This window comes from Crinia signifera, chromosome 4 (assembly GCF_055691185.1).
Source record: "Crinia signifera chromosome 4, ASM5569118v1, whole genome shotgun sequence".
NCBI lineage: Eukaryota > Metazoa > Chordata > Amphibia > Anura > Myobatrachidae > Crinia > Crinia signifera.
The window spans coordinates 182,403,076-182,547,254 of record NC_139220.1 but is presented as its reverse complement, the minus strand read 5'-3'; the positions used below and the strand labels follow the sequence as shown (position 1 = coordinate 182,547,254).

At 43.9% G+C, this 144,179-nt stretch overlaps 3 protein-coding genes across 4 annotated transcripts in view; 2 read left to right on the top strand and 1 right to left on the bottom strand.

The window, feature by feature from the left end:
- Positions 1 to 36,426: 36,426 nt before the first annotated feature.
- BEND7 (BEN domain containing 7) lies at positions 36,427 to 119,791 on the bottom strand. Its single transcript, XM_083183117.1, has 8 exons — positions 119,227 to 119,791; positions 84,740 to 84,817; positions 66,832 to 67,128; positions 63,865 to 63,987; positions 49,525 to 49,790; positions 46,967 to 47,192; positions 44,964 to 45,089; positions 36,427 to 39,860 (listed from the first exon to the last, which is right to left on the bottom strand). The coding sequence occupies exons 1-8, from the start codon at positions 119,285 to 119,287 to the stop codon at positions 39,790 to 39,792; spliced, it is 1,248 nt and encodes a 415-aa protein (XP_083039243.1). The 5' UTR covers positions 119,288 to 119,791; the 3' UTR covers positions 36,427 to 39,789.
- Positions 95,258 to 109,926, top strand: LOC146072166 (uncharacterized). The gene is made up of 3 exons (XM_083179500.1): positions 95,258 to 95,676; positions 96,529 to 96,901; positions 109,859 to 109,926. The coding sequence occupies exons 1-3, from the start codon at positions 95,260 to 95,262 to the stop codon at positions 109,924 to 109,926; spliced, it is 858 nt and encodes a 285-aa protein (XP_083035626.1). The 5' UTR covers positions 95,258 to 95,259.
- Positions 119,792 to 133,146: 13,355 nt separating the features above from the next.
- Positions 133,147 to 144,179, top strand: part of PRPF18 (pre-mRNA processing factor 18) — a 37,906-nt gene continuing 26,873 nt past the window's right edge. The window contains exons 1-4 of one of the 2 annotated variants that reach the window (XM_083183115.1): positions 133,147 to 133,342; positions 134,158 to 134,235; positions 134,332 to 134,358; positions 140,100 to 140,225. In XM_083183115.1, the coding sequence (XP_083039241.1) occupies positions 133,277 to 133,342; positions 134,158 to 134,235; positions 134,332 to 134,358; positions 140,100 to 140,225 (297 nt within the window). In that variant the 5' untranslated portion in view covers positions 133,147 to 133,276. The remainder of the gene's footprint in view (positions 133,343 to 134,157; positions 134,236 to 134,331; positions 134,359 to 140,099; positions 140,226 to 144,179) is intronic. The other variant, XM_083183116.1, reaches the window with a different exon arrangement.

The window sequence follows — 144,179 nt, the reverse complement described above, 5'->3', positions numbered from 1 at the left end:
TTCATTGATATTGGGGGTGAAATTTAACAGGATGAGAGATTCAGAAAGTGAGAGATTTGGTAAGAAATCATCACGTTTTTTTTTTTAAAGCGTCAATCATTTACAATTCAAAATCAAACTTTCCAGTGTAAATGATTGCCGCTTTAAAAAAAAACAAAAAAACCTGGTGATTTCTTACCAAATCTCTCACTTTCTGAATCTCTCATCCTATTAAATTTCACCCTGGGTGTTGATGTTCTGTTATAACGGGTGACATTCTATGTGTTGCGGTAAAATCCGCATGTTTTTTATCGCACCTAATCGCACTTTTGAAAATCGCAAGATTGGGCCGTTTTTCGCGTATTTAATGAGATGCGAAAAACGGCCCAAATAGTGCGAATAGGTGCGATTTGATGCGATTTCTTTAGTCCTGAAAATGTGCGATTTTCAGGTCTGAAAATCGCACATTTGCAGGAAATCGCAATTTAAAATAAAAAAAAAAAACTGCGCGGGGTCCCCTGCCAGAGCATAACCAGCCCCGGGCTCATTGAGCCGGTGCTGGTGACATAAAATCACGGTCCCCGACAAATAGGGGTCCCCTTGATTTTATGCAACCAGCACCAGGCTCAAGGTCCGGCGCTGGTTCCCAAAATACGGGGGACAAAATGACTAGGGGTCCCCCGCATTTCAAGAACCAGCACCAGACCCAACCAGCCAGCAGGGTAATGCCACAGCCGGGGGACACTTATTATATAAGGTCCCGCGGCCAAAGCATTATCCCCCTGGCTGGTCAGCATGTGCAGGGGTCCTGGGGAAGTGGGGACCCCCCCAAAGAAGGGGTCCCCCCCTCCAGGACTTACCAGCCCAGATCCAGGGACCGACCCACGGGCTCAAGGTAGGTAAGTATCAGTATGTGTGGGCTGTGGATGTATTAAACGTTTATTTTTTCTGGGTGTCAGTGTGTGTTTTATTTAACTATTTCTTGTACTGTGGAACTACAGTTCCACACTTTAGTGCCCCGCATGCTGGGACTTGTGGTTCTCAAAGTCCCAGCATGCGGGGTAGGCTTGCTGGGACTCATAGTTCTACAGTATAAGACAATAGTTTTTATTCTTTTTTTACACTTTTCATCAGCCCGATACCCACCGCCCAGGGGCATCGGGGACAGCCCTGGACTTTCAGCATGGGCTGGTAAGTCCTGGAGGGGGGGACCCCTTCTTTGGGGGGGTCCCCACTTCCCCAGGACCCCTGCCCATGCTGACCAGGCAGGGGGATAATGCTTTGGCCGCGGGACCTTATATAATATGTGTCCCCCGGCTGTGGCATTACCTTGCTGGCTGGTTGGGTCTGGTGCTGGTTCTTGAAATGCGGGGGACCCCTAGTCATTTTGTCACCCGTATTTTGGGAACCAGCGCCGGACCTTGAGCCTGGTGCTGGTTGCATTAAATCAAGGGGACCCCTATTTGTCGGGGACCGTGATTTTACGTCACCAGCACCGGCTCAATGAGCCCGGGGCTGGTCATGCTCTGGCGGGGGACCCCGCGCAGTTCTTTTTTTAATTTTAACTGTTTAACCCTTTTTTTCCAACAGAACCCTGCACAGATCTCAATGATCTGTGCAGGGTTCTGGCTAATTCGCCCATCAGAACCTGGTCTGATTTTTGGGCGAATTTTAGACACACGCATACCATTAAATATGCGATTTGTATACTTTTCAATATGAAAACATCTGGATGCGATGTGCTGCGAAAAACAGCCATCGCATTTCCAGAATGTCAAATTTGTTGCCCAAAATCGCACTTTTTTCACATTTTCGCAGCTCATTAAATATGCAAAAATGGAAAAACAAGCGATTTCGGCAGTTTTTGCGAAAAAAATCGCAAAAAAAAAACAACACATCCCATAGAATGTCACCCAACGTTTTTCTGAATGAAAATGTTATTTTTTAAATGGCATTAGCTACGAGATCCACTAGGGTGCACTGTGTCCTCAGATAAGGGAGCTCCTGCTACCACTTCATAGCTGCAGACTTGATCTTCAGCATTCCTGTGCAATTGTATTAAACATATTTCTGAAATATAAGGAGTAAGGTGTGGAGATTTATAGTATGCCAACACCCTGTTCTACGGAATGCCCTGCAAGGTGTTCTGTCCTTTCCATGTCAGTGACCTGTTTGAGATCACTTGTAAAATTGAAATCAAACAAACCAAGTTATAGAAAATGTTTTATTTATTAAAAAAAAATTATAAACCGAAAACAAAATCATCTTAGTAACTGGAGAAAGTGAATTAAACAATAAAGGCATTTCAATGGTTTCCATTATCAATAGAATTCGATAAGTAAAAATGAGTTAACAATATTAGGATTTTTTTATATATAGAATCACCAATGTATTTTAATATAATATATGCAGCGGTGCTTAGCAATGTCATGACTTATAATCAGAGATTAATGATATATGGTGCCACAGCCCCACACAGAGTTGGTGAATGGAGGAAGTAGACATATCAGACCTTATTCTAGTCCACACGCAGCGCTGCGTGTAGTTGTAACGCCGCCCACTACTCATACAGCCGCCCCCCCTCATCATTTGCCAAGTTTGCCACATGGCTGCAAATGGATGTTCTGCATAAACATCCATTCCTTGGATGCAGGGGCAAAATCTTCAAAGGATTTAGAAGGTGCACACAAAACCCAGCGTTTTCATGGGAACATCCATGAAATGCTGGGCGTTCCCATGGATGTGTACCCTCACCGTCACCCTGAGCCCCCGCCCGCCCTGGTGGTTGCCAATTGGATTTTGAACTAGTAGTTTGCCGTGCCAGCTCGCACCCAGCGTATGCACATGCGCAGCACTAAAACATTTCTTCCGAAGCAAAGTGATTAGAATTAGGCTCATCATGTAGATTGAATTAACAGATAGAACTTACATACTAATTAGAAGCAGACACAGTTTAAACAGGATTGGAAGGTTTGGTTCAGAGTGTAGTGAGGGTCAACTGTGAGAGTGTGTTGGTCTGCTTAGTAGGGCCGGATTACCCACTAGGCCGTGAGGCACGGGCCTATGGGGGGCGCCTGCTAGGGGTGGCAAGGCATCCGCCCTCACTGCTGGAGATTCGCCCAAAGGGGGAGGGGGTCACAAATCACAGAAGGGATGGAAAGGCAGGGCCTGCCTCCCCCGCTGGTGCTCAGCCATATACTCGCCCATCCTGGACCTCTCCTGCTCAGCGGTGGTGGCTCACGGCACAGTGACCAGCCAGAAGCAGGTGGTACACTGGCAGGTACTCCTCGGCCGCGCTGCCTGTACTGCTGAGCCGCTGCCTCGCACAGGACAGCTTTCCATCCACATTGCACGGGTGGGTGTTGGCTTCCTTTAGGAAGCCTCTCCCTGCCTTGCTCCAATTTGGCTTGTATGGGTTGCAGCCGAAACAGCCCATAGAAGCTGGGAGTATACGCATGCGTACTACCGTCGCCAATACTGCGCATGCGCCAGTCCTGGCACCTAGTGTCTGCACTGTACAGGGACCACAAACTGTTTCATGGTCTGGGAGAAGCAGTGAGCGACTGGTCCCGGCAGCAGGGCCAGGGGCAGACTCCCTTCGTCAATGAGCAAGGAGCCACCGAATGAGCACAGTACTGGTCACAGATAGATCTTAAAGAAGGACATTTGAGGTGAAATTTGAGACGTAGGTGTGCTGTGTAGGTAAGATTAATTGGATTCTGGAGGCCATGGTGAGCCATGTCTTGCTGCAGCATTTAATATTTATTCAAAGGAGGGTAGTTGGGTGAGGGAAATGCCATATAGGAACTGTAGCCAAGGAGAGAAATTAGAGACTTTTGCTGAAACTTGTGTAAGAAAAGGATGCTTTCTTGCAAATCCTCTAAAAGTGGAGGCAATAGGCCCAAGTAAAAAAAGGATGAAGGATGAACTCAAGTATGACACCATGCCTGTCAGAGGTCAGAAAAATCTGAGTGAAGGTAGTGACTATGAAAAAAGGCAGAATAGGATTAAGGGCCAAACAGGAGACAGGCCCCTTCTGTTAAAGTGGCCCTCTGGCCTGAAGCACACTGACAGGGATGCAGTTACAATCCCGGCGGTCGAAATGCCGACACTTTCTCCCTCCTGGGGTGTCCACGACACCCCTGGAGGGAGAATAAATTAGTGTGCCGAGCGTAGCGAGGTACCGGGCCCGCTGCGTGGCGAGCTCAGCGAGCCCGCTGCGTGGGGCGATCCACGTCCCCCTCTTGTCGGCATTTCGACTGTCGGGATTCCGGCGTCGGGATTCTGAACGCCAGGATCCCGACCGCCGGGATTCAATATTGAATCCCACTGACATCACGGGCTGTTTCTCATGTGCAGCAGCACAGAAGGAAGAACCCGGTAGCCTGAATATGAGCAGGATAGCACAGAGCTTCCTGACCAGAGGCGAGATAGGAGGAGGAGAGGGCTGTAAGTGACCCAGGGATCCAGGCACAAAAGTATTAAGCCTTAACAAATGATAAAGTGGAGAGTGATAAAGAGCGATGAAAGACCATCCAATCATGTCCTATCGGGATACGGTCAATGGGTCAACCATATGATGGTCGACAGTCATTAGGTCATCACCGTTAGGTCGACAGATGTCTAGGTTGACATGGCTGAAGGTCGACAGGTGTCTAGGTCAACATGGGACAAGGTCAACAGGTTTCTAGGTTGACACATGCGTTAGGTCGACATGGGGTTTTTCACTGTTTTTTGAGCAGACATGTGCCGACAGGCGGTATTTCATGCCCTATTATCCACTAGGGCATGGTGGGAGAACAAAATAGTGTGCCAAGCGTAGCAAGACACCGTGCCCAAAGCATGGCGAGCGCAGTGGTGCACTTAAAACTGTGTCGAAATTCAGGACAAAAAAAAGTGAAAAACCCCATGTCGACCTTTTGACCGTTGACCTAACCCATGTCGACCTAACGCATGTGTTGACCTAGAACCTGTCAACCATGTCCCATGTCGACCTAGACACCTGTTGACCTTGAGCCATGTTGACCTACACACCTGTTAACCTTGCAGTAAGTCGACCTAATGGTGTCGACCTAATGACTGTCAACCCACATGTGTTCGACCCAATAATCCCATTCCATCCTAACTGCCATATTTCAGGCTGGTCCTTTATCACTCTTTATCAGCCGCCACTCTTCACTTGTGTAGGCTTAATACATTACAATACAGACATCACGTGCACAATAATATTATAAATAATAATGGGCCCGCTGTTACTATATATTTTGTGATTACTAAGGAGAAAGATTTTTCTTTAATCAATATTAACATTGATTAGGGGTATGGGTCATAGGGTCAACAGTATGAAGGTCAATATACATTAGGCGGACCAGTAAAGGTCGACAGGGCTTAAGTCGACACATGAAATAGGTCAACAGGCCTAGGGTCCACAGGGTCAGGTCGACAGAAGCATTAGGTGGACAATGGGAAGGTCGACAGTCAAACGGTCAACTTGAGGTTTTCACAGTTTTTTTGAGCCGAATGTCGACCAAAGTCGACATTCATATCAGTGTACAGCACCCCCTCGCCATACTTCGGACACATTGCCTCTCTCAGCACACTGTTCTATGCTCTCTCTGTGCCCTAGTGGATAGTAGGGAATGAAGTACCGCCTGTTTTTTATAAAAAAAAATGTGAAAACTCATGTCGAACTTTTAACTGTCGACCTGATGCTTGTGTCGATCTTCCGACCTATTTCATTTGTCGCCCTTATCCCTGTCGACTTTCAGTGGTCGACGTAATGTATGTTGACCTTCACACTGTCAATCCTATTGATAGTCCTTTTAGCAACACTCTTTCGGCCTACAAAATGCACACCAGCTTCTTTACACGTTTCTGGCTTCACATGCTAAGTAGAGACTTGATTAGTCTAAAATCGAATATTTTACAGGAATCAGTGAATTGGAGTTCCTCTTGCCAACACTGCTAAATCTTGGAATAGTAGGAGTTTCATAACTTAAGCTCTTGCTTTCACACACAGGGCCAGATGCCCTAAGCTTCAAAAGTGATAAAATGGAGAGTGATAAACAGCGAGCCAAACAGCTCCTGCCTGATATTTTTCAAACACAGTCTGTGACATGTCAGGTAGGAGCTGATTGGCTGGCTGTTTATCACTCTCCATTTTATGACTTTTGTGGCCATACACCTACAGGTTTATCTTCTGATCTGGCTGGTTGGAACAAAAATCTGGTAATTTCCGAATTACAGTTTGTCAGTTTTGCAGCATTTCCAAGCAAATGGTCAACTGTCATTTGCTCTCGTCCATAACCATGTTTTTGTTCCAACCAGCCAGATCAGAAGATAAATCTGTAGGTGTATGGCCTTATCCACAAAGATTTTACTGTGTTCTCAGTTTTACAACAAAGATCTCTGCAGGGTACAGTAACTTCATTTGAACCCAATCTTCAATAGCCCTTTGTGGTGGAGACTTGTCTTCTTTCATTGTCACCTGGCCATTACATGTTATTACAGGATTGCATGCCCAAACAGCTCCTGGGCTTGATGGGTTTATGGTTGATTATTATAAGATTATGCATTGCAAAATTATCCCTTCTCTTTTTGAACTCTTTCATCATTCCCTTCCTTATCCTTCCTTTAATGATGCCTAAATAATTTGATTACCCAGATTTAATAGATTTCCAGGTAGTATCTTCTTGGAGGCTCGTCATATTGTTTTATATTGTTCTAAATTACTTTCTCCAAAATATGTTTTATTGATCCTCACAAGTCATAATGAGTACATACAATAGGTTAGTACAAAGGCACCAAGAGAGGAACAATTCACCATTTTCAAATTTTCTATAACATACATGAACAATGGAAAGAACATGACATGGTAACTCTAGTGGTGATATAGTATCGGACATAATACTGGTGCAGGAATGATAATGGCATGTATGAAGCCAATGGTATCACCAGTCGCTAGAGAAGGGGTTACCCAAAACAGTCAATGATATCAAATATAATCATAAAAAGAAAAAAAGAAAAACAAGAACAAAAAAAAAAAGGACAACCTCAACCATCCGCTCCCAACTCCAAGCTGATGACCCATCCACGGACCGATCCAGCCTTCCAGCAAAGAAAAGGAGAGAGAGAAAGGAGGAAGAGAGCATGTAGGAAAGTAGAGAGCATGTAGGAAAGTAGCATAGGCCTAATAGTTAGATAATTATAGGAGTTTTATTCTGAAGAAGTTGAAGATTGTACCATGAAGTGGACTGGAAGCAAGTCTGGATGGCCTCTTTGGTCCTGGGGGGCAGAGTCTGAATATATTTGTTCCATACTTGGAACAGGACTGAGGTCATGGATTCTTTATGAAGAGATGCCTCCATGGTAAATAAGAAGAGTAATCGAGAGGTTGCCATCTCTAAGGAGGGAGCATCATGTTTGGGGACGGTTATTTGATCTGTTACATATCCAAATAAAGCCCAGGATTCGCTACATTGAAAGGACAGTTTCAATGAGGAGGCAGCAAAATTATGTAGAGTGTTCCAGAATGTTTGTATATGAGGGCAGGACCATAGGCAATTGATATAGGTCCGCCCCAGGTGAGTGGCATTTTGGACAGTCAGAAGTATCAGCAGTGCCTATCAGATGGCGACGTTTAGGAGAGAGATAAGCCCTATGCAAGATCTTGTAGGACATTTCTTGATAAGAGCTAGCAGGGATGAGTTTCAGATTTAAGAGGAATGTGGATAAGATAGCGTCAGGGTCAAGGGTCGTGGTCTGTGAAGCCCATTTTTGAAGACCCGGAAGGTCTGATTCAGGATCCAATTCAGGGCGTATTCGTGCATATAGTGTAGATATAGTATGTGTACGGGTGCGAATGACGGAGTCAAGAGGATTCATAATGTCCTGAGGTGTTAGCTTGGGCAAAATGGATCTTAAGTAGTGCATAGCTTGGAGGAAGGAAAATTTATGTTGAGGGGCCAAATGAAAGCGCGGCATGGCTTCGTCGAAAGTTAGTGGTTTGTGTGAAGTATTCAATAAGTGTCGTAGAGATAGAATGCCAGAAGAGCGCCAAGAGGTAAAGGGAGACCTGGCTTTGCCATTCTGAAATTCTAGGTTACCAACTAAAGGGAGAGATAGGGAGTAATAATAGTTTAAGAGATTTCCTTGCACGTCTCCATGCATAGACAGTAGATGAAATGAGGAGGTTGTCATAATGGTTAGATTGTAATTGAGAGGGTCTAGCATGTAAAATAAAGCTAAGAGAGAGGGGGTAGCAAAACTGGGAGTCTAGCGATAAATCTGTAAATACATTGGAGTCAGTAATCCAATCCACTGCGAAACGAAGAAGACAGGCCAGATTGTAATATTTAATATTTGGCAAGTTGACACCACCTCTTTGGGTAGTTTGCATTAATTTATAAAGGCTAATCCTAGGTTTTTTAAGATTCCAAATAAATTTAGAAATCATAGCATTCAGTGATGACAGATCACATTTAGTAAGTAGAATTGGGGTCATTTGTAAAACATACAAAAGCTTAGGGAAACTAGCCATTTTAAACAGGTTACAGCGCCCCAGAAAATTAAGAGGCAAATTTTGCCAGACAGCAAGTTCCTGTTTTATTTGTGAATGACAGGAGTAATGTTACAGGAATATAGGTTATGGGGATGTTGTGGAAGGACGATGCCTAGAAAAGTGATGTGAGAGGGGGCCCATTTAAAAGGAAAAGGGGTGGACCATCCTACACGTGCCTGGCCAAATATGGCCAGAGCTTCGGACTTTTGAAAATTAATTGAGAATCCAGCGAAGGAAGAAAATCTATTAATTGTATCAATTAAAAAAGGGACAGAATATTTGGGATTAGATAAAAAAAAGGAGGACGTCATCAGCAAAGGCCACCGTACGTAACTCCCTAGTGCCTATGGAGATACCCCTTAAGTGGGGAGACAATGAAATAAAACGGAGGAGTGGTTCAAGTGCCAAATTAAAAAGTAGGGGAGAAAGAGGGCAGCCCTGACGGGTCCCCCTTTCAAGGGGAAAGGAGGGGGAGGTAGCCATGGGTTTGGTGTATAGGGATTTAACAAGAGCGCAAAAAGACTCACCAAATAGTTGACTAGCCAGAACTCTATGGAATAATGTCCAGTAGGCACAGTCACTTTTGTCTCCCCTTTTTATAGAACAGAGTTACCTATTTCAGGGTCCAGATTTGAAAACAAAACAAAAAAAACGCTCTATACCTTATGAATGTCTTCCTTGCTTTTTCTTATCTCTTGAAGGAGCAAGAGATTTAAGGGGGGTATTCAATCGCCGGCGACCATCTCCCCACGGGGGAGATGGCCGCCGGGCCCTATTCAATGCTGTCTTCCTTTGGTGAGAACTAGAGCCAAATGTAAAAGGGTGTGAGAAACAGAAAGTGATAGATTTGGGGAGAGTTTACTCTCTTTTTTTATTTTTATTTTAAAGCGGTAATCATTTACATGACAAAATCAACCTGTTTCTTCAGCGTAAATGATTGCCGCCTTAAAAAAAAAGAAGAGACTGGACCAGCCTCTGAACATACAATTGCTGCTATACCTGGGACATTCTCCTTCCCAAGTGAACTACATCTCCACTTTTGGCTCCAATAACAGCAGGAGGTCAGCATCTTCTATCAAGCCACTACAGTTGGAAGAGAAAACATCACCATCCTTTTTATTTTTGTTTCATTATTTATTATTTAAATGCAATTTTGTGATATATGTTTTTATGAATATGTACATTAAATTATCGATTATAAGTGAGGATACTAGCACCATTTATTATTCGTTCTTAATATCTCAGTATTATAAATAATTAACTTAAGTGAGGGTATGTTGAGGGCATGTAGAAAGAATATCATGCTATTAAGATGTGTGCATATGCAGGGATCAATCTAATTTATAAACATATCTTGCACCAAAGAAATAAATGTTCCAAGGGACAGTTCAAGTGTAGGGATAAGTCCTGTGGTCAGATAAAATTGTGCTACTCATTATAACTCTGGGCATACAATGGGCAGTATTCAATGCCCTTTTTTTGGCATGTGCAGCGAATCCTGTTTAGGATTAGCTGCACATTCGCCGTGCTTCGGAGGGCTGGAGCATTCGCTGCCAGTCCTCTCTGTCACCCTATTCAATGCCGCAGGGGCTCGCTGCCCCTAAAGGTGATTTTTTTACCCCCGGGGATGGCGGCAGGCAGGGATATGGAAGCCTCCCTGCCTGCGCCAGAATGTTTGTGTGTGTGTGGGGGGAGGGCTCCCGGGGACACAGGCAGCAGAAGCTGCCCCCCGGGAGAGCTGGCAGGGGATGGGGATAGGGAGCCTCTGCACTGGTCCCGCTCATGCATATGTAATGAGCGAGACCAGTGTGCAGTGAATATTAATGAGCGTCTCCCCGCCCCCTGCTGGTGTATGTGTAAAAAAAAATATTTTCAATTAAATATATATTCATGTGCAGCAAGCACATTAATAAAAATAACATGCCCCTTGACAGAATAAAATTACAGATTTTTTTTACACCAAATTTAAAAAAAAAAACACTTTATTATTTTTTATAAGATCACATTCCAGTTCACCTTAAAAAGATGGTGATTGCTAAACGGTGACACATGGCGAAAATCACGAAAATCACGCCACAAGCATTGAGTATACACTCACGGCGAATTACGGCGAATGTAAGTGAAAATCCCATTAACCCCTTCACGACATTTGACGTATATATACGTCATGGCCGGGAAGTACTTCCCGACACATGACGTATATATACGTCATGACTTTAAACTGTCACTGCGTCTCGAGACGCAGTGACAGAGGGACGATGTCTGCTGTCCCTGACAGCAGACATGTCCCTGCATGCCCAGGGGGGGCTGCGATGTCGCCCCCCCGTCGGCGATCGCTGTGATTGGCTGTTCAGTGTGAACAGCCATTCACAGCGTTTTCCTGTGTTACCAGCGAATCAGACGCTTGGTAACACAGGTGTCAATCACCGCCGGGCGTCAGGGGGCATGAGGGGGTCATCGGTGACGATGACACCTCACCCCACCCTCACCCCACCTGCCCCCAAGGCTGTGATTGGTCCGTGGGACCCACGGACCAATCACAGCCAAGGCGCGACATTTAAACTAACGGTGACTGCGCTGCAGACGCCATTCCGGTCTGGAGTAGCGTGCAGAGCGGTCACCGTGCCTATCTGCCGTGATACTGACCTGATCCTTGCTAATACTTACCTGATCCTTGCAAATACCTTACCTGATCACTTGATCACTGCTTGTAGCGTGCTGGACGCTTCCTGGATCTGACTTCCTGAGACTTCCTGCTGCTGCTGCAGTGTGATAGAGAGATAGAGAGATAGAGAGAGAGAGATAGAGAGAGATAGAGAGATAGTGACAGAGAGAGCTATATTTTGTGTCTGCTACCCCCCCTTTTTGGGGGTGCAGGGGTTTTTTATATATAAATAACTGTCGCTGCTGCTGCAGTGTCATAGTGATAGATAGTGATAGATAGTGAGAGATAGTGATAGATAGTAATAGATAGTGAGAGATAGAGAGATTTGTGTCTGCTACCCCCCCTTTTTTGGGGGTGCAGGTTTTTTTTTTATATATATATAACTGTCAGTGCTGCTGCTGCAGTGTCATAGTGATAGATAGTGATAGATAGTGAGAGATAGAGAGATAGAGAGAGATAGTGACAGAGAGTGATAGAGAGTGTATATTTTGTGTCTGCTACCCCCCCTTTTTGGGGGTGCAGGTTTTTTTTTATACATATAACTGTCAGTGCTGCTGCTGCAGTGTGATAGATAGTGATAGATAGTGAGAGATAGAGAGAGATAGTGACAGAGAGTGATAGAGAGTGTATATTTTGTGTCTGCTACCCCCGCCTTTTGTGCTGATCACTATATCTGAGGTGATCAGCAACTTTTTGGGGGTGCAGAGGTTTTTTTTTTTATATATATACCTGTCAGTTGCTGCCAGTTGCACCAAAGGTTGTGCACCTGCTGCCCCTCACTGGTAATCAGTGTCGCATCACTGATCACCTTTTTTTTTTTTTTTGTGGGTGCTGTGTGGTCTTTTTTTAATTTTTTTTTTACACACACTGTGATTTTGTGGGTGTCCTGTGGCCACTGTGCGCTGATCAGTGACGTACATCACTGATCAGCTTTTTCGGCACAGGGTTGATCTATTTTTTTTTTTTTTGATCAAATTCCTGTTGCCTTTGAGCGCTGTTCAGTGACAGACGTTACTGACCAACATCTGTGCTCAATTTTTGGCGCAGGACCTTTTTTTTTGTTTTTTTAACCCCTTCAATTTTTTTTTTTTTTAACCCCTTCAATTTTTTGTTTTTTTAACCCCTTCATTTTTTTTTTTTGTATAAAGTATTTTTTTTGTTCTGCACTACATACACACAACACACTACATACCCCCCGGGTTGAAATAAAGTTTGTACCCCCCCCCCTACACTATACACGTGTTGAAACATTTCACTACCAGTAACACAAAAATAAAAATGTCATCCCAAATGTCCTCCCAAATGTCCTCCCAGTCATCCAGAAGAATGTATTCAGTGGAGGAGGCATATGCCATGCTTGCCTCTGATTCTGACACAGCCAGTGAGGCAAGCGGGGAATTTGAAGGATTCGTCTTAAGCTCCTCTTCCTCCTCTGGTGATGAGGGACCCCCTCAAAGACGCCCCCGTAGAGCAGCTGAGACCCCCCCCCAATAATTGATCTCGTATGGACCCCACCACCAGACAATTTTGAGCCCCAGGTTCCTGAGTTTTTGGCCATGCCAGGAATCCAATTTGATTCCACAGGTCTCAGAGAAATTGACTTTTTCAAATTATTTTTCTCTGATGATTTTATAAATTTAATGGTGGACCAAACTAATTTATATGCCCAGCAGTTTATTGCTCAAAACCCCACGTCATCATTTGCTAGGTGGACCCCTGTAGATGCAGTAGAGATGATGACGTTTTGGGGTCTGGTGTTTCATATGGGCATAGTAAAAAAGCCACAAATTAGGCAATATTGGAGTACAGATGTTCTGTACAGCACCCCATTTTACCGTATGGCCATGACTCGGACTCGTTTTGAGGCAATCCATAAATTTATACATTACACCGATAATGCACAGTGCCCACCCAGAGATGATCCCACCTTTGACCGGCTATTCAAAGTCAGGCCGGTCATTGATCATTTCAGTGCCAAATTTGCAGAGCTATACATCCCTGAAAAATTTATTTGTATTGACGAGTCCCTTATACATTTTAAAGGAAGGGTTAAATTCCGCCAGTACCTTCCCAATAAGAGGGCAAGGTATGGCATAAAAATGTATAAGCTGTGTGAAAGCACCACAGGGTACACCCACAGGTTTAGGGTATATGAAGGGAAGGACTCAAGAATTGAACCGCCAGAATGCCCCCCCTCCCTCGTAGGTGTTAGTGGAAAAATTGTCTGGGATTTAATGCACCCCTTCCTGGATAAGGGTTATCACCTCTATGTGGATAACTTTTACACCAGCATCCCCCTGTTTAAGGCCCTTGGTTCAAGAGGTACAGCAGCTTGCGGTACTGTGCGCAAGAACCAAAGAGGCCTCCCCAAAACGCACATTGCCCAAGTAATGAGAAGGGGTGAAAGCAGGGGAATATGCACCGAAAATATGTTGTTGGTCAAATATAAGGACAAGAGGGATGTCCTTATACTGACAACAATTCATGGAGACAGTACCACCTCCATCCCTGTACGAGGTACCAGTACCCACACCTCAAAACCAAATTGTATCCTAGATTACAATAAGTACATGGGCGGAGTGGATCTTTCAGATCAGGTACTGAAGCCGTACAGTGCCCTGTGGAAAACAAATATCTGGTACAAGAAGCTGGCCGTGTATATCATCCAGATGGCACTGTATAACGCTTACGTGCTATTCCGTTCTACCGGCCAGAGGGGGACATTTATGCACTTTCAAGAGGAAGTCATAAAGGGCCTAATATTTGGGAACCAGCAGGCAGAGGGCCCCAGTACTTCTAGTACTGGCCCCCGTATTGTACCAGGGCAGCATTTTCCCAACGAAATCCCCTCCACTGCAAGAAAGGGCAGGACACAAAAAAGGTGCAAAGTTTGCTATAAAAAGGGAATAAGAAAGGAAACTATTTTCCACTGTGAAACTTGCCCCGACAAACCCGGCCTATGTATAAAGGAGTGTTTCAAAATATACCACACATCGATGGATTATTAGGTTCATCATTTCACCGTGCATCGGGGGTCTTGCTAATGCCACATAGCACCCACCATTCATTCCACCAGAATCTGAGCTGCAAAATCCAAAAATCACTCCTTCCCTTCTGAGTCCTGCCATGCACCCAACTGGTATTTTTTGGTCACATGTGAGGCATTGCCGTACTCGGGAGAAATGGGGGCACAGATTTTGGGGTGCTTTGTCTCCTTCATTCCTTGTGAAAATGAAAAATTTTGAGCCAGAAGTACATTTTTGTGTAAAAAAATGTAATTTTTCATTTTCACAGCCCAGTTGTACCAAAATTGGTGAAACCCCTGGGGGTTTGAAATGTACACTATACCCCTAGATGAATTCCCTGAGGGGTGTAGTTTGCAAAATGGGGTCACTTGTGGGGGGGTTCCACTGTATTGGTAATGCAACATAGCACCCACCATTCATTCCACCAAAATCTGTGCTGCCAAATCCAAAAATCACTCCTTCCCTTCTGAGTCCTGCCATGCGCCCAACTGGTATTTTTTGGTCACATGTGAGGCATTGCCGTACTCGGGAGAAATTGGGGCACAGATTTTGGGGTGCTTTGTCTCCTTCATTCCTTGTGAAAATGAAAAATTTTGAGCCAGAACTGCATTTTTGTGTAAAAAAATTTAATTTTTCATTTTCACAGCCCAGTTGTACCAAAATTGGTGAAACCCCTGGGGGTTTGAAATGTACACTATACCCCTAGATGAATTCCCTGAGGGGTGTAGTTTGCAAAATGGGGTCACTTGTGGGGGGGTTCCACTGTATTGGTAATGCAACATAGCACCCACCATTCATTCCACCAAAATCTGTGCTGCCAAATCCAAAAATCACTCCTTCCCTTCTGAGTCCTGCCATGCGCCCAACTGGTATTTTTTGGTCACATGTGAGGCATTGCCGTACTCGGGAGAAATTGGGGCACAGATTTTGGGGTGCTTTGTCTCCTTCATTCCTTGTGAAAATGAAAAATTTTGAGCCAGAACTGCATGTTTGTGTAAAAAAATGTAATTTTTCATTTTCACTGCCCAGTTGTATCAAAATTGGTGAAACCCCTGGGGGTTTGAAATGTACACTATACCCCTAGATGAATTCCCTGAGGGGTGTACTTTGCAAAATGGGGTGACTTGTGGGGGGGTTCCACTCTATTGGTCCTTTGGGAGTCTTGCTAATGCAACATGGCACCCACCATTCATTCCACCAAAATCTGTGCTGCCAAATCCAAAAATCACTCCTTCCCTTCTGAGTCCTGCCATGCGCCCAACTGGTATTTTTTGGTCACATGTGAGGCATTGCCGTACTCGGGAGAAATTGGGGCACAGATTTTGGGGTGCTTTGTCTCCTTCATTCCTTGTGAAAATGAAAAATTTTGAGCCAGAACTGCATGTTTGTGTAAAAAAATGTAATTTTTCATTTTCACTGCCCAGTTGTATCAAAATTGGTGAAACCCCTGGGGGTTTGAAATGTACACTATACCCCTAGATGAATTCCCTGAGGGGTGTACTTTGCAAAATGGGGTGACTTGTGGGGGGGTTCCACTCTATTGGTGCTTTGGGAGTCTTGCTAATGCAACATGGCACCCACCATTCATTCCACCAAAATCTGTGCTGCCAAATCCAAAAATCACTCCTTCCCTTCTGAGTCCTGCAATGCGCCCCACTGGTATTTTTTGGTCACATGTGAGGCATTGCCGTACTCGGGAGAAATTGGGGCACAGATTTTGGGGTGCTTTGTCTCCTTCATTCCTTGTGAAAATGAAAAATTTTGAGCCAGAACTGCATTTTTGTGTAAAAAAATGTAATTTTTCATTTTCACTGCCCAGTTGTATCAAAATTGGTGAAACCCCTGGGGGTTTGAAATGTACACTATACCCCTAGATGAATTCCCTGAGGGGTGTACTTTGCAAAATGGGGTGACTTGTGGGGGGGTTCCACTCTATTGGTGCTTTGGGAGTCTTGCTAATGCAACATGGCACCCACCATTCATTCCACCAAAATCTGTGCTGCCAAATCCAAAAATCACTCCTTCCCTTCTGAGTCCTGCCATGCGCCCAACTGGTATTTTTTGGTCACATGTGAGGCATTGCCGTACTCGGGAGAAATTGGGGCACAGATTTTGGGGTGCTTTGTCTCCTTCATTCCTTGTGAAAATGAAAAATTTTGAGCCAGAACTGCATTTTTGTGTAAAAAAATGTAATTTTTCATTTTCACTGCCCAGTTGTATCAAAATTGGTGAAACCCCTGGGGGTTTGAAATGTACACTATACCCCTAGATGAATTCCCTGAGGGGTGTACTTTGCAAAATGGGGTGACTTGTGGGGGGGTTCCACTCTATTGGTGCTTTGGGAGTCTTGCTAATGCAACATGGCACCCACCATTCATTCCACCAAAATCTGTGCTGCCAAATCCAAAAATCACTCCTTCCCTTCTGAGTCCTGCAATGCGCCCCACTGGTATTTTTTGGTCACATGTGAGGCATTGCCGTACTCGGGAGAAATTGGGGCACAGATTTTGGGGTGCTTTGTCTCCTTCATTCCTTGTGAAAATGAAAAATTTTGAGCCAGAACTGCATGTTTGTGTAAAAAAATTTAATTTTCCATTTTCACATCCCAGTTGTACCAAAATTGGTGAAACCCCTGGGGGTTTGAAATGTACACTATACCCCTAGATGAATTCCCTGAGGGGTGTACTTTGCAAAATGGGGTGACTTGTGGGGGGGTTCCACTGTATTGGTGCAACATAGCACCCACCATTCATTCCACCAAAATCTGTGCTGCAAAATCCAAAAATCACTCCTTCCCTTCTGAGTCCTGCCATGCACCCAACTGGTATTTTTTGGTCACATGTGAGGCATTGCCGTACTCGGGAGAAATTGGGGCACAGATTTTGGGGTGCTTTGTCTCCTTCATTCCTTGTGAAAATGAAAAATTTTGAGCCATAACTGCATGTTTGTGTAAAAAAATGTAATTTTCCATTTTCACATCCCAGTTGTATCAAAATTGGTGAAACCCCTGGGGGTTTGAAATGTACACTATACCCCTAGATGAATTCCCTGAGGGGTGTACTTTGCAAAATGGGGTGACTTGTGGGGGGGTTCCACTGTATTGGTGCTTTGGGAGTCTTGCTAATGCAACATGGCACCCACCATTCATTCCACCAAAATCTGTGCTGCCAAATCCAAAAATCACTCCTTCCCTTCTGAGTCCTGCTATGCGCCCCACTGGTATTTTTTGGTCACATGTGAGGCATTGCCGTACTCGGGAGAAATTGGGGCACAGATTTTGGGGTGCTTTGTCTCCTTCATTCCTTGTGAAAATGAAAAATTTTGAGCCAGAACTGCATGTTTGTGTAAAAAAATGTAATTTTCCATTTTCACATCCCAGTTGTATCAAAATTGGTGAAACCCCTGGGGGTTTGAAATGTACACTATACCCCTAGATGAATTCCCTGAGGGGTGTAGATTGCAAAATGGGGTGACTTGTGGGGAAGGTTCCTAACTTTTAGCACTTATGGTGCCTAGAAACCTACATGGTGCCTAAAAAAAAATCTCATAAAAAGGAGGCTCCAAAATCAAGTAGGTGCTCCTTCTATTATGAAGCCTGTGGTTTGGTCAACGTGCACACTAGGGCCACATATAGGATATTTTTGAAAACACAAGAATTGGGGGAATCAATTTTTAGTCACATTTCTCTAGTAAAATCTACTGTATTTGTTAGAAAAATGTATTAAAATTGAAACTCTGCAAAAAAAAAGAAATTTTGAAATTTCACCTACACTTTGTTTTAATTCCTGTGAAACACCTAAAGGGTTAACAAACTTCCAAAATGCTGTTTTGAATACTGTGAGGGGTGCAGTTTTTGAAATGGCATCATTTATGGGGGTGTCTCACATACAAGTCCCTCAAAGTCACATCAGAACTGAACTGGTCCCTAAAAAAATCAGTGTTTGAAATTTTCTTGAGAATTTGCTAGTCATATTTGAAGCCTCCTAGTGTCCAAAAAAATGAAAAGGGGGTTGAAATAATGATGGCAACATAAAGTAGACATATGGTCTATGTTAGTTATTAACTATTTTGAGTGGTATGATTATTTGTCTCACAAGCAGAAAATTTAACATTTTGCATATTGCTAAATTTTCCATTTTTTTACGACATTTTGGTATTTTTCACAAAAAAACACAGACTGTATCGACCAAAATTTAACACTAACTTGAAGTACAATGTGTCACGAGAAAACAATCTCAAAATCACTGGGATAAGTAAAAGCAAAAAAAAGTTATCCCCACTTAAGTGAGACATGTCAGATTTGAAAAAAAGGGCTCTGTCATGAAGGCACAAACTGGCTCTGTCATGAAGGGGTTAAAAAAACAACAGCAAATTGCAGCGAGCATGAAACGGAGAATTGGCTGGCATTCATTGTGATCCAGACTGAATCAGTTTGTCAGTGATTCACCGCAAGGAGTGAAAACAGCCTGATTCGCCGCAAAAAAAAAAAAAAAAGGTGAATCCTGAGCATTGAATACTGCCCCTTGTGTGACTTTCATGCATCTGTGAATTGACCTAGAGCACATTATTATACTGGTCAGTATGCCACACAGCACTGAGTTTGTGTGCTCATTCCTGGAGTTTGTATGTTCTCCACATGTTTCACATTTCATCTCACACTCCAAAAACATTCTAGTAGGTTATTTGGCTTCTGAACCCCCCCCCCCCCTTTTTTTTTTGTAACTTTTGCTGTGTGTGTGTGTATCTGAGTCCTCAATCAATGCACTGTCCAGAGAGTAGCTACCAGGAAGAAGGGAACAGGTGCCTTATCATGAGGTGGGAGAATGTGTGCTTTGAAAATGCAGCACTGGCTACAATTTTGAGTTTGAGTATTTATTCATTATGGTTTATTTAACCATTATGGTATATGTTTAACCTTCCTGACAACTTATTTATATTATTTAAAAGTTTCATACAGCCTATAATATAGTATAGACATATATAGGGCGGTATTCAATGAGGCTGATTCGCCAGGTTTTTATGGCGATTTTGTGCTGTAAGGCGAATTTCTGACTAAAACGGTGAATCACCCTATTCAATGACCACATGGCGAATACATTTCAAGGTTTTTTTCGCCATGATTCACCGAGTAGCAATCGCTATCTTTTTATGGTAAAGTGGAAGGTGAACTTTTAAAATAAAGTGTTTTGTTTTTTACAATTGGTGTCAAAAAATCTGGAACTTTATTCTGAGGAGGGGCATGCTATTTTTATTCATGTGCTGTAAGCACATGAATATATATTTAATTTAAAAAAAATATATATTTTTTTTTTACACAGACCAGCCAGCAGGGGGCCGGAGCCGAGCCGCTCATTATATATTCATATATTCACTTCACCCGATCATTACATATGCATGATGGGGTGTAGTGAATATACCCGGTCCTCTGCTGGCACCCCTGGGGGGCAGCCTGTGCTGCCTGGCACCCGGGGAGCCCACCTCCCCCCCACAAACGTTCTGGGGCAGGCAGGGAGACTTCCATCTCCCTGCCTGCCACCATCCTCAGGCTCCCTGCGGCGTTCGCCGCAGGAGCTCATATTCGCCGGTCAGGGGCAGCGAGCCCCTGACTTGTTGAATACCGGAGCCGGCGAGGCTCCGGAACGCGGCGACCAGTGGCGAATGTGCAGCGAATCCTAAACAGGATTCGCTGCACGTCGCCGGTATTCACATTGAATACCGCCCATAGTGTCGTTACCAAGTTCGTCTAATGCTCCCCCAGGCTACCACTCTTGCTCCAATGTTCCACAGAGTGGTAACTTGTGTATTGCATTGGGAAACCCCTTCTATAAATCCTGTGTTTGCTACTGGATATAAATTATAACCTCCATTGTGGAAGTGACTGACGAGAATGACTAAATATTCTCTGTAAAGGCTCTGTGAATATGTGGTGAGCGATATATATACTGTATATACAGTCAGGTTGGCACTCAAAGGGTGTTTCTGCAGGGTTTCAGCAGCCTCAGTGCCTCACTGTGTGCTCCCGCACACAATATAGTAGGAGGAGGAGGAGACAGGCACTTGTAGGACTTGACACCAAAAGAATACAAGACGCAGTAGTCTTTCAAGCAACATTTCCGAGTAATGACCGTTTTCAAGCTCAACAATACAACTCAAAACAGGTCATATATATACAGAATACCCAGGGTATTGGTGTGATCCTCAATACCAAGAAAATACTTCTATTTCAAGAATATTTGATTTTATGTATTTTATAATAAATGTTTTATATTTAAGAAAAATTCTTGGTCGATTATAATTACAAAAGTGGGAAAGACAGATATTAGGGTGCTGTACACTATTGGTTTTGTATTTGAATTGTGTGGATCCCTCTAGTAGGGGATCTAGTGTCATTAGTGACCTCCTTATATCGAGCGCAAAATTCTAGTGATATTGTGTTGTTGAGATATATATATATATATATATATATGATAATGTTTGGCATATTATACATGTACTGTTTGTAGAGGGCATTTTCTGTCATTTCAAGCTACATGGGCTGAATCTCACATTGGGCCAGATTCTCTAAGCTTCAAAAGTGATAAAATGAAGGGTGATAAACATCCAATCAGCTCCTACCTGCCATGTAACAGACTGTGTTTGAAAAATGTCAGGCTGGAGCTGACTGGCTGGCTGTTTATTACCCTCCATTTTATCACTTTTGAAGCTTAGAGAATCTGGCCCATTATATCTTCCCAACCCCCTATTCCCAAGGTACCTTTTCTGTGCAACCCCATAGACTGAGCTCATTCCCTCCTATCACACCATATGTAGCACAGTAGAGTATGTACCAAGATGTACTTGTGAAGACTTATTTGCCACTCTGTTCATTCTTCAGAAGTTTTAAGCAGCACAAACCTCTCTGAAAAAAGCCAGCTCTTAATAGAAGATATTATTGTACCCATAATCCAGTGACAATGCTGAAAGTAAGCACAGTCAACAAGATACTGGGAATGTATTCAATATTTTAAATAAATACAGCAGCTTTGATTTGATCCGATCACAAATGACTGAAAGGTTTTTGGCACCAGCTGTCCGTACCACAAACTCTTGCCGATGACTACTGAGGCGCGGTTTGGTTCAGGCGCTGGTTCACTGCAGTAGGTCACTGCAATTTATTAAGGATTATATTTATGAACATGTTTTCACAGGCATTATTATCAAATGTTAAATAACATGGGACTCAGTGAGAGAGCGTTTTACCAGGGCACATTGTGCTGCAGTATTTTTCATTGAGAATGTCTTCCTGGTGTGATGTTTCCATAGAAGCAAAGCTTAACCTTTTAAGTGCAGATTATTAAAGTACCTAATTCAATTAAAAGCAGCCTTTGCTGCTAGCACTTAATGCAGGTTTGTTATTACCGGATTTATAGATATGTACAAGTAACAAACCTCACAGGAGGCGTATTTACTGCTTTCACATGCACAAACAGTATTTTGCTTTCTACCTACTTCTAGAAAGTTCAATATATTTTTATACAGCTGATAATTTATGTAAGCGTTTACTATCCATATCATTTAATTACTTCAGAGAAAACATTCTGAGAGAGAGCTTGGAACCCACCTATGTATCATTAGCATATGGACTCATTAGGAGTGCAGTATATGATATCTGCATAGTACCATTTCATTGTGGACTTTATCCCTCATTCATTGTAATGTGATGAGTTGTCACTAGAGGAGAAAACATTGGGGAATGTAGCTAAGTTGTGGGAGACATGCCCACTTTTCCAATTTTGGGGAGCTTCCTGGCCTTTCTGCGAGGGTAGACAAGTATGTACAGATGTACTATGGTTTGGAGAGTGATACAATGGAGAAATGGAGTGATAAGTATCAACGTCTCAGCTCATAACAATCATGTTAACGGCTTTTGTTTGAAAAATTACAAGAGTTAATTGGATGGTAGTCAGTGGCCTATCTATAATGGGTGCAGTGTGTGTGGTGAACATGGGCCCCTGAGTCCCAGGGGGCCCACTTAACCCATTTGGCTAATACTTACCTTCTGGAGTCCTGTGGCAGGAGCACGGCAGAAATCACAAGAAAAATGGTGCGGCGGACATTTTTCTGGTGATCTGTGCATGCACAGTGGAGTCTGAGCGCTCTAGTGCTCAGACTCCACAATGCAGCAGAGGTTTGTGCATGCCCAGTAGGGTCTGAGCACTAGAGCCCTCAGACCGTACTGCTTCTGGCACCGCTCCCGGCAGAGAGGAGGGGGGACGGCCGAGGAGAGAGAAAAATGGAAGCAGCGCTAAAAGTTAATTCTTACAAGTGAATCAAATTCTAAACTGACAATTTAATGGCACAATATATAAATGTAAAAATAAACAATTGATCCGGATATAATAAAAGCTAAATCAATGATAGCTGATGTGGATTTAGACCGTATCAAATTATATGACATGCACTGGACCGGGCATAAGTCCCTTGTAGAAAGTCCTTGGGGGGACCACTTGGTTGGAAAACCGCTGGTGGTGTAAAGATCCTGAAGAACTAGGGCAAGGATTACCCAACACTGGAAATAGCCTCAACGATGTGTTCGGTGTAGGTCCAAACGGTGGCAAAAGTTCTCCCAGGAATTGGGGCTCTGGTCCAGATGATTGAACAGGTATGTCCAAATCGCAATGTAGCAAGGGGGGATCCACAAAGCACCTACGCGTTTCGCTGATCCCTGTCAGCTTGATCAAGCTGACCTCCCACCAAGGACTTTCTACAAGCAAGGGACTTATGCCTGGTCCAGTGCAGGTCATATCCTTTGATAAAGTCTAAATCCACATCAGCTATCATTGATTTACCTTTTATTATATCCGGATCAATTGTTTATTTTTACATTTATATATTGTGCCATTAAATTGTCATTTTAGAATTTGATTCACTTGTAAGAATAAATTTTTAGCGCTGCTTCCATTTTTCTCTCTTCTTGTTTCTTTTTTTAGGGAGCTAACTACTACCTTTTGTAGCAGCTGCTTAACCTCATTGAAACAACAGCTCAGGACAAGCGCTCCTAATCAACCTAGGTTGATTTAGTTTTTTCTCCTTTGCACACGGGATGGCCGAGGAGGCTGCACAAGGACTTCTTCCTCTCTTAAGACGCCTCTGATGGTAGTTTATCTCTCCACCATTTCTCCCAAGGTTTAATTAATCTTATCCTATTTCAGTGGTTTCCAAACTATGTGCCACGGCATCCTGGGGTGCATCAGGACACTTACCGGGGTGCCTTTTGTTGGTGGTCCAGGACTAACTCAAATTATTTATGGTCAATGTGATAGGTGAAACCAGTGCTTGTGGCTTCCAGTAGTAATTTATGTGGACAAACAGAAGTGAATCCTGTTACTTACCACATAATTGAACCTAAGAAAGACATATAAACACAAATTACTTAATTTTTAACATTGTATTCAAAATTCTGCAATAAGAAACTGTTGGCTTAGGGTTGCCATGAAAAAAAAACCTGATTTTCTAGGGCGCCGTGATTCATGAAGTTTGGGAATCACTGCCCTATTTAATCATTTGTGATTAGCACACTTCTATATAAGCAAAATACTAAAAACAAAACGCACCTAGTTTCCAAATAGTAAATATAATAAGACACCATTTTTGTTCCTATTGATTTTATTTTTTGTGTGTTCTAGTAAACATTGACATCTTTCCATAAACCTATGACACGATACAATGCTAGACACAATTGTCACAAATGTCCCTTGTTTTTTCTTTAGAAAACAAAAACAAAACAAAACTTTGAAACAGGATCAAAATTTAAAAATATCTATATTTATATTTACTGTACATATTACTAAAGTTGTATTTACAATACAAATCTAAATATTTCCCTGTATATATGGAATGATTTAACCAAGTATAATCCATATGCAGCATTTATAAAAATACACTAAATAGTAGTCCTTGTTACACCAAATCTTCAAAAAAAAAAATTTTATTAACAGAATTATTAATTCAGTTGTATATACTTTTTCAAGTCAGATTTTTAGTCTGTCCAAAAACACCCCCCAAAAAAATCATAAAAAATATATAACATTAAAAGTGCAAAGTAACTTTAAACTTTAAATATATACCAGGAGCACCAGTGAGACTTGGCAATACATACATTACAGCAGGAACCGAGTAAACTAACTGGTGACAATTGGTCAAATGGAAAATTTTGTCTTGTACTGGAATGGTATTAAATTATTTTTTATTTTAAACTGTTGCCTTATTTTTTAAATAATACAGAATATCTATAGATCAGGCATGGGCAACCTGCGCCACTCCAGCTGTTGTGAAACTACACATCCAGCATGTCTTACCATAGTTTTGCTATTAGGAATGCTAAAACTATGGCAAGGCATGCTGGGATGTGTAGTTTCACAACAGCTTGAGGGCCGCAGCTTGGACATGCCTGCCATAGACCAATCTCTTTCTAAAACATCATTATACAGAAAATGTGATTCCTATATATGGAATCGGGACATCTGTCAGAATGAACTTAGGTCTACAGTCATTAGGTCGACCCCACTAGGTCGACTGGCAGGAAGGTCGACTTGACTTAAGGTCGACATGGGCCAAGGTCGACATGACTTAAGGTCGAATTTGCATAAAGGTCGACTGGTCATAAGGTCGACGTGGGTTTTTCACTGTTTTTTTATCCGAATGTCGACACAGTCGACATGGACACAGTTGGCAATGAGAATCGGACCCTCGCATCGCTCGCTTCGCTCGCAATGCTTCGGGCACGGTGCCTCGCTGCACTCGGCACACTATTTTATTCTCCCACCACGCCCTAGTGGATGGTTGGGCATGAAATACCGCCTGTCGGCACATGTCGGCTCAAAAAACAGTGAAAAACCCATGTCGACCTTATGACCAGTCGACCTTCCTCATGTCGACCTTTATGCAAATTCGACCTTAAGTCATGTCGACCTTGGCCCATGTCGACCTTAAGTCAGGTCGACCTTCCTGCCAGTCGACCTAATGACTGTAGACCTAAGTTCATTCTAATAGATGACCGCTTCCCCTGTATAAACATTTAGCACAGGTTGAGAAATGCTGCTGTATGATAAAAAGAAAAGATGGTTGGTGCAATTCCTGTAGTTAGGAATATATAGTGCAGCAGATTCTATTACAGTGTCTTATATAGCGCAGCAGATTCTATATACCCCTCTCCTCCACAGAATAGGAAACACTACAAAATTTTTTCTAATTTTACACATTTATCCACCCTGTGGCAACCACCCAGGGCCACCGGAGACAGCCCCAGGCTTCAGCCTGGCCCATGTCGACCTTAAGTCAGGTCGACCTTCCTGCCAGTCGACCTAGTGGGGTCGACCTAATGACTGTAGACCTAAGTTCATTCTAATAGATGACCGCTTCCCCTGTATAAACATTTAGCACATGTTGAGAAATGCTGCTGTATGATAAAAAGAAAAGATGGTTGGTGCAATTCCTGTAGTGCCTCTCTCTTTCACCAAATACATATTTGATAGTTGGTCTAGACATATAAAAACTAAATAAACATAAATAAAAAGGTGCAATTTTCACAATAATTAACTGTAATCCTAAAAACAGTTGTTGGGATTCCTTACTTGGAGTGGCCAACTTGAGGACAGGTTGGTTTTGCCTTGTAAATAATGCAGAAGCCACTACATTTACTACATGTGCCTTGGGGACTGAGTTAGGGAATCTCTGCTGAATAACTAGTTAAGAAGCAAAATGTAGAGGTCTATATACAATTGGTTATCTAGACGGTTCTAAGTTTTTTTTTACATTTCTGCTAAGAGGCTAATTCTGAGATAATGGGGCCTACACACAGGGAGATATGCTGAGCATTGAGGGATACTAGATTGCTCAGAATCCTCAGCAAGATCACTCAGCACACAGCTGAGAACACTGGCCCTGCCTGACTATATAGCTAAATTTATCCAGCGTGCTGGATATTAATCACCAGGCAATAACGACGTGACGTCCATCACTATATCCCTAGACACGGAGCAAAAGAGGGGCATTCTAGTGAGATTGCTTAGAAAATGCCCCTAAATTGCTACATGTGTAGGTCCTATTAGTCCCATCTATGGTGTAATGCTTAGCATTACTGCCTCACAGCACTGAGGTCATGGGTTCGATTCCCACCATGACCCTAACTGTGCAGAATTTGTATATTCTCCCCGTGCTTGCGTGGGTTTACTCCGGTTTACTCCCACACTCCACAAATATACTGGTAGGTCAATTGGCGTCCAACAAAAATTAACCCTAGAATGTCTGTGTGTGCGTCTACATGTGGAAGGGAATATAGATTGTAAGCTCCACTGGAGCAGGGACTGATGTGAATGTTCAACTATACTCTGTAAAGCGCTGCAGAATATGTATGCGCTATATAAGAAACTGTTAATAAATAAATAATAAATCTTTGGTTGCTTAGTAGCCTGCTTTCTAGTATCCACTAATGTGAAAATCTGCCTTTGTATACTATATATCTGTGTGACTGCATGTGTAAGCCACCCACTGTTCTTATGTTAAAAACTGTTACGTTTGGTATCGGAACTTACACCAGCCCAGTGCTGAAACAGATGACCATCTGAATCTGCAGACTACAATGAGGCAAGGCAAGAAAGCACATTACATGTACACGCGTGGATTGGCAGCATCCTACTTATCACCCAGAAATGCCCACTTCATGGAAAGTGTGGTCCAAAAATAGATGGATTTACCTGAATGCACTAGTAATCTCCATCCACGTGTGGATACTTGAAATGGTGCTTGCACAAAAGCTGATTTCTTTTTTGGGTAATGAGTAGTATGCTGAATTCCTAAAGATCTGTGTATATTACAACTTGCATTTAACTCAAAATCAAACAAAAAGGACTTGCCAATTTCTTTCCTAGTATTGTATTGATTTTGAAGGTTTCCATAAATCTAGTACTCATACAGGACACGTTTCATTAGTGTTAGGATAAACCAAATTACAACACTTACCAATGGACATTTTTGAGTATTACAGATTAAACCATTTTTGAAAAACACTAGTACATCAATAAAAGCATTGTGTTGCATGAGGTGTACATATGGGCTGACCTGGCGGCAGTTGATAGTCCGAATCAAATCGAAAGTGACACTGAATCGCACCATGTGTATGGGGCATAAGAGCAGAATGTCCAGACTGCAGCATTTACATAGATTATATCATGAACACAACACAAAACATTTATTGGCAAGCTGCTCAATCAGATTGTGATGTCCCTCAGGTGCTAGAACACAATCAACCTGCATTGTCAGTTCTCAGTGGCCAATGAGATGTGTCTTTGAGACCTTTGTCTACAGTTCTTCAGAGGTCCAATATTCAGTGTGTAACTTGCCACAAATAACTGAACTGCAGTATATCCAACTAGACAAATAAACGTCCCTCCCATAACAAAACAATATATCCATACCTATTTATATACAGTAACATAGATAGAAAAATATATCATCTTATAAATCTACTAATTATATATCAATATTAACCACACCCTGCTTCACATATTAATAGGACCGACATTCTATAGCTCTCTAGATACTCTTTGAATTATGTATTTAACAGTCACAGTACATATTGGTATATCAATAATATAGCAACAGTCAGTGGGATAGATTGATTCACAAAGTGCTAAAAATTAACCCCTTCATCAGCTTAATCTTTTAGTAATGTCCAATAACTATGGTAACAAACAAGCGCAAAATGGAACTCAGTTTTGTCAAGCGTTTCTGAGATTTGCGATCCAAGAGTGCTGGAGAAATCAAAAGTGCAAATATATGACTGCCATAGGGGTACGTCTCTGGTACTGCATTTGTTCCTAAAGGGTCCACAGTGATCATGTAACACATAAAACAGAGGCAGTACAGGTAATACTTTCCTGAATTATACCTTTGTACACTCTTTTCACAGTTATTCTCAAGTGCATGTTTTTCTCATATCTCACAACCTGTTCGTGGAGCCTATTAATATGAACTTCCCAACACGGTCAACAATTGAGATGTGGATATAATTTCACTTGCTGGATATAATGCCATAAACTGTAATTTATTTGGTATTTGTGTAGTTTGTTTATAGCTCCTGGCGCTGGAAATAAAGCCCTATATTGTTGTACATATGATACATTTTAGTTGGAGTTCTGCACATTGGAATTCCGAAATCACTGTTGTATTACAAAAACTGGTCAATACAGTATGTGTATATATGAAGACAAAAAAATACAGCAACCATGGGCTTGATTCAGACCCAAACACAAAGATTTCAGCATGCATGAGCGAGCCCTGAAACCGCGATCACAGGTGATTTCAGTTTCAAAGCCAGCGTTTGGGGGCGATGAGCCATTGCAGGGACTAGACACACTGTTTTGTGGGAGAGGTCCGGACAATATAGGCATATCCAAACCACTTGGGTGAGGGCAGCAGCGGCTGCGTGACATCACGTGCGGTCACTGCGACCCGGGACATGGCTAGCCTGCGTCTGGGGAGGGACTTGGCAAGCATCGCACCCTTGCCCTGTGTGGGGTGCCCCCTGCAACCTACAGCCAGGAGATGTAGTTTAGCGATTCCTTGCTAACCCACAACTAGGTCTGAATCAGGCCCCATATGCGGAAATACTTGTTGAATAAAACATTTAGTACTGTTTAGAGCAGGCATGTCCAACGTTGGCCCTCCAGATGTTTTGAAACTACACATCCCAGCATGCTTTGCAATAGTTTTAGCATTCTCTAATAGCAAAACTGTGGCAAAGCATGCTGGGATGTGTAGTTTCACAACATCTGTGAATGTTGGACCAATGTTGGGCCAATGTTGGACATGCCTGGTTTAGAGCGATTCAACACTGACATTACAGCCCTGTGCAGAACATTCGTTGCACAAAGCATACATACACGCTCCAGCAAAGATGCTCACACCATTGTTCCAGGCCAGTAGATTTCTTCAGAGTGACATGTTTTCCATAACAGATGTACACTACAATATGTTTTTTCATTATGAGGTCAAAAACAAAGGCAATTCTAAACTTCATATGAAAGTACAAGAGCGGGGAAAACAAGTACTACTAATGAAAGCCATTTTTCTCAGTCAAAGGCTAACATGAAATATAGCTGTGAAGTCATGTATGTATATATATATATATATATATATATATATATATATATATATATATATATAGCATAATACAACTTAGGGGGAGAAACACCTTGAGTTGTGCCCACATGCACAGAATACTACCAATACCTCCCAACCGTCCCGATATTAGTGGGACAGTCCCGATTTCCAGGGCTTGTCCAGGTGACCCACCCGCGGACTGCAGTGTCCCACGGACTGGGGAGGTTGCGGGGGGGGGGGGGGGGGGTAATCAGTGCCAGAATCACGAACAGCCCTGTCAGTGCATAGCTGTTGCTCGGCGCTGCTGGTGCCATGGGCGGATGTAGTTCGCATGTGCACAATATACAAACACTGTAGAATAGACAACTCGCCCGCTAGCAGCTATGTTTAGCTGCTACTAGAGGGTGAAGAGTGTAATCGTCAAGCACAGGTTGCTCTCACACACTTGTCACAAGGATGGGCTGGCTGGCTAGCTGCATGCTGTAAGCTGGACATTTTATAGCAGTAAGCACTAAAAAAATGTTTATATATTATAAAGGGATTTTTGTAAGAACTTACCGTTCGAATCCCTTTCTCTGATATGGTCCTGGTGACACAGCTCAACACTGGGATGTAGGAGGGTCCGAAGGAGCCAGGCACCTATCCTAAAGCTTTAGAGGGTAGGCTCCTCCCCTACTGCATCCCTGGACTCTTCAGTTCATCTTTCAAAGCCACTGGAATACATTAACTCAGTACAAACGCCTGCACATATTATATGCACATTTTATAACAGAAAACTGTTAACTTTTAACCATTTTAACATGAACATCATGAAACTTCTGGCATACTTACTGAGCGTAAGGGAGGGATCGCTGTGTCACCAGGACCATATCAGAGAAAGGGATTCGAACGGTAAGTTCTTACAAAAATCCCTTTTTCTCTTTCAATGGTCCTGGTGACACAGCTCAACACTGGGACGTTCCAGAGCCGGTCCTTTGGGAGGGTACGCTCAGGTCTGCAGCTCTCAGCACTGCTCGCCCGAATGATGCGTCCTCCGACGCGAACTCATGGAATCTATAGAATTTGGCAAATGTATGAACAGATGACCAAGTGGCAGCTCTGCAAACCTGCTCAGCTGTGGCCCCATGTCGAACCGCCCAAGAGGTGGCAACTGACCTGGTGGTATGCGCATTTATTTTGGCCGGTACTGGTCTACCCACTTTGGTGTATGCAAAGGCTATCACAGACCGCAACCACCTAGCAATAGTCTGCTTAGATGCAGGCCAACCAATCTTGTGTACGTCATACAATACCAACAATGTGTCAGTCTTCCTGACACTCTTCACTCTGTCCACATATATGCGTAAGGCACGCACAACATCCAAAGTTCTCAACTTGTCCCTTTTCTTAGAACCCTCTGGGGGTTGAAACACAGGTAGAACTATCTCCTGATTTAAATGGAAGGTAGACACCACCTTCGGTAAAAACTGAGGCACTGTTCTTAAAACAGCCCTGTCATCATGAAAAATTAAGAAGGGAGATTTACATGACAAAGCTCCCAATTCTGAAACTCTTTTAGCAGATGCTACTGCTAACAAAAACACTAGCTTCCACGTGAGAAACTTAAAGTCAGCCGACCTTAAAGGTTCAAAAGGTGCCTTTTGAAGACATTCCAAAACCAGTGATAGATCCCAAGGTGCTACTGGTTGCTTGTATGGAGGTTTCAACCTGGATACTCCTTGTAAAAAGGTTTGAATTTCCGGCAAAATGGCTATCTTTTTCTGGAAATAGATGGACAAGGCCGAAATCTGCACCTTCAGTGACTGAAGGCTTAGGCCCGATGAAAAACCATCTTGTAAGAATTCCATCATTCTTGATAGCTTAAAATGAGATGTATGAGCCTTTCTTCTCTCACACCATCGAATGTAAGTCTTCCAGACTCTATAATAATTTGCCGAAGATACAGCTTTTCTGGCTTTTATCATAGTCTGTACTACTGCCTCAGAAAACCCTTTTCTTTTCAAAATGGTGGTTTCAATAGCCAGGCCGTCAAAATCAATCGATCTGAATCCAGGTGATTGAATGGGCCTTGTCTTAGAAGGTCTGGTCTCAGAGGTAGACGCCATGAGTCCACAGACAACCTCTGAAGCCTCGAGTACCAGGATCTCCTTGGCCAATCCGGGGCCACTAAGATCACTGGAACCTTCTGCCCCTGTATTTTCTTCAGAAGTCTCGGTAACATTGGTACTGGTGGGAATGCATAAAGGAGATCTCCCTGCCAGTGAATAGTCATGGCATCCACTGCCTCCGCTAGTGGATCCCTTGTTCTGGCATAGAACCTGGGCACCTGACGGTTGATCCTGGATGCCATCAGGTCCACATCCGGAGTTCCCCACATCGAAGTGATTTGGTGAAACACCTGAGGGTGTAAGCTCCATTCCCCTTCCTTGAGCTCCTCCCTGCTCAGGAAGTCGGCTTCTATATTCTCTATTCCTGGGATGAATATAGCCGATACAGCTGGAACATTCTGTTCCGCCCATAGGAAGATTCTGGACACCTCCCACATGGCCAATTTGCTGCGTGTACCTCCCTGGTGATTCAGATACGCCACAGCTGTGGCATTGTCGGTCTGAATCCTCAAAGGGAGGTTCTGTAACCTGTCTCCCGCTAAGGAAATGACTTTCCAGACAGCTCTCAGCTCCAAGATGTTGATTGGTAACGCTGATTCCTCTGCCGTCCACAGGCCCTGAAGCCTGAGATCCAGGACTATTGCCCCCCAGCCCCTGAGACTGGCGTCGGTAGTTACTATCAACCAGTCCCAGGTCTGTAATGACCGACCCCACTGAAGGGAATCTACTTCTGTCCACCATTTCAAGGATTCTCGGGTGTCCGAAGACAGCACTATCATCTCGGATTTCATGGTCAAAGTATCTCCTGACCAAGCTGACAAAATGTTCCATTGGAACCTCCGAGAGTGGAACCTGGCAAATTGAAGCGTCTCGAATGACGCCACCATCTTCCCCAGGAGCTTGAGGCACCTCCATACTGAAATGCTCTGAGCCCTGAGAATCTCCTGGACTAGGGTGACCAGATCCCTGGCCTTTACCTCCGGGAGGAATACCCGATGAAGATGGGTGTCCAGTATGACTCCCAAGAATTGGAGCCTTTGTGACGGTACCAACTGAGATTTTTGCAAATTTAAAATCCAGCCGTGAGCCTGCAAAAAACTGATGGCCTCTGCCAAGTGACTCTGCAGCATGGCTGCTGACTCTGCTTTGAACAGGAGATCGTCCAAATAGGGTATTACTGTGATTCCCCTGAGCCTCAGCACCGCCGCCATTACTGACATTATCTTTGTGAATACCCTTGGCGCGGTTGCTAGCCCAAAGGGTAACGCCCGGAATTGTAAATGCAGGTCTCCTATGGCAAACCTCAACAAGGTCTGATGCTCCGGGTGTATAGGAACGTGCAAATATGCGTCCTGGACATCCATGGACGCCAAAAATTCTCCCTGGTCCAGACTCAGGAGTACTGACCGTAGAGACTCCATTTTGAAATGGTCTACCCATAAATGAACATTTAGAGACTTCAAATTTAGTATTGGTCTGAAAGACCCGTCTGGTTTGGGCACCAGGAACAGCGTGGAGTAAAAGCCTTTCTTCCACTCTGTCTTGGGGACTAGTGTCACCACCCCTTTTTCTAAAAGGGAGTGCGCTGCTCTCACAAGAGCTGTACGCAGCCGTGCCTCCTTTGGTAAGGATGTGGGGATGAACCTCTTCGGAGGTGGCCCTCTGAAAGGGATTTTGTAACCCTGTGTTATGATGTCTAGCACCCAGGCATCCTGGTCTAGAGAAGCCCAAGCGTCCCTGAAGAGTGTGAGACGCCCCCCCACTTTTGTCACTGTCGGGCAAAGCCCCTGACAGTCATGCAGAGGGTTTATCCTCTCCTTTATTGGCAGGCTTCTTGTGAAAAGAGCCAAATTTTGACTTTTGTGTCTTGCCTCTAGAGGGCTGAAACCTTCCCCTGAAAGACTGTCCTCGAAAGGACGCACCACCTCTAGGGGAGGGCCGAAAGGACGGCTTAAAAGCAGAAAATCTGGACGTCTGCTTTGTTGAGGAGGCCGGCAGGAATGTACTTTTGCCGCCTGTGGCCTGTTTTATAATCTCCTCTAATTCGGTACCAAAGAGTACCTTTCCTTTGAAGGCTAATGTTTCCAGAGCCTTCTTGGACTCATTGTCTGCTTCCCAGGCTTTAAGCCAAAGCACTCTCCTGGCATTAATGGAGACTGTGGACACTCGAGTTGCCATTTTAATAGCTTCCTCCTCTGCTTCAACTGCATATTCTGCTGCTGCCTTAATCTTTTCTGCAAGCAGTAATGCACCCGGGTCAGCCTGCAGCATGGTGCATAATTCACCAGCCCACTCTATCATGGCCTTAGAAACCCAGGCTGAAGCAATAAGGGGTCGTAAGGTAAACCCCACCCCTTCAAAGATAGCCTTGAGGTTTCCCTCCAGCTTTTTATCCACAGAATCTTTAAAAGCTGCACCGCCCTGTACTGGTAATACAGTAGCCTTGGACAAACGTGCCACTGAAGCGTCCACAACTGGGACCCTTTCCCAGAGCTCCGCATGAGACTCTGGCATGGGGTACAGATTTAGGAATCGTTTTGGCATCTGAAGCCTCTTATCAGGAGTTTTCCAAGCCCCTTCTAACAATTCCTGTAACCCCTCATCTGAAGGAAAAGTAACAGCCTCCTTCCGCTGTCGCTTAAAAACACCTTTAACAGGAGTCTTATCCTCCACAGTCAGCTTTAAAGCCTGCTTCACAGCTACAATGAGATCCTCTATACCAGCAGCAGAGTTCTCTTCCAAATCATCACCCTGATCCCAGGGGATGTCAGTATACTCTCCTTCCTCTTCATCTACCACAGTAGTTAAAGCATAAGACCTTCTAGGGGTCCCTGCCACATTTTCATCCATTTTGTCCAGCATTTCACTGAACCTGTTAATCCCTTTTGCAGTATCCTGCATCACCTGGATAAGTGCAGGATCTGCCTGGGTAAGAGGCAAGGAGCCAGACGACTGCTGAGATGATGGCATAGGTCTCTGTGATTCTACCAGCCCATCACTCTGCCTGTCCAAAAGCTGCACCAAAGCGTTTACTGACCTGCCTAGGGCCCTGGCCCACGCAGGTTCCATATGCTCTGCCCTATGGGGATCACTGCCCATGGGTCTCACATCAGCGCAAGTAATACATAAGCCCCCCTTGGCCATCTGCTCAGGGACAAACTTTTGTGTGCAAACATTGCACGCGCTCAGTGCATTAAGGGCTCCCTCCCCCAAAACCACAGCCTGATGCTCAGACATGATGCAAGTGATAAATGTATATCTATCAGTATACACAGTGCAAACAATGTACAAGCGTTTATACAGAGGCAATGCACCCAATCACTTATCTGTCTGTTGGTTTCAACTGCGGGGAAGCGATGCCCAGGAAATCCAAGTCACTCTGCCAGGATCAGTAAGCCAGCTCAGCTCCGCTGCAAGCGTTCTGAAAGGCGCCAAAGTCAGAGTGAAGGAAGAGACCACAGGTCCCTGCTGCTGCGGGGTCCGTGACCTTTTGGCGCCAACCACCCCCAGCAAGCCGCTCCTTAGGTAGGATTTCCTAGTTCCAGTGTCTCCCCCTCAAATGGGGATCACTTGGAACATGCCTGTCACAACGCTGCTGTCCTCTCATCTAGGAGCTCAGCGTGTAAGCTCCGCATAAAATGGCCGCCGCCATCACGGAGCGCCTGTCCCCCATGATCCCCACCTAAACGTGGAGCCGGTTTCAGGGTACTCCGGAGCCCAGGCAGCCTTTTAGAAAAGGCTATAAGCGCTGCACAGGGGGACCAGACAGTGTCTCCCTTGTGCACAGTGAGCTGACAGGACGCGCTTCTGTCAGCTCCTGCTGCGCAAGCAGTGTGAGGATTCACTATGGGAATCCTCACACTGTGCCTACCTAGCTAGGGTAAAAGTTAATAAAATAATAAAAATCCCCTAACTACTCTAATTCTTCGGCTGCTCCTGCAGCCCTTTAGAATAGCACCCACTCCAGTGGGCACCTAACACGAACTGAAGAGTCCAGGGATGCAGTAGGGGAGGAGCCTACCCTCTAAAGCTTTAGGATAGGTGCCTGGCTCCTTCGGACCCTCCTACATCCCAGTGTTGAGCTGTGTCACCAGGACCATTGAAAGAGAAAATCTATTTATTTATTATATGTAAATCTTTCTCTCTCTCTCATATATATATATATATATATATATATATACACACACACACACACACACACATACATATATATAGACACGCCCAATGGGTATTACAAGCCACACCCACATATGAATTAAGCCACACCCCCTGCAGCGCCCCGTAGCTCCACCACGCCATACTGTCCTTCTTTCCCATTTTCAAATGTTGGTAGGTATATACTACCTGATATGATGTTTACAATTATATTCAAGAGCTTAATTGGTACTTGTTTCCTAGCACGGCCACACCGATTTACATCGGGGTGGTCGTGTCGGAAAAATCGCGTCAATCGCATCGCCTGTGATTTGGTCGCATGCGATGCGATCGACCCGATTTTTTGATTGAATCAAATGTAAATCGGGTCCCTGGGACCCGATTTTACATTGGATTCGATGTAAAATATTCCCTAGACCCCCAAATTTAACAACGTAAATCCCACCCCACGATAGACGCCAACCCGAAGCGTGGCGAGCGCAGCGAGCCCGCGAGGGGCGGCGGCACGCGTCCTCCGACCTTTTCATTCCCCTACTATCCACGTCGGAGTTGAGATATATAGTGTGGTGAGCGCAGCGAGCCACCGAGCCCGAAGCGTGGGAGCGGACGCGTATAACTTCACAGGTATACGCGTCCCCTCGCGGGGCTCGCTATGCTTCGGGCTCGGTGGCTCGCTGCGCTCACCACACTATATATTCTCAACTCCACGCCGACGTGGATAGTAGGGGAATGAAAAGATCGGAGGACGCGCACCGCCGCCCCTCGCGGGCTCGCCGCGCTTCGGGTTGGCGTCTATCGTGGGGTGACGACGGGGCCATATATAATGTGAAATGGGTCATATTGGCCCATTTCACATTTTTTTCAATGTGAGATGGACTTAATCAAGTCCATCTCATCTTGTGCCATTATAATGGCACAAGACCGACGCGATGCTCACGATTTCAATGTTAAAAAATATTTTAACATTGAAGCCTATGGCAAAATCGGGGGCATCGCTTCGGTCGCGTCGGGACCAATGTTAATGGTCCCGACCGACGCGATGCCCCCGATTTTGTACCTTTACCGGCAAAATGGACCTGATTTCAAAGGAAATCGGGTCCATCGTGGGGATCGTGTACCTTAACTTAAAGGTACACGATCCCCACGATTGTGGCCATGCTAGGAAACAAGTACCGCTTAATTACTTGTAATTAAGCTAAGGAATTAAGCTAAGGCCTATACCATTTATTTGGTGTCTCCTGTACTTTACCGGAATTTTTTCAATGGTACAGTATGTACCTAAAAAAAACATTCCAATGTACTCTAAGGACTCAAGTTATACAGTCACAATCACCTGTACTGTGAGAAACGGCATTGTCCAAATGTGGAAGTAAGCTGGTCTTGAAGTGCGATTTTTACTGTTTCCACACCTGCAGTTGCATGTTTTCCTATATACCCGCAAAAGCAGACACAGAACACTTTTACATGGGCAGTTTTCAAACGTGGCCACTAACATGTACATAATGACATGGTCAGTGGGCCACATTTTGTCCAGTAGTTGGTTACTGTCTGAGAAAGCAGAAACAGAAATTTCACAAACACCCTACACAAAACATTGCAAAATATTAAATGCTATATAAATGCGTGATATGATGAACACAAGCAGCATAATGATTGCATCTAATTTTATATATGTGTTTAGTACCTGGTGACTATAAAAAAAAATCAGAAATCCCCCAGCATTCACTTTGGTTGGCATCATATATCACACAAAATCACAGGAGACTCCTCAACATAGACTCTGCAATACAACGGGAACAAACACAGGACCTGATTCAGGGGTGGACATATATGCTGTAGCCACTGCAACTTATTTCGCAGACTCTACTACAAACGTATGCTAATACTGAAGCCAAAGTACCACTGGAGCAGCCACTAGCTGTGTCTCTGATCCACCATTGTGCACAAAAAGTCAAACCTTTGGTTGGACACCAATCTCCCCATCAGACCTCTGAGAAGCCCATCGGTTGTTCATAATGGTCGGCGGAATTGGACCACTGTGTTAGTGGAATTACACAGTCCTTGACCACAGCATGCCCCCCCCCCCCCCCCCCCACACACACACACACACACAATAAAACCAACATCAGCCAGCCAACTCAGTTCCACCTCACTTTAACATCTGTTCATTTCAGATGTACGCACAGATGTTCAACATTGGGTGGGACCAATATTGTACATCTGTTCATCTCTGAATCAAGCACATAAGGAGTGGTGTCACAGGTTGTGGTAAAAAGGGGCATGGCCCAAGTTAAAGGTGGCATACCCTTGCTAGAAATCCATCCCATCACTCTGGGGGCATGTCTAGCATCCAAGGAGATTATGTCTGTCCACAGAAACTGGGCTATTTGCCTGCTCTTCTGTAAAAGGAGCACAGGTCAGTATTACACTGCAGTTCCTACCACTGCAGAAAAGCCAGTACTTTGGTGACACCCCTTTTGAGGGTGACACCCGTGTGTAGGCCACACCCCTGACATCTGGCTTGTGACACCACTGCACATATTGTAGATGCACATATCGGTATAAAACACATGGCTCATATCTGAGTTGCTGTACTAGGGGCAGTGCCTTAAAGGACAAGGAAGTAGCTCAAATGGTTTATACCAGGCATGTCCAAAGTCCGTCCCGGGGACCAATTGCGTCCCGTGCCATCATTTCAAGTGGCCCGCAGCCTCCAGCCAGAAGCGGGCAGAACATCAGATGCAGGATGCATAGCACAGGACACTAAAGGTGGGGTCCCGGCAAGCACGCCTTTACCTTGCTGTCTGCAGCAGTGAGGAGGTGCCAGCCGCCACAGTGAGATGTGTTTGGCGGCATTCGGAGAAGGGGGGGGCAAGCTACGGGACAGAGTGAATGGGTGCAAAGTGGGGAACATACAGTGAATGGGGGGCATACAGTGAAGGAGGGGCAGGCTGGGGGCCATACAGAGAAGGATGGTCAGGCAGGGTAATATAATGTGAAGGGGGCAGAGTGGAGGACATACAGCGAATGGGGGAGGCAGGGAAAATCCAGTGAAGGAGGGGCAGACTGGGGGACATACAGTGAATGGGGGCACGCTGGGGGACATAAAGTGAATGGGGGCAGAGTGGGGGACCATTCTGATGTGATTTATGATTCAAAGAATGTCAGGCTGAATGGTCGGCCCCCACACATTTTCACCTCACCAAATCTGGCCCTCGTCGCAAAAAGTTATGACACCCCTGGTTTATACTGATGTTTATACTATCCATACTGCAATGATTATAACTTTTGGTTTTAGATATAAAAGATATCAGATTTATACAGGTCGAGTCTCCCTTATCCGTGTATTCCAAAAACCACCCCTTTTTTTCATACTTACCTCGTCCCCCCGATGTCCACGACGGTCTTCAGGATTCTCTTCAGCGGCATCTCTGGTCCCAGGGGTGCATTGCGCGAGTGTGCGGGTGCACCAGTGATATCACCAGCGCGTCCGCACACTAGTTCAATGCCCCCCTGGGACCAAGTAAGTATGAAAAAAAAAAATTACAAGATCCGCAAAAATCCCTTATTAAAAATGCTTGTGGTCCCATGCATTTCAGATAAGGGATACTCAACCTGTACCATCATATGGTTTTCTAGTACAATAATAGTGAAATTCTTCAATACTTTAACAGCTATTAATGCAATATATTCTGGGTACTAGTAACATAATCCAAAATAATGCTAAATATTAATCAGGGAAAAAAAAGGTGCTCGTTATCTAGTTTCATTCTGCAACTAATACATGTCACCACAGTAAATAAAACATGACTGGGAGGCTCCACAACTTGGCTCAGAAGGTGTAGGGGAGTCTGTCTGACGTGTATGACTCCTACTGGAAGCTAAGTGCTTTAACAGTTTCATGAAATGCAAATAGATTTCCATTATATTTAGGAATGCCTTTTTCCCAAAAGCACATTATAAATATTACTACTGACCAAGCCACCAAACAGAGGTTCTGTATCAAGACCACACTGTCCAGTTGGTTAGTGGTTTTTCTCACAGTTATGTCTTTCCTGGTAATGCAAAATAAACTCTGCAGAAAGTGACAGGAATTTTAGCCACAACAGTGATGCTACAAAATTCTGTCTGCAGCGTCTTCTGTACAGATGTTCTTCATACTTGTAGCTTAAAGCCTGCCTTAGAATGAAGCCACGTGTCATCATCAGTAGTTTGAAGAGCATTTCCTGCAGAAAAAAATACAAGGCGCTTTAGTATATATACACAGGCACACTGTAAGCAGGTGCGGCTTACAAGATCAATAAGGTCTAGATAGTCAATAAGTTAACACATGATGGTCAACAGTCAATAGGTCGTCAGGCACAAATGGTTGACAAGATCCAAATTCATCAGTTAAAATTCCGACATTGATTTAGGTTGACATCAGATGGTCGGATGTACCCTACACCTAACCTTCCACTTAGTGCCTAACCCTCATTACCCCTGCGAAAGCCTAACCCTAACCCCAAATTAAGTGCCTGACCATAAATATAACCCTAAAGACCCCGCAGACACTTGTGCGAGTTCTGTGAGGGGATAAGTCGCTCGTGATCACCCTGACCCGCCTGGGATCTTCACAGGCGGCAGGATCACATGCAATATATTGTATGCAGTATATTGCAATATACTGTATATTGCATGCGATCCCAGCAATTAATGCCGGAGGCTGTCCGATCCAAAAGATCCTAAATGCAGCACTTGTATTCTAGGGGCACCGATCCCCAGCTGGAAGGTAACCTCGCAGATGAATGGTTAACTAGGGAGCTGTATTAGCAGCAGCAGATCGCAAGTGCACTTCACAGGTAACTTTGGAACAGGGAACCTGGAGCCTAGGGGATACGGTCATATTCTCTACAGCATTTAGGTCTACAAGCATTAGGTCTACACCACTAGGTCGACCTGCATTTAGGTAGACATGCATTTAGGTCGACATCACTGAAGGTCGACATGACTTAGGTCGACAGGGTCATTAGGTCGACTTTTATAAGGTCGACAGGGTCATTAGGTCGACATGGGGAAAGTCGATGGTCAAAAGGTCGACATGGGCTAATTTGACTGTTTTATGAGTCGACATGTGCAGACTTTTTCACTGTCCACCTAATGACCCTGTCGACCTTATACCTGTCGTCCTAATGACCCTGTCGACCGAACACCTGTCGACCTAACACATGTCGACCTAATGACCCTGTCGACCTAATGACCCTGTCGACCTTCAGTCAGGTCGACCTTAATGCAAGTCGACCTAATGGTGTAGACCTAATGCTTGTAAATGCAGTCTGACGAATGATCCTATTCCGAGCCTAGAACGTTGACTTCTGGGGAGTACTCAGGGATCACACAAGTTGTTCAAGGCAAGGAGGAAGTGCTAGAGGCCTGAGTATATACCCCCTGCCTCTGGTTGGCTGTAAGTCGCAGCATCAAGTAACCCCAGGAAGTACCTGTGCACACCTTGATCACATGATCAAGTGCACAGCTCAGAGTAACAAGGTCGCAGAGAATTCATTGGAGGAATCTGACATCTAACCCTCCATAGTGCCTAACCATAAATATAACCCTAAAGAGCCCCCATACAATTCTGCGACTTCTGTGAGGGGATAAGTCGCTCGCGATCCCCCTGACCCGCCTAAGACAGGCGGCAGGATCACATGCAATATATCACTCTTAAAACAAAGAGTTGTAGAATATCTCAAAACCAGCAACTTACACAGGATCCAAAACAGCATGGGTTTACTGGGGGAAGATCATGTCAAACAAATCTTATTTACTTTTTTGACTGGGTGACTAAAGTAATAGATCAAGGTGGGGCTGTAGATGCAGCTTATCTAGACATTAGTAATGCTTTTGACACTGTCCCACATCGCAGACTGTTAAATAAACTTGAAAGCTTGGGATTGGATTCTAAGATAGTTGAATGGATACGATCTTGGTTGCAGGACAGAAAACAGAGAGTTGTAGTAAACGGAGTACAGTCAAAGGAGGGAAAGGTTACAAGTGGAGTACCCCAGGGATCTGTACTTGGACCAGTGCTTTTTAATATCTTTATTGGTGATATTGCAAATGGAATTGATGGTAAAATGTGCCTTTTTGCAGCTGACACAAAGGTACGCAACAGGGTAGACACACCTGGAGGGGTAAAACAAATGATTGATGATCTAGGAAGATTAGAGGAATGGCCAAGAGCATGGCAACTACAGTTTAATGCCAAAAAATGCTAAATCATGCACTTGGGTCTCAAAAATCCAAAGACTAACTATAGTATAAATGGCAGTATAATGGAAACTACTGAGGAAGAGAGGGATCTAGGTGTCACTATTTCAGGGGACTTAAAGGGAGGTAGGCAATGTAACAAAGCAATGAAGGAGACAAGTTAGATGCTTGGTTGCATAGTGAGAGGTATCAGCAGTAGAAAGAAAGAAGTAATAATGCCACTGTATAGGTCATTGGTACGACCTCATCTGAAATACTGTGTTCAGTTCTGGATGCCTTATCTCCAGAAGGATATAAATACATTAGAGGCTGTACAAAGAAAGGCAACAAAAATGGTGCATGGCCTACATCACAAAACTTACCCAGAAAGACTAAAATATTTTAATATTTATACTTTGGAGCAGAGAAGGGAAAGGGGGGACATGATAGAAACTTTCAAATATATCAAGGGCTTTAACAAGGTACAGGTGGGAGACATTCTTCACAGGAAGAGGAGCAACAGAACACAAGGACATGCACTGAAAGTAGAGGGAGGAAGATTCAGGGGAAATTTGAGGAAAAATTAGTTCACAGAAAGGGTAGTGGATAAGTGGATTAGCCTCCCATCAGAGGTAATAGAGGCAAATACAGTAGAGCAATTTAAACATGCTTGGGATAGGCATATTGATTTCCGTACAAAAAATAGGGATAAATTATGGTTTGAGGTAACATGTTTAAAAAAGGGGCAGACTAGATGGGCCAAGTGGTTCTTATCTGCCGTCAAATTCTATGTTTCTATGTATCGTATGCAGTATATTGTGATATATTGCATGCAATACCAGCAATTACTGCCGGAGGCTGTCCGATCCGACAGATCCTACATGCAGCACTTGCATTCTAGGGGCTCCGATCTGATGCACATGGGACCGCGTATCGGAGCAGATCTAAAACACATGCAATTTGCCCAATTGTATCCAATTTCTTTGCCTGATGCGTCGGCATCGGGTGGATTCGGGCAAAATCTCAATAAAGTATGGCCACCTTAAAAATCAAGGAAAAACTGAAAATCTGTCAACCATTTGTATGTTTACCTTTTGACCGCCCACCATCTGATGTCAACCTATTGAGTATCTATATATTTACTGTATATCTTCCATCTGGATACCATTGTATGCAGTTAAGGTGCCCACACACTAGAAAGATCTGTGATCGTAAGATGTGCGCATAAATTAGCCTTGAAATCTTTTGTCCGTCCTGGACAAAAGATTTCAGGCAAGCGCACATCTTTACCAAAGATTTTTCTCAAGATCCCGTGTGCGTTCCTATGGATCTTTTGTTAAATCTTCTGATCTTTCGTGCAGCATGTAAGATCAGAAGATTCAGCTAAAGATCCACGGGAGTGCGCATCGGACCGATATCGGTCGATTTTTGACCGATTATCGGTAAATATCGGACGATATATCGGAAATCGGCCCAAAAATCGTTCTAGTGTGTGGGCACCTTTACATTCTCTGTAACTGTTATTCTTCTGTGCAATTAAATGGAAAGCCATAGTTTAGTCCAATGTAAGCAACCTATTTAACCTTTATAAACACTATGTATGCTAAGCTTAAAGGTTGCTCAAACAGGACAGACTCAAACAAATGGAGTTTCTGTAATAAGAAAGTTAGAACTAGGGTGAGAATGCAAGAGTAACAGAACAGAAGTTAGAATTACTGTAGGATGTGTGCTGAACCGGGAGACTGGCACCACTGTATCGAAGATATTTGTAATTTTATTCTACTGTATGTTAGAAGTGTCAGTGTTCTGACTCATCACAGCTCACATCCTCCTCAGATACATTATGTTTTGTGTCATGGGCTCGGGTATCTGGTTTTGCAGCAGTGAGCCAGTGGAAGGATCAGAGAACTGGAACATGGGAGGTTTGAGGTAAGGAAAGTCCATAGAACACTGGGGACGCAGGGAAAGGAGAAACGGGATGTGGTCATTTGGTCTACAGTATGATGTCGACAGTCATTAGGTTGGCACCATTAGGTCGACATTAGAAAAGGTTGACATTGGTCTAGGTCGACATGGGAAAAGGTCGAAAGGTCATTAGTTCGACAGGTCATTAGTTCGACGGTGTCTAGGACGACATGGGGTTTTTCACAGTTTTTTTTGAACAGACATGTGCCAACAGGCGGTATTTAATGCCTTACCATCCACTAGGGCAGAGGTGGGCAACAGGCGGCCCGCGGGCCGGATGCGGCCCGCGAGACACTTATGTCTGGCCCGCCACACAGACCTTTATTACTATGACAAACGGCCCGACTAGCATTAGCGGCCGCTTGTCATTTAACCAGCAGATTTTGCTTTGCAGGAATAAAACAGATCACCCGCCGTTGTGAATGCACGATTGTGCATATATATAATTTATTTTTTTCTTGCGGCCTGGCACTCTCCCTGTCTTGTCTCCAACCCCGGTGCACATATATAACCCATTGAAAAATCCATCATTCACTACTTGTCCCACGTTTGGGAGCATTTTTTGTATTTGTATTGTGTGCGGCCCTCAAATATTTAGTGAATTGTTAAGCGGCCCCCCAGCCAAAATAGTTGCCCACCCCTGCACTAGGGCGTGGTGGGAGAATAAAATAGAGTGCTGAGCGTAGCGAGGCACCGTGCCCAAAGCATTGCGAGCACAGCGAGCGATGCGTGGGGATGCAGCGCACTTTATACTGTGTCCATGTTGACTGTGTTGACATTCGGGTAAAAAAACTGTGGACCTTTTGACTGTCGACCTAGACACTGTCGAACTAATGACCTGTCGAATTAATGAACCTTTGGACCTAGAACTATGTCAACATTTTCCTATGTCGACCTTGACTCATGTTGACCATCATGCTGTAGCCCAAATGATCCCAACCCGTAGAAACACACTTATCAGCAGTAGTTGGAAAAGAATAGTGCTTTGAAATGTGTCAATATGATAGAGAATGTAATTATGTGCCGATACTGTATATCTCCATATATATATATATATATATATATATATATATATATATATATATATATATATATATATATATATATATATATATATATGAAGATGACCATTTGCTCACCTAGATCACTGCCTCTTTTTAATCTTCTCCTGGCGAGTTTGATTTGATCCTGAAGAATTTGTACCCAATGTCTCGGCCCAGGAACCTTTTCCACATTGTTAGCAGTGCAATATTTTTCTGTGAATACTTGTAAGAAGAAAAACAACTTTACAACAAAGTACAATAGATTGCTGGAAAATAATGTCTTCTGAGAGATGGCTGACATGCACCATTTCTGGGAATAAGTGTATGGGTAGGAAAACTGCATTAATAATATCTGTGTATTGCTCCTCAAATTGCTGCATATACAAAATGGTAATGGAGACCTCAATTGCTCTGCTGAAGAGATGTGTCTGTGCAACCCCGTCTGAACCGGCTAATAGAAAAGCGTATAGGCAGAGTACAGCACAAGTATACTGACTGTTAAGTGGGCTGCACAGAACAGATACAGTATACAATGAACACTTGCATCTATCTGCCAGTTCCTTTGTATGGAAGTACAGAAACAACTTGTCCTTTTGAATAATATATAGAGGATTTGTGTCAGGGTTGCCGAGTTTTGTAATCTTCTCTCCAGGAGAAGCCCGACATACTGCAGGAGTTCGGGGGTGGGGCTTAAGCGTGCCACCATTAAGCCCCGCACCCATGATGGAAACTGACCTGATTTGCCGATTTCCTCGGAGGGGGAGGGGCTAAAATGACACGATTATGTCACTTTAGCCCCACCCCCTCCGCAGAGATTGGCAGATCTGGTTATTTAAATGGCACGGTGAGGGGGAGGAAGCCGTGATCAGGAGGGGTGAGCGGGGGTCCACCTTTCCGGGGGGCCGGGAGGGTGACCTGATTTTCGGGACCCTCCCGGCCATTCCGGGAGGGTAGGCAACCCTGATTTATGCCCATTCTTTAACAATAAATTCATACCTATAGCTACACAAATATCCTACTACCAAACAACCACAGTATTAACCATTATGATATAAGGCACAACAGCTGTCAGTAAGAGTGAAGAGATGTGAAATGAGCTAAAACTGCACAATCACAAACAAAAAATAAAGGCAACCAGCATTATCCCAAGCTCTTTGGTGCAAATCAGCTGGGCAAAAGAGTGCAAGATCAGATGCCGTTGCTGGCATTTAAATGTTGCAACAATGGCAATTCACACACTTTGCTGGCAATTGAATTCCGCCCCTTTCAGTGTCAGTTAAGCCAGATGCAGTGCCTGAGACTGCACTGGCCTCACTGTGACTGGCAATGACTTCCTATTAGAAGTCCTACCTGCCAGTCACCCACAAACAAGCAGTTCCATTGGGAGGTCAGGGACTGCCAGAGGGCCACTCCCTGTGTCCTACACAGCCCATAGAAGCAAAGCTTTTGCACATACGCAGTATCATCACTGCTACTGTGCATGAGTCAGGACCTGCATCTGTCAAAGTACAGATGCCGGGATCTGGCCTGCAGCTCAACCAGTGGGAGCCCCCTCCTACACCAATGCAGAAGTCACTCCTACCTCCAAGTCTGTCTGTTGTTACCCAGTTTGTTTTATCACTGTCTACTATTGTAAAGTGCAACGGAATCTGCTGCGCTATATAAGAAACTGTAAATAGATAAATAACTAAAGATTCAGGAATGCAACCCATCCGCAGTACACCAAAAATCGCACATAAAATCCCTTTGTCTCAATACTGTGTGCCCAATGATAGAAAAGCTCCCCTGCCTCTCACAAATAAAATAAAGAATTCATAATAATTGTAATATAAATAAGAGGAATATATTTTAATTCCACAACAGCAATTAAAATAGGTGTATGAGTCCTGCTTTAGCTTATGGATACATAAGTGCGCTTATCCTGATTTTGTAATGTTTTCCATATACCTAACAAGGACCTCTTCTTTACATGTATTAAATTGCACCTGTATTTATTACCCAGCTCTCTATATTACCATGTGTACCAACAAGTGCTACATAAGTACAGTACATATAATATTAATTAGGAAACATGACAGTTATTACTAAATAAGGTGTACCTTTTATTGCTCCTACAATATTTTGATCCAATCCTTGCCGGTTATCGTTGAGTCCCCGCTTCCGCTTTCCATTGGGTAGCGATGTTGCCAAAGTTTTATCATCAAAAAAAGCACACACCAGTTTCCTAAAGAGCAGGCTCCCTGACCTCTTATAATTTGACAGTATGGAGTCCAGCTGGGATTTCGGCATGAAGACATCGAATCCTTCTGCCAACTGCACATTTGGCTACAAAACCAACACAAATTCTGACATCAGAATGGCATCACGCCAGTAAGTCACTGCATCAATTATCTTTGGTCATGCATTTCCATATTGTCCCTGGTAAGATTTATCAGTGCCTGGCTACACAGGTTTCCCTAGATAAATCACCTCCATCCATATATTTTGCATGTCAAGAAAAATCAAGAGTAATAATTAGCACAAATTATTTTAGCAGATACTGGGGCAGATGTATTAAGCCTGGTGAAGAGATAAACTGGAGATAAATCGGAAGGAGATAATGCACCAGCCAATCAACTCACAGCTATCATATTTCAAACACAGCTGATTGGCTGGTGTGTTATCTTCTTCAACTTTATCTCCAGTTTATCTTTTCACCAGGCTTAATACATCTGCCCCAAAGGCCCTTATTCAGATCTGATTGCAGTACAAATGTGTTCTCAAAATGGGCAAAACCATGTGCACTGCAGGTTTGGCAGATGTAATGTGCAGAGAGAGTTAGATTTGTGTGAGTTATTTTGTTGCTGTGCAGGGTAAATACTGGCTGCATTATTTTTACATGGCAATTTAGATTTCAGTTTCAAAACACCCCACCCAAATTTAACTCTCTCTGCACGTTACATCTGCCCCACATGGTTTTGCCCATTTTGAGAACAAATTTGTACTGTGATCAGATCGGAATAAGGGCCAAAATGTATTCATTGTTTATAGACAATTATTTTCTACTTAAGATTTCCATGGACAGCTTAATAAAAGTAATGGTGTGTACACACGGGGCCGATATGCATCGGGACTCGCATCGCACGGCATGCATGGAGGGGCACAATTTAGACTATATAGTGCAGATCTGCACTATATAGTCTTGCCTGCCCTCTCTTCTTGGCTGCCGATTTGCACTCACATGGGAGCGCGCATCGGCAGCGCATCGGGCTTGCAAGCCCTAAAAAAGCATGCAATCTGGCTTCCGATGTTCACTATATCGGCAACATTGGAAGCCATATCTTACCGTGTGTACACACCATAACATCTAAAGGAATTACACTACATGATGAATGACAAAATAATTGTATATGCTCAATGTTGCATTTTCAAAATACTAATGGTTTTAGACATAAAGTGCAATGATTACTACTATCGATCTTTGTTATAATCCATAGCAGTTGACAGTGTAAACAAATACAGGCATTTGTCATTACGATAAATGTATTTACAGTTTAAAAATAGGAAAAACTGTCAGTAACTACATATTGAGGAAGCAACTGTCACCATCTTTTTTGCGCTCATTGATGGGGATATGTCAATGGAGAAACGGCACTAGATCTACCACGTCATTTAAATAATCATTATTAGTTAAATCCTCTTTGAAGCCAGGAAAGTCTTAACAGAAAAAAATCACTTGTTTAAATAACAAGCACCTCCACTTCATGTGAGCGCACTGAATTATTTTTGGAACAGAATGTGTTTGCAGTCTTTAAATCACATTACTTTACTATTGTAAAGCGCTACGGAATCTGCTGCACTATATAAGAAACTGTTAATAAATAAAATTACTTATAATAACTATGTATGAGGTATGACTCCAAACAGGACCGAACTGATCAAATTAGCAGTGAACATAAGGCCTACCCGGACCTATACGACATGTTTAATAGTGTCATATGTCCAAGTGGCTCTATATGCCAACCTCTTATTAGATATCATTTGCACAGGAGTGTCTTGTTAAGAGGAGAGCTGATGTAGTGCATTGCATGTTATAGAGAACAGCATCTCATTGGTTACTCCCTGTTCACAACCAATAAGCTGCTGCCCTCACTGACACTGAACACTCCCACACCTTCACAGCACTCCCAGCCAAAGGCTGTCATACCAGTATGTGTTTCCTAATCACGCTAAGGTATAAACCTTTATTGACATTATAAATCAATATTTAATGTGTGACACCAACTGGTTTGAGAGGTTGGCCCTGCATAACCTAATCATACATGGAAGTACTGTAGGCACAAAACCCTAATCAAATGAATTAGATATTTAGTACCAGTGCTTTAACTAGTAATTACAGTATGATACAATATGGAACTATTCACAGTGTCACTGGGAGGAAAATGTAATATTTCTGTAAGGGTATGATCTAATTAAGGCAATGCACCACAGAGTTAACTGCTGGGAAAGAAATGAATAGGTCTTCATAGAATTTGAATAGTCAATGTGTTTCTGGATAAAAAAAAACATCTGCAAAGGACAAATGCTGATGTTTTAACTACGGTGTAAAGGAGTCTTATGAAACTCATTACACTGCTCGAAGCTAAAGCAACTAATTAACCTTTGTATCGGAACTTACATCGGAGGACGTGGCGTTGACCACAATCCCGAATCCTGGCACATGAACCTCTTCTTTCTTGACATGCTCTGCTTGTGACAAACTGGAGGGCCTTTCTGGAAGCAACAGCGGCTTGTGTTCCCTCGCACTCGCATTGTGTGCACTGTGTACTTGGGTCACGATGGGATTTTTGGGAAGAATCTTTTTCTTCATTATTTTTTTCCTTGACAGGACAGTTTTCTGGGAGCAAACACATGACTGGGGAATTTGCTGCCGGCTTTGCGCAACTGCAGAAACAGAAATATAAAATGAAGGCCACCTTATAGCTGTATGACATCCTCATGATTCTAATAAAGGCAAATATGCGTACATATCTTACAGAACATAATGTAGCCCAAGGATCTCAGGCGCATCATTTCTATTAAAATCAAAACTTGTTTTTTTGTTGCCATCAATTGTCAAAGTTACACATCACACAAAATACAATCAAAGGAGGGCAAATGCTAGCTCAGTCTACCCGTTGTGTACTAACATGCGCCAGACTGTGCAAGCCCTGAGCTGCTCACTCTGCCAGTGGTTGTGAACATTCCACCCCATGCGCATTATTTCATAAACCACTGACACACCATCCTATGAAAGGCTCAGTCTCGCCTTCTAAAATTACTCTGTGGTTGAGGATCTGTGTTTGGGAACGCAGTCCTGTCCACTGACACTCCCATAACACTGAGGGGTAGATGTATGAAGCAGTGATAAGGGAGGAGAAGTGATAAAGTGCCTGGTACTTTGTCGCCGGCCAATCAGCTCCTGTCTGTTACGTTACGGGATGGGTTTAAAAAGGAAAAGCTAGGAGCTGATTGGCCTGTGATAAAGTATCAGGCAATTTATCACTTCTCCCTTTTCACTGCTTCATACATCTACCCCTGACTTTCTTGCGCTCACTTCAGGCCCTCCCAATCACCATCCAAGAGTGCCTACGATTTGGCAGCACTAGTTCTAATGCCAGTAACACCATATGGATCAGCAGTCAGGGGAATTAATGCATCGTAACTGTGCAATTATCGACACTGCGCCAATTTCTAAATCAGGCCCATAGTTTAGAAGAAGTACAGAAGATAACAGGGTCAAAGATGACACCAAGGAAGCAGGGTTGATTTATTTCTACCTGCAAAGACAATAGGATGGACTTTATCAAATACTGTTTTTTCAAGCAGGTTTGCAATTTCAGCATTTCCTGATTAGGGATAACCTGGGTTAATGCCAAGTAGCACTGGCCCCAAGCTTGTGTCTTAGGTCTGTACGTACAAAGGTAAAAAAAAAAAAACAGTACAAGAAAAGGTTAAAAAAAAAGTGCCAAGGTATGACCCTCCCCGGTCTTTCCTAAACCCTCAGTCCCAGACTCTGCTATCATACCCTTCCACTGCTCCCCCCATTTATACAACCTCTCTCTATGGTCCCCCCAGCTCGCTTCCCTTTTTTTTTTTTTTTTTTAAAGAACTTGCTACTGCTGACAAACTTTCCATTGTGGCGTTCTGCTAACTATGTTATTTTTATTTCTTTTATGCAAATACGAGGTTTGAGTCTGATTCTCTCATGTATTTCCTTATTATGTATAAACCTTTGCTGTTTATTCAATAAACTTATATGATTTAAAGTATATATATATATATATATATATATATATATATATATATATATATATATATATACCGGTATATATATAATAGAGATGTGTTCTCTGTATAATAAATAACATTTACCCATTTTAATAAATATATAATGGTGACAGCACAGTTTCTGCAGTGTACTGAACTACATAACTTTCATGATCTTACATTGAGCCAATGCAGTCTATGGGTATACAAATAAAAACAAATAACAATAAAAACAAATTAACCTTTGGCAAGCCCACCTACTTTAAACAGCTGCCAATAAGAAGTGTAATTAATGTTTTTTTTTAAAGTCAATTTAATTAACACAATAGCGCAATATACATAAGTGTCATGCAGCATGTCACTGTCCTCCTTTGCATTGCGCTCATCTCTGGCCGCCGACTTCTGGGTCTCTGGCATCACCACATCCTTGCCGTCGGTATAGTTCCTCACCAAACGCATTTCGTCAAAGACTTCATCAGTGGGTGTCATCCACGAAATCGGCGGCCAGGGATAAATGCCAAGCAAAGGAGGACGGTGTCTGTATAATGCGTTATTGTGTTAATATGATTTTACACATATATGCTTATGAGTTTTAATTCTTTCTAATTAAAGTATACTTTTTATCTGAAAATACTACACTATTGTGTGCCTCCATGTTTTTGCCATTTTACAGTATGGGCATTTGGAAGAGCCCACAAAAGGAGAGCCGCACAGGCTGATTAACGTGGTCTCTGGGGTATCAAGCTCTCAACAAACTTTGAGCAAGGATAGGATATTCTCTTGATATATAGACATTTCACTATTTTTCAGGAAAAACAGGTCGAGGCAGGGGGCCTGGGGGTGGAAACCAAGCAAGGGGAGAATATACAAACTACACACAGTTAGAGCCATGGTGGGAATCAAACCTCAGTGCTGTGAGTCAGTAATGCTACTTTTCTTTGGTTGCTACTTTTCTTTGGTTGCTGTATGTGACCTCACTGGGCAGCACGCCCAGTGAGGTCACATATTTATTTTTCTCCACTTTATCATAATTCATAGCTTAGTACATCTCTCCTTGGGCCAGATGCACTAAGCTTCAAAAGTGATCAAATGGAGAGTGATAAACCGCCAGCCAATCAGCTCCTACCTGCCATGTCACAGACTGTGTTTGAAAAAATGTCAGACAGGAGCTGATTGGTTGGTGGTTTATCACTCTCCGTTTTATCACTTTTTGAAGCTTACTGTATCTGGCCCATAATGTTGTTTGGAAATGGAGAATTTTATTTAAATATCAAAATGAAAAAATATGTATAATTGCTCAGCGCAGGTCCTGCTGTACATAAAAGGAGCAGGACAACTCCTGACTATAAATTCCTTTTTATTTACTGCCCTTTCCAAGCATTCATAAAATATATAATGATGTTATGCAGTCCTACTATATGAGTCTATACTAATAAAATATGCTCACATACGGGCTGGATGTTCACTGATGCCTGATGATGCCCAGTTAAACAACAAAACGTCAGCATGGACATCAAGAATGAATTTCATCTACCAGCAGCACCATTGTACTCAGGAAATTAAAAGTTAAACAAAATAATATTGGATCATTGGTTTTAGAAGCATACTTAATATTTATTCGGTACTCTTTACCTAGCACGGCGCCCATCGCGGGCATCGCGGCCATCGCTTGCACTAAAAAACGGGTGCGACGCGATGGCCGCGATTTCCCATAGGGAACAATGTTAAAAGTGTCAATGGACGCGATTTTAGTGTTCAATGCCTCAATGCCCGCGATTTTTCCATAGGAAACAATGTTAAATGGGCCACAGAGCCCAAATAGTCCCCCTGAAGTCTGAAATGGCCCCCACAATTGTTAACGCCACCCCACGATCAACGTGAACCCGAAGCGTGGCGAGCGCAGCGAGCCTGCGAGGGGCCGGTACGCGTCCTCCGACCTTTTCATACCCCCACTATCCACGTCGGCGTGGAGTTGAGAATAGAATAGTGTGACGAGCGCAGCGAGCCACCGAGCCCGAAGCGTGGCGAGCGTAGCGAGCCCCGCGAGGGGACGCGGATACCTTCACAGGTAAACGCGTCCCTTCGCGGGCTTCACAGGTGTCCGCGTCCCCTCGCCACGCTTCGGGCTCGGTGGCTCGCTGCGCTCGCCACACTATTCTATTCTCAACTCCACGCCGCGGTGGATAGTGGGGGTATGAAAAGGTTGGAGGACGCGTACCGCCGCCCCTCGCCACGCTTCGGGTTCACGTTGATCGTGGGGTGGCGTTAACAATTGTGGGGGCCATTTCAGACTTCAGGGGGACTATTAGGGTTCTGTGGCCCATTTAACATTGTTTCCTATGGACAAATTGCGGGCATTGAGGCATTGAACACAAAAATCGCGTCCATTGACACTTTTAACATTGATCCCTATGGGAAATCGCGGGCATCGCGTCGCACCCATTTTTTTTAGTGCATGCGATGGCCGCGATTTTTTACCCCCGATGACCGCGATGCCAATCGCGGGCGCCGTGCTAGGTAAAGAGTACCATTTATTCATTCATTGAAACTTTACATCTCTCTATACAAATACATTTAAAAAGCTAGATCCTAAGTATAGATTGTAAGCTTGCAGCAGGGCCCCTCTAACCCCCAAGTCTGTCTGTTGTTACCCAGTTTGTTTTATCACTTTCTACTATTGTAAAGCGCAACGGAATCTGCTGCGCTATATAAGAAACTGTAAATAAATAAATAATAAATTATAACAATTCCCAGCACAATACTTTGGTGCGTATTCAATGCGGCCGGGGAGGGGGTTAAACGGGGAGTATCGCAGAAAACAAGCGACCATATTTAATGTTCCAGGGGGAATCCACACTGTCAGAGGACAGCAAGGACCCCGCCAAATGGTGGAGGTTCGTGGCTAATGCAGGGAGCCCGCTGCATTTAGCCGTGAGCCTCACTGTTTTGGTGGCCGCACATGTCATTTCCACGTCACTGAAATAACCCAGCGAAGTGGAGGCGGTGTGTGCAGGGGGATCAGCACAGCTCGCAAAAAGCATTGAATACTGCCCTTTGACTTACAGAATGATGCAAGTGCAAACTGCATCAATAACACGGCAATCTAGGGATGATCAGAGGTTCTGCATTGATCTTTTGGATCACTATGGGATTGTTACTTGTGAATTGACATGGTGTATTTATCGTTATGGAACAAAACCAAAGTCTTATTTTGTTGCTAATTTGCGCTTGACTATAGAGGACCCTCTCCATTTACTGATGGCAGCAGAACACTTACATAGTAAGCAATGATAAAAGTGCAATTACTGTCTTGGCTGATATATCGCACTGGCCGCACTGATTGGAAATCAGCCAGATATATTCTCACTATATTGATATCAGGCCCAACTTTATTTAAGTAATTTACAGACACAGCTGTGAAGATTTAATGCACGGCACACAGCATCTCTAGCCAATCAATGTGTATGTATGTAATGTAACTTATGACATTTTACAGATATCTGTGAAGAGTGAATCAGCATGATGTATCAACAATAAACTGAGGCAACTGCATAAATGGATTTCATGTAAACTACACAATACATGTAATGTAACACTGATGCTGACAGGCTTTACTGCAGTTTGTCTGACCACAGTACAAATAAGATCCTACAGTTATGTGTATGCTCAACATCTTGGGAAAATGCTGGAAGGCAGTGAGCACTCTAGGGTGATTAACAAGCATGGTTTATTGATCATTTTGGCCAGAAATAATATACAGTCTAGAAAATGACTAGCCTTTAAAATATTTCTTACCAGTGAAAATCTTATTAAATTACAGTTTATATCAAATGTAATTATGTTGTATCATGAGGGCACATTTTTGTTTTTTATGTACTGCAACAAACTTTAACGGATAAATCACATTAATAGATCAGTACAACTTACTATACATAGACATAAGCATATAAAAACTAAACAATCTCTTATAGCCCAAATCTACAGTAATGACAGGGCTTGTATCCCAGGGAGGATAGATGGGAATGGGATCACTGGATAGACATATATTAGGGCCTTTATTCTGGTTCACCCACAAAGGCAAATTCCTTCTCAAATAGACAAAACCATGGCCCTTATTCTGATCGGTGCGGCCCGATCAGAATATGCGGCCGCAACCGTGCAGGCGAATCCCCGCCTTCCATACGGATCGCCACCTGCCGTCCGTATGCGGATATGTGGCGATCCGCATGAAATTGGACGGGGATACGCCTCCTCCATGGTGGGAGCAGCCCCTGCATTCGATGGTCGCCGAACATCGAATGCAGGGCCGCACGCTCCACCAGGTCCCGCAACACAAGACCACACGGACACTTGTCCGTGTGAAATCATGTATGGGGGCGGGCAGCTGACATCCGGCGATGTCAGATGCCCGCCCCGTACCCACGCGTCACGGCCTCATTACCATGCATACGCCCCGCGTTTGCATGGGAACGCCCATGACACGGGGGGCGTATGCATAGGGTAATGAGGCTAAGTAGCCCCTCACGCCCCTCTACGCCCCCTGTGCGGCGTATAAAGAATCCGTGCGGCGAAATCGCCTGCACATGCGCAGAGTGACCTCTGCACATGCGCAGACGATCAACATCGGCGGTCCGTCCGCATGCGGGAATTTCCGCACCGATCAGAATAAGGGCCCATGTGCACTGCAGGTGGGGGTGTGACATGTAACATGTGCAGAGAGAGTGAAGCCCCGTACACACGGGGGAGATATATTGCTCAGCAATATATTGCTAGCAAGCTCCTGCGACCAGCAATTACAATGGGGCTGAAAACTGGAGCGCGCAGCCGACGATTTATCTCCGGGGTACACTCCCATCACTGGCAATATGGTCGCCTGCGACCATATTTCCAGCGATTTCAGCCCCTATCGCCTCCGTTTGTACACAGCATTATATTTGAATGAGTTATTTCGTTTGTTTCTGTGCAGGGAAAATACTGACTGCTTTATTTTTACATTGCAATATACTGTAGATCTCACTTTGAAGTAAAACTCCACCCAAATCAAATTCTCTCTGCACATGTTACATCTGCCCCCCTGCAATGCACATGGTTTTGTCCATTTGAGAAGGAATTTGCCTTTGCGAGTGAAGCAGAATAAGGGCATAGGTGTCCAAGCATTAGGTCGACCACTGAAGGTCAACATGCTTAAAGGTTGACATGGGTTATGTGGACAGGTCATTAGGTCAACACAAGCATTAGTTCGACATGGGGAAGGTCAACAGTCAAAAGGTCGACATGGGGTTTTTCCCTTACACAATCAACATAGACACTAAAAAGTGCATCGCTACCCCTCATGCTTCGGGCATGGTGCCTCGCTACGCCAGGCACACTATTTTATTCTCCCACCACACCATATTGCAGTGATGGCTAACCTTGACACTCCTGCTGTTGTTGAACTACACATCCCAGCATGCCCTGCATCAGTTTTAGAATGACAAAATAGCAAAACTGAAACGGTGAGTGCAGGGGGGTCAGTTGAATACTGACCCGTGAGCTGTTATGGTGAGCTATCGGCACTGCTCGTCATCATAGCTCGCCACAGGGCAATGAATATACCCCATAGAGCAGGGCTGGGCAATTGCGGCCCTCCAGATGTTGATGAACTACACATCCCAGGATGCTTTGCATTAGTTTTGCTATGTGGCCATGCTGAAACTGATGCAAGGCATGCTGGGATGTGTAGTTCATCAACATCTGGAGGGCCGCAATTGCCCAGCCCTGCCATAGAGGTAGATTATAATTGTGTGCTGTGCTTAGCGAGGCGCTGTGCCCAAAGCATGGCGAGTGAAGCAAGCTATTCGAGGGGGACACGGCACACTTATACACTGTCCATGTTGAGCTATGTCAACATGGACACCCACAAAAAAACTCTTCTCGACCTTTTCCATGCCAACCTTTTTCAAGTCAACATACTGCTTTTGTCGACCTTTTGACCATGCCGACCTAAGAAATGTTGACATTTTTTTTCATGTGTCAATATATGGCCTGTCGACCAATAGCGGTCGACCTTAACTGTGTCCAGCCTATGACCCATACTCCAGCAGGGAATGTCACACATCCTCTGGTTTAAGGCCTCGTACACACCAGAACGATCACGATCGTGCGTCGATCGTGAACCGATTTGCTGTGAACTTCTCGGGAGCGCTGCCCCGGGCCCAGACTCACGATTTGCATAAGATGGTGTATTTTTTTACTTACGATCGTCAAACGATCCCCCCAATCTGAGGTCGGATTGACAGATCTTTACTGCAGTAGGTAGGATCTTCAATCCGACCTACGACCGGCGGGTACGCGCATCGGATCGGAATTGTGGGCTTAAAACAAACGATTTTGCACCAATTCATAGCAAACGCTCGTACGACCCATCGAAATCGGAGGTTTTTATGCCAAATCGTCCTGGTGTGTATGGCCCCTTACTCTCTTGGCAAAGGTTCACAAAATATGCACTGCCTATGAAGGTTCTTGAAAGGTTTGAGAATCGCTGATCTACAGAAAGGAAAAGCAAATTGAGGTTCCCTTGCTATTACTGCATTGTAAATACCAAAGACAAGAACAAAATCTTACTTTCCTAACCATGATAAAATTTGAGCCAAGTCGGCTCCATCTCCAGGCTCTTTTAGTGGTCACAGATGCTTGGAGCGCATCGTTGGCCTGCATAGTAGATCTGTTTTCAGTTTTATGAGCATATATTTACAACACAAAGCACAACTTGTTAAATAAAACATATCAGTACAAAGTATATCTGCCAAGAGGCCAGTCAGTTTTTTAATTGATATTTATTGGTAAAATATCAACAAGGTACCAACTATTAGGTATAAAGCAACATTCACATTTCTATCTTAAGGGCCCCATACACCTGCGATCACAATTAATTGTTTCTCAGATCCAGTGATTTTTTTTCCCCAGATAAATTGTTTCTTCAATCTACCAACCCACACATACAAAAATGAAACTCCAATAAAACAAGATTTTTAAACATGTTTAAAAATCTGATTCAGCAATCTATTAATTGTTGATTGGGAATGCCAAAAGGGGGAGCCCACACATTAAAGATTAATTGTGGCAATCGCCTCCAAAACAGAGGATTATCGCAATTAATTGCTGATGTATGAGGCCCATTACATCAATTTATACTACAAATGCATGCTGTACAATGTATTCCAGATTATAAAACTGCAACCAATTGGTCTGCTTGCCCAAACCATCACCTTTCCCCATTGTAAGACCTTGAGTGTTTGTCAATAGACCATACTTCATTTAAAATGTAGAAACTTGTGAGGTATGTTTAAATATATGCAAACCATTCTATACGGCTAAGAATACATATACATTGCATTCTGATTTTGTTTAGCCCTCACTTGGTGTGTTCCAGAAATTATCATAAATTACACTTACTGTATAGTGGTGTTTATTGAAGAATCAGCAAAGATTAGTCATTGTAAGGAGGGTATATGATCATTGTGTCACCACCATTTTGTTCGACAGACAATCGGTCGACATGCATTTAGGTCGACATGAGTCTAGGTGGACATGGGTTAGATCGACAGGGTCATTAGGTCGACAGTCAAAAGGTCGACATGGGGTTTTTCACAATTTTTTTGAGCTAACATGTGCCAACAGGTGGTATTTCATGCCCTATCGTCCACTAAGGCTTGGTGGGAAAATAAAATAGTGCGCCGAGCATAGCAAGGCACCGTGCCCAAAGCACAGCGAGCCATGCCAGGGGACGCGGTGCTACGTTTTAGTGTCCATGTCGACTGTGTCGACATTAGGGGCGGGAAAAAGATGAAATATCCCCATGTCGACATTTTGACTTGCGACATAACCCATGTCGACCTTTTGATAATTTCAACCTAAAATCATGTCAACCTTCCTGCATGTCGATCTAGACTCATGTCGACCTAATGGTGTCGACCTAATGACTGTTGACCAACATGCTGGTGACCTAATGATCCATACATGTAAGGAGTTTAACATCTTTCTGTACAATACTGTATTCAAGATCTTTTCATATAAGTAATATATGTAGATAAACTCAAGGAAGTCTTCCTGCAAAGGACCCAGACTTCACCTAAGCTCAACAATCAGGTCATTACTGTCCACACTTGAAACCTTTAAGATATGGTTCTTAAACTATTTCCAAAACATTTTTCATCATAATATTGCAAGTTTTACTTGTACCGTGGCTTTTATTATGTTAAAGATATAATGCTCACATGTTTAATAAAGTCAATGTACATTTTTATGGGTTGTTTATTGTGAAACAAGTTATCTACACTGTGACAGAAATCACATACAATGGATGAACGACTCAACGGCTGCAGGTGTCCAACATCATGCGCACGCCCCGAGCAGGCAAGGGAATGTCTGCATTCACTGGGGCCCGCCCAGCGTTTATATGGTCGTGCCCACCGATTTTGTGGGCATGTCCATGAATTGCCAGGGGTCAACCCCAGAATGCCTTCTGCCTGTTAGTCACCTAGCCAGTGAAGGGTTGCCTTCACACAGTCTGTACACTAGGGGACCTTCCACACACACACCGTACTGTGCCCATGCACAGTTTACCGATGTTTGTATGGGCTGCGAATTTACAGCCCTATGAACATGTCTGAATTGGGCCCTTAGACCTGATTGCAAGACAAATTTGTTCTAAAAATGGGCAACACCATGTCCATACCTCCCAACATGCCCCCCTCCAGGAGGGACACATTGCTCTGCTCCTGGACTTTCCTCTTATTGTATGATTGCTATTACATGTGTGGAAACACCTTTCTGATCCATTACCCTGTTTAAAACAGGTGATGGCAATCATACAAGGGACGTACAGAAAAAGAACAAAGTGTCCCTCCTGGAGAGTGTCATGCTGGGAGGTAGGCATGTGCACTGCAGGTGTGACAAATGCATACTTGACTACCTGACCCTCTCCATCAGGGAGACAATGCTCTGTTCCTGGACTTCCCTGGCAATGTATGATTGCCATCACCTGTGGTGAAACACCTTTCTTATCAATTACCTAGTCCTAGCTCATACCTCCCAACATGACCCTCTCCAGGAGGGACACAATGCTCTGCTCCTGCACTTCCCTCTTAATGTATGATTGCCATCACCTGTTTCACACAGGTTAATTGATAGAAAGGTGCTTCAACACAGGTAATGGCAATCATAAATTAAGGAAAAGCTCAGAAACAGAGCAATGTGCCCCTCCTGGAGAGGGTCATGTTGGGAGGTATGTTTGTGTGCTAAAACACCCTTTCTGATTCTTATTATTTTTTTTTTAAATACAAAGCATTCATTGTTTCAAATGTATAAAAGTATTTGCATTTGATCGTATACCTGAGTTATCTGCCAAGACAGGTTGTATGCTATGCACTGCTATATTTCTTTCTGTATGATTAATCACATTGACCTGCAGCTTGTGCAGTGCTAGAAATTGCTATGCAACAGCTTTTCTACATAGTTTTCATTATACAGTCATATTCCAGACATCTGTAAACCAGCATGTGCTTGCCTTTGTAGATAATTGCCTATATTATAAGTGATTATTAGTAAACTGCTTGTCATATTCATTGAGTTGTGAACCACGTCCTATTAATTACAAGTTTAATACATGTTTTACTAAAACGTTTTCATTTCCAATCTGCCCATAAGAATCATTTACTCTTTGCATGTTTGTCTGACATGCACCACTTTGCTATGCCCTGTGGCTTACATATACCCTTAAGGTGCGTACACACGGGGGCGATTTTGTGTAATATCACGGGAAATATGGTCGCTAAGCGACCACATTGCCTGCAAATGGGCATATGTCCCAATATTTATGGACCTGACTTTACCTAAATACCAGTCAAGGGTGTGGGTATTGCCAAACAGGCAATTTATATGCCTGTTTGGCAATACCCACACCCTTGACTGGTATTTAGGTAAAGTCAGGTCCATAAATATTGGGACATTGACACAATTCTCATATTTTGGGTTCTATACACCACCACAATGGGGTTGAATTGAACCAAACATGATGTGCTTTAACTTTAACAGACTATAAGCAACGGCGTTTTTATTTTTGATTAGCAACTTTGTTGAATTCTGATGCTCAGTGTTTTCACAAAATAAAAAAAGCTTCTGTGATGGATTCACATTAATAGAAGAGTGCTGTCTTGTCTATATCCTTGGATATGCCGTTCTCTTATGATTAAGTCTGGACTGGCACCCCAACGTCTACCAATTTCAAGTGTGCGGATTCCTCAAGTTTCACTATCTATATATTTATATTATATATACATATATATAGAACCCAGACATGTGGCGGCACTCAAGACAAAAAGAAGGACACAGAGACCAGCCTGTCGTTTTAAAGGAAGGCAACAAGCAAAGTAAGACTTTTACTGTGAGCAGTGGCGCCGGAACGGGGGGGGCGAGGGGGCAGCTTGCCCCCCCCAAAATTACTGAGGCGCTATGTTCCGATTTTTTAAAGAATTGACAGCCGGGCAGAGAGCGCTGTCTGTGCGCTGCCCGGCTGGATCTAGTTTCTGAGTTTCTGCCGAATACTCATGTGAAAGCAGCGGCAGCAGCCTGGTCCGACGTTGTTATCCATTCTCCCTAGTAGTCTGACTCTGGACGGCCGCGAGCCAATAGGAGCTCGCGGTCCGGCAGCCGCTCATGATTGGCTGCCGAACCGCTAGCTCCTATTGGCTCGCGGCCGTCCAGTGGGATAATTGAAAATAGACCAGGCTGCTGCCGCTACTCAGCCATCTTACTACACCCCCACCCCCTGCGGCGACCGCACTCCGATCTCCTCCTAGTCCCTTGGGATCCCGGCGCCGACATCAAGCCTAGGTGCACTGGGCGCATGTGTACACATGTCACTACAAGGTAACGGCCGGCTATGCGGGAGACCACCACGGGTGTCTTCCGTACTGGAGAACTTGGGAGTATAAAGATGGCGGGTATACAGTGTAAGGAGGGCACAGTGGGGGGAGAGCACGCAGGAGACCATACCCAGCCAGCCAGGCAGCGCACAGACAGCTCTCTCTGCCCCGCTGTCAATTCTGTGGCTCAGGCTGCACTGACTGAATAATAAAATCTCCTCACTTGACTCTGTTATACTGTACTCTGTCCATCATGTGACATGTGCACCTGCTGCAGCTCATGTCACATGGTGGCTTGGTGGACTGCTAGCATATTATTAATTATAATATATATATAATATACTTATCTATTATTTATTAAATAAGTATTAAATATACTTATTTAATATGCTAGCAGTCCACCAAGCCACCATGTGACATGAGCTGCAGCAATTGCTGGGTCGGGGGGGGGGGCAGGGTGCCTGTGTATAATGCCCATGCATATATGCCGTTGCCCTGTGTATAATGCCCATGCATATATGCCGCTGCCCTGTGTATAATGCCCACGTGTATATGCCGCTGCCAGTGTGTATAGTGCCCGGGGGTAACATATAGCAATTTAGGGGGCGCCAAAATGAGATTATATCTTGCCCCCCCCAACCTAAAAACGTTCCAGCGCCCCTGACTGTGAGTGCTGGTATCTATATCATATATATATATATATATATATATATATACAGGTTGAACACCGATTATCCGGCATCGTCGGTTCCAGCACTGTGCCGGATTACCGAAATTGGCGGATTATCAGTGATACTATTTTAAAGCACCATAACCCCGCAGCGTGATCCCCGCAGCCCGGCTCTCACCTCCGCCACACCACCCGCAGCTTCTCTCCGGCTCCCATGGCATTCCACCTCCCGCAGCAATTATTGGATCCAGCAGCATGACCCCCCCACCCGCAACCTGATCCCCCCCTGCATCCCAATACCCTCCCACTACCTCTCTAAACCTTCCCACTGCCCTTGCAACTACTTCTAAGCCCTCCCACAGTAAGCACTATGTCTAAAAAGCAAACAAAACTAACTTCCGGCAGGCACCCGATGTGTCCGGATTAGAGAAGTTTCCGGATCAACGGGTGCCGGAAAATAGGGGTTGTACCTGTGTTTGTGTGTGTGTGTATATATATATATATATATATATATATAGTTTTGGGTATAGCGGCACTCCGTGTGCTTGGCTGGGTAACGACTGGAAAAGATGGGTGCCCCCCGCTAGGATAACCGGGATATGCCTGGAATATGTAGATACTGGGTGGCGGCTTTTTTATCAAGGTGCACCTTGATAAAGAACCCGCACTGGCTTTGAAACGGGCTATCATCCAGTCTTCTGGTGTGTTTATTCTAGCGAGTGCCGCTACAATACACATTTCTTACCTCCCTCTCGGTTAGATTCCTGAAAGGTGAGGGACAAGTGTGGGGGCCTGGTAATATGATCAACTCATGCAGTAGAGTGACATGATCTATTGCTTTGTTCATATTCTGCATATGAAGAAGCCATGAAGATTGCAAAGCACCATGCCTGGCAATATTAATGAGATTGAGGAGTAGTAACCTATGGTATATCAGTCCTATTACATCATATGATAAAAAGGTAAGCAAAATGACAACAATCATTTGGGTCATATACAAATTTTAATGATAATCGCAGATTCCATATAAACTTCTCATGAGGTGATGAAGTCCCAGTGTTTGAACTTATGAACTAGTATTTATAAAAATAAACAAGCAACCGTGTTAATATGTAAATTGTGTAACATACAGTACCTGCCTGTACTTGCATGAACTTCCTCATTGCCTTTAGCTCCTGAAGGATTGCCTGCAGTGTGGGCTGGCAGTTACATGTGCAGCACTTTGATTCTGGCACTGTACTAACCAATCGCAATTCACCTGTAGAATTAGAGTGAATTTATCATACTTTCACATTATTGACACATATTCGCTACATTGAAAATTGAAAATAAAGGATGCTAGTGTAAAATGTAAGCTGCTTCATATGAAGGAGCTAGTGTCTATGATGTGCAAAGAAAATGCCATGAGCTACCCACACACCTTAAATACCTTCAGATCTGATACAATCTGAAACAAACATGGAAGATTTGGAATGTGTCATGTTACACTGGTAGAAATCTTCCATTTACATTGCAACTGGGATTCCAGCTTTAAAGGCCCCCATACATTAGTCCGACTTGTCCTAGGGACAAGTCGGACCTGATTTCCCCTGCAGCTCCCTGGGAGGGACACACACGATTAGGCACTTGATGTGCCAAGGTTTGCATATGCTAAATCGCTTGGATGTATCATATGCAGTCCCCGGGGAGCTTCAGGAGGAGGGAGCCGTGCGGGGGACAGCAGCGGGCGGGGGATGCCGGCTAATAGAGAGCCGAGCAGGGGGAGGCTGCATAGGCAGCAGGACAGGCGGAAGCTGTTGCGGTGAGGTGACAGCGGGAGCAGGGCGCCCGGCCAGGGAGAACTTGAAGATGCTGGCTGCCGGGCAGCGGCGGGAGCCGGGAGGAACAGATAACTTGAAAAACGCCCATACAGATGACTAGGAAGCCATTGATTGGCTGAGACCTCTCTCAGCCAATTGCTGATTACGGTGAGGAGACAGCGGAAGCAGGGCGATTGGCTGAGAGAGGTCTCAGCCAATCAATGGCTACCTAATCATCTATATGCAACAGCAACCGCTTCCTCCTGCCCGGCTCCCTATGCAGCCTTCCTCCTGCCCGGCTCCCTATGCAGCCCCCCCCTGCTCGGCTCTCTATTAGCCGGCATCCCCCATTTAGCAAATCTTATGTGCAGCCCGTCCGACCTCCCGACCCCGATCCGATGCGCACACCGCGCATCGCATCGGACGGGATGTCTACAAGTGCGATTTGGCCCGATTCATCCGAATCGGGTGAAATTGTGCCCAAATCGCATAGTGTATGGGGGCCTTAAGTCTCAGAAAGGAAAAAAAATGTTGAATGCAATCCATGCGCAATGCTGATGTTCACATAAGTATGTAATTACTTGCAGCTGAGCATGCACAAAAGTTTCTGATAATCACATGCATTATACAGGGGCCCTGATTCTGGTTGACTCAGTAAGCAGCTTAGCGACTCCCAGAGGGCCTGCCGAATCACCCCCTGCCATTTGCAACCATGCGAGGGGATGTGTCACGAAGACACATCCCCTCGCATGTGCCCGCAGCAGGAGAAATTATTTGATGGTCGCAGACCATCGAGTGATTTCTCCAGGGCACGCAAATATAAGTCGGTGGAGACTGAATTATATTTGCGGGCTTCTAGGCGAAGACAGGGTGGGCGGCTGACATTATGTGATGTCAGCCACCTGCCCCCAGCACACCTCCTCCTGTATGCAATCCCATGGGAACGCCCATGAAATGCTGTGTGTTCCCATGGGCATGACCCAGACCTGCAGTCTCCCACCCTGCACCGTGCAAACGAGCCGGCTACTATGTAAGTCGCCAAATCCATTCGCCAAGAGTGCCTGCACATGTGCATAAATCATTATGCACATGCACAGAAACAAAACATTGCTTCCCATGCGAACGCGCGGTGGAGAAAAAGAACCAGAATGACCCAAAGGTGCAGTTGTAGCCAGTACAGATGATATAAAAATTGTAACAGAAAGGTGCTGGGCATTCCAGGGTGTTGACTAGTAGTGCCAACCAATATGGTCCATTCAGTGGGCAGGCGTTTCAATGCAAGCGGCGGTGTCCATAGACCCACAACCACAAGCAAAAGGAAGACACGGCCAGGTGGAGAAACCACACATACTGAAGCTTTGGTGGTGTGACCAATGGTGGTGTCTAAGGCTGCACCAATTGGTATTATGGCATTCACAAATGATAAAAGTTGCCATCTCAGTCCTTGCACATTCGGCAATATAGATGTACACAAGGGAAGCAGTTGCAAAAATGCACAGACGGCAACCACCAATAGATGTAACACTTTTTGCATTTGACTCAGATCAGGCCCAAAAGCTGCAATATTGCACCTTCACAAATTATGCGTGGGTAGCGAAGGCTTAACATTGTCTGAAAGAGTTTGGATGGGGAAGAGTTGAGTCCAACTCTAAACCTCTGTGTAAATTAAAGTAGGACAATATATGTGTGCTGCATTATACACAAATGTAGACACTGTTTATCTTCTTGCACAAAATAAAAACATATATATTGCCCCTCTTGCATCACAACATGGTGATCCTGTGGGTTCTCCTTTAGCAGGGGCTGTGCGAGTCATAGATGGAGTTGCTCTGAATCTATGCTGGAGTAGAGACATGTTCATGAGGACTGCATCTTATTGCACTTTTAATTAAAATTGGGAAGTTCCCAAAAGTGGAAAATAATACACAGCAAAGTACATAATTTACCTTCATACTTTAACAGTGAATGCAACTAGGCCAGTAGTTCCCAAATGCAGTCCTTAAGGCACTCCATCAGTTCAGGTTTTAGGGATATCCCTGAATGTGCACAGGTGATATAATCAAACTGACTAGATATCCTTAAAACCTGGACTGTTGGGGTGCCTTGAGGGACCCCATTTGGGAAATACTGAACAGTTCTTTACTACATTTCCATTCCCTTATTGAATTTGACTGTAGCTGTCCCTTTAATTTCTTATGGAATAATATGCCAAACCACCCCTATATCTGAAGGATATTTATCAATAATTATTGATAATATGCTTACTTTATGACTGCTTCGGTTATATATAAAGAATAACGTACCATTAGATCCAGGATTTTTAAGATGATTCTGCACAGTTTTAGAACGGGTTCCATATTGTCCGGAAAACTCAGTGGCTTGGATCGGCACATTATTCCAGGGAGCCTGAGGGGGGTGAATGGAATCTTCCACAGGACAAGGGGTACTCAGATTTTCAGTCCAACTCATATCCAAGTCCTGCATTTCTTCCTTTAGCTTCTCCCCTTCTTTGCCTACACGCTGGTAAACTCGCCCGGTGCTGTCATTCAGTAGTCTCCTCATGCCAGTGATCTGCTTCTTAATCTCCATGCCTTCATCTCCTGTGTACATAATAAAAACAATGAGAGAGAAGTGTACTACAGTATACACAATGACATAGCAATGGCTTCATTACTCAGACTATAAGTTTTCTATTTCTTTACAAAGTCCTACTGTGCTAGCAAAAGCCTTGTTCACATTTTTAAGAATTCTGCTTTCTACTGTCTTGCTCATGAAGCAGTACTAAATTATTGAATGATCACTAAATGAACGATATAAGAACATATAGTACATCCTATGGGATTATTTTGAGCTAAATTCAATTTATCCAGAAAGTGCTAAAACTGGGGGATAGACAGTGGGGCAGATGTTTTAAGCCTTAACAAGAGATAAATGCAAGGGTGATAAGGAGAGATAAACATCCAGCCAATCACCTGCTAACTGCCATGTTACAGTCTGTGTTTGAAAATAGTCAGTAAGGAGCTGATTGGCTGGACATTAATCTCTCTTTATCACTGTTACATATATCTCTTGTTAAGGCTTAATACATCTGCCCCAGTGTCTCTAGAGAGACAGTCAATAGCAGTGGCGGAACTTGTGAGTGGTTGGTGGAGGTGCATATATATATATATGTGTATATCAGAAAGGAAAAAACAGTGCGCAAATTAGTGAGAAAAGCCAATGTCTTATTCAGACAATGATACCGTCAGAGAGTTTCCTCTGTAACAATGTCTTTAAAAATGCACTCAGGTGACTGTATCCCCGGCAACTTAAACTCTCCACCTCCACCGAGGTATTCCTGAATCCACAGGTAGGTTTATCTGGAAAAAAATGATGAGAGCAAGCGCTCCATAGTGCGTGAATCAATTTAAAAGAAATTTATTGGTACAAGGTAAAAACAGGTGATAGACAGCAGGGATCACGTACCAAATACAGCGGTATAAACACCGCAGTATGAATCGCATAAAGTGCTGACACCGCAGCAGTGTGTTGGAGTGGTTACACTCAGATGTTTCTCACCAGACGGCAAACAGCACGTGGCGGGCGGTGATCCGATGCAGACAGTGGCAGTGGTCTGTGCTCAGATTGGGATTCGGTCAGAGATGACGCTAAGCCACGCCCCAACGCGTTTCGTCAGAGGGCTGGTATATATATATATATATATATATATATATATTTGTTCACTGGTGATATACAGGAAAAGTTATCCAACACATGCACAGAGAAGACCAGCACTCCCAGCAATAATCCTACCACTGCATTATATGCAAAGTTTAACCACGGTTCAATGCATGAAACTTATACTCAACAGTCCTGGAGTACAGCATGGCTGAAGACAGCGTTGGGTAAACAATTCACCACAGAAGCCCTCTGGGTGAATTGTTTGCCCAGTGCTGTCTTCAGCCATGCTGTACTCCAGGACTGTTGAGCATAAGTTTCATGCATTGAACCGTGGTTAAACTTTGCACATAGTGCACTTGTAGGTTTATTGCTGGGAGTGCTGGTCTTCTCTGTGCATGTGTTGGATAACTTTTCCTGTATATCACCAGTTAACTAATATGATGATACATTGACCCTGTACCACACTTTCATGTTTGAAGAGTGTGCGTTCCCTTCTGCACGCATATATATATATATATATATATATATATATATATATATATATATATATATATATGCTGGCTTTGGATCCACAGCTGTGGAATCACGAGCCGTCACTCTCTGGATTTAGTGCAAAATAAATTGTATTTAAATCATAACAAGCAAAAAAAGTGCAGAAATCAGGTCATGGGTGTCCTGATTTCTGCAATTTTTTGGCTTGTTATGATTTAAATACAATTTATTTTGCACTAAATCCGGAGAGTGCCGCCTTGTGATTCCACAGCTGTGGATCCAAAGCCAGCTTTATACCTTACTCAGGAAGGCACCCCGGTGGTTGGCCTGTTTCATCCAGAGTGCCAGACCGTTCGACTGTATATATATATATATATATATATATATATATATATATATATATACACACACAGTTGCTCCCTCTCGAATCCAGCATATCAGCAAAACAGCATAAGGAGACAGGGACCTGTCTCCTTATGCTGTTTTGCTGATATGCTGAATTGGATATCTTCTGATTCGAGAATGGTCCAGATGGACCGAAACGTCGGCAGGCTCCTTTTTTGACCAATAAAGCTGGGACATCCTGTTCCTGAGACACACTTGTGTTTGAAGTCTGGTGAGTGCTGTTTTCCCTCACGGGAGCAACTGTATCTATATAGCACTGCCTATCTGTAGGCACTGTTATTTATACGGCACCCTAGCGGCTACCTCTATTTAAGGGTGAGAGTGCAGGTCTTGTACACACATATATATATATATATTTATATATGAAAAAAGGAATGGGAGGAGGTGCGCAAGTGAGTATAAAGTATGACAATTTTTACTAGATCATAAAAGCTCACGTACACATAGGTTAAAAGAAAACAGCATATTTGTCACCAGCGTCCAAAGAATTTCGGTACACCCGGATTCCCCAGAGACGGTATCAAAAGCTTTGTAATGCAGCGTGAATATCTGCTAGGCTTCACCGCGGGATCAGACCACCGGTTCACGTACGACAGGAACACCCTCAACGCGTTTCGTCACGCTGGACTTCGTGACGAAACGCGTTGAGGGTGTTCCTGTCGTACGTGAACCGGTGGTCTGATCCCGCGGTGAAGCCTAGCAGATATTCACGCTGCATTACAAAGCTTTTGATACCGTCTCTGGGGAATCCGGGTGTACCGAAATTCTTTGGACGCTGGTGACAAATATGCTGTTTTCTTTTAACCTATGTGTACGTGAGCTTTTATGATCTAGTAAAAATTGTCATACTTTATACTCCCTTGCGCACCTCCTCCCATTCCTTTTTTCGCATGTACCCTAATCTCTGAGGTTGGAGATAGCCTCTATCGTGGAGGAAAGGCTGCGCCACATGAAGGAATCTTCATAAGATTGACCACTCGCTATAAAATAGTGACCGAGCGCTCTTCAGATTATTGGTTATATATTTATATATATATATATATAGGGGTCCCCTATCCGCGCTCATACTTTAGGGAGCAGCACCTCTGAGGGATCCTCTGTTAGACAGAATCCAAGAAACAGATATGAAAAAGAGGTGGTGTTTCAGAGGGTGCTGGAGTAATACAACAATACAACAATTATGTTCACAAATAATATTTAATACATAAAATAAAATTGATAAAAGATTACATAAAAATCGCCCTTTTGGACAAATAGAAGTACACAAAATTTATCATGTACATTATTGGTAATAAGTCAATACAGTGACATTTCTGGTGGATTGCTAGATTCGGTCAGAGTGGAAATCCTGACGTGTTTCATCATAACCAAGACTTCATCAGGGGCAAAAATGCAACGAATATATCTATAGGTTATCCAAAAATAACATCCAGAATAGTGTATTCAATACAATCCAGACTTAGGGTGTCCAAATGAGCTATATATGGATTAACCACAGAAGTGATTCTCTTCAGAGAATAACGTATGAGCTCAGTTGAATTGATGATCAGTAAAAAAGGACCATCACCATTTAATATTGAAATAGAGAATGTGTGCATGCAGCATGAATCCACAAGATTGAATCTATTCTATTTTTTACTTTTACCTAGAATAAATATTTTATGTGTACTTAAATAGGTCTCATAAAATATATTTAAGGACACCACTGGTCGCTTGGACTGAAAAAAAACTTTTCCCCTCATGACTAAATACTGTTAAGGAACACTTGTGCACCTGTTTTTCATGCCCCGTATGAAAAGGAGACTTTGATGGGTGCCCCCTAGTAGCTACCAGCGCAAAAACATTTGACTACGTCCCATTGTATCTTTTATAATGGAAGTGCATTTACAGTATTGCAGAGCGTACTGTAAAAAAGATATTCCCTACTGTCTTGTCAGTCTCGTGATTCATTTAAAGCATGGATGAAACTTGATAGAGCAGTCATTTCATATAAAAAGGGAAAAATATATAATCTTGTGTTTTATTAGATCAACTGTACAAATTTCCAGCGTGAACCACATTTCTACGAATGGTCACTATTTTCCGTTAACCTATGTGGTTTTTCAACTTTGGACGAGGTGTGGGCACATTTATTCTTGTTTTTTTTTCTCTCTATTATTAGTGTATGAAAGCTGATTTCTTCCCAAAAAATAAAACCTGAAATGTAAATACTGTGTACCCAATAGTGCTGGAAAGCAAATCCCACTGAAAGGGAAGTGCAACCGCCAAATTACTTCAAGCACATATTAAAAATGTTTCCATTATCGACCTCAGTGATAGATATTAACTGCAATAAATAGTTGTACGAATAGTTAGCAGGTGAGGGTGACCTTGGTGTTCTCAGCTAACTGCCTCATCTGCTAGATTCCTGGAAGCCAGAGCAATTAGGCTTTGTCACCTTCACTTCCATGAATCTGGTGAATTAATGCAATCAATAAGAAATCATTTGAAAGGTCAATAGATTTTATTTCACAAGATTATTTGTAAAGGGTATTTGTAATTTTTTTTTAATATGTTTTTTATTGAAGCACCAAGTGCAAGGAAGACAAATTAAAAAGATACAATCAAATTTGCATATGACATAAGTGATGTAGATTACAATGGATATTGTCTAAAGGCCCCCATACACTGGACTGATTTGTCCTAAGGACAAGTCGGACCAGTTTGCCCTTGAGAGCCCCCGTAGCTCCCCGGGAGGCTCGCATGCGATCTGGCAATTGATGTGCCAATTTTACATGCAATAAATTGCATGCGGGATGCAGCTGCTGAATATTTTGAAATGAATAACCGGATGTTGATTGGCTGAGAGAATTCTCTCAGCCAATCAGATGTGAGGCCGCTGATTGGCTGAGAGAATTCTCTCAGCCAATCAATGTCCACCCAGTCATTTCAAAATATTCAGCATCCCGCCCGGATGCCTGGCAAAAAGCGGCTACAAGCTTCCAGCTTTCTCATTTCTATTGATAGAGTTATAATATAAGTTTTCCACATGATAAAAAAAACTTTTCCACCTTCTTTTCTTTCTCCAAAGAAACCTCCACCCAATCCATACGAAATAGGTTGAAAATTTTGCTTTCAAATAAAGACAGGGATGGTATTGTTGTGGATATCCACTCATGGAGAATAGTTTTTTTTAGCACCAGCACTTATGGCTATTAAAAAGCATTTGCATCCCTTTGTAACCTTAGCAGGGATAATTCCAAAAATTGCCCAAGCAGCGTTGAAAGGCAGATCATTAACTTTTGACATAATGAGTTTTGGCATAATGTTTAATTTGAAGCCAGAAACCTTTAACTATCGGGCAAGACTATAGACAATTAAATAAGTCTGCCAATTCCTCACCACACCTGTAAAATGTATGTGATGTATACCTTCCCATCAAAAAGCTTTGATGAGGTGATAAAAAAAGATCTATGCAGAACATTGAGGAACATTTCCCTATACATAGATGAGGTGATCAACCTACAGGAGACGTTATAAGCCTGCAACAAATCTCAAACTGTCAAATCAGAAAAGTATTGAATCCACTGAATCATTCCACTAGCGGTGGACTTATGGTTTATATTCGCTCTAAAGCAAGTGTAATAGTATGAAATCGCTTTTTTGATGATCGGTGGGTCAGACAATAAAGCATCTATTTGGTTGCTCCAATCTATGTCTGTAAAGGAGCTGACTACTGTACGAATATAATGTTTTGTTTGCCGGAAGGACAGAGGGATATCTGTAATGCCAGATATGTGATATGTGTCCTGCCAGTTACTCGCCAGATATTAAACGGACACTTAGCATTGCCTTGTTGAATAGGTATTGGTATTTTAAAACAAATATCTTGGGCCAACATGCAAAATACTTTTCTAACAGTTGTTATTTGCTAAACAGACACACATTGATGGAAATAAAAGAGTTGCTAATGAACAAAAGTACAAATACTATTAATCACAGAATTTTTACTTATTTAATCATTCAAATGTAACAATGGTTTTAAAATTATCTGTCCAACCAACTACTAATTTGCTGGTTGGAACTAAAATAGATAGGGTACTGTTTGGGAAGGCTTACTGATATTTGAGATTTAAAGATTGTCCTTTAAGCTTTCATGCACCATTTTAATACCAGAAATGAATAGGCATTTGCTCTTCATCGCAATGAGAAATAGCTGCCCATTCTTTTCGTTCCCACCAGTGACATTTCATATATACCCATTCAGATATAGAATCTAGACTCTCTCTGAGTGTTTTTAGCTGTATGAATCCTTTAGCCTGTTCTGAAATGAACGCCTTCTACGTGCTGTCTCATTTTGTCAACCAGCTTTGAAGTTTTTTTTTATAAATACAAGGAAATAAATTATCAAAGTGTGTTTGCCAAAAAAGATAATTAGTTTTGCATTTAATCCTTTACACTTTCAGGTTTATCTAGCAGGCTTAATTAAGGACTGTCATACTATTATGTGAGCATGAGACTACAGTAGGTTACAGCTAATCGGAATGTTCCCTACACAGAATAAATTGATATAACCATGAGAGAATAGTTATGTCAAATCATATGTATCTTTGTAATGCTAAATCCAGAATTGCTGGTCAAAATGGGGGACGGAGGAATATGGATGGATATTGTAAGCCATGGAAGGAATGATACTGATCCATTGAACTGCAGGTTTAATGCCAGTCATCAGGTGCAGCTTTCCAAAGCCCATTTGATGAGACAGCCTTGTATGACACCCGGAAGCAATGTTCTCAGCCCAGCTTATTTAAGCATGTTGGAAGCTTCCGATGGCTAGAACACATATAGTAACTATTGATGGTAATACAATCAAAATAGTTTTGATCACTTGATTTGATGTTGGAAGCCCATCAACCAGTAGATGCCAGGCTTACGATGTCCATACCCTAAAGGGGGCGATGGGACAGATTTTGAAAAATGATGATGAGCATGCTATATTATGTAAAGAGTGGCATGAGAAAGAGAATGTCCATATGTGAATGCCCATACCATGTATTGTATAATGTAGTTATATTGGTCAGATAAAGACATTGGGGGAAATTTCTACTTCACATGTGATGTTGCTATGGGCAACCAATCAGAATCTACTTCTTATTTATTTAGCACCCTCTAGAAGATAGTAGACAGGATCTGATTGGTTGCCCATAGCAATGTCACATGTGAAGTAGAATACACATCTTAGTAAATTTCCCCATCATGTTTGATCTGAAATGATACAATAGATGTCCTGGAGACAGGAGTCTAAAATTAAGTGAATAAAAAACAAATGCTTGTATTTAAATGTAGGGATTATCAGCAATCTACATCATGAGTTAGGGGATTGCAAACACACAATATACAGATGTGTCCACATCGGTGGCATACACATGTGTAGTGTAATAATAATAATCACCCGGCCTACAAATTCACAGCAGTGCAATCAGGTCTGAATTAGTACTTGGCCTTTTAACCCACCCCCATTTTCCAGAACGCCAGACGTCCATTTTTTTTTCTGTGATAAAAAAGTTATCTGATGTCACATGAAAACACATAGGAATCATGAATCTGCAGATCTATGTGATTTTGTGGTTGGAAATCACCATTTAGCTTTTTGCTGTTTTGGACAGGTGCTATAGGTGCTATGTTATAGCAAAAACTACAAGGTATTTATTGGTCTCAGATAAAAGAAAAATTATATATACATATCTGCTTTTAGTTCACATTCTTTCCATTTCAATGCAAGTGGTACAGTAGCCATTTACTTGGGGTTTTACACATGTGCAGTAAGGGAGATTCCAGAAAAATGGCCCTGAACATGAACAGTAAACTCTAGCACAACGCAAGAGAGAAAGGAGGGAGTACGGACAGAGCCTGCACATGGGTCCTTTCGTCTCTTCAAACGCCCTTGGTTAAATAACAATTAAATAGTGCACATACAGAGTGAAGAATGAATGCGAGCTCAAGGCCTCTTACAGTAAAGGCCCCCATACACTAGTCCGACTTGTCCTAAGGACAAGTCGGACCAGTTTACCCTTGAGAGACCCCGGGAGGCTCGCTTATGATTTGGCACTTTATGTGCCATTTTCACGTGTAATAAATCACATGTGATTTATTGCATGTAATATATCCCGGGAAGCTGCAGCAGCGGCGGGGCAGGCAGCAGGGTCCGAGCAGTGGCGTCCAGGCAGCAGCATCCAGGCAGCAGCGGCTTGCGAGCTTGTAGTGGTATTTGCCGGGCGGCGGGGGGGTTGGAGTGTTGCTGAATTTGAAAACATGTTTTGAAAAGACTGGCCAGATGCTGATTTGGTAAATTCTCTCAGCCAGTCTTTTCAAAATATTTTTTCAAATTCAGCAGCACTTCCTGCCCCACCGCCCGGCAAATACCACTACAAGCTCCCAGCTGCTGCTGCACGCCCCACGGACCCCGTCGACCGGACCCTGCCGACTGGACACCGCTGCTGCACATAGGGGTTTGCCAACTGTGCTTTTTATCATGTGCCACTGATGAATCCGATCTGATACATTTAATATGCAGCCCGTCCGAGGATGCGCATCGGGCCAGAGAGGATGTCAAACACATCCGATTTGGGCAGATTTCTTGTCCCAATCGTCTGGAAATCAGGCCAAATTGGACAAGTGTATGGGCACCTGAAGATGTACTATATATGTTCTGAGGGTGTCACAGGAGTAAAATAGTAAACATTAGTGGTACATAAGGTTAATGGTTAAAACCCCTGATTTGGCGGGAATTGCATGTGTAAGGAAGTGATGTAATCACTACAACACTGCCCACTACCATGCCATTAATAATCCCCACACAGTGATCCCTCTGACTAAAGTCTACTGAGAATAAAATAGCAATGCAGATATTAACGCCTGCTGAGCTGAGTTCTCCTTCAACAAGGAATTCTGCTGCAGCTCTGCAATGATTGGCAGCTGGCTGGTTCAGAATGTAGATTAAATGTAATTCTCTCATGGTTGGATTAGCAGCAAAGCAAGAGAGATGAGGGGGCTTTATAATAAGAGCATACATGCATTTTCTATGTTTCCTCAGGCTTTGGGTTGTCTGTCTGGTAACTAGATGTACAAAACAGAGTAGCCTAATTACTTGAGAAGTGCTGCAGAAGTGTGATAAATAGAAAACCCACACAAGTAGTTATGCAATATGGAGACTATGAACACAGATGTTAATATTTATTTCATTTTACAAGGGGTTCTGTAACTAACAAAGTAGCAAGTAAGTTAGGCTCATCATCTTTAAATAGAAGCTGTGAATGGTGTGTGTGTGTGTGTGGTAGTGGTTGTGATATGAATTATCACCTGAACTGTGGGAGAAATGCATGAAAAATATATCTCCACCTAAAGTAATGGAGGATGGGGTGCTATATACACCTACCTCCCAATTGTCCCAATTACAGCAGGACAGTCCTGCTAATTGGACTCTGCCCCCTACTGACTCACTGGAGGGGACAGTTGGGGGAGCCGGTGATCATCGCTGCTCTGCTCTGCAGTCATTTCACTGTCACCTAATGCATCTCAACATACCTCCCAACATTCCATTCCCTGGTAATGTATGATTGTCATCACCTGCGGTGGAACACCTTTCTTATCAATTACCTTGTTCAAAACAGATGAAGGTAATCATACATTAAGTGGGAAGTCCAGGAGCAGAGCATTGTGTCCCTCCAGGAGAGGGTCAAGTTGGGAGGTATGCGAGTGAACTAGAATAACCCCCTTAATGTTATTATTTCCAGAGTGTTCAACTCTACACTGGCATACCTCCCAACATGACCCTCTCCAGGAGGGACACAATGCTCTGTTCCTGGAGTTTCCACTTGAGGGGCGGGATGTATTAATATACATCACCGCCCCTCGCCACGCAGACGCCGCGATGCTACCGCATATGTACTAACATATGCAGCTAGCATTGGGGTGCGGTGACGGAGACCCCCTAGATACCTGTAATGTGGTGTGCGGGGGTCTCCATCACATCCCGGTGGCTGTCAATGTCCTCCTCCCCCCTGCAGCCAGATGTCCTCCCGGCTGTGACACCTGCTGGGGAGGAGGAGATCGATGGAGGACGGGAGGGAGGGTTGTGCGGACGGCGTGCCAGCGGGCGGCGATAGAACCCATAGGCTTCTATAGGGTATCACCACCCAGAGGTAGCGATACCCTGCCCGGTGGAGACGGGGCGGACGGGTAATGGTACATAGGAAAATGCTTTAAAACCCCCGGTTTACCGCATTTTCCCTTAAGTACATCCCGCCGAATGTATGATTACCATCACCTGTGGTAGAACACCTTTCTTTTCAATTAACTAGTCCCACACAGGTGAAGGCAATCCATAAATTAAGAGGGAAGTCCAGGAACAGAGCATTGTGTCCCTCCTGGAGAGGGTCATGTTGGGAGGTATGTCTCAACCTATATGGTCAATGTACTTTAGGTGGACAGGGTAAAAAGGTTGACAGATAAAAGATACAGTGGGCAGTGTTTGACAGATCCACTCCTGTACAAAAGTCGACAGGGTCAAAAGATCAACATCAAAATGGTCAACACACAAATGATTGATAGAAGATGCCTACATTTTTGGGGTGTCATTTATATGTTTAATCATATGTGCCCACAATCAGTGCAGGCACTCTCACAGGCTCGCTTCACTCACCATGCTTCGGGAAAGTTGTCTCACTCCGCTACCACAGGTTATTCTTCCCAGTCATAGCCCGTGTGGATAGTAAATCAAGCAAAAGTTTGGATAACACACACAAAAAAAAACACAAGAACTTGTGTTGACCATTTGTGTGTCAACTATTGTCATGTTGACCTTTAGAACCTGTCAACCTTAACCAATGCCTAACTTTTCCCTGTTGTCTGTCTGACCTGTCTGAACATTTTGTACCTTGCAAAGAACAATACTGATCCCACAGCGCAAATAACAAAATTCTGCCCAGGGTGGCACAAAGAGCCTTCACCAAAGCTCCAAATGACATATACCTGAAAACAGAAAGTAGTGTTACCAAAGGTGAAATCTATATACACATGCAACAACTCACACAATATTATGTGTAATTGGGTCCAGAAGAATACATAGTGCAATATTGTCTTAAATGAGGAACGTGATTTTATTTTCATACATTGCCCTCACATAAGGGGTAATTAATGCGCATATATATCACACTTTTTTCTCTCCACTTGATACTGACTCTATCGACACCCATTTTAGGACCCAAGGATGAAGTGTCCATATCAAGTGGAGAAAAAAAAGTCTGATATGCTGTATATGGGCATTAATCACGCCTTATGTGAGTGAGATGTATGAAAATAAAACCACGTTCCTCATTTAAGACAATATTGCACTATATTTTCTTCTGCTTGAGTTTTTTAGAAAAAGGACTCTTGGATCCAATTACAAATAACATTTGGTACCTGTCGCCCTAATGTATGTTGATCATACAGTGCCAAACTATTGACAATCGACCTACCTATCTATCAATCTATCATCTGGAAACCTGTTACCTAAAGGCAAAAAAAAAAAAATGGAGGACAATATAGGCCAGGTGGTTCTTATCTTGTGTTTCAATCATGCAGTCAAGCAAGAGATCGCTATTATAACCCAAAATGGTTCATGGGGAAAACCTCAATACTGCACAAAGCTGATTGTCAAAGATACAGGTGGGGGATGGAGGATGGCACAATCTCTAATACAGCACTGCCTGTGGTCACAGAGAAATGTCATTATGCGTAGGTGTACCATCTGAATCATAATAATACAGCTACATATTTCAAGGCAACATATTGTTTTCTGTTTTTGGCCTTTAATTAGCTCACTCTCATACATCTTGAATGACTATTATCTGAAGGCAATTCATTTTTAACAAGGATGACAAACATTTCATTTCAGCCAGTTAAGGACAAATGTATTAGTCACATCACATAACGCTACAGGTTATGAATATTAAATAGGTAAGTCAGACAAATAACATCTGATATGATGTACTGTAGCGTATGTATGACCTATTACTGTACTTATAACATAAGCAATTGCCAGTAAAACATATTAGATTTTCAACCAGAAACAAATGTTAGGCCAAATCAGGCCATAACATGGAACTTAACTTGACAGAAAGTATTTCATTTTGTATATGGGCTTCTCTCCTCAGCGCTGTGAGAGGGATCTGATACGAATCCCTCCTGGAATGCCCTGGGGCCGCTGGCCTCACTCTGCACATGGGTAGAGGGATTCTCGCGACACAGACCCCTAAGTCCAGGGACCAGCGGCCACTGCAAAGGGCAGATTTTATCAGGAACATTGCCCCTAGCATCGATAATGGCATATGTTAATACATTAGCATTGTCGCAATGGGTGGTAGGATGTAACGCAAGTGGTTGGTACATTCTGCCCATAGGAGGAGATTTAGCAAAGCTTCGAGATAAAGCGGAGAGTTATAAAGTACTAGCCAATCAACATCCAAGTGCAGCTGGTGGAGATGAAGGTGTAGAGGGTAGTTATACAAGAATAAAGAATCAAGGTCATGTGGCGGACTGAAGTCAATTTGGTTGTTGCACAAAGGGGATAGTGAAAATATTAGTTTATTGTTTGAAACTATATAAAGAAGCACAGAGGGCCAAGGACCGGGAATTGATGGCGCCAAGATATAGCGGAAGTGAAAGGGAGGGTGTGCCACGTGATGTAGAGACGTGAAAAGCTAGTAAAATGCAATATACAACTTTTCCCCTAAAACGAAAAATACAGAAAAAATATATACAAATAACCAAGTTTGTCAATTTGGACTATCAATACAAAAGTCCTCAGTTAGGATGGCAGGAGAAGAAACTCATATAAGTTGGGAGAAAAAGACGGTATGCTGCCCTAGTCCCTTTATAAAACAAGCTATGTGACATCTTTCATTTGAAAGATGTACTGTATGTGTCAAATTACCAGAGAAGACCGAATTATTGAATATCCACATTACTTTACAGTGGGCCATAGTCAGAGGTGCATGCAGTGCCGATATTTGCGCAGTTGAGTGATTCTTTGCTACTGCAAATCGAGAAAAATTCTATGTAGGAAACCCTTACCCAGGGCGCATCCACATACAGTACAATATCGCTATTACCTGAGCTGGTTTCTGTAATCCACGGAGGTGCAGGGTGGAGACTGGGTGGTAAGTTAAAGCCATCACAAAATTAGGAGGTGTCATGGGCTGTATGAGAGTGGCATAGGAGCGTATTAGCATGTGGCAACAATCTTTTATGCAGCATCACTGCCACAGTTGCTATATGTTAAGAAAGTTACAAGGGAGATTCTAGGCCAAACAGGGGCTGCTTGATGAGTTGTTTTTGTGACCAATGATGCATAAGTGATGGAGTATTCCGATCCCCAGCGCTCTTGAGCACTGCTCACAAATGCAAAGTGGGCATTGCAGAATTTGTTGTGTAGTACTTCTCAAGTCAAATACTGGCATCGGCACATTTTTGCACATAAAATCAGTGACTACTTCTGTGGCCTTTTATCTAGGTACATTATTCATCAGTACCTAAACTTATATTGTACAGTAGGGGGTTCTTTATAGCAATTATCTTAACATTGCAATATATTAAGCTGTTGATAGCACTTCTCTGCTTGATTTCTCACGCCTCCATTTTAGTAACCATAGACAGCGGCTACATGATACACATCCCTCCATAATTCGGAGGGATCCTTCTAGGGTCCATCCATTGGAAAACTGACACAAAAATACAAAAATCAGTCGTGGAGCTCAGCACTTTCATTCCAGCTCTCTCATAAAGCATCAAAGAGAATAATTAAATGCTAACAAAGCAATTATAGCAACACATAATTAAATGGTAATAAAAAACTGTTAAATGATTGTTCTATTTGCCAATAACTGTTAATTGCTATTTTATTTGAGAATGCATAATAATTAGTGAGGATAGAAAGAATGCAACTTTGTGGTTTTATATTTTCTATGTATGACTTTGAATATCCTTACATTAACATCATCAGACTTTTTTTATTTTACAAGATAAGTGCACATATAAAATATTTCTGTATACAGATAAGGCTATCTCCCTTCTCTTCGCTTAACTCTAAATGTGTCTCAGAACCACACTCATGAACTGCTCCCATTCACAACTACAGGACTATGGTATGTACTCCATTGCACAACAAGATTTTCTTCCAGGGATACAGAACTGGGACCATGGGGGTTATTTTGGGTCACTCTTTCTGATAAATTCCTTAGATGGACAAAACCATGGGCCTTATTCTGGTTATTGTGGTCCGTTCCGAATTCTTTCGGAAATGACCGAACGCCACGCTGTGCGGACATTCTAAGAATACACGCCCACAGGTTGTCCGCATCCCTTCGGACGGACTCACTAAGAAGAGGGAGTGTCTTTGGACTACATCCAAACGTGCGTGTGCGGTGGGAACACAAAGATTCTGCACGGTCTTACAGCATCCGAACGGACGGGAAGCTGGCTGTACGCACCGAGTTGGTGTATTTCCACAAACCTCACTACTCTATTCGGAACTCATGCTTCTGCAAAATGACACACATATCCAATTAGCCAACCTCATAACAAATTGATGATTTTTAAATGTAATCAATTAATTCCTAATTGATACATAAACACATTACTAGCACTTTAGATTAACCCTTACATCATGTTAAGTGGTATTACTTCATTGTTGCCCCTTTACCTGTCTTAGTGGTTCCAATTGAACCTGTGAAAAGAGTGTAATTAATCACTAATGAGTAGAGGAGCGGATTGTATTGTGGTCAGCTGAGAGTGCTTCAGGTGCAGGAGTACTAATTGGGCGAACCGAATGTCTAGCGCATGAACAAGTGCTCTCCGCAAACTGAAACTTGCTTATGGACACCGCATATTTCATGCGTGTTGGTTCGCTTGCAGTCTGTGTCCTGTCCGAATGCACGCCTACCACATTTCGTGCACTCCCACGTGTACGCCCAGATTTACGGCCAGTTTTGCCCACTTTGAAACCGCGCCCTTGTGTACGCCCATATTACGCCTATATTTCCCAAACAAATTCGGTGCAAGTTTCTGGACGGTATTGGCGAGAACGAGTGCGGAGACACTACGTTGCACATGCGCATTGCGTTGCCTATGCATGCGCAGATGGCTAAAATGCGCCCTCCGAAAGAATTCGGAATGGACCGCACCAAGCAGAATAAGGCCCCATGTGCACTGCAGGGGGGCAGATGTAACATGTGCAGAGAGAATTAGATTTGGGTGAGTTATTTTGTTTCTGTGCAGGGAAAATACAGACTGCTTTATTTTTACACTGCAATATAGATCTCACTTTGAAGTAAAACCCCACCCTAATCTAACTCTCTCTGCACAAGTAACATCTACCCCACCTGCAGTGCACATGGTTTTGTCCCTCTACGAAGGAATTTGTCAGAAAGAGTGAACCAAAATAACCCCCCATGTGTGGGTTCCCAACACTGATGGTGCATCGTCCCTCAGTGTCCAATGCTGTAACAGTGTGTCTCTCATGGAACAGTAGCCAATGGGAAGCGGTTATGCTATAGCTCTATTAGATATATATATATTTTGGGGGAAGGGCCTGATGCCTAGTGCCCGCCACCATTAGAGACCTGTGTCTATGTCAATCAGTTAGTTCTCACGGCCCCTCCTCTCTCTCTCTCTGTCTCTAGTAAGGCAGCGGTCTATTTATAATTAGTATTATTATGTGTTGAGAGAACAAAATTCATATTGAGAACAAGTTTCCAGAGCAACAAAGGGACTATACAGCGATACTGGTTGGCAGCTTCACCTGTCCAAGTCTCTTCTGTACATACGTGGCCTGACAGTATTGGAATAAACATGTGCCCTAATTGGGAGTCCATGTTGATCTTGTCATGTCAAAGTTGACCCTGTGCATGGCAACCTTTTGCTATTGACCTAATTACTGTCAACCTACACATTGGGCAGTATTCAATGTGAATACTGGCGACGTGCAGCGAATCCTGTTTAGGATTCGCTGCACATTCGCCACTGCTCGCTGCGTTCCGGAGCCTCGCCGGCTCCGGTATTCAACGAGTCAGGGGCTCGCTGCCCCTGACCGGCGAATTTGAGCTCCTGCTGAGGACGGTGGCAGGCAGGGAGATGGAAGTCTCCCTGCCTGCCCCAGAACGTTTGTCGGGGGGAGGTGGGCTCCCCGGGTGCCAGGCAGCACAGGCTGCCCCCCGGGGGTGCCAGCAGGGGACCGGGTATATTCACTACACCCAATCATGAATATGTAATGATCGGGTGAAGTGAATATATGAATATCTAATGAGCGGCTCGGCTCCGGCCCCCTGCTGGCTGGTATGTGTAAAAAAAAATTATATATATATATTTTTTTTTAAATTAAATATATATTCATGTGCTTACAGCACATGAATAAAAATAGCATGCCCCTCCTCAGAATAAAATTCCTGATTTTTTTACACCAATTGTAACAAACAAAACACTTTATTTTAAAAGTTGACCTTCCACTTCACCATAAAAAGATAGCGATTGCTACTCGGTGAATCATGGCGAAAAAAACCTTGAAATGTATTCGCCATCTGGTCATTGAATAGGGTGATTCACCGTTTTAGTCAGAAATTCGCCTTACAGCACAAAATCGCCATAAAAACCTGGCGACTCAGCCTCATTGAATACCGCCCTATGTCTATGAGAAATACCACAACCAGAGGGAAGATACTTCAGAGACAAACCACTAACGTAAAATGTGTTTGAACATGGTGTGCCACCACAATCTTAGGCTGGTTACACATCCGACCATCACACCAGTCAGAGGACCACCCCACCAACCAATTTGGTAGGCATCTGGCTGCTTGATATATCTGGCCAAACATTACAATTGGATGGGCATTTTTAGTATTCTGATGGTATCCTGCAGCAAGCAATGGCTTAGTAGGCTGGTCGCCCGCACACACAGACATATGTACCAATAGATTGGCTAAATATATCGGCATTTGTCATGCTGCAGGTCAATATGATATGCCTGTGAATTACACCTTTCACACACATTTCGGCTGTACACAGAAGCTGATGCACCTAACAATATATTGTTCACATGTTGTACAAATTATATATTGTATAGTATGTATCCAACCTTAATTTGTTTTAGGAAGATATTTTGCATCAACAACTATTTAATTTAATTGAATCTATGGGTTCCGGCTTCCTTTCATTTGCTTCTTTAAGCACTTTGAGTCCTATTGGGAGAAAAGTGGTATAATAATAATATTATTATTATTATTATTATATAATGACACTGCAGCTGTCAAATGCACCCATGCCCATATTAATACTGATAATGGGTGAAAAAAAATTATGGGAATCAGTGATCTGTACACTTGGGCTTACAGTTCAATACCTCCGATAAATACATCTCACACATCTCCTTGGTCTGTGAGAACTGTAATGATATGAAAAAAAGTGGTTCTAAACCCCCCCCACCCCACCTTAATTACAATATGTAGGAATCCTAGGTTGAAGAGAAGAGATGATGTAACATACAGTCAAATGTTCTCACCTTTGTAATACACACTTAAAAAATGTTACAGTCACATTTAAAAAACTCTATTTTGAAAGTCAAATCATCATATAAGACTTTACCTGAAAAATGCTGAGAGTCCATGGATTCTCCGTTGATGACATTATATTCTGGGGCCTTAAAGATATTTGTCTGGTAATCTGTAAAACAGGAGCATTTTTATAAGAAAATTGCAAGGTTATGGTTGTATATTTATGCAAAAAAAAAAAAAAGGAAACTGTTTATTTTTTGACAAAATTATAGACCTAAATATTATTGTTGTAAAGGAAGGTTACGTCATTTTTAGAAATGTTATTTTTCATAGTTGTATTAACTCTAGTAATACTACAGTATGTACACAATAAATGTTTAAACAGATAGTTTAGCATATTTTAAGCATGGAATTAAAATGTTTTTTTTTTCTTATCTGCCCTTCAAATCATCTCATTTTAAACATCTCTCTGGAGTTTGCAAAATGCCCATACACACTAGAAGATTATCTTTTCAAACTGGCTGGTTGGAATGAAAATCTGGAAATTTTTGGAAATAAATTACAATCAACCATTTGCTACCAAAAGCTGGAAAATGGACAAAAGCAGTCATCTGCATAAATCTATTTAACCAATTTGTCTGAATGACTATTTTTGTCTATGTTCCATGTTTAGGAGCAAGTGGTCAATTGTAATTTGCTCCCCAAAACCTCCCGATTTTTATTCCAACCAGTCAGCTTGGAAAGAAAATCTTGTAGTGTGTATGGGCCTTGTTTCAATTACATAGACAAAAGCTCACAGCTCTCAGCAGGTTATGTCATGACAGACGGTGGAGTTTGTGAAAGGTAGGTTTTAAGCTGGGTAAATACTGGACAATGGGCAAGATTCAGGCCCATTGAATTGTGTGTCTCTGTGCATGCGAAGGTGTGTATTTGCATGTGCACAGTGCTGCTGTACTAACGCCTATGGCGACTATCAAAGTTCATACAGGTAGGGGAGAGAGGGGGCGGAAACGGGGTGGCATCGGGGGAACACCCAGCATTTTATGGGATGAAAACACTGGGTATTCCCCTGGGAACGCTGACTGCCAGGGGCTGGTGGCACTCTCTTTGGTGGACTCTCTTTGGTGGACACTTTTATTTCCGAAGGGGAGAGAAATCTTTGGATGGTCGACAACCATCCAATGATTTCTCTCCCCTTCAGCTGCATGTGAGGGAATGTGTTTAAGTACATCCCCTCACATGTACCAAGGGGATTCAGTGTAGGGGAGCACGAGCATTCAGGCACTCACTAAGCAGTGAACACCCGCTGCTTAGTGAGCAAAGTTAAATGATCCCCCATGTGTGTACCCAGCGAGATTGGCAGCGGGGTGCCGGCATGAGCAAGTGTATACACAGTTGCTTTGCAGTCTGGGATGAGTGACGGTGTAACAGGGTTGAGGGGGTTAGCGGGGCCATGCTGCATTCCACAGCACGGCCCTGCTAGTGATGTATACTGTCGGCCCTGCATGCAAGGCCAATGGAGGATGACACAGACAATGCACTGGACGATACACACATTGGGGCAGATGTATTAGGCCTGGTGCAGAGATAAACTGGAGATAAAGTGGAAGGAGATAATGCACCAGCCAATCAGCTGTGTTTGAAATTTGACAGTTGGGAGTTATCATGGCCGACCATGGTCGTACCTGTTTGTACCGTAGATCGTCTGTAATCAGCAATCTTCTGTTGTTCAAATATTGCTTAAAATTTTCTACCAAAATTCAAGTGCTTACTGCATTTTGTTGTATGTAACATGTAAAAGCATATTTTACTACAAAATGAGAAATAGTTTTCAAGTTACAGAATAGTTTGCATGCCCAGGTTAAATAAATGATAACTAGAAAGAAAAAAAATAGCACCATGCATGAGAGTCAGTGCGTAATAAGGCCTATTAATAGGGTAAGGGTTGCTTTAGAATTTCGTGTAAGACTTAATAATACAGAAGAAAACAAGGATAAAGATGTCACACTTGGAGAATATAACATTATTGTCTCTGTTCTTCCAACAGTTTAATCTGTCAGCATATTATTTGTCCCCAGTAATTGGAAGCTGCAAAAGGCCAATTCTACAGAACTTTAAGACAGACCTGTTTACACGGATGTTTCACAATGGTATTCTGCATAAAGTAACACAGGAAGGAATTTTACACCATTATTAAATGCCTTTACCATTAAATGCGAGTACTTGCTGAGTCTAGTTGTTGTGTATGGCATTATGGCTGTTTTTTTCTATGTATAATAAATGTATATCTCTGGAAAGAATAATATTACCATATGTGGCAGTCCAGTCCGGACGCCAACGTGGGTGTTTGCAGAACAGGAGACAGTTGTTCAGTTTCCCCCAGGCCAAAACTACCTGGGTTTAGAACTGAGAGAAATACTGGAGAATCCCATCCATGCAGGTCCTGTCCAGGAGTTGGAGCATGCACTTCCATTAATCAGGCACACGTGTCACACTTCCTTAAAGCTCTTTAGTGCAAGGGCTCAGGGCACCTGACGCCAGCGAGTGGCCAGGTGAAAGAGGGTGGTGGGCCAGTGTGTTAGTGACAGGGAGCCTGCAAGGTACCCAGTAAATTTGCTGTGGAAAAGACATGTTTCATGTGCTGTGGAAGTAAACGGACTGCTTTTCCCTACAACTGTTGTCTTGTCTTGTTTGTCTTGTCTGGTGGAAGGTCATTTGTTTTACACATATAATTAATACCTATTAAATTAATCAGTATTGTGTGGTGGCGGGAGTTTTTCATGGCAGTTGCAATATCTGTCCTACAATAAGGGTACTGACAGACGTGATAATCAGTGGTACATTGACCAACACTGCAACTAAGACAATTTACTCCATTTACAAAGTTCTTTATCTTGTCATGTTTAGGCTCCAACTTTAAAAGAGAAATTATTTTACTAGAAAATTCTGCACTATTAAAGTTTTTGCATTTTCAATTGTTAAAATCTGGTGAAAAAAATGGCAGTTTGCTTAGTAAGTAAACTCTTTACAACTCATTATATTCCCCATTTAATTTACCTTTAAACTTGACTTGTACAAATGAATCCAGTTACCATTAGCAAAATGATTCTTACTTTATTTATTCTCAACAACCAGAGCATATTGGGGTGGGTTTGTGTGGTCCCTAGAAAAGTGCTCATACACTCACCTGCGAACCAGTTTTATATATGATTGGCTGATTGTATTCTACAACAGGGCAGTACGGATGGTGTAATGGTTAGCATTACTGCCTCACAGCACTGAGGTCATGGGTTCAATACCCACCATGGCCCTAACGGTGCGGAGTTTGTATATTCTTCCCGTACTTGCGTGGGTTTCCTCCGGGTACTCAGGTTTCCTCCCACAATCCAAAAATATACTGGTAGGTTAATTGGCTCCCCAAAAAATTAACCCTAGAATGTCTGTGCGTGCGTGTACATGTGGTAGGGAATTTAGATTGTAAGCTCCACTGGAGCAGGGACTGATGTGAATGTTCAAATATTATCTGTAAAGCGCTGCGGAATATGTGTGCACTATATAAGAAACTGCTAATAAATAATAAATAAATAAACAAATATGCACACTTATGCTGTGTACACACTGATACAATCTGCATAAGATCCAGATGCGATTACAATTTAGACTATCTGCATACAATTTACACTATCTGCATTCAATTTAGACTATATAGTGCAGATCTGCACTATATAGACAGGGCAGCCAAGACTTTCTGGTTAAGATATGGGAGCGCGCATCTTGAACCCATCTGGATCGCTTGGGATAAAACCCATACAATCTGCATGAGATCCAGATAAGATTTTGACTATATAGTCAAAATCTTATCTGGATCTTATGCAGATTGTATCAGTGTGTACACAGCATTAAGGGTATGTCCAATTACAGAGGAAACTGTTTCCGAGTGATTTAGGGCGGAAGGGATTCCGACCTATTCAATGCTGGCTGCTTTTTTACGACAGGTCGGACTGCTCCGACCTATCGGAAACCAGGTGGATTGGCGGAATAGCAACAGATCCACCTGCTTTTAAAAAAGCGGCCAAATCTGACAGGTTTCGGCCCCGTTTCCGGCAATCTCAATCCGCTGACCGGGTGAGCAGCAATCAGCCGCGAAATCCGACATTCGGATTTGGCCAATTATTTGAATAGGTAGTGTCGATCCATTCTGACAAAGGAATGTGGGAAAAGATCTGACACTAATTGAATATATACCATAGCTGCATACTTTACATCACACACTCCAATGGTGTTTTGAAGAAAAATAAGGCACTTTTGTTGTTGGAGATTCACACAACATGGAAAGAAAGAATTTATTAAATTAAAATGTCTTAGACATGACGATGTTTACCCTTGATCAAATTTGTAAAGAGGAAAGTCTGTGCAAGAGAATAAATTCACAATGTGATAAAGAAATCAGGAAGAAAAATGCAGAGAAATATAGATATACATTCATACAATATAAATACATTCATAAAACAAGCTCCCGAATAAAGGTGACCGCAAATAAAAATGAATAAAAATGAATTTTTCAAAATGTTGAATGCACATCATTGGTATTTCACAGGCTTCAGAAAGATAAAGGAATTTGAGGATGAGACCACTGAATGAATGAAGAACTAGGTTGGTATTTGAGGTGCTAAAAATACCCCAGGAAAGAGTTTTATTTTGGAAAATGGATGTGTGATAGTTTCAAGCTACTGTAGGTGAGTCCATGATCATCCCATCACAAGACAAACATGAGGATACCTGCGAAAGAGATAAAGTGGAGGCATTGCCCATAGCAACAAATCAGCTTGTTATTTTATAGACTGTGCTAGATAAATGACATCTATATATATTGCATACGGTCCTTTTACATGCTATATATTGCATGTAATCCCATTCCCCACTGCCAGGAGGCTGTCTGAGTCAGAGGTTGGATGTGCAAACAGGACCGATCTACGGCTCCGAGCCCGCACGGGACTGCGCATCGGATCAGATGTCATACATCTCAGCATGATCTGCTGAAATCGGGTGAAAAGTAGCCACACTGGACAATTTCCAATTTCTCTGCTTATACAGCAAGTAGGACTTTTAAATTAATTAATGTTTTTGCACTAAATATATAATATGATAATAGATAAAAAGTGAAAACCATATGTTGGCCTTTTGACTGTCGACCTTGTCCGTGTCAACCCAATGCTTGACCCTTTCAACCTAACCCCATGTCCACCGTCAGACAAGTTGACCTAGATGCATGTCAACCTTCAGTGGTTGACCTCATGAATGTCGACCCTATGATCCATACCCCTGGTTATAATCACATCCATAAACCCAGTGCTGTGAGATAGCATTGCTAAGCTACTGTGTTCAGGGCTGCTATGTTGATAACATTGGGGTTTATTCTAGTTCATTCTTTCTGACAAAATCCTTCTTTTTTTTTAATTGCGTTTTTATTTACATTTTTCCATACGCACACAAAGTACATTACAAACACAAACATACATCACAGCAGTAAATCAATATCACAAGACATTTTACACTCTATTAGGATCGGTTTCCCCTTTCTCGCCAACTCGCCCTTTACACACCATTATGTTACCACAGACCCCGCTCACTGTCCCTCGTCCTTTGCTGAAAGGAATAACATCCCCTCCTCGCACCGCCCTCTCCTCTTGTTGCGCCTGGCCCTTTCTACATCCCAATCCCCATCCTAGGCTTGCAGCCACCTAATCCCGATCCCCCCCCGCTCTCCTCGATCACCCGCGTTACCCAATTCCATGATTCCCCAGATCGTCCCTTCCACCCTATTTCAGGCTTTAAGCCCACAAAAATCCTTCTTAGATGGACAAAACCATGTGCACTGCAGGGGGGCAGATGTAACATGTGCAGAGAGAATTAGATTTGGGTCAGTTTTTTAGTTTCTGTGCAGGGAAAATACTGACTGCATGATTTTACACTGCAATATAGATCTCACTTTGAAGAAAAACCCCACCCAAATCTAATTCTCTCTGCACAAGTTACACCTGCCCCACCCGCAGTGGTTTTCTCCATCTAAGAAGGATTTTGTCAGAAAGAATGAACTAGAATAACCCCCATTGTGTGGATATTTGCTGCATAATCCTTTAGATAATTGTATCTATGGGAAGAATTCAGGTAAAGTGAATTTTTTTTGCACGCCAATTCCCATTAAATAAATTAAAATCTCTGTTAATGAATGGAGAAAAAGTCTAAATGTAAATATTTATATCTGCTAATAACACAAGTCACTGGGATAGCTAAATATATGTTAAATATACTGCATATGAATTAGGCAGATGCAATTAGCAAGCCATTACTGTTAATCAACCTTCTTCACATCGGATTTGAAAATGAAAAATGTATTTAGCATATTCTATTTTCACTTGTACTGCACTTCAAAGAGTAAGAAAAACTAGTATTTGACATTAAAAAACCTGTTTAACTAAGTTAAATAATATGCACTAAACTAACGGGTAGTGACAGGGCCGGCGCCACCACTAGGCAGGTTTAGGCCACTGGAGGGCGGTAGTGAGCTGCAGGCCAGCAGCAGGAAAGCTACCGCAGAGGAGACTGGAGAGCCGCCGGAGAAAGGAGAAGCTGCAGCATCAATCTGCCAAGCGGGTGAGTGCTTCCCCCCCCCCCTCCCACACGCCGGAGCACCCCGTGTAAAACTTGCTGCCTCTGCCTGGTCGTCCGCAGCCAGGCCAGCGGCAGTCTTTGGTGGTGGACGGTGGCCCCCAGCTCCCGCCACCTAGTCAGCACTCCGCCTGCCTGCCACCACCCCCCCTGCAGTCCCCTCTCCCCTGTAGAGGCCGCACCCCCCGCCCCCCCCCCCGGAGCCCGGCTGTGGAGCTACTAAGGAGGCAATCCGCGCCCCCCCCCCCCCGGTGGACAGCGCCCGCACCCCCGTAGGTGAGAGAGGGGGTGGGCGTGCGGGGGGGGGGTCGCCTTGGGCGCTAACAGGGCTTGCACCGTTCCTGGGTAGTGACTGGCAGCTTTGTAGTCCAGACTTGCTCTAGACATCTATATGTAAGTAAATAAACAAATTGCACTTGATATGCACAACAAAAAAAACACACCTTTTTAACACCAGTGTACATTTGATAGCAAATTCAGCCTACACAGAGCTGAATTAACAATGGGGCAGGTGGGAAAGCATAGTGGGTTGTGTGTTTACGGAATAAATGTGGATGAAATTCTCAGAATACTGAATACAGATGCCAGCATCCCTATAGAGGATATCCCTACAAGGGTCTGTTAAGCATACATACCCTCTACCTCCCTGCAGTCTAACCCTAAGCCACCCTTTCCCGCCGCAGCCTAACCTTGAACCTCCATACCCTGCAGCCATCCCACGCCGCCGCCTAACCCTTACCACCCCTTCTAAGTACCTTTCCCTAACCTTCCCTCCCCACAGCCTAAGCCAAACTGTTCACCACCCCACAGCCTAACTCTAAAGGTGGCAAAACACCTAAGGATTTACTGTCAGATCTGACTGATTGGAACAAAAGCTTGGTTACAAATGAGAGCAAATGACAGTTGACTATTTGCTTGGAAATGCTGGAAAACTGTCATTCAGATACTACCAGGTTTTTTCCCAACCTTAAGCCCGCTGCTAGTGCCTAAACCTACCCCCTAGCCTAATGCTAACCTGTCCCACATACTTGCGTTAAGGATGCCAGCAGTTGAGATTCATCATTGGCATCCTTATCAATGTCGGGATTCCAGCAGTGGTCCAAGCTGGATGCTGGTGTCAGTATTCTGACTGCTGGGATGTTAAGCATCTTCTCCACCATGCCTTTTCTTCTTACACTTCTGCCCTTTTCATCCCATTCCTTCCTCCTCTTCTTCTGCTGAAGGCTCTTTACCGAGGTAATACAAGAAGCAGTATCACCAAGAAACCAAAGCGCACAGCACATCAGCCTAGTGCTGAGGCACTATGGGGCAGATTTATTAAGCTTGGAGAAGAGATAAACTGGAGATAAAGTGGAGAAAAGGTAAAAGGAGATAAAGCACCAGCCAATCAGCTGTGTTTGAAAAAGACAGTTGGGAGCTGATTGGCTGATGCTTTATCTCCTTTTACCTTTTCTCCACTTTATCTCCAGTTTATCTCTTCTCCAAGCTTAATAAATCTGCCCCTATGTCTCCCTGCTCGTCCCGGCTCACAGAGTCGGTGGATGTTGCAGCCAGTGACAGCACTGTCCCTGATTCAATGCATGGGCAATGACATCTGCAGTTGTTGATACTGATAGCTGCAGGTGTCGGAACAGTCTGTGCTACTGCACTACATACATTGCCCTGCATGCCAGCGTGCTGTCTTGTAGCTAACACCGCCAATAATGACAGGGGTGATCACTGACATGGGGGAGAAGCAGAAATAGTGTAGAAAATGGACTTCTCCATATCGAGACTTTATACATATACCCTTGTGTGTCAACACAGATACATATTCTGCAGCTGCACTGTGAAGCTGAAAACTGAAGCACCGCTGATTTGCAAGGGGAACCTGCCCTATTATCTGAAACTAAAGCTCATCACAAGGCCGATACCTGCTATGATCCATCCTGCCCAGTCATAAAGTTGTTGTGGTGTAAGAATCTGATTACAATATGGATGTTGCAGGCTAGCTCGGGATGCTACCCTCTTCAATGTGCCACCTACAACACCACAAGGCCCTTTGCCATGGGCAGTCGCTGCAAAATCCCAGCACGAATGGTGTAAGGGTTTATATTACTCACATAACTGAGGTCATGGGTTTGATGTCCCTTAATGTGTGTAGTTTGTATATTCACCCTGTGCTTTCATGGGTTCCCTTCGGGTATTCCAGTTATTTCCAAAATCCCAAAATAAATTGGTAGGTTAATTGGTTCCCACAAAACTTAACCCTAGCATGAGTGTCTTCACTTGTGCATGTGGTAGGGAATATAGATTGTTAGCTCCACTACGGCAGGGACTGATGTGACTGGCCAAATAGTCTCTGTAAAGTGCTGCAGGATATGTGTGAACTATATAAATAACTGTCAATAAATAATATACCAAAATCATCTTTATGAGAGCATACAGTAAGTAACAAAGATTTCTCTGGAAGCAATAGACCGCCACTATGTTGTATTCCAGATAGTCTGAAATAACAATATAGCTAAGATGCTCAGTTTATGTTTCTCCTTTGTAATACACCACAAATGTATTGCTGGGTACACACCAGGACGACTAGGGCACGATTCTGTCAATTTAGATCCAATTCCGACCGGTTGTATGCAGATTGTATGTACTATCGTGTGTTTTTGACATTTATTTGATCCGATTCCGATCAAATGCGCGTTCACGCCGCTCGTTTGGTCGCATCTTTGGTCCTACGTGCTGCAGGTAGGATCTGTCAATCCCAGGCCGACCGACCGTCAATCGTATGCAGATCGTGAGTGTTTTTTGCCGCCTCCGTCGTCCGTCCGTCGGTGCGTCCGTCGTTTGATCCAGCCTATTTGAGTGGCATTTCCTAAACACTCCCCCGGCGCCATGTTTTTCCACATAGCAAACAGCGCTGGCGCAGCAGTTGGACTCTCCTTCTTGTCTCATCTCCCAGAACAACAACCTGGTATGTTTGCACTCCCAATGCTCTTCTATGCATGCCCACTGTTGCCACCAATGTATATAGTGTGTATAAAGCACTGGTTTGGCAACCGTGCACCCGACCATGTCACTGTTTTTTTTGGGTGGGCCCCATGTCTGTGTGTATACATATAACCAATGTCCACCATTGCAGTATTCCAAGCACTCCTCTCTGCTAGGCCCCATTCACCTGTGTGTGTGTGTGTTTGTGTATATATAGATATATATACATAAACCATTGTCCACCATTGCAGTATTCCAAGCACTCCTCTCTGCTAGGCCCCATTCACCTGTGTGTGTGTGTGTTTGTGTATATATAGATATATATACATAAACCATTGTCCACCATTGCAGTATTCCAAGCACTCCTCTCTGCTAGGCCCCATTCACCTGTGTGTGTGTGTTTGTGTATATATAGATATATATACATAAACCATTGTCCACCATTGCAGTATTCCAAGCACTCCTCTCTGCTAGGCCCCATTCACCTGTGTGTGTGTGTTTGTGTATATATAGATATATATACATAAACCATTGTCCACCATTGCAGTATTCCAAGCACTCCTCTCTGCTAGGCCCCATTCACCTGTGTGTGTGTGTTTGTGTATATATAGATATATATACATAAACCATTGTCCACCATTGCAGTATTCCAAGCACTCCTCTCTGCTAGGCCCCATTCACCTGTGTGTGTGTGTGTTTGTGTATATATAGATATATATACATAAACCATTGTCCACCATTGCAGTATTCCAAGCACTCCTCTCTGCTAGGCCCCATTCACCTGTGTGTGTGAATAGCAATCTGCACAATAAAATGTATAGTGGTTTTCATAAAAGTTTATTAACATTTTAAATACTTAAAACATAAGAACTAGGTAAACTGGTAACTATAACTATAAAAATTTAAATATGAAACAAAACATGGGTATAACTATAACAACTAAAATGGTTTTATCTTTTTACAGTCCCAATGTCCAACGCAAAGGAACAAGAGTTTTTGGAAGGGTTTATTGAAAAATATCGTACACACGAATGCCTGTGGAGAACCAAATCCAAGGAGTATTCAAACAAAATGAAAAGAAACCAAGCCTTGGAGGAGTTGGCACGCTACAGTCTTCCATTTCACCCAGAGGCCAATGTTGAATGGGTGAGGAAACGCATCCAGAATATGCGCACGGTGTTCTTAAAGGAACACAAGAAGATGGAGGCTGCAAAGAAGTCTGGTGCTGGAGTCGACGAGATGTATCAAACATCGCTCTGGTACTATGACCGGTTGACATTCACCCTCAGCCAGGAGTCGATGAGGACAGGAGTAGTCCTTATGGTCGAACAGGAAAACCAAGAAGTCGCGGCGCAGGAGGAGGAGGAGAATTCGCAGTCTGCATCGGTGAGTCTATTTTTTTGGCTATCTAATTGATTCCTCCTGCCAATCCACAGCGCCCTCCCCATTAAAGTAGGCCATGTACTCTTCCCTCACCTGTTTGGCTCGTGCACTCCCTGTGTAGCGTTGTGTTGGGGTTTGCAAGGAGGATATCTGCACTACCTCCTCTGGCAGTTCTTGGTCTTCTTGGAGTGCTGTGCCTGTAGCCCTTTGCTGTGTGGCTTTTCTGCGGAGCAAATTGTGCAGGACACAGCACGCCGTGACAACCCAGTCAATTTTGTCCACCCTCAGGTTAATGGCAGTGTGAAAAATGCGAAACCGGCTTGCCAGGATGCCAAAAGCATTTTCCACAACACGCCGTGCCCTGGATAGCCTGTAGTTAAAGATCCTTTTGTCATGGTTCAGGCCCCTTTGCGCATATGGCTTCATGACATGCTCGTGCAGGCCAAAAGCCTCGTCAGCCACAAAAACAAAGTTAAGCCCCTGTTTAGTTTCCTGGACAGACGGCAAGTGAAGGGTGTTCGCTATGAGCCTTTCGTAGAACTTTGTGTCCTTGAAAGTGCCACCATCCGATGCACGGCCATTCCTTCCTACATCCAGGAAGATAAACTCATAGTTGGCATTCACCACAGCCATTAGTACAATGCTAAAATAGCCCTTGTAATTAAAATAGTAGGAACCACTATTGATAGGCTGGGCTATGCGGACATGTTTGCCATCAATGGCTCCACCGCAATTTGGGAAGTTCCATCGCTGTTCAAACTCCTCTGCGATGACTTTCCATTCATTCACGCTGGTAGGGAACTGAAATTAGAAGTAAATAGAATTGATTAGTAAACATGTTCAATTTTTTTACAGCTTGGTGACTACCCACCTGCAACCCCAGACCTATCTGTCCTATCTGATAATGCATGCACATCTAACGAAGTTCCTACTCCGGCACGCACTCCGCCACCCACCCTGGAACCCACTCCACCACTCCCCCGTGCCAAAAAAATGCGTGGCAAAGGAAAAAAAGGAGAAGCAGCGGCACATGAAGAATTTATGATGCGGGCACATCAAGTCCTGCAAAGAAACCCGGACAAACATGACAACTACTTCACTTATGTGGCAGAGTGTGTTCGCAACATGGCTCCTGACCAGCAACTTACTTTTGAAAAGTTATGCATGGAGTTGGTGTATAATGGCAGTTTAGGGTATCTCAACAGTGGCACTAAAATAGTTGGCATTGGTAGTGCACCAGACACACCACTGTCATTAGAATCACCAGTGCCTACTCCGCCTGCCACCGTAGCAGGCCAGTCGAGCACAATTCCAACACATACCCAGTCAACACCTACACAGCCTTCTCAACCCCCCCAGTACCGTCAATTCTACAGTTCTTTACTGATAGAAGATCCAGAGTGTCCTGTTTTTGAGGATCTGTCTTAAAAAATAGGCTACTTTATCATTTACCATCGACATGGTCTCAGCTGCAGGTATGTGATGGCCACTGCTCACATGGCGTATGGCGCACATCAATGGGGCCGGGACCATTGCATCTGCGCCATGCGCCATGTGGGCCGCAGCCTTTACATATCTGCAGCAGACATCCTCTGCCACACAAGGGCCACAGTGTGTATTTTTGTTTATTTATATGCTGCTACCTGTACCTGCATTACCAGAGGGAGAACAGGATTCTCCTCAATCTGGATAGCAAACTCCATTTATTGCCCTTTTGTCTTTACCAATAGTATGGGGTACTGTGCGGCAGACATGGTCTCGGCTGCAGGTATGTGATGGCCACTGCTCACATGGCGTATGGCGCACATCAATGGGGCGGGGGCCATTGCATCTGCGCCATGCGCCATGTGGGCCGCAGCCTTTACATATCTGCAGCAGACATCCTCTGCCACACAAGGGCCACAGTGTGTATTTTTGTTTATTTATATGCTGCTACCTGTACCTGCATTACCAGAGGGAGAACAGGATTCTCCTCAATCTGGATAGCAAACTCCATTTATTGCCCTTTTGTCTTTACCAATAGTATGGGGTACTGTGCGGCAGACATGGTCTCGGCTGCAGGTATGTGATGGCCACTGCTCACATGGCGTATGGCGCACATCAATGGGGCGGGGGCCATTGCATCTGCGCCATGCGCCATGTGGGCCGCAGCCTTTACATATCTGCAGCAGACATCCTCTGCCGCACAGTACCTTATCCCTACTGTTGTAAGGGCATGTTCCAGAAGTTACCAGAGTGTCTTTTGTCTTGGTTTTCTACATATATGCTGCTACCTGTACCTGCATTACCAGAGGGAGAACAGGATTCTCCTCAATCTGGATAGCAAACTCCATTTATTGCCCTTTTTTCTTTGCCAATAGTATGGGGTACTGTGCCGAAGACATGGTCTCAGCTGCAGGTATGTGATGGCCACTGCTCACATGGTGTATGGCGCACATCAATGGGGCGGGGGCCATTGCATCTGCGCCATGCGCCATGTGGGCCGCAGCCTTTACATATCTGCAGCAGACATCCTCTGCCACACAGTACCTTATCCCTACTGTTGTAAGTGCCTGTTCCAGAAGTTACCAGAGTGTGTTTTTTGTTTTTTTATATGCTGCTACCTGTACCTGCATTACCAGAGGGAGAACAGGATTCTCCTCAATCTGGATAGCAAACTCCATTTATTGCCCTTTTGTCTTTACCAATAGTATGGGGTACTGTGCGGCAGACATGGTCTCAGCTGCAGGTATGTGATGGCCACTGCTCACATGGCGTATGGCGCACATCAATGTGGCCGGGACCATTGCATCTGCGCCATGCGCCATGTGGGCCGCAGCCTTTACTTATCTGCGGCAGACATCCTCTGCCACACAGTAGCCCGTACTTATTGGGAAAGTTTAAACTGGGTCATACATACTTAAATCTTTATATATAGTGTGTGTTTTTGTACAATATCTTTTATATATGGTATTATAATATATTTTTGTTGACACAATCTATTTACTATTTTACATGTTTTAACCATGAAAGGCCTAAAAAACCTGTTTCTGTCCTAGGCCTAAATTATAAATAAAAATATTTTGTTTGCACAATAAAGTGTACAGTGTATATTTCATCCTTACCTTGCAATACTGGTACTGCAGCACCTTCACAATGGCTTTGCAGGTCTCCGGGATGATGAGGCCCAAAGCTTGCGGGGAGATGAGGGATCCAAACTTTAGGTCAGCAAGAGACCGTCCTGTCGCCAGAAACCTCAGGGTGACCACCAGCCGTTCCTCAGCAGGGATAGCCATGCGATACTTGGTATCCTGCTTCTCGATGTGGGGAGTCACCAGACGCAGCAATTCCTGGAATGTGGCATCATCCATCCTCAAGAAGTTACGGAAATCGTCTGGGTTATTCTCCCTGATGTCCCTGAGCAGTGGCATGTGCGAACGAGTCTGACGCTGAAGTAGCCACTGCTTTGTCCAGCATGATCTTTCTCTCCTGCGCTGGGCTCTCTGACGCCTGAGCTTCAAAACTGCATAATAGAGCAGGTACTGTTGCTGGTGACTACCCATCACTGCATTCTCCATAGTGCAGGGTTAAAAGACACTTTGTAATGGCAGGCAAAACAAAGTAATGTGTAAATAGCTATGTCCAGCGTTCAGCAGGTATAAACCAAGCCTCACTAGTAACAAAGCAGAAATACACTGGTTTAAAATGGCTGCTGCTATTCCTATCCCCCTCTGCTAGTCCTCCCCCTCTGCTAGTCCAGCCCCTTCATTCAAATTTCAAAGGCCCATCTGACGACGGTCGCATGTGTTCTTGCAAAAAAAACAAAAACCAGCGATCCGACCGTCTTAACGACCATCGCGGGCGCATCGGGATCGGATCTAGATCGTTCCGCAAAAAAACACAATTTTTGCTAATCGTTTGCTGGGGACTGCCTGGGAGCTCCCGGGAAGTCCAAGGGAAATCGTTCCATGGTCGTCTATCGGTCGTGAACGACGGTGGTCGTCCTGGTGTGTACCCCACATATCTTGAGCACTGGTACAATGATAACTCTGGGCCTCACTCTGCATGACAAATGGGTAGTTCTCACCAAATTCCTAATCTTTTAGGTTTTCTTTGACCTTTTTCAGTCCAATTTTATTTTCTGCAATTCAAACAGTCTGGTTTAAATGAATTGTAATTTTTTTAATTCAAAAATAGTCTACATTGAATGCTGAAAAAGGGAAAATAGGCATGAAAAAAAGAACAAGCCAACATTTGAATATCCCCCTTTTTGTTTCAAATATGAAACACATGGTCCAGGTACAGGTTAGGTTTGGGCTGGCTTAAAATAGTGACCAAGGAGCTTTTCTTCAATTAACCAATTAAAGCCAAACCCTGGACCAATAGTAGTAGTCCAGGAAAATGCAAAGGTGGGCCTATATTCTAAGTAATTTAAGTGTCTTTCCATGTGAAGTACAGATGTAGTTGAGACCATTGTTGCCACAATGCATATGCATGAACGTGGCAAGCTGCATGGTATGCCATGCTGCTAACAGTTGAACCCAGCGACTTCCCATAGAGGTTAATGGCAATATGCATGTATACACACGCAGGCATCATAGTCCCAGGCACACTTGCTGTGCAAGCTGGTATGCAGTCATTAGATCTACAGTGTCTAGGATGACAGTCAAAAGGTTGACAACTATTGGTTGACAGTCAAAAAAGTCGACATGGTCAAAAGTTCGACATGGAGAAAGGTCTACATGAAAAAGGTTGACATGAGTTTTTACTCTTTTTTTTTAAGCCAACATGTATTTCCAACCCTACCATCCACGACGGCGTGGTGGGAGAATATAACAGTGTGCCAATCACAGCGAGGCACCGTGCCCGAAGCATGGCGAGCATAGCGGTACACTTAGACGGAGTCCTTACCGACCTATGTCGACATAGACACAAAAAAATTTAAAACCTCATGTTGACCTTTTTCAAGTCGACCTTTAGACCATGTCGACCTTATGACTGTCGAACTTTTGACCCTGCCGACCATTTGACCCTGTTGACCTTTTGACTGTAGACCCTTTGACCCTGTTGACCAATAATGGTCAACCTTTTGACTGTAGGCCTAGACATTGTGGTGGAAATTTACTAATATAAAAAACCTAGTTTTTCATATTAGTATTTTCCCTACGACTGCATACGACTGTTTCAGCCGTATGCACAGTCGTGTTCCGGAGGGGAATTACAAAGCAGTCATATACGACTGCTTTGTAACCCTCCGATGTCGTAGTAATTCGTATTAGCTGGCCATATAAATGGCCGCTAATACGAATTAGTAGAGGCAGTCTGAACGGATCAGTCAGATCCGTGCAGGCTGCAGTGTGTAAAAAAAAATATAAAAACTAAATAAATAAATAAATAAAACGGCGTGGGGTCCCCCCCACAGCTGAAACCAGCACCAGGCTGAAGGAGCCGGGGCCGGTAATTAAAAATCAGGGAACCCGACAAATATGGGTTCCCCGATTTTTAACAACCAGCCCCAGGCTCCAGGTCCGGGGCTGGTTCCCAAAATACGGGGGACAAAATGACTAGGGGTCCACCGTATTTTAAGAACCAGCCCCAGGCCAAACCAGCCAGCAGGGTAATGCCACAGCCGGGGAGAGACTTTTTATACAAGTCCCCCGGCCAAAGCATTAACCCTCTGACCAGTCAGCCTGGCCAGGGGCCCTGGGGGAGTGGGGACCCCCCCCCCCCAATAAAGGGGTCCCCCCCCTCCAGGACTTACCTGACCAGGCTGAAGCCTGGTGCTGTCCTCGATGCCCCTGGGCGGTGGGCATCGAGCTGATTAAGTGTAAAAAATAGATGAATAAACTATTGTTTTAAACTGTGGAACTATGAGTCCCAGCAAGCCTCCCCCGTAAGCTGGGACTTGGAGAACCACAAGTCCCAGCCTGCGGGGCATTAAAGGGCCCGCTGCCATTTGTAGTTCCACAGTAAAAAAAATAGTTAAATAAATACACACTGACACAATGAAAAATTAAAGTTTAATACATACATTACACACATACTGATACTTACCTATCTTGATCCCGTAGGTAGGTCCCAGGGTCTTGATCCGGTGCCTTGTCCTGTTCCGGATCCATGTCGTCATTCTTCAGCATGTCGATCTTCATGTCGGCGTCTGGTCCGGGTCCGAAGAAATCCATGGTGGACCTGTGGAAGGAAATCCAACTCCCCCAGGTCCTCCATTGAAGTTCTTCAGGCTTGCTCCGCAGTAGTCCAGGTTTTCTTCCATCTTTTTCCATCTTCTTCAAGCTACCAGCGACTCCGGCATCTCCCCGCTGCGGACTGAGAGGCGCAGAGATGTTTCCTCCTCTGCGCCTCTACTCAGAATGATTTCTGGCCAATCAGGAGCCGACTTTCTTGGCTCCTGATTGGCCGCTAGGTGGCCAATAGAAATCATACTGAGAAGAGGCGCCGAACATGAAACATCTCTGCCGCCTCTTCTCAGTATGATTTCTATTGGCCGCCTAGCAGCCAATCAAGAGCCAAGAAAGTCGGCTCCTGATTGGCCAGAAATCATTCTGAGTAGAGGCGCAGAGGAGGAAACATCTCTGCGCCTCTCAGTCCGCAGCGGGGAGATGCCGGAGTCGCCGGCAGCTTGAAGAAGATGGAAGAAAACCTGGACTACCGTGGAGCAAGCCTGAAGAACTTCCATGGAGGACCTGGGTGAGTTGGATTTCCTTCCACAGGTCCACCATGGATTTCTTCGGACCCGGACCGGACTCCGACATGAAGATCGACATGCTGAATAATGACGACATGGATCCGGAACCAGGACAAGGCACCGGATCAAGACCCTGGGACCTACCTACGGGATCAAGATAGGTAAGTATCAGTATGTGTGTAATGTATGTATTAAACTTTTATTTTTCATTGTGTCAGTGTGTATTTATTTAACTATTTTTTTTTACTGTGGAACTACAAGACCCAGCGGGCCCTTTAATGCCCCGCAGGCTGGGACTTGTGGTTCTCCAAGTCCCAGCTTGTGGGGGAGGTTTGCTGGGACTCATAGTTCCACAGTTTAAAACAATAGTTTATTCATCTATTTTTTACACTTAATCAGCTCGATGCCCACCGCCCAGGGGCATCGAGGACAGCACCAGGCTTCAGCCTGGTCAGGTAAGTCCTGGAGGGGGGGGACCCCTTTATTGGGGGGGTCCCCACTCCCCCAGGGCCCCTGGCCAGGCTGACTGGTCAGAGGGTTAATGCTTTGGCCGGGGGGACTTGTATAAAAAGTCTCTCCCCGGCTGTGGCATTACCCTGCTGACTGGTTTGGCCTGGGGTTGGTTCTTAAAATACGGGGGACCCCTAGTCATTTTGTCCCCCGTATTTTGGGAACCAGCCCCGGACCTGGAGCCTGGGGCTGGTTGTTAAAAATCGGGGAACCCCTATTTGTCGGGTTCCCTGATTTTTAATTACCGGCCCCGGCTCTTTCAGTCTGGAAGCTGGGGGACCCCACGCTGTTTTTTTTTTAATATTTATGTATTTTTCTATTTTTTTTTACACTAAAGCCTGCACAGATCTGACTGATCCGTGCAGGCTTAAAGCAAATACGACAGGACAATCAATGTGTATTTTCCTGTCGTATTTTCGTGCCTGTTTTACACCAATTAGCAGCCATATTATTAATACGGCTGCTTAGTAAATCAGGAACCACCATTCTTTTGAATGGTGATTCCTGTCGTATTCTATCGATGGTGTAGACATTCGTATTTGTAAATACAAATACGAATGTCCCACCTTTAGGAATACGAATTGCTGTATTTTTGGGATAGTAAATCCCGAAAATACAAATGTGTAAAAAATAGGTGTATTTCTGCCTACGAATACACCCTATTTTTTACGAATTCATATTAGTAAATTTCCCCCTGTAGATCTAATATACTGTACCCGTGTAAGCTATGTATCTTACGCATCGTGGCAAGCTGAGCATAGTTACATCCTTTATAGTTTGCACACAGAAGTGGGAGCAGGCATGTGTAACATATCAATAAATACAATTTTTCTGGATAACAAAAAACTTCAAAACCAGTGAACATTGGGCCTGATTCTGCTTGGATCAGTACCCAGCGTAATTACTCTGGAGACCGATGGTGCAACTCTGCGCATGGCCCATTATATGCATGTGCAGGGCGGCTGTGTGAATGCCTTCTGAGACTATCACAGTCCCCAAGGTGTTCGCACAGGTAGAGGAGGAAGGGGGATGGGCAGGGGCCAGAGCAGGGGAACACCCAGCATCACCATGAAAATGCTGGGCGTTCCCCTGGTAACCACTGGTGTGTGGTGGGGTGAGGCAGGTGAGGCAGAACCTTTCCTGGCATACTCACATATATGCTGAGGTTTTGACTATATAAGTTATATGGAAAATACAAAGAATATGTTACAAATTTCTTATTTGTATGATTCTAATAATTTTTAACCCCTTCCCGACATTTTACGTACATTTACGTCATGGTCGGGATGTACTTCCCGACACATGGCATAAATGTACGTCATGCCTTTGAATTGTCACCGCGTCTAGAGACGCGGTGACAGAGGGACGATGTCTGCTGTCCCTGACAGCAGACATCCTCCCTCATTGCCCAGGGGGGGCAGCGATGCCCCCCGTCATGGGCGATCGCTGCGATTGGCTGTTCAAACGTGAACAGCCAAAAGCAGCGTTAAACTGTGTGATGTGTAAAATTTAGACTCTGCTGCCCCCTAGTGTCCAAAAAAATTAAAGGAGGTTGAAATAATGATGTTATAATAAAGTTTAGATATGGTTTATGTTAGTTATTAACTATTTTGAGTGGTATGATTATTTGTCTCACAAGCAGAAAATTTTACATTTTGCAAATAGCAAAATGTTCCATTTTTTTACGACATTTTGGTATTTTTCACAAAAAAAAAAAAAACTGTATCGACCAAAATTTACCACTAATTTAAAGTACAATGTGTCACGGGAAAACAATCTCAAAATCACTGGGATAAGTAAAAGCAAAAAAAAGTTATCCCCACTTAAGTGATACCTGTCAGATTTGAAAAAAAGGCCTCTGTCAGGAAGGCAAAAACAGGCTGTGTCGGGAAGGGGTTAAAGTCAAAACTTTGGAGTAAAAAGTGCCTCACCTGGCTACCTTTTCCACAGATATCTCACCAAATTTCCAGCAGTATATACAGCTGTTCCTGCTAATAATGCCCGCATGAAACCTTGGCTCATATATTGTGTGTAAATCCAGCTTTGGTACTAAACAGGGTCTCCTCAGAGGCGATGCTTGCGGGGGGGGGGGGGGGAGCGGCTGATATCACATCACATGACGTCAGCGCCCGGCCACTCTTCAGCAGACTCCACTCAGTTTTTACATTAAATACATTTAAGATAAGGTTGGACAAGTAATTGATGGATGATAACATACAGGGCTATAACCAACTAATAATACCCCTTTTACACCGCCGAAAAATCCGGGTCAGCGGCGGGTCAGACCCGGATCTTCGGCGGTGTAAATCCCTAACGCCGTGTCCCTTTACACGGGACTTCTACCCAGGTCCTGACCTGGGTAGAACACGGCTAGGACCCGGGTAGAGGGCGGTGTAAATGGGAACGCCGGGTCGGATGACCCAGCTCCCATTTACATGAATGGGGAACGTCCAACCTGCGGACCGCAGCGTCCGCAGGTTGGACGGATTGTCAGTCTGACACTGACAGCCGGCGCTGCTGTCTGCTATACTCTGCAGACAGCAGCGGCGGCGGGGGAGGGAGGTGAACGGATGCCTGTGTGCAGCATCCATTCACCTCCTGTCCAATGGCGGGGGGGTGCCCACGGGGACTGGGGGCAGCCTAGCAGCTTACCTTAGTGGTGGGCTGCCCCCAGCAGCGTTCCGGGTACGGTGGCGTGGATCGGCGCCTGAAGATGACATCGCGCTGTCATCTTCAAGCGCCGGGAAGGGGCGGGAGGGGGGTGCAGGCGTTTAAGCCCGTTCGGTGTAAATGCCCCTAAACGCCGGATCGCACCCGGCTTCAACCAGGGTCCAAAAAGCCGGGTGCGACCCGGCGTTTTGGTCTAAAAGGGGTATTAGCTATGGTCTAGTGGGGGGATCAGCCAGTTAAATGACACCATATCCAACAAACTACAGTAGTTAAGCTGACAATGGAATCCAAATGTATAATCCTGGGGAAGGATATCACATCTAGGACTTACTCCAATGAATCTAGTAAAAACAGAATGAACGTGATGGACCAGGGGCAGAACTATCGCTGGTGCAGAGTACTGGGGCCCAAGGGATTAAAGGGGCCTGGTGCCGCCGTCTGCCCGGCATGACGAATTCCTCTTATATTTCCCATGTGCGCTGTGCGGGGGAAGGGGGGTACACGGACGGCAGGGGGCCTGGATGGACTGGTACAATGTACTGGTAGGCAGCATGAGCATGTGTCAGACAAAAAAAGTATTAGATATGGATTTATTTAAAAGAAATATATGTTATAAAAAAAACAATAGTAGCTTTTCTGTATATACAAAAAAAAAAACATATTACATGGGTGTCCTTGTGTTCTGTTTGCAGTATGGGTCTTGTTTGTGTCATTCAGCTGACATCTGAGAATTCACAATCCCAAGGCAGCATATTTGCACTGATTTTCATGACACCGCAGGGAATAAAGGATAATTGTGACATTAATGCAGAGTTGAATGTACCACCATTTACCTCTGGCTATGTCGTATGCAATTTTGGTGCAACAACCCTTACGAACATCAGAAGTGGGTTGGTTAGATGTATTTTATTAAATGCGCAATTGAACAATAATAAAGTATACCTATGCCATAAGTTTTTGGATTCCTTAATACTCCTTTCACACTGGCCTATTTTCCCAGGTTGGACCTGGGAAGGACCAGGGCAAGTTCAGGTGTGAAATGGTCTCGAGCTAAAATCCCAGGAGCCATGCCCCGGCATTTCAACCCTGCTATCTACCAGGGTTGCTCCTGAGATCTAACCTTGTTACAGGCTAGTGTGAAAGATACTACTGGCTTGCCTCTCCCTGGCCGTGGTGCTGGCCAGGGACAGGCACCATGGCACCACTGGGGAAAGCCGCCAAGTGACTGCTGGTGACAGAACTGCTGTGTGCCCAATCTTCTGCCGTAGCCCACAGCTTAGGGAAGCTGCTGGGGATGGAGCTGCTGTGAGCCGCCTCTCTGTGGTTCTCTTCTTACTCACACCAGAAAATGCAGGGACTAGGTTGGTGTGAAAGGGGCCAACCTTTCTCATGATATACATTACCAAAATGACCTTCAAAGAGGTCCAGTAAGATTGTCATAAGAAAAATAAATAGACTAGAAAATACCCTCTTACAAAATACAACTATTGAGAACATACAATATGAAGGCATGTTAATTTTACAGTCTCATCTACCTTTCCATTTTTTAGAAAAAAAATTAGTCATAGGACAGAAGAAAAAGAAAGAAAAAAAAGAAACCAGAAAAGAAGATAAGTCCCAAACATCTAAAGCAGGGGTGGGTACAATTTTGGCTGGGGGGCCGCTTAACAAAACCAGTAAATATTCGAGGGCCGCACACATAATATCTTGTGTAATATATGTTAGCCTGAGGACGACACTACGTGTGTCGAAACGTTGCTGTGCTTTTTCACTAAAAAGATTTATTTGCACATTTTGGCTGGAGTGCTGCATTCTTTGATGTTTATATGTATGCGGTAATCTGCGTGCTGGCACCCGCCAAGTAATCTATTGGAAGAGTGGCTGTGTTGGACCACCCTGGTTGTTATATATATATATATATATATATAGCTTCTGGGGGGTGGCGCGGCACTCACAGCAATATATCCACATGGTACACCGGTTGTAGGCAACGTTTCAATGTCTTTATTTAGACATTTTCTTCAGGCTGTCTAAATAAAGACATTGAAACGTTGACTATAACCGGTGTACCATGTGGATATATTGCTGTGAGTGCCGCACCACCGCCCAGAAGCTACCTATCGTTAGCGAGGGCACCAAGCCAAGTAACGGCTATAGGAATATAGCGGAGTTGCCGGTCTCTTGTGATATATATATACACACACACACACTAATGCACATAAAATAATTGCCTGTTCCTTAAGGGGCCCATACACGGTCCGTTTAACGGATCCTTTTGGGACTTAATTAGCACACATCGGATCGGATCCCTAGTGCATGCAGTGTGCATGCACTGTGATCCGATCCGATGTGTACCTAGTACAAAAAGTATGTGCAGCACATACTTTTTGTACCGTACGATGAGATGCGCGGGAGCGCGCATCTCATAGTACAGAACGGACGGTCCGGGAATGGACCGTTTATGGGCACCATTACTTTGAGTTTCTTTACTATTAATTCTCTGTGCGGTGCAGTGTTCCTTGAGAGGGGGAAGCCAGGAAAGAGCTGCTTTACTGCGTAGCAGCCGTTTTGCCCCCTAAAACCCTACTGCGTCCGCCCTGCACAGAATTTCAGGGAGCCTGGGAGGGGACGCGGTGTCACATTATTACTGCTTCCACCGTTAACATGACAAGCGGCCCGACTATAGCTGCTTGTCAGCGCCAGGACAGACATAACATAAGCTTTGCGTTATGATTACTTTTTTACTGCTGCCACCGCCGTTAATGCCCGTCTGTGCCTGCCACGCACAGCATTTCAGGGAGCGTGGGAGGGGACGCGGTGACGCGGCCGCACCAACCAATGGTGGGGAGGCGGCTGCCGTGTCATTCCGTCCCCTCCCACGCTCCCAGTAATGCTGTGCGCGCGGTAGGCACAGATGGGCATTAACGGCGGCTGCAGCAGAAAAAGCAATCATAATGCAAAGCTTATGTTATGTCTGTCCTGGCGCTGATAAGCAGCTATAGTCGGGCCGCTGTCCTGGCGCTGACACGCGGCTATAGTTGGGCCTCTTGTCGTAGTTATATATGTCAGTGCGGTGGGCCACACCTAAGCGTCTCAGGGGCCGCATCCGGTCCGCGGGCCACCTGTTGCCCACCTCTGATCTAAAATGTAAAAGATAATGGGGTAAGGGAGGACACTCCGAGGAAAGGCCGTTCAAGGGACCGATAGTAAAGAAGATATGGAGTGCAATTAAAGAGCATTAGTTTCTATCAAGACCAATATCCTCTTGTATATAGGTCTACTCCATAATATACAATGTGCTAATTTGGCACTGTCATAAGTTTTATGTATAGCACTGCACAAAACACAGGAACTTTAGAAATAATAAGAAAAAAGTTTGCAATAATAGTTTGTTATTCAAAATGAGTGCCTATGTTTTTGAAAACTTGCTAATATTAAAAAAAAAGTTAATTTCACATACTGTAATTAACATTTAAAAATGTCTTACTCAATTAAAATAGCAATTCCAAGGTGGAATTCTAATCCAATAGTAATTACTAACAATGTAAGAGTATAAAATCAATTATTTCTAACAATTGTTTACCAGACCTTTAACTACCATAGGGACATTGCATTAATAATTTACTGGTGTTACTAATTAATATTCTATTTGCTTTCACTTGCACTAGAAAAGGTTACTTCTTAATAGGGATGATGTATCATGGGTATTTTTCACAATGGCAGAAAAGTGAAACGTCAAATGCATCCCTAGGGGGGATTCAATTCAATGCGATAAGTAGATCTGCAGAACTGTACAGTATAACTACTCATTTTTCTGCACACTCAAAACAAAATTGCAATTCAAAAATAAAGCTGGCCAGTATGTGTGTGCTACAGGCAGTCAGTATTGTCTATGCATGTAAAAATAAAATTCTATTTGGAACTCTTTCATCCCAGCATTGTTTTCCAGGTGCAACTTTCGCAGCCTTGCGAGTCAATCAGAATACGGTCCTATCTGTGGTTAGCAAGTCTACTTGACTGGTTGAATAATTATGCTCCCAGATGGTAATTCTGAAAACACAAGCAGATGAAGGCGTATGGGTATTGGATTTGGGAAACACTGATTTACCTACATATACCACTGGTTCTAAAACTGGTACCACAGGGCACTTGGAGTGGTCCAGGCCAAAATCTATTAATTTATGGTCCATGTCAGCAACGGGCGCAGACAATGTTCTGAGGGGGCGTTGCTTAAAAGTTTTCACTATGACATTTTAAATATTAATTTTCACAGAGTCTGCTGCCTCAGCTTTTATGATGACAACATCATATACTGTACTGCAGAATGTGATGAAGATTTATCAGATGAATTGCAATTAATTGCAAAGTCCCCTTTGCCATGGTTGACGTGAATTAGGTCGACATGAGGTTTTCACGTTTTTGCATGGTGCTTTGCTGCGCTTGGAACACTATTTTGTTTACACTCTATGTCCACTTGGGTAGTAAAGTATGAAAAATCACCTTTAAGAAAAAAAAATAGTGAAAATCTCATGGTGACCATGTCTATGTCGACCATAACTGTGTCGTCTTTTGTCAATGTCGACCTTGGGTTTGTCAACAATTTCAATGTTGACCCAGTGACTGTCGATCTAGACATTGTATACCCAGTTGATCGCATACCACCATGACAATTAAATAAAACCCCAAAACAACATTACCAGTGAATTTAGCCCTGACACAAGGACCATCTGACATAATGTCAGTGATTCTCTCATCAGCACAGGTGATGACGAGGACAAGGCTGTTGATCATTCTGTCATGCTGAATGAGTTAGAATAACAGACTGAAGCCTTTAAAAGGAGGGTGGTGCTTGAAATAATTGTTCATCCTCTGTTAATCATGGTTACCTGCAACGAAACAAATGCAGTCATCATTGCTTTTCACAAAAAGGGCTTCACAGGCAGGGATAGTGCTGCTAGTAAGATTGCACTTCAATCAACCATTTATTGGGTCATCAAGAACTTCAAGATATCTGTGAAGATATCTTCAGGGCACTGAAGAACATACCGCAAGCACCAGGGCCATTTCCTAAAGTTTATTGAGCCTGGGCACCACCAGTGCAGAGCTTGCTCAGGGATGGCAGCAGGCAGGTGTGAGTGCATCTGCACACACAGCGAAGCTTAGACTTTTGGAGGATGTCATGGTGTCAAGAAGGGCAGAAAGGAAACCACTTCTCTCCAGGAAAAACTTCAGGGACTGACTGATATTTTGCAAACGGTACAGAAATTGCACTGCTGAGGCCTGGGGTAAAGTCATTTTCTCTGATGAATCCCCTTTCTGTTTGGTGCATTTGGAAAAACACTTGCCCAGATGAGGAAATGTAAGCACTACCATCAGTCCTGTATCATGATAACAGTAAAGCACCCTGAGACCATTCATATGTGAGGTTGTTCTCAGCCAAGGGAGTAGGCTCGCTCACAATTTCTAAGAACACAGCCATGAATAAAGTATGGTATCAAAACACCCTCCGAGAGCAACTTCTCACAACCATCCAAGAACAGTTTGGTGATGAACAATGCATTTTCCGGAATGATGGAGCACTTTGTCATTAGGCAAAAGTAATAACTAAGTGGATCTGGGAACAAAACATCAAAATTTTGGGTACATAGCCAGGAAAAGCCCCAGACCTTAATCCCACTGAAAACTTGTGGTCAATTCTCAAGAGGTCAAACCAGAACCCAATAAATTCTGACAAAATCCAAGCATTGATAGTCTTCATTCTAGCACCCTGCTCCTTGTGAAATCCTTGCAGTTCCAACTTCCTGCCTGGGGTGTCACTCTCTGCTGTGGTGTTTCTACAACAGTCTGGTTTGTATCTCAACATTAAAGGTGCCCATACACTAGTAAGATTTATCTTCAGATCTGGCTGGTTGGAACAAAAACATGGTTATGGATCAGTGACAGTTTGCCAGTTTTCCAGCATTTCCAAGCAAATGGTCAACGGTCATTTGCCCTCATCCATAACCATGTTTTTGTTCCAACCAGCCAGATCTGAAGATAAATCTGCGTGTGTATGGCCACCTTAAGATACAAACCAGACTGTTCCTGAAGTACCACAGCAGACAGCGACAACCCAGGCAGGAAGACCAAGGAGGAACTACAAGGATTTTTCAAGGAGTAGGGTGCTAGAATGAACATTATTTGATTAGGCAAGAATGGCCGGCCATCAGTCAGTATGTGGCCCAGAAGTTAAAAGACATCATGCCAGGATGAACTGCAGAGGTCTTGAAAAAGAAGGGTCAACACTGCAAATATTAATTATTTGCATAAACTTGTAATTGTCAATAAATGTCTTTGACACTTATGAAATGCCTATACGTTAGCTTCAGCATGCCATGGTAACATCTGACCAAATGGTCTAAAAAGGCTAAAGCAGCGAACTTTGTGAAAACCAATACTTGAGTTATTCTCAAAACTTTTGTCCATGGCAGTACATACAGTTGTGCTCATAAGTTTACATACCCTAGCAGAATTTGTGATTTTATGGCCATTTGTCAGAGAGTATGAGTAACTCACAAACTTTTCTTTCACTCATGGTTAGTGGTTGGGTGAAGCCATTTACTGTCAAACAATTGTTTACTCTTTTTAAATCATAATGACAACAGAAACTACCCAAATGACCCTGATCAAAAGTTTCCATACCCAAGTTCTTAATACCGTGTATTGCCCCCTTTAACATCAATGACAGCTTGAAATATTTTGTGGTAGTTGTGGATGAGGCTTTTAATTTTCTCAGATGGTAAAGCTGCCCATTCTTCTTGGCAAAAAGCCTCCAGTTCCTGTAAATTCTTGGGCTGAGCTGCACGTTTGAGATCTCCCCAGAGTGGCTCAATGATATTGAGGTCAGGAGACTGAGATGATCACTCCAGAACCTTCACTTTATTCTGCTGTAGCCAATGACAGGTCTCATCACTCCAAATGACTTTGTTCCAGAAGTTTTGAGGCTTTTCTCTGTGCTGTTTGGAGTATTGTAAGCGGGATGCTTTGTAGCATTTGGGTAGTAATGGCTTTCTTCTGGTGACTTGACCATGCAGCCCATTTTTCTTCAAATGCCTCCTTATTGTGCATCTTGTAACAACCACACCACTTGTATTTCAGCTGAAGTTATTTGTGGATTTTTCTTTGCATCCCAAACAATTTTCCTGGCAGTTGTGGCTGAAATTTTTGTTGGTCTACCTGAACGTGATTTTCCACAGAATCCCTCATTTTCCACTTCTTTTTTTTTTCACATTAAATTTTTATTGCAAAAGAAAAAAGTTTGGTACCGTGTTAGCCAGTTGATAAGAAAAGTTTTATTGTTCCTCAGTGAGAAAAACAAAATAGCAATCTAGCAAATATGATACCTTTTAATGGCTAACAAAAATAAATGTTGTTAAAATGCAAGCTTTCGAGACTTCTTAGGTCTCTTCCTCAGGCATGGTATAACAAGGTGTGTGAAGAACCACATATATATACACAGCAGAGTAGGAACAAGATGTGATAGATGGACATTCTTAAGATCAAAACAAAACAAAATAACAGAATGAGCTTGTAAATTGAGTCCTTAATTGGTTTGTAGATAAGTAGTGTGAAAGTTTTATTGTCTCTAAGTTGATGACAGACCAGAGTTAGAGCTCCGATGCCCTCACTCTCTCTGGGCCAGTCTCCTCAGATGTTGTAGTGGGCCATAAATCCCTCGGATAGATTCAGTCCTGTGTTAAGGGTGTCAAACGTTGTCATTAATTTGTATTCCCAGACCCTCCTGTCTCTTTGTGATTTGAAATTTCCTTTTAGTATAATCACTTTCATATGATCCTGATTGTGTCCTGGGCTGCAGAAATGTTTGGCCACAGGAAAGTGTGTCTTTTTTTCTTTTATTGTGTGGCGATGGGACCTCATCCTTGCCTTAAGTTTTTGTCCTGTTTCTCCAACATACAGACCCCCAATAGGACATTTGGTGCACAGAATCAGGTACACTACATTGGTAGTAGAACATGTGAATGTCCCTGGGATCTTATAGTCCTGTTGTGTGTTGGGGATCCGTACACTGTCTGTAGTGAGGATATGGGCACAGGTTTTGCAGCTCCTTACATTGCAGGGATAGGTTCCTCTTTGTGTAATGGATGGCAGTGAACTTCGGATTATAATATTTTTCAGGTTTGCAGGTTGTCGGTAACATAGTAGTGGAGGGTCTGGGAATATTGTTTTCAGGCGGTCATCTTTGTGTATGATGTGATGTAGTTTTTTTGCAGTTTTTCTTAGCACCTCAAGCTGTGGGTTGTAGGTGACTACCAGGGGTACACGGTTGTTTCTTTCTCTTTCTTTATATTGGAGAAGTTGATTTCTGGGTATCCTGATGGCTCTGATAATCTGATCGTTGATTGATGTGGGATGATATCCCTGATTTAAAAAGGTCCCTTTAAGTTGTTTTAAGTGGACATCTCTATCTGCTGGGCTGGAGCAGATGCGATGATATCTGATGGCCTGGCTGTAGACAATGGATTTTTTGATGTGTTTCGGGTGGAAGCTGTCCCATCTGAGGTATGAAGGCCGATCCATGGGTTTTCGGTATAGGGTTGTCTGTATTGCGTTGTTTTGAATTGTTATAGTGGTGTCAAGGAAGTTTATCTCGGTATATGAGTAATTCATTGTCAGGTTTATTGTTGGATGAAATCTGTTAAATTTTTCATGGAAATGTATGAGTTCTTGTTCAGAATCAGTCCAGATGATCAGGATATCATCGATGTAACGGAAGTAAGCCAAGGGTTTGATTGAGCAGGATGCCAAGAAGTCACTCTCGAGTCACCTACAACCCACAGCTTGAGGTGCTAAGAAAAACTGCAAAAAAACTACATCACATCATACACAAAGATGACCGCCTGAAAACAATATTCCCAGACCCTCCACTACTATGTTACCGACAACCTGCAAACCTGAAAAATATTATAATCCGAAGTTCACTGCCATCCATTACACAAAGAGGAACCTATCCCTGCAATGTAAGGAGCTGCAAAACCTGTGCCCATATCCTCACTACAGACAGTGTACGGATCCCCAACACACAACAGGACTATAAGATCCCAGGGACATTCACATGTTCTACTACCAATGTAGTGTACCTGATTCTGTGCACCAAATGTCCTATTGGGGGTCTGTATGTTGGAGAAACAGGACAAAAACTTAAGGCAAGGATGAGGTCCCATCGCCACACAATAAAAGAAAAAAAGACACACTTTCCTGTGGCCAAACATTTCTGCAGCCCAGGACACAATCAGGATCATATGAAAGTGATTATACTAAAAGGAAATTTCAAATCACAAAGAGACAGGAGGGTCTGGGAATACAAATTAATGACAACGTTTGACACCCTTAACACAGGACTGAATCTATCCGAGGGATTTATGGCCCACTACAACATCTGAGGAGACTGGCCCAGAGAGAGTGAGGGCATCGGAGCTCTAACTCTGGTCTGTCATCAACTTAGAGACAATAAAACTTTCACACTACTTATCTACAAACCAATTAAGGACTCAATTTACAAGCTCATTCTGTTATTTTGTTTTGTTTTGATCTTAAGAATGTCCATCTATCACATCTTGTTCCTACTCTGCTGTGTATATATATGTGGTTCTTCACACACCTTGTTATACCATGCCTGAGGAAGAGACCTAAGAAGTCTCGAAAGCTTGCATTTTAACAACATTTATTTTTGTTAGCCATTAAAAGGTATCATATTTGCTAGATTGCTATTTTGTTTTTCTCACTGAGGAACAATAAAACTATTTTTATTGCAAGAAATTTCGTCTGAAAGACATTTTGTATGGGGGGGGGGGGGGGGGGGAGGGGTACCGAGAGGAAAAAGGGAGGGAAGGGAACATGTACACAAGAGAGATACAGAGAGCATTTGCATCGAATTGCTTATCTAATGACAGTCATATTTGAACAAAAATATATCTCTGATCTAGAAGAATGAAGGTCATTTTCCACTTCTTAATTAGAGATTGAACACTGCTGATTGGTATTCTCAATTGCTTGGATATCTTTTTATATCCCTTTCCTGTTTTATACAGTTCAATTACCTTTTCCCACAGATCCTTTGACAATTCTTTTGCTTTTCCCATGACTCAGAATCCAGACATGTCAGTTCAGCACTGGATGAAAGATGCAAGGGTCTTTCAGGAGACCAGAAACTGAATGACCTTTTATACACACACACTGATTACAAGCAAACAGATCACAGATGGGGATACCTTTATCCCCATCTGTGATCTGATTACAAGCAAACAGATCACAGATGGGGATACCTTTAGTAGCCATTCAAACCCGTTTGTGTCAACTTGTGTGCATGTTATCAGACCAAAATCTCCAGGGTATGTAAACTTTTGATCAGGGTCATTTGGGTAGTTTCTGTTGTCATTATGATTTAAAAAGAGTTAACACTGTTGTTTGACAATAAATGGTTTCATCCAACCACTAACCACAAGTGAAAGAAATGTTTGTGAGTTATCATTCATATTCTCTGACAAATGGCCAGAAAATCACAAATTCTGCTAGGGTATGTAAATGTATGAGCATAACTGTATATTTTATTATGTATATAATATATGTGGTGGGCAGGGGCGAATTTAGGGGTCAGGCCGCCCTTAGGCACAACATTTTTCCCCCCACCCCCCCCTCTTATTTTAATGTAACTTAATGGTACTTAATTGGTGCCGCCCTTAATTGGTGCCGCCCTGAGGCCGGTGCCTCACGTGCCTAGTCACAAATTCGGCCCTGGTGGTGGGTGGATCCCTCAGGGGTTGTTCGCGTCGTACACTGGGAAACAGCATAAGCCATAACATACTCATTCTAAGCCAACCGCTGTACGTTTTACAGGAGTCCAGGGGGGCAGGGTTACAGTGTTTTATGGTTTATGTTAAACTCAACCAGAACAACATAACTAAAACCAGCTTAAATCTTTTGAAAAGCATACAAAGTTATGGTAAATGTGACACATACATCTAGCTTATACACTTATCTTCACTTTCTCAAGATTTTAAAATAATCAAGACTGAGGTTTTATTACACTTCTTTTTGCCCTATGTGAATTTTAATGGTTTGTACCAATCTGTGAAATATTCTACAGTGAAAATACAAACATAGAATTCTAAATTATATGTGGTACTGAAAACTGCAAGTGAAGATTATAAGAATGAAATTCAATCATGTCAATGTACTCCTAACAGACTGCCAATTACTTTACCACAGATAATGGGACAAAAATATATGAGCTGCTCCACTCTGATGCATAGTTTACCATTACGCACAAATCAATGTAGGTTTTAGATATTGTTCTGCCACCCAGGGTCTACTAGCACCATGTACAATAATCTTTGGAGTGTCATGCCCCTCCCTTTCTCCATGCAATGACATTCATAAATAACACTGTAAGGCCACATAGAGGTACCTCCATAATAGTGCCCCATATGCCCCCAAATTGTAGTGCAACATTGATGTCCCTACAGATACACCCCATGGGTCTCCACATTTTGGGGTCCCTTATATGTCCCTGATAAGCCTTTGCAAGCTCCCCTGTATGTCTTCTGCAGTGTATATAAAAGCGGTGGTGGTGGATATGAAAGCGGTCAGAATTTGACATCAGCATCCTTAAGGAGGGAATCCCGACAGGAGTCTGGTAAGTATAAGTAAGTACCCCACGGCCTAGAACTAAACCACCCACCGTGTTGCCTAACCCTAACCTTCCCTCCACCTGCAACCTACCCCCCAGAGCCTAAACCTAACCACCCCCATCATAACGCATGCGCACCCCACATATACTGACGTTCAGGCTGAAGGCAGTCAGCATTCTGACGCCAGTGTAAAAAACTCCTGTCAACATTTTGACTCTCGACCTAGCCATTGTCAACCTACTGCTAATATCGACATTCCAACCCTATCGACCTTTGGCCATGTCGACCTATTCCATGTGTCAACCTGAGCTATGTCGACTTTCAGTGGTTGACCCAAAGCATGTCAACCTAATATGTGTCGACCTACTGTTTGTGTTCTTTCAGCAGATATTTTAGACAGATAAAGGCCCATACACACTGGACGACTGAGCTGAAAGTCGCTCAAAACTGCAGGTTTGAGCGGCTTTTCAGCTCAAAGCCGCCCAGTGTGTATGGCCCGGCGATGAACGTTGAGCACTGCTGCGCTTCTGCAACATCGCCGGGAAAGCCGTTCATCTGCTGGTTATACCAGCAGATGAGCGGCTTTCCAGACGGTTTTGCAACGCCGTCCTCCCTTCTCTATCGGCGCCGGGAAGGAGGAAAGCCGCTCAGTGTGTGTGCACTGAGTGGCTTTCCCCGCAGCGATGAACGCTATCAACGCTGTCCATACACGCTGGGCATAGTCGCCCAGTGTGTATGGACCTTAAGTTTCATTGTAATACAGTATGCAGGAATCAGCACTTTGATCAGGACTTCCAGACGTAAGTAAAATAGCACTGAGAGCATGATTGTACAAGTCTGTACCTAGCTAGTCTCCATTGTACCTTTCCTTTTACAGGTAGCTGCCAGTAGGTATAATCCTCTTATGTAACCAAGTACAGATAGCTGCCAGTAGGTATAATCATCTGATAATCATCTGATGTAATCAAGTATTGATTAATACCAATGGACTGTACATTTTTTTTCTATTGAAAAAAATCTGAATTTGCTTTAAACTTTTAAATAAAAACTGACTAAACAGCATGAATGCTCTTCTTATATAAAATGTATCCAAGTAATTTATATATATATATATATATATATATGTATATATATATACACACTTAACTTATAGATATAGATAAGGTTGTATCCAGGGACATGAGACACAGACAGAGTTACCTGACATGAACTCTGGTAACAGACCACATTATACTGTATATTATTCCCAGGAGCAGTCACTAGGAAACATACATGCGGTGTACAATGCATTACTTCCACTTCCATGGCCTGTCCTCATTACACATAACCACCTCTATATAAGCTCGCCATTATTAGTGTCCTCTCTGCATTGGAGTTGTATCAATGAGATATGCCACAGAGGACAGCACAGATTATTATAATGCAAGAGCATTGGGCCAGAATAAAACAATGTCATAATAAAATGTCTTCTCTACATATGTAGTGTGTAAGCCATGCTCTCCCACACAGGCATTGAGCCTGCGTTAGGCTCTCCTATGGGGTCCCTACAGCTTTTGTCCTCTGCAGACCTATTCATCCATTAGGCTGCCTGTCACTGTGTTTCCCTGCGGGCACCAGCGCTGTCATCGAGGACTGGAGGCCCAAACAGCAGGCAGCCAAGACCATGTACCCAGCTATGTCTGTGGTGAACACACACATCGGGGGGTTGGTGGGGACTGGTGAGTGACAAATGCCGCAGCTACTGCAGAACCTCCTGACCAGAGTGGAACTAATCACTGCCAGCAGCCCGGCTGCCACCCTTGTCATGTACCACCTATACATACACCTGTGCCACAGAGCCCTGCCACTTCCTGACAGGTGGCACTACCAGCCATACCACCACCGTGTCCACTCCACGCAGTAGCCGGAGCCCTGCCACCCTTGCCATGTACTAGATACCGACTATACACTAGATGCCACTTCCTGACAGGTGGCAGCAATAGCCCCTTCCTGGCCGGTGCCTACCTTCATTCACCAGCTTGTAGCTCTGGGATTTCCTGCTCCTTCTCCTCTCTGAGAACTCCATTCTCCCCCAGCCAGCGGTGTCCAGGGCAGCAGGAATGCGCGTATTGTTACGGTGCTGCTGCGGGCACTAATAACTACGAGGAGGGGAATGAGGAGCAGACTCAGAGGCAAATAGAAGATCTCAGATTAAGACGCTGGGAAGGAAGGGGAGGGGGAGCAGCAGCAGAAAATAAGGAAATTAGGCAGCAGAGAGTGACACTGGGAAGGAGCAAGGTCCGCCAGGAGGGACACTGGCAGCGCAGCTCCAACTGGTGGCATATAGGAAAGTTTCTTCTAGCTTGCAGTGGAGCGGTGCGGGGGGGGGGGGGGGCAATGTAGATGAATCAGATCAGAATCCCTGGGAGCTGCAACTGGGTCCTGCTCATTCCCCCCTTGTGCTCTTCTCTCGGGGATAGTACATACGAGGAATCCCAGGGGACTGCGAGGCGCAGACTGGGCCCTTTCCCTCTCTGTTTTGCTTTCTCCTTCTCCTTTTTTCTTTTAGGGTCAATGATAAACAGGGGAGAGAATGGTTTAGCGATGGAGGAGAGAAGCTGCCATCTGCTGGCGAGGTTTTTTATTGCGCCGAGGTGATATGTGGAATGACGTCACCAGCTGTGGCTTTACAGGGGGAGAAGGAGGGAGAACTTGAGAGACAGCTCAGTGTCAGTAAGGCTGGTAATGGGCTCATGCACAATCATTGCGCCAGTCACCACTGTATTACTGAACAACAATGCAAGCAGGGCGGATCTTATTGTTATAGATGGTAACGGGAAAAGATTGTTTACAAATGATAATATACTCATCAGGTCATTTTATCCAAAGCATTGCAAAGTAGTAATAGAAAACTGTATAAATCTTAAACAAGTCTCTATGAGGCTGTGTTACGTACACACCTGACAAACACATCAGAAGATCCACCATCTCGCCATCCGAGTGGATGATCAAGGTAATGGTGTGTACACATGGTGAGATTTGGCATGAGATTTTGACTATATAGTCAAAATCGCATCGGGATCGCCTGCAGATCGCACAGGTTTTTTCACCTTGCGATCCTGATGCACGTTCGCGCAAAGCACAAATCAAAGCCAGATAGGGCTGCATTGACTATATAGTACAGATCTGTACTATATAATCAAAATTGCATGCATGTCTTATGGCTTGCCGTGCGATTTGATCCGCATCGGGATCGACTAGTACGGCCGTCGACCATGTGTACACACTGAGAGTACATGGTACTTGTTTCCTAACACGGTGCCCAATTTTTTCATCTTATGGCATCTTGTGCCATCGCATCGCTTTGCATGCCATATAGCCTCATACGATGCTTTCTATGCGATGCAATACGATTTTTTCATTGTATGAGCACCCTAATGGGTGCTTACAATGTTAAATGCACCCCCATGCCACCCCCACTATCAACGCGAACCCGAAGCATGGCAAGCGCAGCAAGCCCGTAAGGGGCGGCGGTACGCGTCCTCCGATCTTTTAATACCCCCACTATCCATGTTGACGTGGAGTTGATTATAGACAGTGTGGCGAGCGCAGTGAGCCACCGAGCCCAAAGCGTGGCGAGCGGACGTGTATTACTTTACATGTATTCCGCGTCCCCTCGCGGGGCTCGGTCTCTCGCTGCTTTTGTCCGTGTGAGGTTTTGCCACCCGGCGTCAGCCGGAGCTTGTGAAACAGCCCATACAGTCATATCAAGGGTACTAACTGTAAGTGTGGATATCAGAAATTGTGGCGTGATTGGCATCACCTTGTATACTGTATCTAGTGGGAATTCCCTGTAATTTCACAGTTTTAGGGGTTCTATTTAGAATTTATTGTAGAAAAACTCTTATACTCCATCTCCACGCAGCCTCCTTCACTTGGGCCCTCTCCTCCCTGTTGGCAGCAGCTCTGAGTACAAGAACACATGCGCAGATCTTTGGGGAAAGTGTGTGTTGGCCATTTTGCCTGCGATTTTTACAGTGCTACTGTCACCGTCTCTTGACTCCAGAGAGGCACCACATTCACTGCACCCATTATAAATACATCACTGCCTACATGATTAAGTCCACTAACAAGCTACTCATACATATTTTTAAAGTATACAAATTTTTTATAGCCAAGGAGTGGAAACAAGACTAGCCACCTTCAGAAACCGCCCCACTAAACAAGATCTGGTACACATTTTCAATCAACAGTATATTACTTCTGTACTCAATGTCACACTATTTAAATATCACTGGACCTTGGAAGCCTGCTTTCAATATATATAGATGATTTTATACAAAGTAGCTATTTTGTATATACTGCTGACATAGAAGATCTGAATCTGTTTAATGGTGCCCAAACACGGTGAGATGTGTGCTAGGTGCAATTTGACCCTATACAATGTACACTAGATTTTGACCACACTACAATAGTATGTAGTTCAACAGCATGCAATGTATTACAAAAATACACACAGGAGCGCACATTGCATTGCAAGGGAAGAGAAACACGGTGCGATTTGAACTAGACGCAATAGGAGTTGAACTAAAATGCAAAAATCGCACTGTGTGCGAGGACCATAAGACCGGAAAGGTGAAGGTATGTTAAGATTAGTGAAGTGTATCAGTCATGAAACTTTGACTTGAAATGATTGAGGACAGGAGTCCGAGCAAAAAACTTGCGGTCATTGTTAATAGTATTATTATTGTTTATTTATATGGCGCCACAAGGGTTCCACATAACATAAATGGTTACTGGATACTCGTGTGGAACAAAGTGGGCATGCCAACAGTGATCGTGAAAACCCAAAGAAATAGTGGGTTCCTGGGACCCCTCACTTAGAAAAATTGGGGTCCTACCTGACCTTTACTGGTCCCAATGGAATAAAGCCTCCTTTCCTCTTCTCCCCAGCATGGCACATGTGGGTAGGGGGGGAGTATCAATTTGCCCACTCGTATAAAGTAAGATCCATATATTTTACAAAGGACATAAATATGAAATCAGGTACAGTGTGCCGCGAAGGCATACGTCAAAAATTTAGGGCATGGCTTTGTGGGATAGGGGTGTGGCCACATAATAGTGCCACTTCACATTACACCACACACCATAATGCCCATTAAATATTATACCACACACCGTAATGCCCAGTTTACATTATAGCACACACCGTTATGCCCAGTACACATTATAGCACACACTTTTATGCCCAGTACACATTATAGCACACAGTTATACCCAGTACACATTATGGCACACACCTTTATGCCCAGTATAGATTATAGCACACACCATTATGCCCAGCACACATTATAGCACACACCGTAATGCCCAGTACACATTATAGCACACACCGTTATGTCCAGTACACATTATGCCCACACCATAATGCCCAGTACACATTATAGCACACACAGTTATTCTTAGTACACATGATAGAAAACACTGTTACAGTATGCCCAGTACACATTATAGGAAACACTGTTATGATGCCCAGTACACATTATGGCACACACCATAATGCCCAGTACACAGTATAGCATACACTGGCTCACAGGTGGCTCACAGCTGCAGCACATCGCATACTTGGGGGCCCCTCCAGTTTGAAAAACTGAGTCCCCGGTGACAAATTTAGAGTAAAATGCACACTATAGCACAGTTTTGCGGTTCAGATGGCATTTCAAAGAACAGTATGATGTACAATATATTCTATGGGCTACAAAAGCAGAACTGTTCGTACACCATTTCTATCTTATGCAAACACGATGAAACACCTGCAGTTTGCTTGGGAACAAACTGTTGGCCTCCTCTAGCATCCTCAAAAATGGTCTGGTGTTAGGGGCAGCCATTTTGTGAGGGTAATTTTCATTAGCATGAGCCAGCCAGGAGGAGCGCCGGTACCACAGACAAGTATATCTGCAGGTCCCGGCCACAGACCCGGCGGCAGCAAGCAACAGGGTAAGGCAGGGCTGGGGGAAAGGGGGGGGGGGGGGGCAGACAGGCTTTATTTTAGTTTTTAGAAGTAGAAGGTTTTCTCTCTCATAGATAAATGCATAGTTTCCTTCCCCAGGCAGATGGGGAAAACTCCTAACTCTCAGTCTGGCAAACTTTTCACAAACCCCCACAGCTGAAGGTACTGGTTAGCCTTCTGTGAGACTAACAGCCCAAAGACCCAAACTAGGTATAATGAATGGTGAACTCTCTTCAATCATCCAACCCCAGGATCCTATACTGGTTCTTATAAAGAGCTTAATGGCTCCCAACAGAACCAGCAAATCTCCTGGGTTTTTTAAAACACATCTGTCAGAAACCTGGGGGAAATATACCTTCTTTCAATCAATATACCAGTGACTCTGGAGGTTATTCAAACGTGCGTACGTTCGCTATTAACGTACGCTATCCGTACGCGGCCGTTGGGGTTAAGTCCACCCACAAATCAGCCGCATACGTACGGCCAGAAACAACGTCGAAGGGGAGTGGCGTACAATTGAGCGTACGCCAACGTACACGGACGGACCAGCCCTTACACTCCGACAACTGGCGTACAATTGAGCGTACGCCACCGTTTACGGACGTCTCTCGTCCGTCTTCCCACCGACTTCTTGCGGCTATCTGAGCGTACGCCAGCTTGCACGGACGGGTCCCTATTGTTTTCAATAGAAAACTCAGCTTATGTAACCGCTCGTGAGAGTGAGCGTACGTCCGTGTACGCTGGCATACCCTTCACATATATGGACCTGCAAATCTTGCCTTTCAACTATAATTATGAAAATTAATTAATTGATTGAATTAATTAATGTGCAAAATAGTGGGCATGGGCTTAAAACATTGCTGAAACATCCTTTGTAGGTGTTAGATGTGGTTTATGTTATTGTATCATAAATACAAAACCTATGTTTGTATTAGAGTGAACACGTTGACACATGTCGACTTGTGTAGATTGAGTGTGCTACTGTGTAAAGTCTATGAAAGCACGTAGTGAATGTGTATAACTGTTTAACAAATACCTACCTTAGCATATATAAGCAGGTCTTAAAAAGATTCTTACCTTAAATTAAACAAACCTTTAAATGTAGAGAAGTATAGAAAGATAAGCTTCCAATGTGTTTGAGTGCTGTGTGTGTGGCTTGCAGGTAGTGAAATCATGGTTTGGACTTAATAGACTGCAGCATTGGTTATTACATTCAGGTGTATGTGTTTGAGTAGTAATCAGCGTAAATTAGCAAACCCAGGCGCACGCTGGCATGCGGTATCTGTAGGGGTGGTCTGAGGTGGCGGTTGGCGGCCGCCTGTTTTGTGTCCGAAATGAACGGTGCTTTAGTCGATCGTGCGGTAGTAGCACCGTTCATTTTTGGTGCACGCCCATGTTTACGCCCATTTTCCCTCATTATTTCGGCCGCTCCCCTCAACACGCCCCTATGCCGCCCCCAATGCCCGTACTCTCGCGTACAGGTTTTTTCGCACGGAGAGACCCGTCCGTAAGCGTTGTGGAGTGCTCGCGCCTGCGCATTAGCGAATGTACGCATGCGCAGATCATGAAAAACCCCGGAACGTACGCGTACGGCCCGGCCGCACCAACCAGAATAAGGCCCTCTGTCACATATCTCCCCCCTCTATTTCGACCCAGGAGGTAGAACACTTGTAGCCCCTAAACAATAGACCCACATTGGTTAGTTGTGCTCCGGGTCTCTGTTCCACCGTAAATGTAAAGTCTTGCAAGGTTGAGTGGGAGGGATAAAAGGTTAATATGGAACCGTCATACAGTTTTAGGTACACATGGTAATACTCTCAAGTCGAGGAAAAAGGGGAAAGCAAGGCCCCTAAAATACAATATTAAAATGTGGAATGTCCCTCAAATGGGATGGAGTCCCTTTCTGACAAAGCAGAAATCATGGGGGTGATGAACCATAGTTTCCTCACATAGAATGTGAGGGGACACAATGACAAAATTAAAAGGTCCCTGGTGATGCGGCAATTACGTAAATATACGGTAGATATTATATGTATCCAAGAGACCCACTTAGTTGGGGGGAAATTATTATCTCTTAAAAAAGCATGGATTGGGTGGGCTTATCATTCCACCTTCACCTCGACATCCAGAGGGGTCTCTGTGTTGGTTCGGAAGGGGATTCCCTTTTCGGCGGAAGCAGTACAGATAGATCAGGGGGGAAGATACGTATTTTTTAAATGCAGAGTGGGAATATTTACATTTCTGTTGATGGCAGTATATATACCCCCACCCTTTAATTATGAGGTCCTGAAGAAGGCGGCAAAGTTTATGGCCCTGTTTTCAGATGCCCCTGCCATACCAATGGGTGATTTAATAAATGTACTGGACCCCCAGCTAGACAGGAAAAGCCAAATCAGACAAGGTGAAAGAGTTCAAAAATCTAGTTTCCTGTCAATGACTAAAGATGGGCTTTAGTCATTGACATGACGTCTGGGTGAGTCATCCAGGGGAACAGAAATGTTTGTGTTTTTCAAAAACACACGATGCATTCTCAAGAATTGACATGGCCTTGGCCACAGATGACTGGTTCCCCAGAATACATGGAATAGACTACCTGACTAGGGGCATATCCGATCACTCACCACTGGAGATCATAGTGGAGCTGGGGGGGAAGAAAGGGTTCACATACTGTAAATTAAACAACTTTTGGCTGAATCGCTTAACCTCAGGGACTAACTTAGAACCTATATGGGAGGAATACATACAAATACATGTGAAAAACCCATTTATGAGGATCTATCAATACACTCTGGGCCTTATTCTAGTTCACTCTTTCTGACAAAATCTTTCTTAGATGGACAAAACCATGTGCACTGCAGGTGGGGCAGATGTAACATGTGCAGAGAGAATTAGATTCTCCCATTATGTCACACAGTAAAACAGCCTCTGCAGAGTATATATTTAAACTCAGTCTATGCAGACACATACCTCAGGGTTGCCGACTTTTGTAGTCTCCGCTCTGGGAGAAGCCCGGAGAGGAGACTTTTAGCAGCACTTCAGGGGGTGACATCTTAAAGGGGCTGAACTTCGTAGAGGCTTGGGGTACCTCTAGAACTGAAAACATCAGATATGGTAGAAGTAGGTCTCAGTCTATATTAATCTCTATATACCCTTCTTTGCATAGCACCTTTACATAGGGTTACATTTGGCCGGGTCGCATGCACATGGAGCTCCGATCCCCCATCCACAGAGCTCCACTATCCCCAGCCTCCGGAGCAGCGTGCAGAGTGGCGGAGAAGAGGCAGGGGAGAGAGCGGAGGCTGCTGCGGTGAAGGAGAGCGGCAAGTGCATCGGCATCCGGCCGGAGGAGCGCATCGCTGCAACCCCGTCACCACCGAACCGGGGACCCCTCCACCAGAGGAGGAAGATCACCACCATGGACGGGAGGGCCCGGCACACATACACACACACACACAGGCAGGTGGGACCCAGCACTCGGTGAGGAGGGCTCATGAAATCCCCCCCTCCCCCCGGTCAGGAGGGGGACAGAAGGCACATCGGCCACGGGGGCTCCGGTATGACACCCAGAGGCCAGTAGTACCCCCCCCCCCAACTCCAAGAGCCCCCAACCCCCAGCAGGCCTCACTAGCTACGGTTGAACTCTGCGGCGGCACCGCACCCCCCCCATCACTGACCCTGTAATGTATTGTAATGTATGTAATTGCTTCCAACCCCCCCCCCCTCATCCCTGCATGATGCTGCACTGTAATCCACAAAAAAATCCTAGTGTGCGCAAGCACACATGGCCAATAAAGTTGATTCTGATTCTGATTTGGTTAGCCCCAGGAGAAACCAAGTTGGCAGACATGATGGTCAGTTCACTTCCATTATCAACTAGGGCCCAGACCTCCTGGCCTTAAATTTGTACCATCAGACGAAACAGGGTGCTTTCTGCTGTTGTACTACCCTAGTCCGGCTGCAACCAGGCTTTACTCAGTCAGACTAGCTTTGCCAATTGTACCCTAGGAGGCTCAGCCAAGTTCAGCTGCCAAACATGGAACTCTTGGGCTTTACTGGGGCCTTTCAAGTTGACAGACTTGCTGCAAGCTTACAATCTATAGGGATATAGGAGGGAAACACAAGGACAGGCACCAGTAATAGCATAGCAGTCCCACCAAGTTGCAAGTCCAGAAGGGAAGCTATATGATACATAAGTGCCTCAGAGGGTTATGCGTGTGGTACTTAAATATGATAGGCTTGCCTGAAGAGGTGAGTTTTCAGGGAACACTTGAAAGTTTGGAAACTAGTGGAGAGTCTTATTGTAGTGGAGACTATTGGAGAGTCATATGCTCGCTGTTGCTCCCTGTGAGACATGGGGCTAATCTGGCAGTCCTCTTGTCATGTTAAACAAACAGCTGTACATTCAATCATGCACAAGATGCCTCAATATCATCAGATGGGGTAAGCTTTGGCAACACATCTTGTTCCCGCCTATTGGATCTAATTCAGGTTCGATCGCATAAGCCTAAATACCCAAGCAATCCAACCCACATAAGCGATCGAACCTGCATAAGCAATCTAACCTGAAGTTCAAGATTGACCGGCAGAGGCATTTAGGGAGGGGCAGAATTCAGGGAAAAGTACTGCTATGTTCAGTTCCTTTGGCCTCACATGGCCCTCTGTGCATACTTGACTACCCACCCAGAATGGCTGGAAGGCTCTCCAAAATCGGGTCCCCCTCCGGGACACTCGAGAGGTGGGCAAATCTCCCCCATAGCCTCCATTCACTGTGGCACAAAATATTGCATTTTGCGGGTCTGCTACAAGGAAGCGGGGCTAAAATGGTGCAAATCTCATCATTTTATCCCCTGCCCCAATCCGCAGACCTGCGAAATGCCGCAATTGAGTGGAATGATTTGGGGATTGGTGATGTCAGCCTCTGGGCTTCTCTCCGAAAGGAGGGGAAAAAAGTAGGCAAGTATGCCTCTGCGACTGGAAGTCTGATTAAGGTCAAACTTAGACTGCAGTCACTAAGGATGCAATTAGGGAGGCCAATCCCGGGATCGGGATTGGGGATCCCGGGATTTTGGCCTAAAAACGCTGCCCGGCTGACTGCTCCTTACCCCGTCGCTGTTCGGGAATTAGGACAGTGTGCGGTGCTGAGTCTGTCAGGCATGGCGGCGCCCAGGCTGCGCAGCGTGACCCCATGACATCATATCACGCTGCGCAGCCTGGCCGCTTCTATGCCTGTCAGACTCAACACACTGTCTTAAACCCAGACAGACGACTGCTGTGCTGCCCCCATCCCCCATCCGCCCGCCTGCCGGAGATAGTCACGGTCCTGCTGCTGCCTGTCACCACTGAAGCAGTAAGTGACAGGGCAGCGCAGGGGGGTTTGGGGAGGATTAGGGGGGAGGGATTAGGCTTAGATTTTTTTAGTGACATTTGGGGGAGAGGCCGTTTTTTTATTAGGGAGGCCAATCCCGGGATCCCGGGATTGACCATTTTTCAATCACGAATCCCGGGATTGAAAAAATGCCCTGGGATTGGCATCCCTAGATGCAATGTTCTTCTAGTGGGATGCGGTCAATTTATCTACAATCAAAATCCCGGCGGTCAAAATACCGACAACCATTGACCGACGGCAAAATACAGACAAGGTCAAAATACCGAAATAATTTTTTAAATTGAAACCGACTTGTACATACTTTACCATCCCAGTGGACATGGAGGGGGAATATAATAGTGTGCCGAGCGCAGCAAGGCACCGTGCCTGAAGCACGGGGTTCAACATACAGACCCCCAAAAATATGAAAAACACTGTCTAATTTTTGACCTGTCGATATTTTAGATGTAGGTATTTTGACCTTGTCGATATTTTGACCGTCGGTCAATTGCTATCTGTGTTTTGACCGTCGGGATTTTGATTGTATGTAAATCATACCGAACGCCTTCTAGCATTGTGATTGCAGTTTTTAGCAATCACAATTGCAGGAAGAAATGCACCACCTCTTACATTTGCATTGATAAGGATCGTACATACTGTCTTCATCAGCGGCACCGGGATAGCCACCACCCATCTGGGATTACTCTGGAAAGTCCAGTAATTAAGACTGGAGTCCGGAGGGGTGGTGTTCCCAGACTATACAATGTCCGATAGTAGGCAGCTAGTAGCTGCCTTTTCGCAGACATTAATTACCGAAATAATCCCAGACCGGTAGTAACCCTAGTGTATACAGAGCAGTGCAGAGTGGCTTCTCCGAGCACATAACACATCACAACCTTGCAGCTGCTGTTTGGATGCTACTTAACCGCTATGTAAAGATTTTCGGCGAGGAAGTACCCGACCCTCCTGTGTCCATGACACCCTCCTGTGTCCACGACACCATCTATTACCTTTATTATTTATTTATTAACAGTTTCTTATATACCTCTGTCAGTCGGAGTTCCGCAAGGCTCAGTCTTAGGTCCTCTCCTTTTCTCAATCTATACTTCCTCTCTTGGCAAACTAATCAGCTCTTTCGGATTTCAGTATCACTTATATGTGGATGATACTCAAATCTATCAACCCCAGAGTTGTCACCAGTGGTTTCGGGCCGAGTGAATGTCTCTCTGCCATCTCATCTTGGATGTCTTCTCGCCAACTAAAACTTAATATTTCCAAAACGGAATTACTTATCTTTCCGCCGACTAAGAACAGTTACCATCCTGACATCTCCATCGCTGTTGACAACTCGACAATCCAGCCTACCCCACAAGCTCGTTGCTTAGGGGTCATCCTTGAATCTGAACTGTCCTTTCTTCCCCACATTCAATCTGTCTCCAAATCATGTTACATGCATCTAAAAAACATACCCGTAATATGACCCTATCTCACACAAGACACTACCAAATATCTTATCCATGCACTCATTATATCCCGCATTGATTATTGCAATAGTCTCCTAACTGGTCTTCCCAAGAACAGACTCTCGCCACTGCAATCCATTTTAAATGCTGCTGCTAGGCTCATCTTCCTTGCAAGACGCTCATTGTCTGCTGATCCGCTCTGCCAGTCCCTTCATTGGTTGCCTGTATATTACCGTATTCAATATTAAACACTTCTACTAGCATATAAAGCTATTAACCATACTGCACCAGCATATATCTCTTTACTTATCACATCTCGACCACTCCGCTCTGCACATGATCTGCGTCTCTCTTCTGCACGGATCACTATCTCCCATTTACTATTACAGGACTTACATCCTATGGAATGCCCTTCCACGCACAATAAGACTCTCCGCTAGCCTCCAAACTTTCAAGTGTTCCCTGAAAACTCACCTCTTCAGGCAAGCCTCTGTATTATATAGCTTCCCTTCTGGACTTGTAACTTGGTGGCACTGCTATGCTATTACATACCCTCCAACATCTGGAGGGAAGAAATCAGTACACATTTGGAAAGGGGCGTGGCCAAATGGGCATGGCTAGTGGGAAAAGGGGATGTGGCCAAATCCCCTTTCCGAATGTGTTTTTGGCTGATGCTCCTCCCCATACCTGCTGATGTAACCGGCGTCCTCTCCTCAGTGCTGGAGATGACTCCAGTCACAGACTCTTCTGTCTGCGTCAGCTGCTGCTATGGTGCTGCTAGGATATGGAGCAGCAGGACGCCCTCCGCTTGTTTCACGGCCCCTCCGCGATTCACAAACCCCCCCGCCGCAACCACCCCTCCTGCATTTTGCAGCCCTCCCTCCCATGATTCGCGCCCCCCCCTCCCCGCGATTCGTGGACCCCCCCTCCCGCGATTCGCGCCCCCCCCCCCGAGACACCCCCTCCCGCAATTCGCAGCCCTTCCGCGAGGAAGGGGGATTGCCGTGCCACCCCCAGCAGGTGCCACCCATAGAAATCCGGCTCTGGTTCCAGGGAGAAATCCCTAAGCAAGGGGAGGACTGACCTCCCGACTGTCCCCCTGCAGTGCAATCTGTGAAATGTAGTCTAGGCCACTCATACTACACATAGGGCCGTTGGCAGTGTAGCAGATGAACAGGGCAGCCGAGGGGGGGGGGGGGCGGGTACTAATTACCCGGGCCCAGGCTTGCTGGAAGGGCCTCGCAGGTCTGACCCCTCCCTTCCCCCTCCGCCCCTCCCGGGTAGCAACAGCAGCACAAACATGTGCTTTGCTGACAGCAGGCTCAGCATGAGTGTCTCACTGACAGCATGAGAGGTCATGCTGAGCCTGCTGTCAGCACAGCACATGCTGTAGGTGTGTGCTGCTGCTGAGAATACAGATTTTAGACGTTTTTTCACCCTCCTCTAAACATTTTGGCCACGCTTCCAAAATTTTAACGGGGCCCGGCATTCCTCTCAGCTGTCCTGCAGATGAAGACTACAATTCCCAGAGTCGCAGGAGCCACCTCAAAAATCAGTACATTCGGTACAGTTAGATTTAGCCGGTACAGACCATTAAAAAACGGTACTGGAGGGTATGCTATTACTGATGCCTGTCCTTGTGTTTCCCTCCTATATCCCTATAGATTGTAAGGTTGCAGCAGGGCCCTCTAACCTCCAAGTCTGTCTGTCGTTACCCAGTTTGTTGGGATGCAGTTAAAATTCCGGCGGTCGGGATCCCGGTGTTCAGAATCCCGACGCCGGAATCCCGACCGCCGAAATCCCGACACATTCTCCCCCCGTGGGTGTCCACGCAATGTTCCCTCTAATTTTACGAAGGCTGTGTGCGGCAAAAGATTTTGGCTGTGCAACTTTGGAAGAAAATTTAAATTTTTGTGCATCACTTATATATAACTGGAAAAAGACGTTCAGCATTTGTGTTAACTTTACTTCAAAATGATATTAAACATTTAAACATTAAAAACACAGCACACAATGTAGTTAATGGGTGAAACACACATTAATTGAGTCCACAACTGCAAAAAGGGACCACTGGCTCTGTTGTAATGTCTGTGCGCACGCTCGGCGAGTTGTGTGCTCGCGCACACGCACACAGCTTAGAGGGAACACTGTGTCCACGACACCCCTGGAGGGAGAATAAATTAGTGTGCCGAGCGTAGCAAGCCCGCAAGGGGGGGGCGAGCCCGCAAGGGTGGCGATCCACGTCCCTCCCTTGTCGGCATTTCGGCTGTTGGGATTCCGGCATCGGGATTCTGAACGCCGGGATCTCGACCGCCGGGATTCAGTACTGAATCCAGTTTTTTTTATCACTGTCTACTATTGTAAAGCACAACGGAATCTGCTGCGCTATATAAGAAACTGCAAATAAAATAAATAAATATAGCAGGGTTGCCGACTTTCTAATGCTTCTCTCCTGGAGCCCGGAGAGGAGACTTTCATTACCCGTTCGGGAGGGGGCGGGGCTTGACTGTGCCGTCATTAAGCCCCGCCCCATTACAGTAAATAGACGCAATCACTGATCTCCATGGAGGGGCAGGGCTAAATGCCGCGATCGGGGGGCTCAGTGGGGGTCCACCTGATTCCGGGAGGGTTGCCCACCGGTAATTTCGGGAGGGTCGGCAACCCTGAAATATAGCACACACATATTCCGCAGTGTTGGCAAGGGAAGCTGAGCAAGCCACCGAGCCCGAAACGTGGCGATTGAAGCAAGCCCGCAAATTACCAAACTAGTTTCAATGAGGTACTTTGCAGATAGTACTGTCATTGATTCTTTTATATTTATTATTTTAGTGCCACTTTGATGTGCGGATACTCTATCTACTGGCTAGAATGTCGAGTAGTAGAAATATGGAATACCTCCCATTAGTGTTAACGTTATCGTACACAGTTGATCTAAAACTCTACGAAAATAATGTATTTCAATTAATATGTGTATTGGTGAAACACGCCTGTCATGTTGGCTGCAGAGCAGTGTTTGACGAAGAGGCGTTGCAAGGAAACCATAGCAACAGGAGGACTCAGAGGTTCGATTTTGTTATGGTGTATAACCGGAAGTAGGCTGCTCGCGGTGGCAGCTGGGTAGTGAGGGAAGACCTTTCCTGCTCTGTATACAGGAAGCAGCAGCCGGTGAAGGGGATCTAGTGGCTACCGTGGCATGGTGGATCGCTATCCAGCAACCGCAGCGGCTCTGTCATAGTCATGGATGTATTGAGAGCGGAGATAGCGAGGAAGAGAAAGCAGCTAGAGGAGAAGGAGCTGGTTGGAGTGAGCATCTGTCCTGTAACCGCAGGCACTGCTGGATGTGTTACTGACCCCACAGCACTAGCAATATGGTCTACATTGTAGATTACAGCCCACCCAAGCAGTGCCAGCCATAACGTTAGATATTTCGGCATGCTGAAGCTTGTAGTCCACCAGCAACTGCAGAGCCATATGCTGCCTAAGGTTTCACTAAAACGTGAAAGTTAAGCTAGAAATATTAAAGTAGGCATTACAGTACATCTATTCACTGTTCTAGGTTGGCCTTTCTGCCTATGCAGAGCTTGAGAATTCCCATGTGAGGAACAAAGTTGTCTATGGCTATGCCTTTCTGTATTATGTTACTGCCAAATAGATAGACATTGTCACCTTTATATGGTGGTGTAATCCTCCCGGATCTTGATTGGGTCAGTCCGAGAAATAGATGGGCCTTGATAAAGTGACTGCATGAAACAGCTCTGGTTAGTACGCGCCATCTAGGAAACGTTTCCTATGTAGTAACACAACGTTGGGATGATAATGCAAAGCTTGTAACTTGACAAAACAATAGCAGGCAGTACAAGCGTTTACAGCCATAACCAAAGTGTTCTGCCCAGCAAATCTTTTCTCAGTTGAAACCAGGCACTTCAGCTAGTTAAACTTAAATAAGCAATGAAGTAGTCAGTACATAATCATTTCTTTTCACGTTCACCTACTTCAAAGTAGAAGTTTAATTATGTTACAGAACTTTTTGTATGTTTAAAATGGTTCTAACAATATATCTGCTTTCTAAGTACTAGAGCTGCTTTGTGGTTTTTAAATGATATTTGTTATTGTTTCAGGAAAGTAAGAAGTATTTCAAACGCAGTGAACTTGCTGAAAAAGAGAGGGAGGCTTACCTTGAAAGATGTGGGTGCAAGGTACAATATTTTCCTTTGTTCTTTCAACTTCCATGTTCTCATGTGATTCTTTTTAATCTAACACTTTCTCTTTATTCGATCTATCACAACTATTAGCCTATAAATGAGATGACAACACAAAAGGTAGGAATAATCCAAGAATGGGATTGCATGTTTTACTTTCAAGCACATTTTCCAAATGGTTTGTGATTTTTAAGTTTTGGCTAAAGCAGTGTAGTACAAAAACCATTTTGAAAATGACTGCTGTCACCAGTGTGCTGTCATTTGGCTTAAGGAGCTGAGCATGAAATGGCTTGATGTGTCTGGTTTTATTTACTTGGACACTGGATCTGTCTACTAAGAAAACATTTCAACAGATTTATTATTTATTCGAGATGCCTAATGAACATAAGATAGTGATATGTCACTGACCTATGCAGTGCTTGATGCGGTAGACCACCTCACAGTCCTCTGCAGTGTTTTCAAGGTAAACTCTGACCAATCTTAATTTAAGTGTCAAAGGTCAGAATATTTACCCATAATGGGATGTAAACAATACACGCTAATTACAAATAGTAACTGAAAACAATAATAGAGCTACACACCGGACTGATCTTGTGATTGCTGATAAGTTGTGACAATATACTGTGTACAGTATATCCTTGTAGTAGTAATAGTGCATTGCATTGTATAATGGATTTCCCATATGTGCAACACATCAGATGGGGAAAATATCATCATACAACTCATCAAGCAATGAATGAATTGGGTATACAATGAAACATAATGATTACTGTATACTATGTGTAATGTTTGTATTGTGGGTGAAGAGAAGGGAGTTAATAAGATATGAGGAAGCATACTTGATACATATCTTTATTGGCATACTTGATACATATCATTCAGTCTCTGGGAGATTGTGGTTTTCTCTATAGACTTTTCAAAACATCAAAGCAAACATTATTTTGAAAGTTTGTTCAGGAGAATGTAGGTAATCATCTTAAAAGAACATGATTGCTTTCTGTCGAGAAAGCATGGGTATAACTATAAAGGAGATTGCAGACCTACGTAATGCATACATTCATTTACAAATGGGCTACTTTAACATCTTAGCTGCAGTCTGATTTAAAAAAAATAATAATAATAATTGGGTGTCAATTTGTAGGTTTTAAAACATGGGCCCCAAATTCATGGTAAATTTCCTATAGCTTCTAAAAGTGAAAGATGTGATGTTGCCCATAGAAACTAGTCAGGTTCTGGGGGTATTAATTTAGTTCCTTTTTAGGCTGGGTGAAACAACAGGACTATTTCAACCCTGTTGTATTTAGTTGTGGGCGTTTCACCCATTTTTTCGGCCTTTTTACCTTTTTTTTATCGGTAATAAATTGGTGAAAATGGGCAAAAACACTAGGATCGGTGGCTAATTCACCAACCCAGGTGTTTTTCACCTAGGTGAAAAATCAGAACTTTAATTGAACAGGGTGAATCCAAATTCCAACTAAAAAATGGTAGGAAGCCTAAATGAAAAATTGGCACCAATTGAATACCCCCCTCTGTCTATAATTTTCTAGGACGCAATAAAGAAATGATAGAATCTGGTTGCTATTGCAACATCACCTTTTTTATTTTTAGAATCTTTAGTAAATTTCCAGCTTTGTATACAACGTCCAAATACTTTAACATTCCCAATCCTGAGTCCACGTGTATGGAAAATTATGAAAATGACAGTGTTTCCCCTGTTATGAGTATGCTTACTTAAATATGACTGTGCATCTATCAAAAGAAACATCTATCAAAAGAAACATTGAAAAGGTCATCAAATGCAAAGACCTCGCCCTTCTCCAGATTTTAGACCTGGTTCTGAGTTAGGAGCAGAGCATAATCAAAAATTACTGTACTTTGAACCTGAAGAGACCATGTTGCAATGCAAGGGGTCCAAATACATTTATTCTTTGCATGCAGGGTAAATACTGGCTGCTTTTGCATGTAGTCCACAAATACTGGGCAGCTTTATTTTTACACTGTAATTTAGATTTGAGTTTGGACACTCTTCTCTCCATTTTTATCTCTCTGCATTTTATATCTGTGCAACACTGGCTCTTGATGCACTGTCTCCTTCCAATAGAAAGCCCACGTGGTCAAATCACCTTTTATATCTTCAGCAGTATTAAAAATAGAAAGCACTCAAATGGAAAAATACCCAGCTTTTCTTCTAAACCAGCTTAATTTAGGAAGATTCCCATATTGGCCAGTATTCAATGCCTCTGACTCACCATATTTTCTGGGGAATCAGGCAATTCCCTGGGTTTACAGGGAATTTTCTCACAGGAAAAACAATTCGCCCTATTCAATGGACACAATTCTCTGCAAATAAAGAGTGAATGTCTGGCGATTCTCTGTTTGTGATTCTCCGCGATTCGCCAGTGGTTTGCAATGGGGTTTTTAGTGGAATTCGCCGAGAGTGTATTCCACTGCTTTCTCCAGTGATTTTTTTTTTCCCCCGGATTCTCCATTTTACATTCGTCATCTTTTTTTGGTGAACTGGAATGTGTTCTTTGAAAATAAAGCGATTTTTATTTTGGTGTCAAAAAAAATCAGATTTTTTTTTCTGTGAAGGGGCATGCTATTTTTATTCATGTGCTTGCAGCACATGAATATATTTTAATTCTATTTATTTTTTATTTTTAAACAATATATATTATTTTTTACACATTCACCAGCAGGGGGCCGAGTCGGGAGCCGCTTATTAATATTCATATATTCACTGCACACTGATCCCGATCATTACATATGCACGATCGGGACCAGTGTGTAGCGGCTCCCTAGCTCAGCCCCCTGCCAGCTCTGGGGGGCTCTCCCTGTGTCCCCCACAGCCCTCCTTCACCCCCACAGTGTCCGGCGCAGGCAGGGAGGCTTCTATCTCCCTGCCTACAGCCGTCCCCCAGCTCCCTGGCAGCATTCGCTGGGGGGGTTAAAATTCGGCGCCAGGGACAGAGAGCCCCTGGCGAGTTGAATAGAGCAGACAGGAGGCTGCCCAGCAATCTTCCTACAGGGAGAATTGGGGCGAACGTTCAGCGAATCCTACACAGGATTCGCTGCCTCCCCCCAGTACAACCATTGAATACCTGCCATTGTATCACACAGCTTTGTAATGCAGTCAATAATAGTTTGCAAGACTGCCTTCGCGCACTAAGGCCCTTATTCTGGTTGACTGTGAAATTCAAAGCCTTGTGAGTCCCCCACCCGCATGGCCACCCGCCCCATCCCCCCTCGAACGCCGCAAGCCCCTGCACGGCTGCAAATGGATTATTTGCATTATCATCCATTCGCAGCCTTGGTTGCTGTGGACAAATCATTTGATGGTCAGCGACCATCGAATGAATTCTCCAACGCTTGCAGATCTGAGACACCTCTATGGTGTCTCTGATTTGCGAGCGCCCTGTGCGGGAAGCAGGCTGGCAGCTGACATTACTGACGTCCGCTGCCCGCGCCCATGTCACCGTGCTATTTGCCTGGGAAAGCCCATGAAACTATGAGCGTTCCCATTGGCTGCGCCCCCTGCCGCTGCCCCACTCCTACAGCCTGCACTGCTAGGTGGGAGCGGGATGGCGAACATGTAGTTAACTGTGCCCGCTCCCACCCTGCATCTGCACATGCGCAGACGCAAAACATCGGTCACCGGTGCGAACGTGGGGGGGGGGGGCTGATTAGATTAGAATAAGGGGTACTTTGTTTAGTTTCAGGGAGCAGGGAAACCATGTGATGCTCCCCCAGCGACAATGCGCTGAATTACGTACATTGCTGGCGCCGGGGAGTGACTGCCGGAGGAGGGGGACTGAAAGCTTCCGCACGTGACCGTCGCCCGCGGGAATCGGTAAGTATAAAACCCACCCTGCTCCCTCTGCCACCCACCACCCTGGTCCCAGGCTGGGGCTGGAGATGGCACTTAATGTAAACTGTAGCTTTAAACGTAAGTGCCTAAACGATTTCAGCCTTCTGTAGTTATCTATGGAGTAGGGCATATATTAGGAGCTCTACTTTGCAGTCCATGTTTATATTTGTTTCTTTTCTCTTTCTTTGTAGCTTTGACCTCAGATTTTGGTCCTGTCCCTTTCATTCGAAGGGCCCTTCTTGTGGACGATCGTACCCTTTTACAGGGTGTTGTCCACCAGTCGCTTTGGTGAATCTTAGCCTGGTCCTGTCCGTTCTCCAACCTGATTACTTTCTATTTTTCACTTCAACAAATCTTCTGTTTCTAACTAAGGTGCTAGCCTTCCCTATGGCTCTGGTCTCAGCTGGACGTGTTCCTTTTTCTCGTTTTCCAGGAGTTAGGATGGATACACACCTAAGATTTATTTGTCCAATCTATCTGGTGGGAACAAAGAATCCATTTGATTTAACAAATTTTTCTGAACAATAATTTTTGTCCGTTTTCCAGCATTTGGAAGTAAATGATTTGTCATTTACTTCCATACATTACAAAATTTTTGTTCCTGACAGACAGTGAGATTTCAATGTTCTATCCCAAGGCTTTTTCAGTTTTTTTACTCTATAACAGTGGTTCCCAACCCCGGTCTTCAAGTACCCCCAACAGTGCATGTTTTCCAGGTCACCCGGCAGGTGCACTCATTATTCAGTCACATTTTAAAAGATCCACAGGTGGAGCTAATTATTTTGGAGACCTGCAAAACATGCACTGTTGGGGGTACTTGAGGACCAGGGTTGGGAACCACTGCACTATAACAATGAAATTTTGTCCTTTTGAAGTATATCCAGAACAGGGATAACCTGGCTCTACTAGCCGCAGTGTGAGCTTTGTGGCTGTACACAGTTCTCTGCACAGATACCTTTTTCTTTTTCAATTTCACTCAGTCATTGCTCAGGCCTTTTCTAGTGCAGGGCGGCCGACATCAACACATTCCAATAGGGCAGTGGCATCATCCTACCTGTTCCTCTGCAACAGGATTACTCCTTTTCAGGTTTTTTTCCTCCAGTGTCACACACTTGAGTGAATTATCCTCTGGTCATGCAGACTGAGTGTTCCCTTCACCTGGGGGGGCAGCTGGTCCAGTGTCCCCCAGCATTCCTGGCAGAGCTAATAGGATTTTTGGTTACTTACTGTTAATTCCTTATCTAATAAGCAGATCCCTTCCTCATGCTCAGTTGTGTGAGGTGTTGATTTTTTAACAGTCTTTTTTTCCTACTGGTTTGTTATATTCTAAGTTCACTGGCTTACTGCTACCCCTTACCAGACTCTTTTTAAAAAAGTACTGGAATCATGGGGTTGCAGGAGGAAGGGTTTACATTTACAGCTGCAGTTTACATTAAAGCCCTGCACACACGGGGGGAGATATATTGCTCTGCAATATATTGCTGAGCAATATATTGCTCAGTTTCTCCTTTTCAACAGCGACCAGAGATGGTCACCGATGAATGGGAACCTCTGCCGGGGGAGCAGCAGAGGTAATCAGCTGGTCGCAGGAGCTTGCAATCATAAGGGGGCTAAAAAACGGGAGCGCGCACGATTTACCGCTGGTGCGCACTCCAGTCGCTGGCAATATGGTCGCCAGCGACCATATTTCCAGCGATTTTTAGCCCCTATCGCCCCCGTGTGTACACAGCTTTAGTGCCATTTCTAGTCCCAACCTGCATTCCAATGGTCCAGTGTCCCCAGCGGCCTTAAGAGAATTGCATTCAACGGTAAGTGACCAAAAATCCTATTTTTACAGAAAGCGCTATTTATTATGCGTACTTTCTTACACTGACTTTGGCTTCTGTGTGTATTTAGGTTTGTGCATGTTGATTTGTTGTGCGAGCAAAAAAAAAAAAAGCTGGTTTTCCTTACGTCTTTACTCTTTTTATATATTTGCCTCTTGAACGACTAGGTGCAGAAGCCAGAAGAGGAAGAGAAGCCTTCGTCCTCATCATCATCATCATCATCATCAAGCAACCCTGTGTTAGAGTTAGAGCTTGCAGAAGAGAAATTGCCTATGACTCTCTCCAGGCAAGAGGTGAGCTTTCTGATATATTGCTGTGAGAGTCCTATTTCTATATAGCAAATACTGTACATTTATCCTTCCATATACAGTGCATCCAGAAAGTATTCACAGCGCTTCTCTTTTTCCACATTTTGTTATGTTACAGCCTTCTTCCAAAATTAAATAAATTAAAATTTTCCCTCAAAATTCTACACACAATGCCCCATAATGACCACATGAAAAGATTTTGCAAGTTTTGTAAAAAAAAAAAACCGAAGAAATCACATGTACGTAAGTAATCGCAGCCTTTTCCATGGAGCTACAAATTGAGCGCAGGTGCACCTTGTTTCCACTGAGCATCCTTAAAATGTTCCTAAAGCTTATTTAGAGTCCACCTGTGGTAAATTCAGCTGTTTGGAAAGGTACACACATGTCTTTATAAGGTCCCACACTTGACCGTGCATGTCAAAGGAATTGTCTGTAGAAATCAGAGACAGGAAACACCAGGACTCTACCTAGAGCTGGGTGACTGTCTAAACTGAGCAATTGTCAGAGCTACAGCATTCTTCTGTGGAGAGCAGTGCCAGATTAAGGTCTAAATGGGCCTGGAGCTGAAATTTACCACGGGCCTATTATGCGCAATAATAGGGGTTGTGGCCAGCACCTAATAATGTGGGGGGCATGACCAGTGTTCTGTTTCGGTGGTCTGCTCATGGGTGTGTCTCTATTTGTGTAAATACTTTTAACTAATTAACAGCCCCCTGCCTGGAAAAGGCAGGGGGCTGGCATAGGAAAAATGCAAAGGGTTTAGTATAGGGTGGAAAATGGCAAAGAGCTTGGCATATGAAAGGGGCTGGCACAGAAAAGAAGGAAAATAGAAGCTGCAGATACTATATACTTACCGTCCAGCGGCGGCTGCAGACTTTGGGCTGCTGCGCCGACCATGTATCGCCAGCACTGAGAGCACCAGATGATATATATGCTGCACACTACCTCCAGCCAAAGAGTGCAAAGGCATATATTATAACACATATATACATACATACACATGCACACACCATATCTTCTCCGGCACTCCGGTGTCCCAAATCTGTGTGACCTCCTATGGGGTGAGTCCATTCTATATGGTCGCAGGAGTGTAAGCGGTACACATCAGGCTCCAAAATGAATATTGGTGTCTCCCACGTAGTGTGCAGCTAATCTCCAGGACTCTACCAGGGTCCAACGTAGTAATTGTATGCAAAAAAAGAAGCGCACCATGAGCAAGGTAAAATACAGTTCCTTTACTAACAATATATGCTCACATACATGTGGGTTAAGGTATATCAGCTTGCCAAGCTTGGGGTGAAATACTGGAACGGCCGAGTTCACAGGACACGGTATGAAGAGATACTCCGTCTCAAACAGCCTCTCACGCTGAATTTTTGCCGCTCTCGGTCTCAGTCTCCAATCAATCACTCAGGGTGACGTTGCTGTGTCCACCGAATAGGCCACGCTCTTGGATTATGTTAGGGGAAGTGTATGATGGATAACTGTTTTGTACAAAATATGCATTCAGGGCCCATGAGCGTTGTCCCTGTAAGTTTGCTAGCCAACTGCAACTCCTTAGGCCAGTCCACTGAATCGCAACATCACACTGCTAATGGCTGGTTGCTTGTTACAGACTAGAGAAGGGTGTACAGTATTTCCTGTTGAAAAGAAGGTTCTAAATCCATAAATGGAAATCTTGTGCACAGTTATCAACACTCCTTCTTTGATATGCAGTATGAAACAAGCAATATTGTTCCACATTACATATAAAAAGAGAGAGATAATAGTCTGTCACTTCAAAAACAAGATGTTTTAAAATGTACATTCTTAAGTTCAATAAAAATGCTCTTTATATTCACATTTCAAACAGTGAAACATGGGTTAAAAAGTAATAACTTTTCACAATTTCAGACATAAGCTTCGGTTTTAACCTGCTTTGGCCCCTATATACTGAACACAAGCTGAAGCTAGTGTTTTAGTTGAAACATGGAGATGATGTCATCTCCCGGCGCAACTGTACCCGCCAATAATCTACTTTAGGTGGGTCATGTCTTGAGGACCTCAAGAGCAACCAAGGTCCAATCCTGGAGATAACCCTAGTACCAAGCAGGATCTAGCGACCCAGGTCTACTCTGAGTTGAGCTATGAACCCCAGCAATATCCTGTGTTGAAAGGTCAAATGTAATTATTTAGATAGCAGCATATGCAATTTTTATCCATATTTTTTCATTTACATCATCATTATGCTGTAACTTAGGGAAAAGGGGAAAGGGATGATGGCCAAGGGCACAGGACTAATTTGTTATGGGGTTAGAAGGTATTCTCCAATCAACGTATAAATCAAAATATATGGTGTTGTTGAGGAGGTGCTCCCAGGGAGTAAGGTAAGTACAATTGAAAAGGGTTGATACTCAAGAGAGAATATCAGAAAAGAAACTCCCGGGTGGGGCACAACCTTCTAAAGTCTGTGTAACAGTCTAAAATGTCAACTTTATTATTACTAAAATTGATCCTTTGAGTGGATCAAATAACGAACATGAGACAAGAACATACAGATAACATGAATAATAATATACAATTTTGAGAAAAATAGTGAAAATATATTGTAGAAGTCTGAGAAGAGGACTAAATTGCCTCTATCTTAAGTAACACAAGAATAACAATATAATTATGTGAGAAATTCCTTTCAGACTAAGCACGTCTTCACTTGACCAACAATTGGTTAACACATCAAAGCATCAAAATAAATATCATATTTTGTAGAATGTGAGGCTCACTGTCAAACAGCACACATTTATCTAATGAATGTGCTTGCACTTAAAATTAGCTGCAGAGTGGTAATAAATATGAAAATAAGGACAGAAATGAAATACCTGAGCTGTGTGTACTCGCGGGGTGGCTGCTATCTGTGCTTACGGTGGCAGTCAGATATTCGCACAGTTGAGTGGACTCAGCGAGTGTCACAGGTACGGAGGTGGAGCAAAAGGGGGTTTCTGCTGTCTCCAGAGGCGACCAACCTGGCTCTGTTATACAGAGACAGCGCAGAGTCAGGTGATGGGTCCACTGGTGATGAGAGAACCCTGATGGAAGGGGGTCAGTAAAGAGAGCACCTTCACTATAAGTCCCAGGCATACGCTACTGTCCAGTGTGTATGTCCACAGACACAGTGAACCCTGGTTGAGCAGTATGCCTGGGTGGTGAATTGCAGAAAGAAGTATAGATTGCACTGCGGTACTATTGTTTAAACTTGTAGATCCCTATTGTACCATGCAAAAGGTGGTAAACGAAAAGGAGATTTTTTCAAAGAAATGCAAGTCTGTATTGTCTCAAAAAAGGGGGTATATTGCCCTATGTTATCTTGGTCCCAGAGCAGGTCCAAACTGGTGAGGGGTCACCCTGGATTTAGTGGACCTATTAGCCGGGTGGCTTTTTTGAACTGTGTTGCTGATCTATGGTCCTTGATAGGAAATAACACTGAAATGTCAATTACGAGAAATACTCCAGTTATCTCCTATACACTTATCTTACTTATATAACTATATCTTTTGCTCCACCTCCGTACCTGTGACACTCGCTGAGTCCGCTCAACTGTGCGAATATCTGACTGCCACCGTAAGCACAGATAGCAGCCACCCCGCGAGTACACACAGCTCAGGTATTTCATTTCTGTCCTTATTTTCATATTTATTACCACTCTGCAGCTAATTTTAAGTGCAAGCACATTCATTAGATAAATGTGTGCTGTTTGACAGTGAGCCTCACATTCTACAAAATATGATATTTATTTTGATGCTTTGATGTGTTAACCAATTGTTGGTCAAGTGAAGACGTGCTTAGTCTGAAAGGAATTTCTCACATAATTATATTGTTATTCTTGTGTTACTTAAGATAGAGGCAATTTAGTCCTCTTCTCAGACTTCTACAATATATTTTCACTATTTTTCTCAAAATTGTATA

Excerpts from the sequence above, each read along its gene's own strand:
- LOC146072166 (XM_083179500.1), top strand. The coding sequence starts at position 95,260 with ATGTCCAACGCAAAGGAACAAGAGTTTTTGGAAGGGTTTATTGAAAAA. Across the intron at positions 95,677-96,528 it reads AGAATTCGCAGTCTGCATCG|CTTGGTGACTACCCACCTGC; the intron begins GTGAGTCTATTT and ends ATTTTTTTACAG. Across the intron at positions 96,902-109,858 it reads CACTAAAATAGTTGGCATTG|AATGTGATGAAGATTTATCA; the intron begins GTAGTGCACCAG and ends ACTGTACTGCAG.
- BEND7 (XM_083183117.1), bottom strand. The coding sequence starts at position 119,287 with ATGGAGTTCTCAGAGAGGAGAAGGAGCAGGAAATCCCAGAGCTACAAG. Across the intron at positions 84,818-119,226 it reads CTACAAGCTGGTGAATGAAG|ATTACCAGACAAATATCTTT; the intron begins GTAGGCACCGGC and ends CCTGTTTTACAG. Across the intron at positions 63,988-66,831 it reads TAAAAATCCTGGATCTAATG|GTGAATTGCGATTGGTTAGT; the intron begins GTACGTTATTCT and ends CTAATTCTACAG.